This window comes from Microcaecilia unicolor, unplaced genomic scaffold (assembly GCF_901765095.1).
Source record: "Microcaecilia unicolor unplaced genomic scaffold, aMicUni1.1, whole genome shotgun sequence".
NCBI lineage: Eukaryota > Metazoa > Chordata > Amphibia > Gymnophiona > Siphonopidae > Microcaecilia > Microcaecilia unicolor.
Window position 1 is genome coordinate 1 of NW_021963265.1, and position 131,096 is coordinate 131,096.

The 131,096-nt window shown below is 42.9% G+C and overlaps 1 protein-coding gene across 2 annotated transcripts; it reads right to left on the bottom strand.

The window, feature by feature from the left end:
- Positions 1-8,296: 8,296 nt before the first annotated feature.
- On the bottom strand, positions 8,297-98,437 carry LOC115459124 (T-box transcription factor TBX15). Of its 2 annotated transcripts, XM_030188995.1 has the most exons (7): positions 98,229-98,437; positions 86,591-86,692; positions 79,250-79,421; positions 66,222-66,389; positions 52,058-52,122; positions 33,233-33,330; positions 8,297-10,672 (listed from the first exon to the last, which is right to left on the bottom strand). In XM_030188995.1, exons 1-7 carry the CDS (start codon positions 98,318-98,320, stop codon positions 9,891-9,893), a joined length of 1,479 nt encoding a protein of 492 aa, XP_030044855.1. In that variant the 5' UTR covers positions 98,321-98,437; the 3' UTR covers positions 8,297-9,890. The 2 variants fall into 2 exon arrangements, with proteins under 2 accessions (XP_030044855.1, XP_030044854.1); XM_030188994.1 differs by lacking the exon at positions 86,591-86,692 and having other exon boundaries at positions 98,229-98,401.
- Positions 98,438-131,096: the final 32,659 nt, after the last annotated feature.

A 131,096-nucleotide genomic window follows, 5' to 3' on the forward strand; every position in this document is an offset into this window, starting at 1 on the left:
AGAATTTATGTGCACAACTTGCTAGATGGTCGACCTAAATGTTGAGATGGTCGACCTTAGAGATGGTCGTCCCCGGTTTTCAGCCATAATGGAAACCGAGGACGTCCATCTCCAAAATGACCAAATCCAAGCTCTTTGGTCATGGGAGGAGCCAGAATTTGTAGTGCACTGGTTCCCCTCACATGCCAGGACACCAACCGGGCACCTTAGGGGGCACTACAGTGGACTTCAGAAATTGCTCCCAGGTGCATAGCTTCCTTACCTTGTGTGCTGAGCCCCGCAGCCCCCCCCCCCCAAAACCCACTCCCCACAACTGTACAACACTACCATAGCCCTAAGGGGTGAAGGGGGGCACCTACATGTGGGTACAGTGGGTTTCGGGTGGGTTTTGGAGGGCTCACATTTACCACCACAAGTGTAACAGGTAGGGGGGGATGGGCCTGGGTCCACCTGGCTGAAGTCCACTGCACCCACTAAAACTGCTCCAGGGACCTGCATACTGCTGTGATGGAGCTGGTTATGATATTTGAGACTGGCATAGAGGCTGGCAAAAAAAAACTTTGGTCGTCCCTGCGACGGGAAGCAGTTGAGGATACCCAAAATCGGCTTTCGATTATGCCGATTTGGGTGACCCTGAAAGAATGACGCCCATCTCCCGATTTGTGTCGGAATATGGGCGCCCTTCTCTTTCAAAAATAAGCCTGCAAGTGTGAATTGTGTATAACTAAATGCTGTGTTCCAGTATGCATAGTTTTTATGCCATTTTCTACGTGTAAAACATGGTTTACAGGTGGATAACGCTCTATGAAATTAATCCAATAAAGATTTATACAGCCGAAAAGCTTGCCATTCGGCAGGATATACAGTTGGCACCTGTTGCTACTCACATATGTACTTTTAAATATAGGCCTCAATATGATTAGGGCTGTTTTTTTTCTATTATGGGAGCTTAATATGTGGTCTATTATTAGAACTGATGATCAGTAACTTCACTTGTGTTCTGTCAAACATTTTTGTACCTTACATCAGTCACTCACTATTGCCAATGAAGAGAAGATCTCCCACAGGTGGGCCTGGATGGGTAGGGGCACACTCACTTTAGGTTCAGGCCCAAATATAATTGGTGCACCCTTGCTGTGAAAGGCAAAGGGACTGGGACTTGATATACTGCCTTTCTGTGCAGGGCCGGTCTTAGGCAGGGGCCATGGCACGTCAGCATCGGCTTAGAGGAGATGGTGGGTGGCTATTACTGACTGCCTTTTATCTTTCCTGTACAGATTATAGCTCTGTATGGCCATATTCTATCCACGAGGCTCATTGGACCTTAGTTGAGTGATTGTATGATATCTAGACCTACCTCTGGAATTTGTTATCTAAACCATAGATGTCCCCAAGAAACTAGATGTTTTTGTATAGCATCATCCAACTCCTTGACCTAGCCAACCAACCTCAATCCTGTGTGTGCAGTATCCTATATTGTATTGTATTGGGTTGGATATTGTAGACCATTTGCCTTGTTTTCTGAACCCTAAATTTGAAAAAAAAAAAACCACATTGCATGGTTTGGCTTTGTTGTTCTAAGTTAGATATGAGCAGGTTTTGGTTTTGTTGGAAAACAAGTTTTTACATGTCCCAGGCACCAGGATAAAAACAACAACAACAACAACACAACAAATAAAACAAAACTGTTTTAATTTAGATAGAAAACTGATTTTTTTCCTTGGCCATGCTGTAAAAGGTTGTGATCCAACAAACCTTTGGCCCTGAATGAGGAGTAGTGCTTGCTTTATACACCTGATTCAGGCCAAAACATTCTATTTTAGTTTTGTGGACCACACCAATGGAAAAGGGTAGTTAGTGGGGTTCCTCAGGGGTCTGTGCTAGGACTGCTGCTTTTTAATATATTTATAAATGATTTAGAGATGGGAGTAACCAGCAAGGTAATTAAATTTGCTGATGACACAAAGTTATTCAAAGTTGTTAACTCGCGAGAGAATTGTGAAAAATTACAGAAGGACCTTACGAAACTGGGAGACTAGGCAGCTAAATGGCAGATGACGTTTAATGTGAACAAGTGCAAGGTGATGCATGTGGGAAAAAAGAACCTGAATTATAGGTACGTCATGCAAGGTTCCACGTTAGGAGTTACGGACCAAGAAAGGGATCTGGGTGTCGTCATTGATAATACATTGAAACCTTCTGCTTAGTGTGCTGTTGCGGCTAGGAAAGCGAATAGAATGTTGGGTATAATTAGGAAAGGTATGGAGAACAGGTGTGAGGATATTATAATGCCGTTGTATCGCTCCAAAGTGCGACCGCACTTTGAGTATTGTGTTCAATTCTGGTTGCCGCATCTCAAGAAAGATATAGTAGAACTGGAAAAGGTGCAGCGAAGGGCGACAAAAATGATAGCGGGGATGGGACGACTTCCCTATGAAGAAAGACTAAGGAGGCTGGGGCTTTTCAGCTTGGAGAAGAGATGGCTGAGGGGAGACATGATAGAAGTATATAAAATAATGAGTGGAGTGGAACAGGTGGATGTGAAGCGTCTGTTCACACTTTCCAAAAATACTAGGACTAGGGGGCATGCGATGAAACTACAGTGTAGTAAATTTAAAACAAATAGGAGAATAATTTCTTCACCCAACGCATAATTAAACTCTGGAATTCATTGCCGGAGAACGTAGTGAATGCGGTTGGCTTGGCAGAGTTTAAAAAGGGGTTGGACAGTTTCCTAAAGGACAAGTCCATAGACCGCTACTAAATGGACTTGGGAAAAATCCACAATTTTGGGAATAACATGTATAAAATGTTTGTACGTTTGGGTAGCTTGCCAGGTGCCCTTGACCTGGATTGGCTGCTGTCGGGGATGGGATGCTTGGCTCAATGGACCTTTGGTCTTTTCCCAGTGTGGCATTAATCACCCAACGTGTAATTAAACTCTGGAATTCATTGCCGGAAAATGTGGTGAAGGCAGTTAGCTTAGCAGAGTTTAAAAAGGGGTTGGACGGTTTCCTAAAGGACAAGTCCATAAACCGCTACTAAACGGACTTGGAAAAATCCAAAATCCCAGGAATAACATGTATAGAATGTTTGTACGTTTGGGAAGCTTGCCAGGTGCCCTTGGCCTGGATTGGCCGCTGTTGTGGACAAGATGCTGGGCTCGATGGACCCTTGGTCTTTTCCCAGTATGGCATTACTTATGTACTTATGTAGTACCTGAGGCAATGGAGGGTTAAGTGACAAGGACCTGCAGTGGGAATTGAACCCAGTTCAGCAAGATCAAAGTCTGCTGCACTAACCACTAGGCTACTCCTCCACACCACTGGTGGGGCTCTCTAAGCTCTGCCAGGTGAAGGCCTCCTCCCAGACAGAATGCTTCCAAGCTGGGCAGCCAGTTTCAGTGTCCCTGAGTCGCTACCATGGCCTCCCCCCTTTGGTGCAGTCTCACTTTTTGTGTCTGCACAAGAACTGAGCATGTGTGAGGCGCCAGCAGCAGCAATGGCTCAGGGATACTACTACCATCTGCCTAGCTTAGGAGGACTTCAACTGGCAGGGCTTGGAGATCCCAGCCAGCTCAAGTATTTATATTTTAAGTTTGGGGGGGGGGGGCTTGGGGAGGCGGAAGGGGCAAGGAGAATAGGGAGGAGTAGGGAGAAGGCCAAGGGTAGAGAGAAAATTTCAGGCCCATTCAAAATTAGCTATCTGGCTACATCACTATCTCACCTGCAGAGGAGGAGCGAGGGGTGGGAAGCCATGGAGGGATGATGACCCAAGCTGCAGAGGAGGAGAATAGGCTACATAAAAAGAGATGAAAAGAAGCCTCCATTAGAGTGGATGGAAAGAGATGACTGCATTATGGGGACGTAGGGAGAGGAGCAGGCTATGAAAGAATAAGAACTAGAGCAGGCAGAGTGCAAGGAGGAGAAAATATGGTGTTATCAGCTTCAGAGGGAAAGGGGGAGAAAAAGAATAAGTGGACATGGACTGTGGTTGGGGTAAAGTCTGAGTACTTCTGTAGCTTTTGATTTGGCCAGATAAATCTTCCCCGCTAGGGTCGGCATTAACGGAGTGCAAACAGGGCAGTTGTCCTGGGCCCCCCAAACCTGCCTAATTCTGAAGGAGATACAGCCTGTTGACGTGTTTTGGGGACGGCTTCAAAATTTCTGCCTTGGGCCTCAGCATGTTTAACACCAGCCCCATTCCTCATGTCCTTGTTTCCTGCTGTACTCTTAACATCAATCTGAATGCCATTTTTAAAAATAGAAAATGATGACCAGTTAAGACCAGTGTGCCCCAGCTGCTCAGCTCTACAATGCCTCCCCCTCCCCCCACCAACCTAAGAGATCTTCTGGGCTCATCTCAGGCGTTCTTAAATTCAGATACAGACAGTCCTTGTTTCCACCTTCTTCCATGCATCCACTACCCTTTCTGTACAGAAATATTTCCTTAGATTACTCCTGAGTCTATCCCCTTTTACCATCATTTAATGCCTGCTCATTCCAGAGAATGTTTTCAGTTGAGAGAAGTCCGCCTCCCATGCATTTATGCCACAGAGCTATTCGTCTCCATCATAATTATCGCCTCTCTCCCACCTTTCTTCCAAAGTATGCATATTGAGATCTTTATCTCTGTCCCCATACGCCGCTGACCATTTTAGAAGCCACTTTCTGGACCAACTTCATCTTGTCTATATGTTTTTGAAGGTGTAGTCTCCAGAATTGTGCACAGTACCCTAAATGGGGTCTCACCAGAGACCTGTACAATCACCTCCCTTTTTCTGAGCGCCATTCCTCTCCCCATGTACCCAAGCATTTTGCTATTGACTCTATTTACCCATTTGGCCATAAAAGATGATCAGAAAAGATCACCCCAAGATCACACTCTTCTTTCATACACAGAACTGCATCCCCAATTCTGCACTGTTCCCTTGAGCTTTTGCAGCCAAAATGTATGAACCTGCATTTTTGCGTTTTAAACCTTCACTAGGGTTACAAAAAAGAGGACACAAAATATAATTCAGTCACACCCCTGCCCCGCCCTCTGTCACACACCAGCTCACCCCCTGTCACACCCCCACCCCACCATACCACACCCCTGCACTGCAGTGTCACCTTGACCCCCCCCCCCCCCAAGAAAGCCAGATTCCCTCTCTCTCCCCCCATGTATGTGTAACCCTAAGGGGTTAAAATGAATTTTTAAAAAATAAATACAATTGCCTGAGTGGTCTCAGAGTTCCGTTGTGGCCAGCAGTGCAGTCCTTAGAATGTGCTGAGAGCTGAGATTCCGTTGTCTGGGAAACGGCTTGCTGGTCAGCAGAGGAGAAGGGTTGAAGCGGGTTGGTGTGCAATAGTGAGTGGATGTGTGTGGCAGTGGCTCCTGAGAAGAGAATCAGAGCACTATTTGAAGGTTTAACAATTCAAATCTAGACAAAGGTTATTGAAAGTATAAGATGCTGATGACTGAGGCTAATGACTGGTGATTGGGAGAGAAAGGGGGTTTAAATGGGAAATTAGCTAGGTGAGTCTGGTTTTAAAAGTGAATGTGTGAGGAGAGGGGAATGGAATACTGAGAGAGCAAAATTATAAAGAGAAAAGATGTCAATCATGACAGAATGAATGTGCTACCAACCAGCTTCTGAGAGCGTAGGGTGGTAGGGGGTAAGCAAACATGTGGACAATGGGGAGCCGGTTGATATTGTATATCTGGATTTTCAGAAGGCGTTTGACAAAGTGCCGCACGAAAGACTCCTGAAGAAATTGCAGAGTCATGGAATCGGAGGTAGGGTATTATTATGGATTAAGAACTGGTTGAAAGATAGGAAGCAGAGAGTAGGATTGCGTGGCCAGTATTCTCAGTGGAGGAGGGTAGTTAGTGGGGTCCCGCAGGGGTCTGTGCTGGGTCCGTTGCTTTTTAATGTATTTATAAATGACCTAGAGATGGGAATAACTAGTGAGGTAATTAAATTCGCCGATGACACAAAATTATTCAGGGTCGTCAAGTCGCAGGAGGAATGTGAACGATTACAGGAGGACCTTGCGAGACTGGGAGAATGGGCGTGCAAGTGGCAGATGAAGTTCAATGTTGACAAGTGCAAAGTGATGCATGTGGGTAAGAGGAACCCGAATTATAGCTACGTCTTGCAAGGTTCCGCGTTAGGAGTTACGGATCAAGAAAGGGATCTGGGTGTCGTCGTCGATGATACGCTGAAACCTTCTGCTCAGTGTGCTGCTGCGGCTAGGAAAGCGAATAGAATGTTGGGTGTTATTAGGAAGGGTATGGAGTCCAGGCGTGCGGATGTTATAATGCCGTTGTATCGCTCCATGGTGCGACCGCACCTGGAGTATTGTGTTCAGTACTGGTCTCCGTATCTCAAAAAAGATATAGTAGAATTGGAAAAGGTACAGCGAAGGGCGACGAAAATGATAGTGGGGATGGGACGACTTTCCTATGAAGAGAGGCTGAGAAGGCTAGGGCTTTTCAGCTTGGAGAAGAGACGGCTGAGGGGAGATATGATAGAAGTGTATAAAATAATGAGTGGAATGGATCGGGTGGATGTGAAGCGACTGTTCACGCTATCCAAAAATACTAGGACTAGAGGGCATGAGTTGAAGCTACAGTGTGGTAAATTTAAAACGAATCGGAGAAAATTTTTCTTCACCCAACGTGTAATTAGACTCTGGAATTCGTTGCCGGAGAACGTGGTACGGGCGGTTAGCTTGACGGAGTTTAAAAAGGGGTTAGATAGATTCCTAAAGGACAAGTCCATAGACCGCTATTAAATGGACTTGGAAAAATTCCGCATTTTTAGGTATAACTTGTCTGGAATGTTTTTACGTTTGGGGAGCGTGCCAGGTGCCCTTGACCTGGATTGGCCACTGTCGGTGACAGGATGCTGGGCTAGATGGACCTTTGGTCTTTCCCAGTATGGCACTACTTATGTACTTATGGTAGGGGAATTTTGTTAAATTTATTTCAAATAGTTAGAGCGCCCCAGTGTTTGTTAAAGTCCTTACCACAGAAAGGTGAAAATTAACAGAGAGTAAGAAGAGAGGGTTTTGCCTTCAATTTTTTTTTTATTAAGATAAAGGTGTAGAGAGAAGAGGAGAGAAGAGTTGGAGCGTCTGCACAGCTGCTGAGAGAAGAAGAGGGTGGCACTGGAGTGCTCTTACAGCTGCTGAGATACTGGGCCCCCATGCAAGAAAGAGAGTTGCAACTGGGAACAAAAGACTGAGCTAATTGTTCATTGCTAAATGAAAACGCAACATACTTACCTGGGATCTGGGGAAAGAACCAAAGAAACAAATGTTAATAGTTACTGTTGCTAAAACTTGTAAAAGTCAATAAGCAATAGAAACAAAGGTGCACTAGAAAATTTAACCATAGAAGTTTAAGTGTTACGATGTTGTTGTGAATAGAGCAATTTGTGAATTTATTACCATCAGCTAGTGAGCAAGTTATAAATACTGAATTACTGAGTTTAAAACAAAGGTTATAAATAAAGTAATTTTTAATCAATTCCGCTGCTCACTAGTTTTTTTTTTTTTTGTATCTCCTCTCCGCTTCTGATGTGTTAGTGCCACCCGGTCCAGACTACATTGGAAATCTGAATTTGAATACATTCAGTAAACCAGGTGTGGGGGAGGGGATTACATATGTCCCCTCCACAATCTTTTTTCTAGCCTCCCTCTACCTACCTTTTTTTTTACAGCTCCTTTCCTCCACCTACATGACTCCATTCACATCCCCTCCCCTCCTATCCTGTACCTTATCGTCATGCCCTTGTAGTCTAGTAGCCTCTTCGGACCGCTTGAACTCTCGGCAGCCACTTTGAAGTGGCGCCAGGAGCGAGAGGTCTGTGGCAGCACTGGGCAGGAAAGAAGGGTCTCTTTCCTGCTCTAAAGAGGTCACTAGACCACCAGAGCATGGTGATAAGGTACAGGAGGGGAAGGAAGGACAGGACACCCTGAGACCCACCAGCCTGCCCATCCATCTGTCCGCAAACCTGGACAAATGTGTAGGCTAGCAATACCCACCCAGACGCCCCGCAGTGTCCTCCAAAAGAGGACATGTCCGGGTAAAACCGGATATATGGTAATCCTAATCTTAACTGCCAATCTCTAGAACATTCTTCAGGCTTTGCTATGTTTTCCACACCTCCCAAGATGTCTACCCTGTTGCATCAACTGCAAAAAGGTAAACCTTTCCCAACAGCCCTTCGCTTATGAAAATATTGGAAATAACTGTGTTGCACATCTCTAGCACATAAATCACACAAGGTAAACAACTGCAACAATTTATTGAGCATCATTCTGTGCTTGGCACTTATAAACAAAATTCCGTGCAAATGGCACATTTTTATACATCTTTGTATTCATATATATTTTACATACCATTTGATGCCCTCGTTTATATTCATAATACTGAATCGTCACAAGGCACATAAATACATTTATCTACAAACACATCAAAACAAAGACTCAATACTGTCTGTATTCTATTATTTAGTGTTTTGCATTTACACACCACTTATATTCTTATCTTTTTAAGAAATGAAAAGAACAAGGCAAATAATTAAAATGCAGTGATCTATTTGACATCACAATATGGCTGAAAGATGGAAATTGTACTATGACATCATCATTCATATGCCTAAAGTTTACTATGCTGATTCTTTCATGCAGCACTGTTACCCAAGACTGATACTGAACTAGAATTTCTGAATTGGGAGAGGAGTGACTGTCTTTTGTCTTTCCCAATTCCTTCATGCTTGGTTTCTGTGGTTTTGCTGGTGGTAATGATGATTTTCAGTCTACCACTGTTGACCCATGGACAGTGAGATGTGCTATGAGATGTAACATAATGTTTAAATGTATAGCTAATCAGTTCCAAATTTAGGTCAATTCTACCCATGAACAAGATCAGAAGCTCGCCTTTTGAGACACATCAGAAGCTCATCCCAAAATACAATCCCTTTTTCCAATTCTACCTTACTCCTAGAACTATCTGCTGAAATGTATGGAGAAGGCCCTCGCTCTTTTTATTCCACATGAATGGCCATCTCATCCACACACTGTTCTGGCTGTACTAACAACAACAACAACAACAACAACAGCAAAAGAACCTTGCATTGGAGTCCATGCAGACTGAATGCAACCCATTACCTTTGCATTGCTATTTGAGAAATGTCAACTAATTGTCATCACAGTTTCCTCTGTGGGTTACATCAGTTGCTTTCTCTCTCTCTCTCTCTCCCTCTCTCTCTCTCTCTCTCCCTCTCTCTCTGCAGTAAAAACTTTCCTGGCTCATTTGTAGCACACCAACTGTCCTATAAATGTTACAGTTTCTCACTAAAACAATCTTTTGGGGGAAATCAAGGGCAAAAACATTTCTCTCTGTGACACACAGCATGCTTGCTAGCTTCTAGAGTAGGCTAAGCCATTTCTTCTGGGACTCTGAGTTCACTCTTCAGTGGCACCGCGTTGAAAGTGCAGCTTTAAATAACAAATAGCAGTCTAATGGTATTTCCCTCCTTTGGTGAGAATAAAGCACAAGCTTTCCATGATGTCATAAAGCTCATGATAGTTTATAGCAAGTGTATATGTTTTTAATTTAAATGTAGTTTGCTTAAAATGCCAGTTGAAAGTCAATGAGGATACTAATTCATTGCTCATTGCTGAGAATCAGCTTTCATTTTCCAGTTTTGTAGATTTCCTTGGTTTTGTTTAGCTTTCACTATGTTACTCATGAAAATTTTATTTTATGTAATCTGTTCCTTCCCTTATCAAAAGGCAAAGAGATATCAGGATGGGAGAGTATGGAATCCTTCCTTTGCCCCTAAAGACAAAAATAGGTTTCCTGCTGTCTTTTATTCTGGGCAAATAAGACTCTTAAACCATGTGCACTGACATCTGTGAGGAGGCACCAGGTACAGTTCCATACTGTCTGCTATCACATGCGTTTGCAGCCTGCTGATTGGTGGAAGGTGTGCCAATCATGTGCATCCCATCCATGCCTGCTGAAAGATACTGCCTCTCTCCAAAAGCCCCATTGGAAGCAGAAGAACAAAGTAAAGTGCTCTGTGGTGCAGTCAGTTTTTCAGGGCTTCCAGCAAGCCTGGGCGATCCAGGAAAATTGTATCCATACAGATTGTAAGGGTTGTGAAGGGAGAAGGCATTGTAGGAGCTCTGTTGCATATGACCACTTCCAAACATATGTGGAGATGAAGAGTTGCTGGCTGAGTTGCTAGCTTGCATGACATATTGAAATTGAGAGGTTGGGAATGACCCCAGCTGGCCACTGTAGGCATCCATCTTGTTGTTGTTTGGCAATGAGGAAGCAGTAGGCATTCCTGAGATCAAGGATGGAGTCCTCTGAGGCATGAAGGTTTCTGAGGGTTGGTTATTAGAAGCATTGCCACTCTGAAGCCTATTATATCCATTATCACTTAGCCCTGGGTAGCTCTGTAAGGCAGCCATGTTGCTCCTGGCACAAGGAGGATAATCAGAAAGGTTAAGATTACAGAGTTGGCTCTCCCGGCAACCAACATTGAAAGTATTAGGGGCCAGATGAAATGTTGGAGGAGAACAGGAAGGAGAGAGAAGATGAGAAGATGCAGAGGGGGATGGGGTTCCAGTGCTTGATGTTGTTGGGGAAGTTCCTGTACTGCTACCTGCAAGAAAATCACAAAGAGCATTGAAATAATATAGCAAGTGATTTCCCTTTATATAAAGTTATTTTGCATACTTGATTTCATTGTGTTAAGGTCCAAGTGCGTAAACCATGTTCCACCATTTGATACTATAGCAGGACAGGACTTGCTTATCCACTCTTATCCGAGCTGAGATTATAAATACGCACCTTTTTTACTTCATTTGCAACTTTCTTTAAATTAGTCCCCTTATTTTCTAATTCCTGTTACTCTGTCTTATCTATCTATATGTTCCATCTTCATTTACGCTCTATGCAGTCTATTAAAATGTTGTATTGTATATTGAGTTGACTATGCAATACCTTGTACTGTTATTTGAATATTTTTACTGCGGTAATTGTCTATTGCCTATGTTTGACTTATTTTTGCTGTACACCGCCTTGAGTGAAGTTATTCCAAAAAGCAGTAAATAAATCCTAATAAATAAATAAATAAATATTTCTTGCACTCCAATTTTCAATAGCAGATGGGAGTTCGAGTCATGTGCATTATTATCTTTTGAGAAAAAAAAATAATTTTCTTCTGAAAATGAATATGAACAATATTGTAAGTCATATTATCATTGTTTATAACTAGATAATGTAAAAGTTGCCCAAAGTGCCCATATGGATTACCTCCAGTACAAAATGTATTGCCTTATAGAAAATCCTGTTTATCAGCCTGGATATATTTAAATATATTCTGGGTGTAATTACATTATATCTAATAGATGGTCTGTGTCCTGTATTAAGACATCTTTTTTCAGGTATGATTTCACTGCAAAGGACTCCTATGGCTTTTCCAACTTTGAACAGCCAGGCAAGTAAGAACCCTAACTCAAAATCAAACCCAGACCTCCCATTTGGCAACACTTACTGATAACCATCAAGCCAAAGGCCAACGCTAGCAGACCTCCTGCTCTACTGTAAAATGTTATGGATAAAGCAACAAAGTCCTATCCACATTTGCTGTATGTTTTCCCTAACGTGCACATGAAATGCATTGATTTATCACATGAATACACTATGCTGGCAGCTGTTTCTTAGTTCAAGCAATGAATTCTGAGGCAGTTTATATTGAGAGATCATCAATTTTTCTTGATTATTATCAAGTGCATATTTTTAGGTTTACTTCAAAATAAATTCATTGTCTTGAGCTTTTTAGTACTATGTGCTGTAATGTTATGCATATGTTAGCTGTATAGAGTCCTATGAGAGGGAAGCGAAGCGAGCGACGAGGAGGCGAGCCTGCCTGCTGCTTTCACTGCTGGTTCACCACGACGTTGGGTAAACAAAAGTTTTGCAATGCAGGGAGCACGGCCGGGTGCACAAATGGAAGGGAGCGGGCAGGTGAGCCGGACCACACAAAAAAGGTTTCGGTACGCCGTACCGGCACAAAAAAAGCACTGCATATATTTATATGAAATTCAAGATTCTCAGAGCAAGTAGTGGAAGTGACCAATCAACACCTTTGGTCATGTGTCAGAAGTAACCAGTAGAGTCAGCATTCAGTGGCTTTCTGGCCAATGGCCTTACAACAACATCATTCAGCTACCTGGCAGACTCACTACCTTCTTTGGAATCCATAAGGAATCCGCCCTGTGGTCAGCTCATTGGACTGGCAGAAGCTGCTTAATTCCTGCTTCCTATTAATAAAACAGCTTGAACTTGGAGCACAGCATTCTTAATCAGATGCTTTTGCTGCTCTTCAGTCCATCGCATGGTCTTTTGGCCTGATCTACTTGCCAAATAACTTCACTGATTGTCGTTGCATTTCTGTCCTTTTTGCTGATGGATTGGTCTCTAGGGGGTCCTTTTACAAAGGCGCGCTGAAAAATGGGTGGTAGTATAGGCGTGGCTTTTGGGCACTGCCGATCCATTTTTCAGCGTGCCTATAAAAAAGGCCTTTTAAAAATTTTTGCCAAAAATGGATATGCGGCAAAATGAAAATTGCCGTGTGTCCATTTTGGGTCTGAGACTTTACTGCCAGCCATTGACCTAGCCAGTAACTGGGTGGTAATGACCTATGTGCTCCAAATGCCACTTGGCACATGTCCATTATGCATGTCTGAAAATAAAAATATTTTTCAGACACACGTATCGGACATGCGCCAAAAATGAAATTACCGCAAGAGCCACAGAGCAGTCGGGTGGTAACAACATTTTGGCGTGTGTAGTTGCCTAAGTTTGATCACAATTTGTCTTTGGTAATTGTCTACAGCTCCTGTACTGGACCTTATCTCAGCCACCCTTGCCTAAGCCACATAGCTAATATTATTTTATATGGCATTGTGGAGGAGTGGCCTAGTGGTTAGAGTGGTGGACCTTGGTCCTGGGGAACTGGGTTCAATTCCCACTGCAAGCAGCTCCTTGTGACTCTGGGCAAGTCACTTAACCCTCCATTGCCCCAGTTACAAATAAGTACCTGTATATAATATGTAAGCCACATTGAACCCTGCTATGAGTGGGAAAGCACAAGGTACAAATGTATTAAAAATAAATAAAAATCATTGCACTTTACACCAAGACCATAGTGATGTGATTTCATTGAAAATAAAATACTTGAATGATATTTTCTGTTTTGTTTTATTTTTTCATTATTAAGAAAAAACAAAAAAGAACAACATTTTATTCATAATTTTTTCAGTTTAAAACTTAAGCTTCCTCCACCATAGCGTTAAAAGAAAAAAGAAAAAGAAATGAAAACATAATACCTTCCCAGGCCCTCTCCTTATAGTTTGCAAACCTCTTACCACATCTGTTGACAGGTAAAGACTCTTTCTAGCAAAGGAATAGTCCCCATTAACTCCTGCCCTTGCTTAGATAAATTGTGAGAGAACTCACCAGGGAAGGGCTGTTACTGGATTTAGTACTCATGAAGGGAGAGTGTATGTCTAATATCCACATGATTGTAGCATAATATGGTTTGATATAAGAGCTAAAGTGGAGTTTGGTCACCCCAAACTCAAAGTCCTGGATTTCAAACATGCAGACTTTAGCAATATGGAGACGTATTGAAGGAGGAGCTGGCAGGGTGGGAGGACATAAAGGAAGTGGAAGGTCAGTGAACTAAACTGAAAGGGGCTATATGAAGGGCAACAGATCTATGTGTAAGGAAAGTAAGTAAAACAAGAGGAAAATAAAACCAATATGGTTCGCCAAGGAGATGGCTGCAAAAACAAAGGGAAAAAATAACCGAGTGATAAAGAAAAAGTGTAATTACTCAGCAATCATTTCTCTTCAGTATTCACAGAAGTAAAACATGCATGTCTGCAGATGTTTGGCAAAGATACATATGGGGAAGGCTTAGATACTGCACCATTCATGGAAGAAAGTGTTTATGAACAACATGCAAAACTGAACGTATACAAAGTCATGGAACCAAATGTCATACATCCGAGAATACTGAGAGAGCTTAGGGGTCTTCTTACTAAGGTGCGCTGAAAAATGGCCTGCGGTAGTGTAGTGTGTTTTGGCCATGCGCAGAATCATTTTTCAGTGCACCTGTAAAAAAATACCTTTTGGGGGGGGAGGGGGAGCCAAAAATGAAATGCGGCAAAATGAAAATTGGCACACATCCATTTGGGGTCTGAGACCTTACTTCCAGCCATTGACTTAGCAGTAAGGTCTCGTGCATTAACCAGGCGGTAATGGTTAATGCGTGTTCAAATACTGATTACCGCCCATGTGCCAGAAAATAAAAGTATTTTCTGAAGTGCGTAGTGGATGTGCATCAAAAATGAAATTACCACCCTGGCTACACGGTAGCCGGGCGGTAACTCAGAATTGACATGCTTAGGCACTTATGCGACTTAGTAAGAGGGCCCCTTAGAGAGGTTTTGGTGAACCTTAGGATGTATTTAATAGATCCTTGAGGCCTGGAGAAGTACACTGTTTTGGAGAAAGGCTGGTGTGGTCCCTCTTCACAAAAGAGGTAACAGAGAAGAAGTATGAGCGCAGTGATCCTAGCCTCAGTGGTAGGAAAGGTAATGGAGACACCAATGAAGGAAAGAATAGTCAACTTTCTACAGTCAAATGAGATAAAATCTGAGGCACTATGGCTTTACTAAAGGCAAATTGTATCAAATGAATCTGATTGATTTCTTTGGGTGACAAAAGAACTTGATTGAGGGTATGTGCTGGAAGTACTTTACTTAGATTTCAGCAAAGCCTTTGTTAGTGTTCCTCATAGCAGACTTATAAATAAATTGAGTGGCTGGAGATGGGTACCAAGGTGGTAAACTATATCATAAATTGTCTGACTGATAGGTGGCAGAGAGTGGTGGTAAATATTACTCACTTGGAGGAAAGAAAGTTGAGTAGTGGACTGCCTCAGTGATCAGTACAGGTGCTGATTCTATTGAGTTTAGCTAACCATCAAATTATCCCAACAGACTCTGTACCATGCATCATGTTCCCATCATATACTACTACTACTTAACATTTCTAAAGCGCTACTAGGGTTACGCAGCTCTGTACAGTTTAACAAAGAAGGACAGTCCCTGCTCAAAGGATACCTGCTGTTGGTCCCTCAGCTATATGGTAAGCTGTATTGTAGAAAATCTCTGGTATTTGAATTCCAGTGCTGTTAAATATATTTACTGTTTTCAAGTTTACCTCATTTATTGTATTTATGTTTATTGGTTATTTTACTATTGCTATACTGTTAACAAAATTGTAAGTTTTATGTTAAACTGTACGTACTGTACACTGCCTTGGGTGAATCTCTTCATAAATATGGTTAATAAATCCCAATAAATAAATAAATAAATATACTTGCGAGTGACATTGCCAAAAGGATTAGATGGAAAAGTTTGCCTTATTGTGGATGACACAAAGATTTGCAAAAGAGTGGATACCCCAGAGGGAGTAGACAACATGAGAAGTGATCTACAAAAGTTAGAAGAATGGTTTAATATTTGGCAGTTAAGATGTAATGCAAAGATGTGCAGAGTGATGCACTAGGGGTGTAGAAATCCAATGGAGTTGTACGTGATAGGGGGCCAGAGGCTCAGTGGCGTTCCTAGGGGGGCTGACACCCGGGGCGTATTGCCGATGCGCCCCGCCCCACAGATGTAGCGCCCCCCCCCCCCCCCCGGATGCAGCGTGACCCCCAAGGTGAAAGGACACCCCCCGCGAAAGAACCCCCCGGGTGCACGCCGCTGGGGGGGGTGTGCTGCGCGCGCCTGTCCTTCGTTCGTTCCATGCTCCCTCTGCCCCGGAACAGGAAGTAACCTGTTCCGGGTCCAAGAAAGCACAAAGGCAGACGGTCTGCAAACTCCAAGATGGAAAATAAACGACAGTCTCTTATCTCAGCACTTTCAGAGATAAGAGACTGTCGGACTGACATCAAGTCAGCATTCTATGTTTTGGCATCTCTGATCCAGCTGTTTTTTCAAATCAAGGTGATCTTCTTTATATTCAATTGCAGGACATTTTATATGTGTTCATTACACTTGACAGTGAAGGACTGTTGTGTAGCCCCTGAAGCAGCCCTGTTGGGCGAAACACGGCCTGTGTTGGGCTATTTGTGTGTGTATATTCCATTGGTTTTTACTAATAAATTACGTTTTGTTTTGTCAACAATCTGCTCCGTTTAGTAACCTGTTCCGGGGCAGAGAGAGCATGGAACGAACGAAGGACAGGCGTACGCGGCACCCCCCCCCAGTGGCGTGCACCCGGGGCGGACCGCCCCCCCCCCTTGGTACGCCACTGCAGAGGCTGATATTTGTAGGCATTGAAAGGGACCTTGGGGTTATAGTGATTGAAAATATCAAGGTGATGAAACAATATGATAAGGTGGTGGCCAATGCCAGAAGGAGCTAGGCTGCACAGAGAGAGGCATAACCAGCAGAAGAAAGAAGGTGTTAATGCCCCTGTGCAAGTCATTGGTGAGATCCCAGTTGGGGTATTGTGTTCAGTTTTGGATGCGGTATCTCACTAAGGACATAAAAAGTCTTGAAGTGGTTCAGAAGAAGATGACAAAAATGGTATGAGGTTTGTTCCAAAAAATGAATGAGAAAAGACTTAAAAACCTGAATATGTATACCCTAGAGGAAAGGAGGGACAAAGGAGATATAATAAAGATGTTTAAATATTGTTGGAAAGCTATGAGCACACATTTTTAGATCAACATGATAATATTTGGAATGACAGTATTCTTAAAATAAGCAACCCCAATTTCACTTTTGAAGACAACATCAAAATATTAGGAATTATACTGTCAGGTACATTGAAACTGGACTCTCAGGTTACCTTAGTAGTCCAAAGTCGTCTTCTGTCTCTATTAGACTATTATAAACTTATTTACACAGGAATTTCTAAATCACAGCTTAAGAAATTTACAATTTATTCAGAATATTTTGGCATATCTTATTTTTTCAGCTCATAAATTTGATAGTGCGACTCCTTTATTGATAAAGCTGCACTGGCATCCTATGGAAGTTCGCTGCCATTTTAAGGTTTGTGTGATAGTTTATAAAATACTTTATGGCTTGACTCCAGCTTAAATGTCTGATTTAATTTGCGCACAATCTTCTAGATATCATATTTGTGATGCTGTGCTTCTGCATTTTCCTGGTCCAAAAGGCCTTAAGGGATCCTTTTACTGAACTGCGGTAAAAGGAGCCCTGCACTAGCGGCAGCGGCTGTTTTTTTCCACATGCCAGGACCCTTTTACTGCAGCGGGTAAAAAAGTTGAAAAAAGAAATGGTTGTGTGGTAAGTTCACACTTGCTGTGTGGCCATTTCAGGGGCACTTACCGCCATCCATCGAGGTGGTGGAAGGGCTCCCGTGCTGACCCAGCGGTAACTGGGCAGTACAATGCTGCCCAATTATCACTGGGTAACCCCCTGTGGAAATATTTTTTTAAATATCTCCACTAGTACCGGAAATTGCGCACGCTGGGGGTGGAACTACCACTGGCACCCGCATTGGGCCGGCGGTAGTTCCAGGTTGCCATGCGGCAACCCTTTAATAAAAAGGCCCCTAAATGCAGGAGCAGTCATAATGCCTTTTTTATGTAGCAAACTCCTTTTATTTGGAATGAACTTCCATTTGAAATTAGATTATTCTTTTTTTCAGGAAAGCTTTGAAAATGTACATTTTTAAGCGATTTCTAACTGGCTGTTAGGCCATGATTTTTATTATTGTATTTCACATGCTGGTTACTCTTTGCTATTCCCCAGATATTGCTGGACCTTTTATTATATAATCCACATAAAACCTGATTGGGTATTTGCTGACTATAAGAATGCATGTAAAGTAAATATACAAACAGATCTTTTTCAGAGATGGAGAAGCAGTAAACTAGAGGACATGAATTGAAGTTGCAGGGCAGTAGACTTAGAAGTAACATCAGGGAATACTTTATCAATTTGGTCACCCTTTTCTGTACGTTTTCTAATTCTGTTATATTGTTTTTGAGATGCAGTGACCACAATTGCACATAATACTCAAGGTGCAGTCACACCATGGAGCAATACAGAGGCATTATGCAGTGGCGTATCTAGGGTGGCTGCCAACTGAGGTGAGTCACCACTATGCCCCCCCCCCCCCCCCGGCACATCACCCCCCTGAGCGCATCACCCCTCCCCCTCGAAGTGCATCATCCACCTTCACCCGAAGCGTATCATCCTCTCAACCTGTTGACTTCACTGGTCTCCTGCCCCGGAACAGGAAGTAACGTCAGCGGGGGCAGGAAACTGGTGGAGCCGACAGCTGGGGAGGACTACCCCAATCACCCCCCCCCCCCCCCCCCCGACCTTGGTATGCTACTGGCATTATATCTTATATTTTATTCTCTATTCTTTTCCTAATAATTCCTAACATTCTGTTTGCTTTTTTTGACCACTGCCACACACTGGGCAGAAGATTTCAATGTCTTGTCCACAGTGACACCTTGATCCTTTTCCTGGGTGGTGACTCCTAATGTGGAAACTAGCACTGGGTAGCTATAATTTGGGTTACACTTCCCAATGTGCATCACACTGCACTTGTCTACGTTAATTTTTTTCTGCCATTTGGATGTCCAGTCTTCCAGTCTGTCAAGATCCTCCTGCATTGTATCACAAACCTCATGTGATTTGACTACTTTGAATAATTTTGTATCATTTTCAAATTTGATCACCTCACTCTTGGTTCCCCTTTCCAGATGATTTAAAAATATGTTTAAAAAGCCCCAGTTTCCAATCCCCAACAGTACATTGCTTCTATCCCATGACTTTTTAATTTCCTCAGGAGTTTCTCTTGAGGGATTTTGTCAAACATTTTGTTAAAATCCAGATATTCTATATTAACTGGCTCCACTTTGGAAGATATACGGGTCCTGATGCAGGTCTGGTGCTTCTGGCTCCAGCATGATACCCTGCTTTGTGGCATACAGACTCATCACTCTTTTTCTTTTTCTTCTGACTGAGGGTATGTAGCTGTTCTTTCTTTTCTATTTAACAACATTGTTGTTTATATTTGTTAAACTGCTTAGCTGTATTTATGATAGGCGGTTTATCAAGAATAAAGTGGTTCTTGATACATGCCCCTATAAACTCTAGCAGGATGGAGGTAATTTCATAAAAGCTTTTTCATACCTCTATGCCACTATGGACTCAATTCCGTAAATGGCACCTAAAAGTGGGTGCAAAAAAAATGCACGCTAAGCGTTATTCTCTAAACGGTGCTCCAAGTTGGGTACCGTTCATAGAATAGCACTTAGGTGGAGATTCTATATATGGCGCCTAAAAAGTATGCGCGAAAACATTTCCTACTAAGCGCATTCTATAAGTGGTGCCTAGATTTAGGCGTGGTATTTAGAATATGCTTAGTTGATATCCCAGAGCCTAAACCTATGCACCTCCATTTACACCAATGAAAATGTGGCATAAATCCCAGCACACAGATTTAGGCGCAGAGGGCCATATTCTATAACTACGTGCGTAAATTTCAGAACACCTACGAAATGCCCATGTCTCTGTCCATAACCACTCCCCTTTTTGCCTGTGCATGTTAGAAGTTAGGCACACTGTGTTTCAGAATACTCTTAGCAAGTTTTGTGTGTAAATTCTAATTATTGCCAATTAGAGCTCATTATTGCTTGTTAAGTGCTGTTATCAATGCTAATTAGCTTGTTAAGCCAATTGTTACGCGCATTGTTCTAGAATACACCTGGATTTCAGTGCAGATCTGTAGGCACACTATATAGAACCTGGGAGTTAGTGCCGAGATCTGATTTACATCAACTAAACCCTTGTAATAAGGAAATAGGGAATCTACTATTAGTCTACAATATACTTGGAGTCAAGGAAGAAATAATAAATTCAAGGAATAGCAGGAAATAACAAGGCAGATGGAGTTATAAAAGTGACAGCCAGATTACCTGCTAACTAACAGGGAACACCATCACAGCTGGACCACCTTCCCATGCCAGCAAAAATTTCAACGATTGTTTAGGTTCAAAGAATGCAAAGATATCAGTATTATATTTAATACAGTGCAATCCGCTTAAGTGCTTATCCGACATTGCTGCATGGATGTCCAACTGCCACCTGAAACTGAACATAGCCAAGACCAAGCTTATCGTCTTTCCACCAAAACCCACTTCTCCCATTCCTCCTCTCTCAATCTCAGTTGATAACACCCTCATCCTCCCCGTGTCATCCGCCCGCAACCTCGAAGTCATCTTCGACTCCTCCCTCTCTTTCTCTGTGCATATCCAACAGACAGCCAAGACCTTGGCTTCTTCCTCTTTAACATCAGCAAAATTCACCCTTTCCTCTCTGAGCACACCACCCGGACTCTCATTCACGCTCTCATTACCTCTCACCTTGACTACTGCAACCTACTCCTCCACGAACCTCCAGCCCCCCCTCCCCCGTCGCTGAGTGGGAAGGAGGGCGGGATAGCGTTTGGCCGGAGGCGGCCACCACGAGTTATGGGGGTTCGGGCCTCAGCAGGCTGTTTGACAGGTTTGGGCTTTTGACAGCCCAGACCTGTCAAACAAGTGCGGGAGGATTGTGCTGAGCGCATGCTCGGCACAATTCTCCCGCACTTTAAACATGATGATTAAAGATAATAGCGCTGCTTAGATTTGCATGCATTATCTTTGATCATCGATGCAGAAAAGCCCTGCGTTGTCCCGGCGCTATTTTTAGGGCGCTGTTTGGAACAGCGCAGGGCTTTTGATCATCTGGGCCTTAGTAAGGCTGGTTCTACATGTTCCTTCCCCATCGCAGACAGTGCAGAAACCAACAACCTGCTTCTAGGTCTCAGCAGAACTAGTCTCTCTTCCAGGCTCAGAGACACCCATTCTGCACTCAGACTCAATGTATTACACATCGGGCACTCCAAAAGAACTATAGTTAATCCTTGGGTTGTGATGCCAGCAGCATTGAGAGAGTGGTCTGCACACCCCAGGAACAGAAGCTGTGAACCTGTGGTTAGGTACATGTCTGTCCTTTCCTCTTCCCCATTGCAACAAGCACAATGGGGAATAGAGAAGCAGAGATCAGATACCATGCCTGCCTCCGTCGCCATCCTGGCTCCAGGGGGGAGAATTCAAATATTTTATTCGGTGATTGAGCCTGAATTTTCAAAGAAAGCTCTGAAAATTACCTCTCATATTGTTTAGGCATGAAACCTAGTTGACTGCATCCTATCAGATGCAGCCTCATGTGATCAATGTGTTCAACTGTTCAGAAAATTCAACATGCTGACTTAGCAGACCTCCTTGCAGATCAAATTACACTTAAAGATAGTCTAGCAGCTACTCATTTTTGACTTAATAAGTCGATAATTCAAGTACAATTTATCAAAGATGTCAGCTGGTATTTCCTATCACCTGCATAATTCATTAACAAATTCCTGAGCTCCTCTCATGCACTTCTCCAGAAACAATCTAAAGTCTTGCATGTTTTGTCCCAGCTTTCTTACTGTAATAAACTAATTATAACTTCAAACATGGGCAACTAAAATAAGGATGCATAGAGAGGGCAATGTTTAAAGCCATCTAGATCCCAGGTATATTGCAATTTACATGGATAAACTGTTTTTTTCCTCAAAAAGTTAAAAATGCATATATTGTTCCACACCATTCATACTTTTAGCTACATTTAAAGAAAGTACCTGCATACATCTAATAGCAGTGTAGAAACAAGTAAGTGACCCTGGGCTGTGTTTTGGGAAGAATCAAAAACAGCTGTGTAGACTGCATTTTCTGGTCTATGTATTTTTTTTAATATAGAAACTACCCTGCAAAAAAGAGATGCAAAAGTCTGAAGATAGAAAAGTTTGAAAGAGAAGTTCATGCACATATAGTATAGCCCACAGGTAAAAGGCCCTGAGAAATGTTCCAAAACAAAATTGTTCCTAGTATAAACTGATGTTTCTGATTATAGTATAAAGATAGCTAAAGCTTTCCATATTTATTGCTTATTAAGAAAATATCTGTGTGTAAAGAATAGAGGCTTGTGCCTGGATGATCCTTTTCTAGTCTTCATATGTTCATCGGCAAATAGCAGATACCTTGCAGTGTTCTCGATTTTCATTTACAGATATAAATTTTCCTTGCCATCACACAGGAACATGATGACTCAAATTTAGAATCAAGCAGGTAGGCGTGGAGGGGCATGATCGAAAGAGGCGCTCAAGTTTTCCTCATGGGAGTCTCCTGCATTAGATAATTAACTCTTTCTATTATACATGGCTATGAGAGTACAGGAAGAGGAGCAGAACTGCCAAGGAGAGAAATGAGGAGTCACAGCAATAGCATAACTCAATCTGCCAGCTAGTGAAGACATATGAAGTCTCTGGAGGATTGGCCAGCAGTTGCCCATCCTACTGGATACAGAAAGAGGGGGGGGGGGGACTTCAAGAACAGCTGAAGGAATCCATCTGGCCAACCATCGTGAAAGAAGTGTGTCAGGTGAGGTCAGAGCATATAGAAAGGGGAAGGAGAGGACTGGGAGAAAAGAATCATAGGAAGGAAGAGAATGGGAAAGGGATTTTATATACAGTACAGTTGATTATCTGACATAAACAGGATAAGTAAAGAGATAAGTGAAAAGTCAGATAATATGGAAAACAATGGTAACCTGTTAAAAATGCATAGAAAATGCACAGGCCAGGATCCATTTCAAGGCTTTATGCATTGTTTTAACATCTTGTATGGACCCTGTCCTGAATATTTTTTTACTTTGATTTCTGTTCAACCACATAAGTCTATAACTAGGGTTATGCATGTGAATAAATTACTATTTCCCCTTTATCAAAATCCTCGACTATAACTAAAAGATTATTTACGCTAGCTGTTGTGCCCATCTGGAACGCCTTGCCTTCTATTATCCGAATGGAGACTAATTATCTCAGATTTCAGAAATTACTCAAATCTTGGTTTTTCTCCAAATACTACTGTACTTTTTTCATTATTTTAATAAAAATTATACATTAAAAAAAATTACTATACTTCCCAAGCTGACTTGCAGATCTGGGCAGTATAGTGTCAGCACTTTGATCCTTGATATCTATAGGCCAAAGATCAGGAGGGGGACACTCCATGCACTGCCTCCTCACTTAGGCCCTCATGATCAAAAGCAAACTCCGGCGCTGGAGGCTGCATAATATGATTTGAATTTTTATAGTATACTAACCAGCTTATAATTGAAAAAGAAAAACGCCTATATTGCGACCCAAATCGGGAGATAGACGTTTATCACACAAAAACGAATAAAGCGGTATAATCGAAAGCCGAATTTGGACGTTTTCAACTGCACTCCGTCGCGGATGCGGACAAAGTTGATGGGGGCGTGTCAAAGGCGTGGTGAAGGCGGAACTGGGGCGTGGTTATTGGCCGATCAGAGATAGGCGCCTTTCGCCGATAATGGAAAATAAATATGAGTTTTTAGCGAGAATTTAGGGCGCTTTTCCTGGACCCTGTTTTTCCACGAATAGGGCCCCAAAAAGTGCCCTAAATGACCAGATGACCACTGGAGGGAGTCGGGGATGACCTCCCCTGACTCCCCCAGTGGTCACAAACCCCCTCCCACCACAAAAATATGCCGTTTCACAACTTTTTATGTTCACCCTCAAATGTCATACCCACCTCCCTGGCAGCAGTATGCAGGTCACTGGAGCAGTTATTAGGGGGTGCAGTGGACGTCAGGCAGGTAGACCCAGGCCCATCCCCCCCACCTGTTACACTTGTGCTGGTAAATGGGAGCCCTCCACACCACCCCCCAAACCCACTGTACCCACATGTAGGTGCCCCCCTTCACCCCTTAGGGCTATAGTAATGGTGTAGACTTGTGGGTGGTGGGTTTTGAGGGGGATTTGGGGGGCTCAACACCCAAGGGAAGGGTGCTATGCACCTGGGAGCTCTTTTACCTTTTTTTTTGTTTTTGTAAAAGTGCCCCCTAGGGTGCCCGATTGGTGTCCTGGCATGTGAGGGGGACCAGTGCACTATGAATCCTGGCCCCTCCCACGAACAAATGCCTTGGATTTATTCGTTTTTGAGCTGGGCGCTTTCATTTTCCATTATCGCTGAAAAACAAAAACGCCCAGCTCACAAATTGTCGATTAAAACATGGACGTCTATTTTTTCCCAAAATACGGTTCGGTCCGCCCCTTCACGGACCCGTTCTCAGAGATAAACGCCCATGGAGATAGACGTTTTCGTTCGATTATGCCCCTCTAAGAAACTTATGTTGTATTGATTTTCCTCAGTGTTAATTCTTTTTTTCTGTTGTGAACTGTCGTGAGCCATCTGGTGTTGATAAGGAATTCAAGGTTAATTATGATTATGATAAGGGTTTCTGCCCAGAGCCCCATGACTTTGCAAAGACGCTGGAGAGTTTTCCTTTTTCTTCTCCCCCTCTAAATTGGAACTGCTGAACTGCAATGGACTTGGTGAGGGAGGGGAGAAGTGCTGTGTGCCTGGGAGATGTGCTCCTGAGGGCTCTAACAAATGTTTATGCAAGAAAATAAGATTGCTGGGGGTATCTTTCAGCTCTGGAGGAGCAGGAGTTAATTGTGTTTTGACCTTTGAGGATTTTAAGTTTACTGTCTGGATAGCTGAAAACACTGGACTGAATTGAGCTATGGATTTGTGTTGTTTTTTAACATTTCTTTTTACTTTTTCCCATTCAGGAGTTAAGAAGCGACCAGACCAGTTGACTCGAAGAGCACTACACCCCTGCGATAAGTTACACCAGCCATAGACCTGTGACAGAAACACACATAACTTACAGCATTCTGCAATTTACACTCATAACTGGGAGCCCCGCCCATGAGCCACCCATGCTCCACCCACATATACACCCCTTGCAGTTATGCGCCATAGTGATTATGTGCAACCTTATAGAGTGCATCTTAGAACACTTAAGCATATAAGTGATCATTTTCTCTGAATCACGGGTACAAGAGATGCGTAACCACTGGCACTTAGTTGTAATATTTCCCTTTATATGTTTACTAGTTTGTTGGCTTAAACGGCAATTTTAACTTGGCACCTAAAGATAGGCGCCAATTGTGTGTGTAGAATAATAGCACTTTTGAATATGATTGGCAGCACTAATTATCAATCATGCATGTAAGTGCTTGGCACCATTGTATACATATATGCCAAAATTGCTAAGCACATAAGTGGAAGGAGGCATGCTCTTATGGGAGGAGTATGGGTGGGTCATTTGAATGTCTCAGAGATATGCGAATAACATAATACTACAAGTTACACGCACTTCAGGGCACAATTAAGAGCCAACAGTTACAACTGCCATTGGCTTGGCGTAACAGCACCTAACTTAAGCTGTACCTATCAGGGGCACAGCCAGACACCCAATTTTGGTCAGACCTGAGCCCAAAGTCAGTAGGCATGAGAATCCCCCCTCCCCCCAGTGGATCGGGAGTCTCTTAACTCCACTCCCCCAATGCCTGGTATTTTTAAAAGTCATTTAGTTCTTCTTTGGTAGCAAGCAGCAACTCACATCCAGTGCACATGCTAGCTCCAAGCCTTCTTTCTGATACAACTTCCTTGTCCCGCAAACAGGAAATTGCATCAGAGGGAAGCAGTGGCGTACCAAGGGGAGGCGGTGGGTGCGGTCCGCCCCGGGTGCATGCCACTGGGGGCATGCTGCGCGTCTGTCGGCAACGCTCGTTCCCTGCTCCCTCTGCCCTGGAACAGGTTGCTTCCTGTTCCAGGGCAGAGGGAGCAGGGAATGAGCGAAGCCGACAGGCGCGCCCCCCCCCCCCCCCAGCAGGTAAAAATGCACCCGGGGTGTCCTTTCACCGGGGAGAGGTGTCCGTCCTTTTGCCAGGGGGGAGGTGTCCTTTCGCCGGGGGTGGGGGGGGGTCACGCTGCACCCGGGGGGGTGTCCTTTCACCGGGGGGAGGGGTATCGGCGATCCGCCCTGGGTGTCAGCCACCCTAGGAACACCACTGGAGAGAAGGCTCGGGGCCATTGGGAGCAGTGGGTATGAGTCACTGCTTGCTTCCAAAGAAGAACTGACATTTAAAAGATACCAAGTGGTTGGTGGAGGAAAGTTAAGAGACCTCTGATCATCTGGAAGGGGGGGGGGGGGGGCAGGGAGGAAGAGATGGCAGGAGTCTTCAACTGGCAAGGCTTGAGGATCACTACCAGCCACCTATTTCTATGCCACTGGCACCTATGCCTGAGAACACTAGTATTCTATAATGGAATCTTGGCACCAATTTATAGAATTGCCACGTTTATTAGTCTATCTATTGCTGTGTGTTGTGCGGGTATTTTAGTTGCTGTGGAGAACTTGACTCTCAAACAGGTATGGCATTGCTCTTCATTGACAGTATTGAACAACTCAGTTTGCTATATTGAAGCTTGCTTTTTCTGTTCACCATAATAAAGAGGGTTTTTTATTTTATTCAGCATTGTGTTTTGTATTAATGAAGTAGTTTCCTTTTTTGGCGTTTATTCATGAGCACTATAACATTATTCATTCACCTTGTGTCCTTTAGTCTGTTAACCAGTATGGCTTTCCATATAGGGTGGGAGAGGGTTAGTGACCACTGGGGGAGTAAGGGGAGGTCATCCTCGATTCCCTCCGGTGGTCATCTGGCACCTTTTTGAGGACTGGTCGCAAGAAAAAATGGACCAAGTAAAGTTGCCCAATTGCTCATCAGGGACGCTCTTCTTTTTTCCATTATCGGTCGAGGACGCCCATGTGTTAGGCACGCCCCAGTCCCGCCTTCGCTATGCTTCCGACACGCCCCCGTGAACTCTGGTCATCCCCGTGACGGAAAGCAGTTGAGGACGCCCAAAATTGGCTTTTGATTATGCCGATTTGGGCAACCCTGGGAGAAGGACGCCCATTTCCTGATTTGTGTCGAAAGATGGGCACCCTTCTCGTTTGAAAATAAGCCTGATAAATAGGAATACAGTACAGTCTCTATTATCTGATGAAAATGAGACTGACTCGTCGGATAAGAGAAAAGTCGGATAATATAGAAAACACTGCATAAACCCCTCAAACAATACATAAACGAAGGCATAGAGTTCCTGATTTTTAAAAATTGTTCTAAAACAAAGATTTTTAATAGAAATAAATGCAATGACATTGCCCGGGGGTCTATGGAATATCCCAGATAGTTGGATCAGCAAAGGTCGGATAATTGAGACTGCATTGTATTTCCAAAATTCAAAGATTTTATTTTTCAACTGTATTGTGGCCCAGGAGTTTTCTACTTTTTCTCTGAATTTCCAACTCAGTCCACCAGCCTATATTTACCTGGCGTATTTTCCCTGGCCCCAATATTCAGCTGATGGCAATTAACGTTTTGCTGACTGCCATCGGCATTAATCCTGGAAATTCAATGTTGGGCCACGTCCGAGCCCTGGCATTGAATTCCAGGTTTATGGAGCCAGCTAACGCATAGCCAGTTAAGTACAATATTCAACACTTAACTGGCTATGGATTATTACATAAAAATATGACTGACTTTTATATGGTCCTATTTATGTGATTGACTTTTCCGGATAAGTGCTATCATCGCTTAACAAGCCAAGTGTCAACTCCACCCCTGGAATGTCCCCAAAATAGCTGGTTTTTAGTTTGGTTCAAGCTGGTTATTTTCAGCAGCACTAAGGGGTTAAGTGTCGCTGAAAATTAACTGTTAACTACAAACAGGCGATTTAAGTGGCCAGGGCAGGCCTGAGCCCAAAGTGGGTAGGCATGAGAAACCCCTCCCCCAATATACTGAGAAGCTTATGTTGTATTGATTTTCCTGAGTATTAATTTTTTTCTGTTGTGAACCATTCCAAGCCATCTGGTATTGATATTTTATATGGTATGCAAGGTTAATTATGATTATGATTATGATAAGGGTTTCTGCCCAGAGCCCTATGACTTTGCAAATACGCTGGAAGGTTTTCCTTTCTCTTCTCCCCTTCAGAACTGGAACTGCTGAACTGCACCTAGCTAGGTTATTGAAATGACAGCTCTTAGCAAAGGGCCCCAAATTACAGCTCTCTTTGGAGCCTGGTATGTGGGTACTCTCATTCCAGCCAGTAGGTGTCACTCTTCAGCAATAGCTGGGATTCCCATCTTCCCAGCTTCCAAAAGCTGTGAAGGTTGCCTCCACAGAAACATCCCCCCAACCCTTGCTCTCATACAGAATGGAAGTTGGACACAGGATCAAAGCTAGGTGTTCCTCAAAGCTGAGCAGAGCACTGCCACTAAGCCAAATCCTAAAACGTGCTGAATCTCAGACCAGATGTTGTGCTTCTAAATATTTTGAATAAATAATAAGACTCTAGCTAGTAAAACTTTTCTTTTTCCAATACTCAAACCCTTGTTTCCCTTTTTTTTTTAAGTTGAAGAAATAAGTCACATATTTTCTAATAATGAAAATCTGGATCAGCTTCACCCTAGAGTTTGAAAATATATTCCAATTAAAATATTTACTGAGTTCTTGGCTCTTTAGCTGTCCCTCTCTTATCAGCATGTGCATTTAATAATTGAGAAGCAGAATTCAGGACCGAGATCATGCTTGTTAATATCCAGATTTTCAAACAATACATGTTTTGACTATATTTTCCAAATATTTATAGCAAAAAAGCAGTCTAGAAAAAGGCTATCAAAATGATATAGAAGTAAAGGATAACTTTAAAGGGCATTTCTGTTGATAAAACAGTGTATACCAGGGATGGGAAGCCCAACATTTTTCATTTTGTATTGTTTCTCATGTTATTTACTGAAATTTTTATATTACGGGGTTTTTCTGGCCATTTTGTAATTTTTTTCTGTTTCCTATAATAGTGTGCACTGTTTGAAACAGTGTGCACTGTTTCAGAAAGAGGGCACATTCTTTTCCCAATAGGGTACATGCATGCACATTTGTGGATACATACTAATTTGCATATGCACAATGCTTTGCACATGTGTGGTGACGCCACTATCGGGAAAGAGTGCAAATTCTTTCTAAACTAGTGTGCTCTCTTTCCACATACCTCCAGATTCTATATATAGCGCCTGAAAATCTGTGCAGAAATTGGAGTGTATTCTATAACAATGTGTGTAACTTAATTGTCTAACTAGTTAATCAGTGCTGTAAATTGGATGGTAACAAGCAATTATCAGCACTAATTGGCATTAATTAAGATTTACATGCACAACTCGCTAAGCGTATTCTGTAACGTGGTGCGCCTAAATTCTAAGTCACATAGTTGAAAAGGGGGCATGGCCATGGGCTTAGTGTGGGTATTTCTAAAATCTATGTGCATTATTTAGAATACACCCGCTCCGTGCCTAATTTAGGCGTTACGATTTATGCCAAGTAAAACGTGGCCTAAATGGACAAGACCAAATTTAGTCACGTGGAAAGGAAATTTAAGCCTATTCTACCATGTGGAAATTTAAGCCTATTCAATAAAATTTAGGCATACTTTAGAGAAAATGCCTAGGTGTATTTTTTTACTGTGCGGATTTCTTAGATGCCAGATATAGAATCTAGCCCATAGTGAACACTATTTCCAAAGACTGTGCACTATTATTGGGTAATGGGACTTGATATACCGCCTTTCTGAGGTTTTTGCAACTATATTCAAAGTGGTTTACATAGTATATTCAGGTACTTATTTGTACCAGGGGCAATGGAGGGTTAAGTGACTTGCCCAGAGTCACAAGGAGCTGCAGTGGGAATTGAACTCAGTTCCCCAGGATCAAAGTCTACTGCACTAAACACTAGGCTGCTACTCCTCCATACTCCTTGGTGAATGACAAAACACAAAATGCCATGTTAGTTCTGTTAATTTTTGTTTGGTAATGATACACAACATAGGATATTTTGTATTATATCTAACTAGTGGCAGTAATTGCTTATTAACATAGGCGCCCCATATAAGAGGCTTGGGAAGGCTAAGCCTCCCCAGCCCAAGCATACCTTCTCCTGCCTCCTCTGTCGGTACCTCCTGCCCTCCTCGAATTCGGGGCAGGCACAAAAAGAAACTGTATCTTCCTCTCCCCGCCGGCTCCCCCCCCCCCTGCTGCCGCCACCACCACCCATTTCTTTTCTTACCTGGCTGCCTGCCTGATTCACTACCTCCCTAAGGTTCCTTCCTTAGCAGTTCTGAGCACAGAAAAAAAATAAGAGCTGCCAGTGTAGAGCCACATACTGCAACACTCACTCACAGACTCACAAACAGCTCTGCCCAGAACCTCCTCCTGTGACACACTTCCTGCTGCCGTTTCGGCAGAGCGTGGCTGTGAGCCTTGAGTGAGTGTCGCAGCACATGGCTCTATACCAGCAGCTTTTTTTTTTCAGTGCTCAGAACCGCTGGGGAAGGAGCTTTAGGGAGGTAGCGAGTCAGGCTGGCCACCAGGTAAAAAAAGAAGTGAGCAGGGGGTGGGCACTGGCGGGGAGAGGAAGATACAAGTTTTCTTTTTTTTTTTTTCAGTGGTCAGAACCACTGGGGAAGGACCCATGGCTTTTAAGGGGGGAGGCAGGCTGGCTGGGGTTTTGAAACGGGGGTGGCCACTGGAGGTGGGGGAGCCCAAGAAGGTTAGATTGAGAACTGACCTGTGAAGATGTGATTTCATGTGCCCTAATGAAAGGTGAGTTTAATTTTACTTCCATTTAATTTCAATATAGTCCATCTCATTTTATAACACCAGGCTTCCTTAGGCACATTACAACAGCTGCTATGATGAACCCATCAGGAAAAAGGATATCCTCACTGAGCACAAAATAGAGAGTCTCTACCAGCTACAATATTTTTAAAGCTGTTGTAGTGGTATTCAATTTTTATTTCATGATAATTATATCTATATATGGAAAGTTTTCAAATAAATGAAAAACTTTAAGGCACATCCTATCCAACTGGAACAACTTTTGACTTTTTACAAATGGACCATGCGTAGGCAGTGCCTCATTTCTAATAATATTTTGCTATTGTTTTCAATAGCATTTGCTATTGTTTTGGGTGAGTGAAAATGGGCTAGATAGGTGTCCTATGATAGCATTGTGCTTATTTGAATTAGTTTTTCTGTACAAGTTTTGCTTGAATTTTAAAACACATCTTGTCAACAAGGGCAGAGCTAGGAGGGGCAGAGCTAGGTGTGTTGTCAGACAATTATGGATGTAAGCCCCACTGCTGGTACCACCCCTAACCTCGCCCCCTTTAGCCTCCTCAAACAGTTGGGCCACTGACCGCCTATGCTTATTAAAAAGGAAATTATCAGTGCTAATTAGCTCATTATTCAATTAAACTGCGTGTGCAAATTGGGCTCACATCCAAATTTGCACACACAATTTTTAGTGTCTTTTATAGAATTAGGGGATAAACCCTCTAAATCTCCAAAAGCCTCTTCTAGAAGCAGGACCCAGTGTTTCGATGGAAAGGTGAAGTGTCTTTGCCTGATTCAAACTGATCAGACTGAATGTCTTTGAAAGATCGATGGGCCACCTACTACTCATTTTTCCCATGGATGTGAAAAGAAAAAAAAATCATTGAGTATGTCAGGCCCTAAATGTCAACTGACAGTACCTTTTCTGGCCCAAAAATTTGTTTAATAGTGAAAACAAAATGTTACTGTTGTTTGAAAGGGTTTGTTTACTTCAGAAGTTTGTATCATTCTATATCAATCAGAAAAATGTCAATTATTTTTCAAATATACACTGACCCCCTGACTGATTAAATGCATCATAACCGGCTATATGTGAATTTTCAGTGGGACATAGCTGGCCATAACCCACTGAAAATTCATGGTTAGCGGCTAACAGATAGGTGGTTATATCGCATGATACAACTATATGCAGTTTTTCTCCTCTCTTCCCTTTCCCTAATTGCCATCCATGTGCATCTTCTTTTCTCTTTCCTCCCCTCCATCCATGTCCAGCATTTCTCCTCTCACCTCCCCTCTGTCCATGTCCAGCATTTCTCCTCTCTCCCCTGCCCTCCCCTCTATCCATCCATGACCAGCAATTCTCCTCTCTCGCTTGCTCTCCTCTCCATCCATTTCCAGCATTTCTCTTCTCTCCCCTGCCCTCCCATCCATGTCCAGCATGTCTTCTCTCTCCCCTGCCCTCCCCTTCCATCCATGTCCAGCGATTCTCCTCTGCCCCTGTCCTCCCCTCTCATCCATGTCCAGCGATTCTCCTCTTTCCCTTGCCCTCCGGTCTCATCCATGTCCAGCAATTCTCCATCCCCCCATCCTCCCCTGCCATCCATGTCTAGCAATTTTTCTCTCCCCATTAGTCCCATGCTATCCATGTCCAGCGATTCTCCCTCCCTCCCACCCGCCCATCCTCCTTCTCCGCTGCCTGCCAGCCCCCTTCTCCCATCTGACACCCCCCTTTTCAGTCCCCCTGACCCAGTCCCCACCTGCTTACCCTCAGCCCCCTTCTCTCTACTACCTGGCCCCCTACATTTTTTAAATCTCTGAAAAGGCAGCTCAGCGCCTCGCGTCTGCAAAACAAGCAGATCGCTTCAGGCCTTCCCTCACTGTGTCCCACCCTCCTCTGATGTAACTTCCTATTTCCTTGAGGGCGGGACACAGTGAGGGAAGACACAAAAAAGACGTGTACTGGCACAAAAAAGCACTGACTAGGATTGTATCGCACCTGAAGCAGACCAGCAAGGCAAAACACGGCCATGTCAAGGACCCTTTTACCTGCATTTTACAATAAAGATTGTCATTCATCTCTCACCGTGTCTGCTTCTGCATCTTCCATTCCACTCACAGAATAGCCAGCTCTCAGTTTAGTGGTCTGTGATGATGTTCAGTGGCACTAACCAGTCAAGTACCACTGAATATCTGCGAATAGCCCCACACAAACAATTTAACTGGCCAGGAGCCATTTCTGGCTGGTTAAACTGCTTTGAATATTGATCCCTAAGCTTTTAGAAATAATTTAATAAGTTCAAGTTCTATTACTCAGATGCTGTCTGACCACCTACACATTCTTTTCCGTCCCTTCTCTTTTAGCATTCACAAATAACACAAGCAAGAGTTCAGCTGGCTACCATATGAAACACTGGATTTCTCCATTCTATTCCAGTATTTCTGCTCCCATCCCAGCGACTAACCTTGCTGCTTCTGCATGGTGGTGAAATCCTCAAAGGTGAGGGTGCGCACAGGTGGCCTCCAGAAAGCATATGTTTCCATAATGGCTTCCAGGCCAGTCCTGAAATGAAAAATAAATGAGTAAAGAGATATCTGTAAAATAAAAAGAGTCAAGAAGTGCACCTAATTCAATAAAGGGAAGAGCCTGAAGCTCTTCTGACAAGCTGCAAATGGTCACTGAAAGGTCACCCTGTCAGCTGTAAATTAATCAAACAGTAGCACAGGGTGTGCTTGTTATAGAAAAACTGGACTGATCATTCCCCAACATGGAAGATCCTATAGCAGAGCTCAGCTTCCTTCTGCAGTTTAAATTAAGATTCTCCCAGTCCAGAGGTGTTAACAGCTTTCGCATTACATTCCAGACACAATGGACTAGATTCTATATATGGTGCCTGAAAAATCTGGTCTGAAAAAAAATACATCTAGACGTATTGTATAAAGTATGCCTAAATTTAGGTATACTTTACATAATAAGCCTAAGGGCCCCTTTTACCAAGCTGCGGCAAAAGGAGGCTGGCACTGGCGTCAGTGCATGGTTTACACATGCACTGAGGCCCCCTTTTAATGCATCTGGTGAAAGGGAAGTCTCGACTTCCTGCAGGAAATGGCCGTGCGGCAAGTAAAGCACTTGCCATGCGGCCATTTGTGGGTGGGGGGAGACCTTAATGCCACCCATTGAGGTTGCAGTAAGGGCTCCCATGTTAACTGGGCAGTAATTAGGCAGCGCGTGGCACTGTCCGATTACTGCCAGGTACACTCCAGCACTACAAAAATAAATAAATTTTTGTAGCGCCGGAAATGACAGCGTGCTAGAGGTGGGAAGTACCACTGGGCTGCTGCGGTAGCTCAGCTTTACTTCCTGTGTAGCGAGTGGTAAGCCTGCATTGGGCTTACTACTGCTTAGTAAAAGAAGCTCTAAATTTCCACATGCATTATAGAATAAACTGAATGCTCATCCGCACAACTAAAGTTAGTCGCAGGCAGTTACAGCAAACTTGGTGTAAATCCCTACACTAAATTAGGCATGGATCGGGTGTATTCTACAACAATGCACATAGATATTAGAAACAACCACGACCCACCTATTCCACACCCTTGGCCATGCCTCCTTTTCAACTATGCAACTTAGAATTTATGCGCATCACATTGCAGAATATGCTTAGAAAGTTGTGGGCTTAAATTCTAATTAATGCCAAGTAGTGTCAATAATTGCTTGCTAAGTAGCAGTTATCGGCGCTGATTGGCTTGTTAACTAATTAACTTGTGTGCACAAATCTGGAATAATGACCAGATTTGCACACACACCTTATGTCGTGCTATATAGAATCCAGGGGAATGTGTTGCATCATTCCAGGATAAAAACTAAGGAGCCCTCTGAATAATGTGTAGTAAAGTTTGCAGTTGCTGTATGGCGAGGGGTTAATTCTATAGGTGGTAAGAATGCACATAATTGCCAGTTTTCTAGTTATTTATGTGTGTAAGTGGCCACATGCTGTTCTGTGCATTATTCAATAACACATACTTTGCAAGTAGGTGTTCACATGAGCACAATTTGCTCAGAACATGGGTGGAGTGCACATTTACATATATACCTTCTTTCACAATCTACGCACCAGCATTTTTATAGAAAAGGAAATGGGACTTGATATACTGCCTTTCTGTGGTTTTTGCAACTACATTCAACAGTTTACATATTATGTACAGATACTTGTTTGCACCTGGGGCAATGGAGAGTTAAGTGACTTGCCCATGGTCACAAGGAGCTGCAGTAGGAATCAAACCCAGTTCCCCAGGCTCAAAGTCCACTGCACTAACAACTAGGTTACTCCTCAACTCCAGCTCTATGGCTGGTATAAGTATAGGCTCGTTTGTGGCCTGTTTTGCTAGTACCCTGTTCAGGAATGTAGGCACCTGCTTTTCTATATAAAACAAAAAATATATAGGCGCCAATATGTGCACTCTTGGCACCCAAACGTAGGCACCCCTTAATAGGATTACCATCCATGCACCCAAATTCCATGTTAACAGTATCTACAGTATTTTAATTTTATCACTTCTAGTTCACTACTACCAAATACATGCTCAGAGTAGATTACAAATGCAAGAAAATATTACATCAATAATAGACTATTATTGATGCATAGTACAAATAATGAGTTCACAAAATATTTGAAGTCATATTTTATAGAGCAAGAATCAAGCATTGTTATTTAATAAAACTAATTCAAGTGAAATATTTACAGAATATCCATGTTTTCCCAAATCTTCTGAAAATTATGTAATCTTTTTCATTTCTAATATCGGGCAAATCATTCCACTCATGAAACTTCCTAAGGTTTTAAGATTTGTCAAACTTGTTTTTCAGACAAAAATATTTAGGGATGGAAGTTTCATCTTTAGCATAAAGACAGAGTAGGAACCTTGGAAAAGTAATAGATCCATTAATCCTTTTAGTAGGATATATTGAAGAATACCTTATGCTGTCTATTAAAATGTTCTATTGTGTGTTGTGTTGACACTGTAATGTAGCAGACTCTGTATTGTTTGAACATCTTTACAGCTGTAATTGGCTATTGCTTGTATTTGACCTATTCTTGATGAACACTACCTTATGTGAATTCCTTCAAAAAGGCAATAAATAAATCGGAATAAGTAAATAAATAAATAATCATGCAGTAACTGAAAAGTCTCCATGGTAACTATTGGTGGCATTCCTAGCATTTCCCATGCAGTTACCACAACAGAAGAACCTTTACAGTGTGTTAAGTGCATTGCCAGATGGTATGGATCCACTTAGGACCAAATTCAATAAATGGTGCCTAAAAAGTCAGCGCTGAAAAAAAAACCTCGTTTAGCGCTATTCTACACACCTCACCTAAAGTTAGGCGCAGCTTATAGGATAAGTGTAGCACCTGTCCCACAACTAAAATTTAGGTGCAACCATTTATACCAATGAAAACCTGGTGTAAACGCCTGCGCCTAACGAAGGCACAGATTGGAAATATTCCATAACATTGTGCGTAAGTTTTAGGATTGCCTATGACCCGCCCATGCCTATCCCATAAGCAATGCCCCCTTTTCTGACCTACACATTAGAATTTAGGCACACCACTTTACAGAATATGCTTAGAAAGCTGCGCATGTAAATTCTAATTAGTGCCAATTAGTGCTGATAATTGCTTGTTAGCGGTCAGTTATCAATGCTGATTGGCTTGTTAATCAATTAAGATGCACGCTTAAATCGGCTATGTGCGCTGATTTGCATGCAGAACTTTAGTCCCCAGGTGAAAGCCTGGCTCTTCTCCCAAGCCTTTAATACAGAGGGTGACTGACTGTACATTCATTCTGCACCTGGACTAGCTTGCTACACACACTGTAACTTAGATCAGTTCCTTATCTCTTGCTTAACTATACAATGAACTTGCCTTTAACTAACCATCAGATTCTCCCAACTGACTCTGTACCATGCATCTTGTTCCCATTATATATCTGCTTTTGGTCCCTCAGCTATATGGTAAGCCGTATTGTACAAAATCTTAAGCATCATATCTATGTTAGTTGAACGTTCTAATGCATGCTTTTCAGGTATATCATTATTATTATGCTAACATTGTATTATATCTCTGGTATTTTAATTCCAGTGCTGTTAAATGTGCATATTTTTGATACTGTTTCAAAGTAGTTCTATTATTAGATTTCAATTTACTGTTTACCTCATTTATTGTATTTATGTTTATTTTGGTTATTTTACTATTTTATGCTGTTAACAAAATTATAAGTTTTATATTAAACTGTACCTGCTGTACACCATCTTCGGTGAATCTCTTCATAAAGGCGGTTAATAAATCCCAATAAATAAATATATAGAATCCAGGGGTTACTGCCTCCTATTGGGGTGGTGTTAAGTGATCTGAACTATGTGCAGTAGTAACAGCATGTGGTATTTTTAAGGTGTAGTCCACACCCATTTCCCACCCATATTCCACCCATCTCCCACCCATCCCATGCTATGAACCTAGCATGCAAATTAGCACGTGCATGAAGGGCAATTGGATACTTGGACACTGGCATTAATGTACCAATTATGTGGGTATATGTGCAGAATACCAGCTCTTTCATGGGTATGTCCACACTTACACATGTATGTAGCCAGCCGTGCAACTAAGGAGGGAAGTTATCAATCCTGCTTATTTTCGAAGAAGAAGGGCGCCCATCTTCTGACACATTTTGGACGTCCTCGCAGGGACGGAGGCATAGCGAAGGACATACTCTAAAAAAAAATAACAAAAGTTTTTGAAATTGTTTTTTTCGAGGTGGGAGGTGGTTAGTGACCACTGGGGAAGTCAGGGGAGGTCATCCCCGATTCCCTCTGGTGGTCGTCTGGTCAGTTCAAGCACCTTTTTGATGCTTGGTCATGAAAAACAAATATGGACCAAGTAAAGTCAGCCAAATGCTCGTGAGGGACACCCTTCTTTTTTCCATTATCGGCCGAGGACGCCCATCTCTTAACCACGCCCCCGTCCCACCTTCGGTACACTGCTGACATGCCCCCTTGAACTTTGGTCATCCCTGCAACGAAAAGCAGTTGAGGATGCCCAAAATCGGCTTTTGATTATGATGAAGGTAACTGGTAGGGGAGATATGGGCCTGTGTCCGCCTGTCTGAAGTGCACTGCAGTACCCACTAAAACTGCTCCAGAGACCTGCATGCACTGTCATGGAGGCTGGCATAGAGGCTGGCACAAAATATTTGTAAAGATGTTTTTTGAGTGTGGGAGGGGTTAGTGACCACTGGGGGAGTAATGGGAGGTCATTCCCGATTCTCTCCGGGGGTCATCTGGTCATTTCAGGCACCTTTTTGTGCCTTATTCATAAAAAAAACACGTCCAGGTGAAAACGTCCAAGTGTTCGTCAGGGACGTCCTTGTTTTTTTCGATTATGGATCAAAGACATCTAAGTGTTAGGCACGCCCAAGACCCGCCTTCGCTATGCCTCAGACACACCCCCGTGAACTTCGGACGTCCTTGCGACGGACTGCAGTTGGAGACGTCCTAAATTGGGTTTCAATTATACTGATTTGGACATCCCTGGGAGAAGGACGTCCATCTTCTGATTTATGTTGAAAGATGGATGTCCTTTTTTTTTTGAAAATTAGTCCAATAGGCACCTATGAACCCTCAAAGTGCATAAATGATGATGCTCTTATTTACACCTGCTCCAGGTGTAGATATGTATGTGTAGTCTGTGGGTGTACCCACATATTTTATGAAATAAGTCTATACAACATCACTTCACCCAAACTATGCCCTCGTGAATTCCTACATTTGATGAGTGTGTAAGTACACACCATCTTATCACCGCATATATTTAAGTACACATCAACCACCATGCAATTATATAAAGAGCCTTTTCTAAATGTTGAACAGGCTTCATATACCCCCTAAATGCCTCTTACTTTCTCAAAGAAAGACCATTAAGATGATATAGATGAAGATCTGATATAGATTAACCAAAGCAAAACCCAATAATTTATCATTCTTTTACAATCCTTCACTGAAAGTTCATACAATGATAAAAATAATATATTATCTTCTGATTATCACTATACAGAATTCACATTTATGATCATTTGCAGACTTCCAGAAATAATTTATCTCTTTGAGAAAAAAGAAAGAAAGAAGAACAAAGAAAATCTTTACTTTGAATGTGGGAGGGGGGTTATACACCTAAAACCACAGCTCTAACCTTGACCACATTCTTTCTAGAGGAAACCAAACAGAAGAAGCGTATTGCCTGGCCCCTTTTTCAAAATAAAATCTGCTTTTAAATAGGTATCAAAAGTTTGTTGTGTCTTTTCATCTTTTTTATTTTTTTTCAGTGCTATAAAGTTTTAATAATAGGCAATAAATCAAACAATTCCATTGTATGGAAAATGAAAAAAGATGTCCCAAAGATCTCAATTGCTAATTCATTCCACATGGCTCGCCCCTGCTTATGTGGTGGATTGTGTCACAGTTTGATCATTTATTTTGAAGACAAATCTGTTCTTTCGTGGTGTCAGTTTGATGAATCTGAGCCGCCGAGTGGAGAAACCAGCTGATTTCTGCATTGGAGTGCAAGGGCTGATGAGATGAGTAAAAGTAAGCACTTTCAGTCTTTCAGGATTATATTAAGAATCTTCAAAAATGGCACATGCTTGAAAATAATGGTCTGCACCAATAGATTCATTTACACAGAGCAACAATTCTCACTCCAAAAGAAAGAAATGCCAACCTCTGCGTCCTCTCCCTGATCACAAATTATTAAAACATTGCCAAAGATTCATAGATGTATATTGTAAATTACCATCTGATGCTGAATTATTTTTTTCAAAGAATTCCACATGCTATACAGTGTCTACCAGTCCTCTACGTGTTTTATGGAAAGCCTTCTTTTTCATGTTAAGCGTGCGTTAGCATTTACATAAGTACATAAATATTGCCTTACTGGGACAGACCAAAGGTCCATCAAGTCCAGCATCCTGTTTCCAACAGTGGCCAATCCAGGTCACAAATACCTGGCAAGATCCCCCAAAAGTACAAAACATTTTATGTTGCTTATTCCAGAAATAGTGGATTTTCCCCAAGTCCAATTTAATTTTGCTTCTGTTACTGCTCTTTGTCATGGAGGCTATCATTTCTCCCACAGACCATGCTCAGCTGGTCACGATAGATGTGTTGGGCTGCTACTTTCCTCCTCCTGTAAATTCGATTCCTTCATCCACCTCAGTCCGAAACCTCATCCTGTTTGTTTGACATGGCCAAAATGGGACTACTTATTTTTCCTCCTCTTCTCTTTTTTTCTGTCTCTGTAGATGGCACACTTATTTTTCCCATTCCCTTACCATGAAACCTGGAAGGTCATCTCTGATGCCTCTCTTTTCTTCTTTATACACCTCGAAATTGTTGATAAAGCATGTCAATCCTTCTTTTTCACCATTGTTAAAATCAATTCCTTTCTTCTAAGCATGTAATTAAAACACTCATCCACCCTCTCATTATTTTGTGCTTAGACTACTGTAACCTACTACTTGTGGGTCCCCATGGAACCATCTTTCTGCACTGCAATTTCTTCAAAATGCAGTTGCACAACTTATTTTCCTTTATATCACTATGACCACTTAACGCCTCTCCTGAATTTACTACATTGGCTCCCCAATTGCTTCTGCACCCAGTTTAAGCTCCTATTGCTTACCAACAGTTGTAGTTACTCTGCAGCAACCCATTACTTATCTTATCTTGTCTCTTCGTGCACGCTTTCTTATAAACTCAGCTTGGCTGGCAAATTGCTCCTATGCTTTATCAATCTCACGGCACTATTTGCCTGGACCAGATTTCCTGCGTCAGTACATCATGCTTCCTCTCTAGCCATATTCCATTGAGACTGAAAATTCACCTTTTATATCTCGACCACGTTTCTATAATACATTCTCTTAGACTCTCTTGTTTGTAATATATGTTTGTCTTGGTCAAACTACAAGCTCTTTAGAGTGGGACTGTCCTTCTTATATGTGTCTGTACAGCACTGCAGGCACCTGACTGGTAGCAATTTAGAAATGATCATTGCCAACTATTTAAAAATATTAGGGCCTTTTTTAATCAAGCCTTGCTAGTTGCTACACTGTTGAGCCCCCCAAATCCCCCTCAAAACCCACTGCCCACAAGTCTACACCATTACTATAGCCCTAAGGGGTGAAGGGGGGCACCTACATGTGGGTACAGTGGGTTTGGGGGGCGGTTTGGAGGGCTCCCATTTACCAGCACAAGTGTAACAGGTGGGGGGGGGGGGGGATGGGCCTGGGTCCACCTGCCTGAAGTCCACGGCACCCCCTAATAACTGCTCCAGTGACCTGCATACTGCTGCCAGGGAGGTGGGTATGACATTTGAGGGTGAAAATAAAAAGTTGTGAAACGGCATATTTTGTGGTGGGAGGGGGTTTGTGACCACTGGGGGAGTCAGGGGAGGTCATCCCCAATTCCCTCCAGTGGTCATCTGGTCATTTAGGGCACTTTTTTGGGCCTTATTCGTGGAAAAACAGGGTCCAGGAAAAGTACCCTAAATTCTCGCTAAAAACGCATATTTTTTTTCCATTATCGGCGAAAGGCACCCATCTCTGATCGCCCGATAACCACGCCCCAGTTCCGCCTTCACCACACCTTCGACACGCCCCCATCAGCTTTGTCCGCATCCGCAACAGAGTGCAGTTGAAAACGTCCAAATTCGGCTTTCGATTATACCGCTTTATTCGTTTTTCTGAGATAAACGTCTATTTCCCGATTTGGGTCACAATATAGGCGTTTTTCTATTTTGATTATAAGCAGGAAACTATACCACTCTTGATTTAAGCTTCCTGAGTTTCAGAGCACTGCTACTGAAGCATATTTTTATCCTCGCTCTAGTTTCTCAAGGAGAGGGAGGGGGTAGAAGAGAAGGATTAGGAATTGAGGAATTCTGGTGGTTGGTTGTTGGAATTTGTTTCTGTATTGCAGGGAAATTGGTGAATAAAAAATATAGTTAAATAAATAAAATAAGTCTTCATGAAACAACAAGTTGATCATGTGTCAGAATGGGTTTAGGCAACTACAGACAAAGCGCCTTGCCATGCATTCTCTCCCATTTCTTGTCTTTTTAATGAGAGATATCTATAGAAATGGTAAATGCAACAGGATGTGGCGTGACATCCTGTGTCCAGGAACACCCAGCTATAGGAGCACTAGGAAGTTATTTTTGGAGCAGTACAGCAATTGGCAAAGGCTTGCTGGCCTGCTCCTGTAGAAGCACATCTCTGTCTACCATCACTTTAGGTAAAGAGCAAATAGATGTGACAGTTCTTGGTTCTCTCACTTTAGCTTGGGATTTCAGTACTGTGCGAGCTACAAATCAGCGGACCTTATTCAATGAAGGGGTTTTGTTTTCCCACAAATACAGAATGGCAAAAAACGTCCTCTTGATTAATGTATGGGAGAATATTGTCACATCCAATGGACACTGTTCTAAACCAGTCAACTGCAATGTGCTGGTTTGTGACAGTTTAGGTTTTGATCATTTCTCACTTTTCTTTTCTTTTCTTGTTTGTTTTCATTGGAGACTGTCCCTGGGAATCAAATGAAATATCTTGAGCTGGCTTGTGCTTTGGAAGGAAAAGTTTGGCTCTTACACGGAGGCAACATTATTCAAGTGGATGCCTAAGCATTGTGTTGGTTGTCAAATGTCTTAAAGTCTTAAACTTCATCACTCAGCCTTAGCTTCTCTCCTTGTATGGCTGGACCTTTTCCATTCTTTTTCTTTTCATCTTTTTACTGATGTACAAGAGTTTTTCATTGTCCTACATATCTTCGATCCATAGTCAGGGTTTCCATATTCTCCAGGCACACTGGCCCAGTTGTGCTTTACTCCATGAAATAAAATCCTGCTTTCCTTAGAGAAAGTTCCATGCATACAATCTGACAAAACAAAGAATGGCTTACAGGCTTATTTTCGAAAGTGATCGCCGGCCATTTCCCGACATAAATCGGTAGATGGCCGGCGATCTCTCAAAAGCGGCAAAATCAGTATAATTGAAAGCAGCTTTTTTTGACAGCATCGCCGCTTTCCCATCGCCTCGCCGGCGAAAGTTCAAGGGGGCATGTCGGTGGCGTAGCGAAGGCGGGACATGGGCGGGCATGGGCGTGGCTACCAGATGGCTGGCTTTCGCGGATAATGGAAAAAAAAAGCGACGTTAAGCAATATTTCGCCGGGTTTACTTGGTCCTTTTATTTTCACGACCAAGCGTCAAAAAGGTGCCCCAACTCACCAGATGACCACCGGAGGGCATGGGGGATGACCTCCCTGTAGTCCCCCAGTGGCCACCAACCCTCTCCCACACTAAAAAAATAAAAATAAAAAACTTTTTTTACCAGCCTGTATGCCAGCCTCAAATGTCATACCCAGCTCCCTGACAGCAGTATGCAAGTCCCTGAAGCAGTTTTTAATGGGTGCAGTGCACTTCAGGCAGGCAGACCCAGGTCCATCCCCCCTACCTTACACTTGTGGTGCTAAGTGTTGAGCCCTCCAACAACACCCACTGTACCCACATGTAGGTGCCCCCCTTCACCCATAAGGGCTATGGTAATGGTGTACAGTTGTGGGGAGTGGATTTGGGGGGGGGGATTTGGGGGACTCAGCACCCAAGGTAAGGGAGCTATGCACCTGGGAGCTATTTGTGTATTTTTAAAACATTTTTAGAAGTGCCCCCTAGGGTGCCCGGTTGGTGTCCTGGCATGTCAGGGGGACCAGTGCACTACAAATGCTGGCTCCTCCCATGACCAAATGCCTTAGATTTCGCCGGGTTTGAGATCGCCGGCATTTTTTTCCATTATCGCTGAAAAACAAAACCGGCGATCTCAAACCCGGCGAACTCTGGCATTTGGCCGGGCTAAACCGTATTATCAAAAAAAAAGATGGCCGGCCATCTTTTTCGATAATACAGTTCCGGCCAGCTGTTGTGCCACCACCAAAATAGATCGCCGGTGAACTATTTCGCCGGCAACGTTCGATTATGCCCCTCCACGTCTGCCATTCGTCAGATTTATTTACCGCCTTTTTGAAGGAATTCACTCAAAGCAGTGTACAGCAAGAATAAATCAGACATGAGCAACAGGCAATTACAGCAGTAAAAATATTCAAATAAAAATATTCAAACAATACAAAGTACGGCAAAGTATACTATTTATAATGTCAACACAATGTAATAGAACATTTAAATTGACAGTGAAAGGTATAAGGAAAGATGGAACATATAGATAGGTAAGAGAGTAAGAAGAGTTAGAAAGTAAAAGAAAGTTGCAAATGAGGTCAGAGAGATGGTTAACATACAGATAGGTAAGGTTGTAAAAGGAGTTAGAAAATAAGGTTGGTTGTCTGCAGCCACCAACGGAGGCTGCCGCTCTCCTGAGCTCACAGTGGCAACTTCACCTGCAGGAAATCCCTCTGCAGTGACCATCTGGACAGAAGGGACTTTTGCAGAGATCTCATGTGTGCCCTGGCCCAAGGCACCGCTTCTACTGTCACCACCATGGAGCCCAAAATTTGGACAACACTGACCTGAACAGAAATGCTTTAATTTGAGCCTGCAACTTGAGAATCCTGACCTGGGGAAGAAACACTTGACTTTGAATACTTTCAAAGGAGACCCCTAGGTAGTCGAGGGACTGAGACGGAACTAGATGACTTTTGAGAGAGTTGACCACCCAACCAAGGGACTGAACTACTCAAGCTGTGACCTGCAGGCTTTCCCGATATGACTTTGCCTTGATCAGCCAATCATCCAGGTAGGGATGAACCAGAATACCACCTTTTCCCAAGAGCCGTGCTACCACCACCATAGCCTTTGTGAATGTGTGAGGAGCTGTGGCGAGTCCAAAAGGTAAAGCCCGGAACTGATCATGCTTGCCCAAAACCGCAAAGCAAAGAAAATGCTGGTGCATGGGTCGAATCGGAATGTGCAGATAGCCCTTTGTTAAGTCCAGTGCGGTCAAAAAAGCTTCCCGGACTGGACCCCCACTATAACCGAATGAAGAGTCTCCATATGAAAACTGGTGACCTTGAGGACCTGACTGACAGCCTTGAGATCCAGAATCGGTCTGAAAGATCCTTCTGTCTTTGGCCCGACAAAGTAAATGGAATAACAACCCTCTGTGGAGGGAACTGGACAAATAGCCTGTAGATCAGTAAGTCTTTCAGAGTATCCCGGACCGTGCCTGTCTTGAGGCGAGAATGACAGGGAGACTCCAGAAAGGCGTCTGGAAGATGCTGTGCAAATTCTAAGGCATGCCCATCTCAAATAACCTCTAGCACCCACTGATCGGAGGTAATATGGGCCCACCACTTCCAATAGAACTGTGTCAAACAAGCTCCCACAGGAATCAGAGGTTGGACCTGGAAACCTTCATTGGGCAGGACAGGCTGGGGATGGGAAAGCAACTCCTGCTTCCCTGTGAGCCCCTCGAAAGAACCGGAACTGCTGAACCGGAGTCACTCTACCTGCTCTATAAAATCAACGAAAATCTCATCCTTGGGCTTGACCAACAAGTGGAACACGAAGCCTAGGTCTGCACTGCAAATCCCTAATTTCTATACTAAGCAGGATGACCATGTTAATGAAAACAGGCACCAGATAATGCCAGCACTGTCAGGCTTAATGTATGCTTTCTCTTTCATTCTACTGTATTTATTTCACACTTTTTTCAGTTGTAGCTCAAGATGAGTTACATTTGGTTTCTTCCTATCCCCAGAGGGTTTACAATCTAACCCCCTATTTACAAAGCTACACAGCAATGCCAACACAGCACATTCAAAGTGGATGGACTGTGTTGGCATTAGCACACCGGCAGCCGCTAGCATGACTTTGTAAACAGGGGGGTAAGTTTGTACTTGAGGCAATGGGAGCTTAAATGGCTTGTTTAAGATCAGAAGGAGTAGCAGTGGGATTTGAACCTGGCTTCCCTGATTGTCAGCCTGATTCTTTAACCACTAGGCTACTCCTCTACTCCTTCTGCTCTTATCACAAGTCCAGGATAAAGTGTGAAGCAGAGTTATCAGGTTCTTAGGGATTTGACATGAGCTGTGATGTGAGTGCATCAGTTGTGGCCCCTGGCACTGAACAGAGACCACTAGCTCCTTTCACATAGGCCATCTTAGCAGGGTTTGAAGCAACAATCCCAAGGATAATATTGTTAGGATTGAGACCACTCATGAGAAGAACTGGGTATAAATTCAACATAGTTTGCTGTATATCATGTTGTCGATGACAGCACAGAAGAACAGACCTCCACAGTCCAAAGACAGATGCAAACATAGCGAAGGGGGCTAAAATAATAACTAGATGATGCTCTAAGAATTCAAATATTTATTAGCATCCAAGACTCGACACAGGCCATGTTCTGGCCACTAGGCCCGCATCAGGAGTCTATAAATAATCATATAACATATATAACTGATCAAAAATATTACAGTACAAAAATACACAATTTACAATATATTAGACAATACAATAAATTAAAACAATAGGGGAAATGAGAACCAATTGCAGTAAAAATATATAGAATATAAATTGCTGTTAAAATATACAAATAGGACTATTGCATGCAATATATTAGAATACAAAATAACCATATTGAAACAATATGAATGGGAAAACCACCCCAAAAGAATTGCAAGCCATTACTAATACACCAATTGTAAATATAATCCCATACAGTGGTAAACAATCAACTGAATTAATTTGATCATATTAAATTAAAAAAACTAAACAAATTGCTCCAGTGTATAATGAGCTTGTATTACACATAAAAATCAGAAGTACCCTGAAAAGTATAATCTGGAAAGATATACCCTAAAGCTGCATTTGGAATAAAACAAGAATCAAAGAGATACCTCAAAAGGATGTTTGTCAATTAATGCGTTATGTAGCTGTAAAGAAAGATAGGAATAACGAGAACTGTATCAGATTGAAGTGAAAATCAAAAAGCATCATATACTAAATCTTTCAAAGTGCATGGGAAAAAGCAATGCGCTCAATGAAACTGAATAATTTAATATGATCAAATTCATTCAGTTGATTGTTTACCACTATATGGGATTATATTTACAATTGGTGTATTAGTAACGGTTTGCAACTCTGTTGGGGTGGTTTACTCATTGATAATGTTTCATTATGGTTATTTTGTATTCTAATATATTGCGTACAATAGTCCTATTTATATATTTTTAACTGCAATTTATATTTTATATAACTGCAATTTATATTTTATATATTTTTTACTGGAATTGGTTTTTATTTTCCCTATTGTTTTAATTTATTGTATTGTCAAAAATATTGTTTATTTTGTATTTTGCATTTTACTTCTTTTGATCAGTTTATTGTTATAGGATTATTTTAGACTCCTGATGCGGGCCTAGCGGCTGAAACATGGCCCATGTCGTGTCTAGGATGCTAATAAATATTTGAATCCTTACAGCATTGTCTGATTATTATTTTAGTCCCTTTTGCTGTGTTTGCATCTGTGTATAATGTTGTACCACACTTCAAGATTTTTGGTGGGCGTGTAATAACTAATGTAGTAAACGGTAAATGGTATATGAGCTGTGGGTATATTTTTAATTATAAGTTGTGCCAGGGGAATAGCCATGGCGGGACAGCCCAGGTGAGCTATGGCCCCTCCACTTTGAAATCAGGACCACCCAGTCAGCAGCCATGGCATGGGCCAATGAGAAGAGACTTGAGATGGTGTCAACATTTATACTGCCCAGTTTCCTCCAGGCCTCATAAAAAAAAATCGATTCTGGCTATGCCACTGTGTTGTGCATAGCTGTACACCCGCTCAGTTGGGGATGTCTTTAGTATCTCTGACTGCAGGATCATAATACATGAGAGATACAACTGAAGATCCAATATGTGGCTCTAAGACAAACTTATTGCCACATTGCTAACATGAGCTAATTTATTGACATGTGATAATGTGATTTAATGCATGTTAAATAAGACAAGCCCATTATTCATTGTGAGGCCCATTTACTACTTGCATGCTAAACTGGCAAGTCATTAACCCTCTATTGCCCCAGGTACAAAAAAAACTTAGGACTTTTTTTACTAAGTGGCAGAAAACCCAATGCGGGCTTACCACTCACTATACAGGAAGTACTGCCGGGCTACCACAACAGCCCAGCAGTACTTTTCACCCTTAGTGTGCCGTCATTTCTGGCGCTACAAAAAATTATTTATTTTTGTAGCGCCAGAGTGTACCTGGCGGTAATTGGGCAGTGCCGCACGCTACCCTGTTACCGCCAGGTTAATGCGGGAGCCCTTACTGTTACCTCAATGGGTGATAAGAACTTCCCCACAAAATGGCTGCGCGGCAAGTGCTTTACATGCCGCTCGGCCATTTCCAGTAGGAAAGTGAAACTTCCCTTTTACCAGCTGCAGTAAAGGGGGCCTCGGCACACGTGTAAAACACACTCCACCAGCGCTGGCCTCCTTTTGCCGCAGCTTGGTAAAAGGAACCCTTTGATTGTGAGCCTACCAGGGACAGAGAATGTACCTGCATATAATATGTAAACATAGTAGATGACGGCAGAAAAATACCTGCACGGTCCATCTAGTCTGCCCAACAATTTAAACTCATATGTGCTACTTTGTGTATACCTGACCTTGATTCGTTTCTGCCATTTTCAGGGCAGAGACTGTAGAAGTCTGCCCAGAACAAGGCCCACCTCCCAACCACCAGCCCCGCCTCCCCCCACCAGCTCCCCCACCAGCTTCTGAGGATCCCTTCCTTCCAAACAGGATTCCTTTATGTTTATCCCACACATTTTTAAATTCCGTTACCATTTTCATCTCCACCACTTCCCGCGGGAGGGCATTCCAAGCATCCACCACTCGCTCCGTGAAAAAATACTTCCTGACATTTTTCTTGAGTCTGCCCCCCTTCAATCTCATTTCATGTCCTCTCATTTTACAGCCTTCCCCTCTCCAGAAAAGGTTCGTTTGCGGATTTATACCTTTCAAATATTTGAACGTTTGTATCATATCACCCCTGTTTCTCCTCTCCTCCAGGGTATACATGTTCAGGTGCGCAAGTCTCTCCTCATACGCCTTGTAACACAAATCCCATACCATTTTCATAGCTTTTCTTTGCACCGCTTCAATTTGTTTTACATCCTTAGCAAGATACGGCCTCCAAAACTGAACACAATACTCCAGGTTGGGCCTCACCAATGACTTGTACTTGTACAGGGGCATCAACAGCTCTTTTCTTCTGCTGGTCACACCTCTCTCTATACATCCTAGCAACCTTCTAGCTACGGCCACCGCCTTGTCACACTGTTTCGCCGCCTTCAGATCCTCATCTACTATCACCCCAAGATAAACCATTTTGCTTGTACCACAGTAATGTGGTATATCAAAAGTATACCCTTACCTATACTCATTAACATGCATTAACTCATTAGTACACATTAATAAAGGAGGTCCTTAATGTAATTCATTCTCCATTTTTTCAACAGACATATAAAAAATAAAACAACTGGCTCAAAAAACAGGAACCAGTTAAAAACATTCTTCATTTTCACACGCTTTAGCAAGAACTAGAAGGAAAAAGAGAGTCCATCAAATCTCAGGAAATGCAAATCCACAGAGACTGATAACTGGTCAAAATCACAAACATTGGCTTGCAAACTTGGAAAACTCCATTGCTTGACCTAATGAACCTAAACTGCTCTACTCCAGCTATCATAAAAATGTGCTCATTACTCCAGTATGGTCCGCATTATTAACATATCATTTCTAGAGTGTTCCCTGATGTAGAAGCTTGTGTTTTCTATTGACGTAGTCCCCAGAAAGAAATTTTGCTCACTAGTGAATTGTGCACATCACTGTCAAAATTCTCATCATCCAGCTATAGTTTCACCACACCCCATCAGATAAAAATGCTTTGATCCTTTAGCAGGTTTTTATAATAGAAATGTTTTGCTCATCACTCTTTTCCCCTTTTTGATGGTAGGTTATATTTCATTCCACCGTTCTGTCTTTTGTGGTCCGACTTTTCTCTCGGGGATGGTCCTCACAATCTAAGAAAGAATCCTCAGGCGTAAGTGTATAGGAAAAGTGATGTTTCACAATGGGCCACCATCGATCATCTTTCACTTAGCCCCTAAACTAAAAGCACATTGTGGGATATCAGAATGCCTTTCACCCTGCTACAACAATGAGTTTTTAGGAAAAGTTCCAGTTTCTTTGAAAACTCAGCTCTCCTGCTACGAATGATGAATGCTATGAAAGAAAATCCCAAGTAGTAATCTTGCCATGTCTAAAGGGTATCACAAAATGCAGGAATGGTTTCTTCAATGTCCTAGAGACAGCATTTTGAACACTTAATAGAGCAGCTATCAAACATGAGAGAAAAACCACTATTAAAATCTCCTCCTGTTGAATTTGTTTAATAATATTTGTTTACTTTAACAGCTCTAAAATACATATTGTTATATTTTTATTTGAACAATTTACCATCTGCTATTTCTAAAAATTCAATGTAACAACTAAAATAAGCAGCAAACATGATATAAAAACTACTAAAAACTATGCATAAAATATTAAATTACAATCAAATATACAACTCAAACATGCAGGCAATGCAAATATATGTAAGAAAATAAGGGGCCCTTTTACAAAGGTGCACTAAAAAGTGGTCTGCACTACTTTTAGCAGCTGATTTTCATGCACGCTCAGGCCACCTCTTAGCACGTCTGCCAAAAAGCTGAATTTCTATTTACGGTAATAATGGCCAAGTGCTAAGTCCAAAATTAGTGCCTGGCCATTTACCACATGAGCCCTTACCACCTCCTATTTACTTGGTGGTAAGGGCTCATGCGCTAACCCTGTGGTAATCGGGAAGCACACGACAAAGTGGCCATGCTGCCGATTATAGTCAGGAATGCCTCCCGCAGTAGAAAATAGAAAATTATTTTCTACCATGGGAAACTGCGCAAGCCAGCTTCAGAACTACCATCGGGCTCCTGTGCTAGGTAGGGCCAATTTGGTGCATGCTATCTGTGCAGTACCCCTACCGCACCTTTGTACAAGGGTCCCCAAGTAAAATAAATAAATATGTACATCAAATTTAAAACATTTTTTCTTAACACTGCCATCACCTACAAAATATTATTGGCTGTTTTTGAAACATCTCCATATATTCATCAAACACAGTTCTAAGGAGTCTAGCACCCCTCTCAATCAACTTTATACCTTAGACTCTTCACTCTTACCCTACCTCTAAGATTTTGATAATTAAACTCTACAATAATGATCATTTCAACATCGTCACTCCTAAAACAATCTTGTAAAATTGCATGAAAGTGTAAAAGTAGGTACTGATATACTCTGAGTCAATGTAATGGTCAGGATATACTGTTTTTCTTTGATTGCAGTGCTATTTGCTTCTCCCCAAAGCTGCCACCCTCGGTGACTGCTTAGTTTGCCTAATGGTTAATCTGACCTTGATACTTAACATGCACAAGTATTTTCAAAACTGCCAAGTTGTACCATATTCACATTTAAATAATTGCATTTTCCTAATTGAGGGGCCCTTTTACTAAGCCACGTAAGCGTCCATATACGCCCAACACATGCCAAAATGGAGTTACCGCCCGGTTACCATGTGGCTCTTGCGGTAATTTCATTTTTGGCAGGTGTCCAACATGCGCGTCTGAAAAATAATTTTTATTTTCAGACGCGCATATCGGACGCACGCCAAATGGCATTTGATGTGCATAGGTCATTACTGCCCGGTTACCATGTGACACTTTACCACTAGGTCAATGGCTGGCGGTAAGGTCGCAGACCCAAAATGGATGCGTGGCAATTTTGATTTTGCCACACGTCCATTTTTGGAAAAAACTTTAAAAAGGCCTTTTTTTACAGGCGCGCTGAAAAATGGATTGGCGCGTGCCCAAAATCTGCGCCTACACTACCAGGAATCATTTTTCAGTGCACCTTAGTAAAAGGACCCCTGATTGAACTGATCAGGGTATACAGTACGAGTAAAATGACCACAATTGACTCTTCCCACTGGATATGGTCTCTGTTTTCAGTTGTTTGACTCTTGTGTAGTATGCTTCAGGAGCCTTTGTTAATGCAGCTACGATAGCTTTCCTAAAATTATAAGAGTATATGAATGATAAGGAGACCACAGGTTTCAAAAGCTTTTTCATTTTTACCTGTTTCTTCCAGAGTCTCTGAATCCTTTTGCAAATGGGTTTCGGTCAATTTTTAATCTGGTGATCTATAAAGAAACAAGGCATGCAAATCAATTTTATAAAATTATTTTTCTTGTCATACCAAACAGAAAAACATCCATAAAGAGGCACAAAGCGGTAGATGGATTTTTTTTTTTTTTGCAAACAACGTACAAATTGCTTTTCTCGAAACCTATTTTTAAAGACTTTTTTCAATGCAGTTCATATGCAGTGTGACAAAATCACAAGGGGACATGTTGGGGGCATTTTTCTGCAATAATGGAACAAAGCAAAAACATCCAGGGCTAAAAGTTATATGTTTTGGTCTAGACCTGTTTCAATCATGACTAAGTTGCAAAAAGATGCCCTAAATGACCAGATGACCACTGAAGAGATTAAGCAATGACACCCCCCTTACTCCCACAATGGTCACTGACCCCCTCCCATCCCCCAAAGATGTAAAAGAAACAGTACATACCAGCCTCTATGACAGTTTCAGATGTTATGGCCAGACCTATTAGATCAGCAAGCAGGTCCCTGTAGAAGCCTAGTGGTCAGTGCAATGCACTATAGAGAAGGAGACCCAGGCCCATATCCCACTCTGTTATACTTGTGGTGGAAAGTGTGAGCTGTCCAAAACCCACCATAAACCTACTATACCCACATATAGGTGACACCTGCAGCCATAAGGGCTATTGTAATGGAGTGCAGTTGGATACAATAGGTTTTTGGTGGCTTTTGGAAGGGTCACCATGCAATATAAGAAGGTAATGGTGAGATGTGTACCTGGGACCTTTTATGTGAAGTCCACTGCAGTGCCCCCTAGGGTGCCCCACTGCTCTTCTGAGATGTCTGTGTGGCCAGTCTACTAAGAATGCTGGACCCTATCCAGCTCATTTTCGAAAGAGAAGGGCGCCCATCTTTCGACACAAATCGGGAGATGGGCGCCCTTCTCTCAGGGGCGCCAGAATTGGCATAATCGAAAGCTGATTTTGGGCATCCCCAATTGCTTTCCGTCGCCGGGATGGCCAAAGTTCCCGGGGGCATGTTGGAAGGGCAACAAGGGCGGGACAGGGGCGTGCCGGGCATGGTTAAGAGATGGGCACCCTTGGCCAATAATGGAAAAATGAAGGGCGTATGTGGCGAGAATTTGGTCCACTTTATTTGGTCCCTTTTTTTTCAGGTCCAAGTCCCAAAAAAGTGCCCGAACTGACCAGATGACCACCGGAGGGAATCAGGGATCACCTCCCCTGATTCCTCCAGTGGTCACTAACCCTCTCCCACCCTCAAAAAAACAACTTTCAAAACTTTTTTTGCCAGCCTCTATTCAAATGTCATACTCTGGTCCAACGCAGCAGTATGCAGGTCCCTGGAGCAGTTTTAGTGGGTGCAGTGCACTTCAGGCAGGTGGACCCAGGCCCATCCCCCCCTTACCTGTTCCACTTGTGGTGGAAAATGGGAGCCCTACAAAACCCAACCGAAACCCACTGTACCCACATGTAGGTGCCCCCTTCACCCCTTAGGGCTATGGTAGTGGTGTATAGTTGTGGGGTGTGGGTTTCGGGGGGGGGGGGTTCAGGGGGCTCAGCACCCAAGGTAAGGGAGTTATGTACATGGGAACAATTTGCGAAGTCCACTGTAGTTCCCCCTGGGGTGCACGGTTGGTGTCCTGACATGTGAGAGGGACCAGTGCACTACGAATCCTGGCCCCTCCCACGACCAAATGCCTTGGATTTATTCATTTTTGCAATGGGCGCCATCGGTTTCCATTCTGGGGGAAAACCAAGGGCGCCCATCTCTAAATCCAGCGATCTCAACATTTAGGTCGACATTTGGGCGCCCCCAAGCATATTATCGAAACGAAAAATGGGCACCTATCTCATTTTGAAAATACGGTTGGCCCCGCCCCTTCGCGGCGCTGTCCTCAGAGATGGGCGCCCTTAGAGATGGGCGTCCCTGTTCGAAAATGCCCCTCCACATACCCTAATGGCTTGTTTTTGTGCATTTTTCCCTTGGAATTTTTAAATTATTTTTTTGAAAATGGTCCTAAAAAGATAAACACACAGAGCACAAAAACGTCTAGCAAATGGTCATTTTCAAAACAAAAAGATATTTTTCTTTTTTGAAAATCACTATATTTTTTCAGCAAAATATCCAGAATTGGATTTAGATGTCATATTCAAAATGCCCCTCCACATGTCCACTTGTGTTTCATGATAGTGTAATGCAACTTTGCAACTCTCTGTGTCCTCTTTCAGTTTACTATAACCTGTACAACTACTGGGCTACTTTTGTGTGGTTGATCTCCAATTGGACTATATATATTTACTATGATTTGTTCTAATTAATACTAGCCTATGTTTCCTCCACTTTTTTCTTCTATCATTTGACCTTGTAGTACTGTCCAAGGACTTTTCATTCATGCAATGGGTGTCTTATTCACACTGATTGAGCTTTGGTTTGTCCAGTTGACACTGACATGTTTGATAATGATATGTTTGCCAAGCTCCAGGTTACTTAAAGTACCAACACTGTATGTTTTCCAGTTTTTCCTATCAAGCAGCTCACCCTTGTCTAAAGGCGAACCTTTGTTATTGAAAACAGAATTCAATAGCAAAGGAATATGAGATGATTCTATTAAAGTGTGCCTATATATACATATCTATTCTACTTTCCATTATAGAATATTAGTATAACTGGGTATACTTGTGCCTATAATTTAGACGCAAGCACTTAACGCCAGCCATACAGCCTAAATGCTGGAGATATATGCATGACTTATTCTCTAACTACCTGATATTTAAAACCATTTAACCAGCCAGGAATGACTCTTGGCCGGTTACATGGTACTTAACCGGCTATCTGGAAATATTCAGCAGGAGATAGCTGGTTATCTTCTATGGAATATTGCCAGTTAGCACTTAGGGCTAGATTCTATATATGGAGCTTAGATTTCTGTATGGAAATACGTGCATAACTTACTTGGCATAACAAGGCAATAAACATTTTTAACAGCACTTAAGCAATAATGAGCACTAATTGGCAATTATTAGAATTTATTCACGGAAATCACTAAGTGTATGCTATAAAGAACTGTGCCTAAATTGATAAGCGCACAGTTCAAAATAAATGTGCTTTGGTTTAAAAGGGGCGTATTTATGGGCATTTCGTTTGCATGCCAAAATTTCCACACATAATTACAGAATACTGGTCAGTGCATCTAAATATACATACATGGATTTACAGTACACCAGGTTTTTATTGGCGTAAATGAGCGTGTGTAGATTTAGGTGCTACAATCAACTAAGCACATTCTATAAACCGTGCCTAAATCTTATAGAATACGCTTAAATCCACAAGGATTTTTAAGGCGCCATATATAGAATCTGGCCCTTAGTGGATAACCGGTTATATAGCGTGATATAGCTAGCTATCTGCTGATATTCAGCACATCACTAGCTATGTTTGGCGGCCAAATTAGGCCACCAAAATAGCTGGAATATCTTTGGCCAGTTTAAAGTTAGCACTGAATATCAGCTTGGCTGGTTAAATTTAAATAAACCAAAAAACACCCAGATATTCAATGCCTGTCACCGGAAACGGCCCAGCATTGAATAACCGGGCTCAGTGCCAACCGCAGGAGGCAGCCCAGCTACCTCCCATGGTCTGAATATTGGACCTAAATATTCTTTAAATTAGACATGTGTGTGCCCCACCTGAGCTCTGCCCAGTCTCAGCCTATGCGTAGGCTCATTTGTAAAATATGCACTCTGTAAGATATGCATATATTTAGAGGAAAATCCATGGGAGATGAAGATGCAGTCTATCTTATAGTGGAGACAGTCCTTGATACAGCAACTTTGCGAAACATGGATTCATGTTGGCATGAGAAGTCTCCTTCTGTATAACTATGAACTAAAAAGAAGAAGGGTCTAAGCTTTTAAAGTACTTTAATTTTGAATAAGAGTTTTTTTATATAAGAAAAATTATAAGTAAAAATATAAAAAATACTAAAATTTTGGATCAATGATGAATACATGCCCACTCTAAGCAATGCTTGACTCAATAAACTGAGCAATAGTAGTGGTGTCATGCGCATCCGATAGATCCAACAGTGCTACTGTATTTAATTGTACTGTGTAAGACAAATCTTTAATTTGTTTGGAGCTGGGCATTCTGGCTTGGGTATATTTAGAGAAAGGCACTTAGGTGAATTTTCAGCATTTACATGAGTGTGTACACACATATGTGTACATATGCCATTATTCTAACCACTTAAGCGCATAAATATTAGAATTTATTATATAGACGTAGCCTCTACTGATCTTCAAATAGTGCCATTCTACCTTGTCTTTCATCCTTACTTTATCCATAAAGGCTTATTTGCTATAAAGAGAAGTTGTAATACAGTTTGATTGATAGAATCAATCCCATATGAGATTCCATGCTACTGACCCCAGGGATGAGCAGTGGTAGATCTTAATAATGGTTTATGGACCATAGCTAGTGTAAATGCCCACAACTACAATTCTATAACTGGGGGAGTCGAAATTTATGCATCACTTGAATACATACAGAGAATTCTTGTGGTGCTAACAGGATACCTAAGTACTATTCTATAACAGCTCACACAAGTGGCATAGTGCATAAATGCAAGGGGGTAGGGGCAGAACATGTGCAGGCCTCCCATATACGTGTGTAACTTAGAGAATACTTTAAGTTATGTGCATGCTTGCCACATTTAGGCAGCCACAGTTATGCTAGGTCTTTGGCTGGTATAACGGTGGGCATGTAAATGTAAGATGCATTGATACCTGATTACTAGGGTAAACAGAATCTGGATGCCATTATTATTTAAGTATTTGGGTTTACAGTTCCATTTTACATGTACTGGGACTGTCCCTAGTGGGCTCACAATCTAAGTAGTACATTGTTCTACTGTTGTACCTGGGGCAATGGAGGATTAAGTGACTTGCCCAGGGTCCCACAGAGCTGCATAGGGAATTGAACCTGGTTCCCCAAGGAATCAAACCCAGTTCCCCAGGTCTACAACCCACTACACTAAGCATTAGTCCACTCCTCCAACAGCCTCTAACCTCATAGCATCAAGGTGCTTACATGGAGGTGTAACTAAGAACTAAGCCCAAAGATTGTAAGCCCTTCAGGTGCAGGTAAATACCAATTGTATCTGAATGTAACCCGCCTTGAACTACTACTGAAAAAAGTGGCAGCTAAATCCAAATCTCCTTCCCTCCCCCCCCCCCCCCCCCACCCAAACCTATGCATATAAAATGTTATTCTCCATGTTCAAACCACTTATAAAACGAGCACCTGCATTTCACTTTTAGAAAGTAAATAAAGCAGGTCAGAATATTTCTCTGTAGTCAGAAATGATCAGTGTTGATTTAGGAAGGTTCATAACTTATTGTTAAATGATCGCCAGATTTTGAGCAATCTCGATTACCGCTGGGGGAACTGTTATTGTTCCATTGAAGAATGTCCAGAGTCTATTAGGAACTGTCCATTCTTGTGGAAGAACATTCAGCTCTGTTTGTCACTGATGAGGAACAATGCAGTATCAATCTGGAACCACTTATCACTATTTTGAAAACATATCATGGCTTCAAAATACTCTGGCATGGCTCGTAATAAAGCAAAAATTCAGGGAAAGCGAAAACAGAATGGCTGTTGTCTAAAATCATTACCAGAAAGAGAAATACATTCTGGATTTGTTTATAAAAATATGCTCTGTGAAAAACGTGTCCTAGTCAGAATATAAAAAGTACGATGCCAGTATCCTGTCTCCAACAGTGACCAGTCTGGGTCATTTGGAAGTGCCTACCAACTCCTAATGAAGTGTTCTTTTTATGTTAACTAAAAATTTGAAAGATCTAGCACAGTGATTCTCAACCGGTGTGTTAGGATACATTGGTGTGTCTGCAAGAGGTAGGAGGTGTGTCACCAAAACTTTGGCATAGACATCAACCCTGTACTTTCCTTAACAACCATCCATGCCTGCAAGCTGAAGAAACCAGAGACTTAAGTACTTAAAATCTCCATAAGTGGTCCCTATTTCTATTCCCAGTTACCCCCAATGAGAACTGCTGTCACTACCCCCAACTGGAAATTTTGCAGTTCTATCATCTATAGGTTCTGTTTCCTATTTAGGGCCCTGTTTACTAAGCCATGCTAGAGGCGTGTTAGTGTTTTTAGCACACGCTAATGCTTAGTGCGCACTAACCCTGTAGATGCCCATAATATTCTAATGGGTGTTTACATGGTTAGCAAGTGCTAAAAACGCTAATGCACCTTTGTAAAAAGGGCCCTTAGTTTTTGAGCAGCACAATATCTGGCAGAGGATGGATTTTATGTAGCTGTTACTGAAGTGAAGAATTTGAATATACATTTGTTTTGTATGACAAGGTGTAAGTGAAAACATTCCATCTCTATGCTCTGTATAGACTCAAGAATGGGTATAAGGGACCTGTTTACTAAGGTGCGCTAGCGTTTTTAGTGCTCACTAAAAATTAGCATGCTAACGCAGAGGCACCAATACGAATATATGGGTGTCTCTAGCGTTAGCATGCGCTAAAAACACTAGCGTGCCTTAGTAAACAGAGCCCTTAATTCTGTACAAGAATATTTTATATTTTCCTTGCAATGAAATATTTAGGAGGGTTTTTTTATTTGTTTAATTTTGTTTTGCTGTGATTTTTAGTGTTCAGTGTGTCACACATATGAACACTATATCTGCCACTTTTGTCACAATAGTAGAAAGATTGAGAACCACTAACATAGTACCTCAGCATCAAAGTGCCTATATTCAATACTATGGCTCCAGGAAGGACGTTATGTTCTTCTCAGCTGTCTCTTCTTAAAATTCCAGATGGAATTAAATGGATGGCAGTGAAGTAAATTACACCCATAATAACAACACAGGTGACAAAGAAAAGAAAACCAATAAATCATTCACTTTGAACTAAAACAAGCTTTCATACTTTCTGGTACAGAACATCAGGCTAAAAAAGCCTGAACACACCAGCATTAAAAAGTAATCATGGCTTCACAGTCCATTAATTTGCATTTTTCATTTTGCCATATTGCATTTCAAGATAGTCAGTCAGTAGACTGGCGCACACAAACTGCTACCCCTTCATTTAGAGTTTCAAATCAAATACATTCAGCATTAACATAGGAGGGCATTAGAATAATCTGGTACTAATATTAATAGGCATGCAAATAACATAGGAACAGCCTTAGTACATGGCTTCTAGCTGATTCCTATAGCATAGACATTGCATGCAAAGTGATATGTCTTTTTTGATCAACATGTAAATTATAGTTCATTTCTAGGCACCATAGTCATGGATGACGAAGGTCCTAAGAAAATAAAATGCTCTTATGACCCCAAAACAGATCTTGAGGAAGGTTACAAAAGTAGTTAACTGCTTGCAGGTTAAATAAGGCCGCTAGGAAGGTTTCCAAAGTTTGCATGGTGCTACTACTTGAGAATTGACCACGTGAAGACCCCAGAGGCAGAGTTTTCTTCAAAATGGACTGAAGGAGAGATCAAAAGCCAATCTAAGCTTTATACCTGGCCTTAGTATGCAACCTAAAATTTAGCATACCTAAATTTGTTCATTTAGTTGGTAATATTATTGTTGCCATGTATCTTGTCTCCAGTAAAGAGCAAAAACAGGAAAACAACACTCCCACAAAATTATGATAATCAAAGAGTGGAAGACATCATGGAATGAGTGCCAGGAGGGCCACTGGCTCAGTTTAATCTTCAAATAAAATATATAAAATGCTAAAAAATACTCTTGAGTAGATGCTACACCTTTTGTAGATATTATTATGTTCTCCAGCTTAACTTTTTTGTTGTGTTAGTAAGCTCTGTGCTTACTTTTCATGCATCTCACATTGGCTGGATTTTTAGTACCAACAATGGTGTTGACAGGACCCCTGATGAAGCTTGTGCACTGAAACACAGCCCATGTTGGGACTTACTAGTCAGCACATCCTGTATACTGCATCAGGAGTATAAACTGTTGATTTTTTTTAGCATTTTACCCCCCCCCCCCCCCTTTTACAAAGACGCACTAGTGGTACTGCTGCCACAGCCTCAAAGTGAACGGGCTGTATTGGCATTACCATGTGGCTTAGCTTTGTAAAAAAAAAGGGGGGGGGGGGGGTTATATATATTTCTACTCCCTCCAGGGTATCCACTCTATTGACCATCTTCGTGTCATCTGCAAAAAGGCAAACTTTTCCATCTAACTCTCCAGCAAGGTCTCTCACAAATATATTAAACAGAATTGGCCCCAGCACCGACCCCTGAAGCACTCCACTACTCACCTTCCTTTCCTCTGATCTGATTCCATTTACCACCACCCTCTGCCCCCTGTCAGTTAACCAGTTTCCAATCCAGTTCACCACTTTGGGTCCTAAATTCAGCCCTTTCAATTTATTCAGGAGTCTTCTGTGAGGGACCATATTAAAGGCACTGCTGAACTCCAAGTAGATCACATCTATCGCATGTACTTCATCCAGTTCTTTGGTCACCCATTTGAAGAAGTGAATCAAATTTGTTTAGCAGGATTTTCCTTTGGTAAAGCCATGTTGCCACGGCTCCTGTAACCTGTTGGCTTCTAGAAAGTCAACTATCCTTTCCTTCAGCAGCGATTCCATTATTTTTCCTACCACCAACGTGAGGCTTATTGGCCTGTAGTTTCCCACTTCTTCCCTGTCTCCACTTTTGAGAAGAGGGACCACATCAGCTCCTCTCCAATCCTGCGGAACCTCTCCCATCTCTAAACATCTACTCCATCTCTAAAGATCTACTAAATAAATCCTTAAGAGGTCCCACCAGGACTTCTCTGAGCTCCCTCAGTATCCTGGGAGATATCCCAATTGGCCCCAAAGCTTTATCCACTTTCAGATTTTCATACTGTTTATAAACGCTTTCTTCCGTGAACGGCGCTATATCCACTCCATTCACAGATATATCCTCAGCAGCTGACATACTAAGTGATGGCAGATAAAGACCTGAATGGTCCATCCAGTCTGCTCAACTGTCACACTCATTATTAATTCATGATTAAATCAACAATGAATGTGATGTAAAATACTTGACCATCATCTTTCTTTGGGGTTTATGGGATATAGGCCATAGAAGTCCGCCTGGCCCTATCCTTATGTTCCATCTACTAGAGTTGCTGTCAAAGCCCACTCCAGCCTATTTGTCATTTGTGAGACACAGACCGTAAAAGTCTACCCAGCGCTGTAGTAGCTGTCGAAGCCCTTTCCAGCTCATCCTAAGCCAGATTGCCATATATGGGACACAGACCATACAAGTCTACCCAGCACTGGCCCTAGTTCATCACAGCCAAAGTCACCATCTAAGCATCACTCAACACATTCACACACATGAAGACATTTATGTTTAGGTTTTTTATACCATCCAGAAAGAGTTTTTTAATTTTTTTTATTTATAAGTTTTACATCTTTTAACCAAGCAATTTACACTTGTACAGAAAAGTGTTATATAAGAAAATTATTACTTCTCATAAAGAATAAAGAAACATAGAAAATATATAAACACTCAAGTCCACATTATTAGGATCCAAGACTAATGAAAAAGAAGATATTAAAGAAAATTAAATTTCTTAGGCAATATTATACCTGAGGAATATAGGCTACCAATTAACTACATAAAGAGCTTACTTAATCTCCTAAGGGTCTTTTAGTTGCTATAAAAGCTGACGTGAGAAGACAGTAAATACGTATTTAACAGCATTGTATCTAATAATACATTTACATGGGTATCTTAAGAAAAAAGTTCCACCTATTTGCAGAACTCCAGGTTTCAATAATAAGAACTGTTTATGTCTACGTTGAGTTTCCCTTGATACATCAGGAAATAATTGAATCTTAAAGCCTAGAAACAATTTATCTCTGTTTTTAAAAAACATTCGAAATAACCATTGTTTATCAGGTAAGAATGCCACTGAAGCAACCAAAGTCGTTGCAATGGTTAAATCTGAATCTGAAGTATCCAATAAAGCGGAAACATCCAAAGAATTTTGCTGTTGTTCCATTACTTTTGTTGACAAATAATAAACTTGTGTAAAAGGAGGAAATTTATCTTCTGGAATTTCCAAAACTTCTTTCATATAACGTTTCAACATTTCCAAGGGCCTCACCAAAGTAAGCCTTGGAAAATTTAGAAAACGAAGATTATTGCTCCTTAAATAATTTTCAAAAGTTTCAGATTTCCTCCTCAGATTAGACAAATCTTTGACCAATAAAGTCTGTACGCTTTGAATGTTTAAGACATTCTTATCAACTTGTTCCATCGAACATACATATCTTTAACTTCTGTTTCAATTTTTCCCACTCTCTGTTCTACATGAGAGAGCTTCTGTGTGAGAGTAGTAGATTGTGTAAGAAAAGTCTTAGCTAAATCAGAAATTAATGACCATAAAGAGTTACCTCTTCAGGCTTCTTACTCAAAAAATCAGGAAACGTAGAGTGAGAAAAATCACTTGTCCTCTCAAGCTCAGGAGCATTTCGGTCCCCCGCCTCAATCACTGCAAGCTTGTTTTCTCGGGAGGAAACCTTCTCCTCCAATCTCCCCCCATTGCAAATTAGCCTCAGTCGGACTGGTTCCTTGCCTGCTTCCCAGAGTCGGCCCAGTCGATTCAGAAAGGGGAGAGCTTGAGCCTTGTGGTTGTGGGGGAGGAGCTCTATTGTCATGGCTCAGTGTTGTCTCAAGCCCAGGAGACGCCGTCACCTCCTCTCTCAAACTGGCGTCTCCTATGGGACCGCTCCCGACTTCTCCTCCAGCCCCACAGACTCCTCACATGACAATCCATAGGACCCACGATTGGGGACACCGGCAGCTGGGAGGCTCGAACTGCTGCTTTACCCCGGCGTTTAGGCATTTTTTTCAAAGGTAAGAGAAAGGGAGTCTGCCATTCCTCAGGTACCAAAGAGAACAGATTTCATATTTTCTCCCCCTCTTTCTTTTTTCCCTCTCCATAAAGAGTTATAATGGGATTTGAACCTATGCCCCTTGATTTACAGTCCACTGCACTAACCACAAGGCTATGCCTCTGTTCTATGATTGATATTTTTTTATTATGACTAATGACAGACTTCTATGATCTGTGTCCTGATCATGACTGGACAGATTTTGATAGGCTGGAGTGGGGCTTTGATGGCAGCTCCAGTAGTTGGGGAACAAGGCCAGTGCAGGACAGATTTCTACTGTCTGTGCCCTGAAAATGGCATGGACAAATCAAGATCAAGTATACATATGTTGTATCACATCATACCTTATGCTATGAGTTTATCTTGTTGGGCAGACTGGATGAACTGTTCAGGCCCTTGTCTGTTATCACCTACTATGTTACTATGTTATTATGGAATCCACCTAGACTTTTTAAAATTAGGTGAAATATCAATATATGGATGACTAAATAACAATGTTATAAAGTAATTTATATTTTGGAGCCAAGAATTATTTCTACTGTAGCCAACGTTTCAATTGAAAGGAAGTTCCATACACTGCTGTGTAGATGCACCGACATTTTAAAATGATTAAAGGTGCCAAACACCCTCTCTACACACAGTGAAGCAGCTTGCCCAACATTGTGAGCTGAATCCTATGGCTGCAACGAGAGCTACCCTGAAATGCTGGTCAGAAAAATGGGATCAGCTGAAGAGTCTATGATGACGTGGTGTCAACAGATATTAACTTTATTATAGATAAGTAGGGCTACTGGAAACCTGCAGCATAGGTACCTGCAGAGATTTCCAGAGCTTCTGCTCTGAACAGTAAGAAATTACCTCATGTGTGATATCAATAGTTGCTTGGCAGACCATTACACAATTATTAGACTTTCCAGGTTCTTCCAGAAGGAAGAAGGATCTAATGGCCCAATATTAAAATCAGAGAGAGGGAACTGATGTAGGAGGGAATGCCTTTCAGTGCATATGCACTACATTTGCATAACTGTATTTGGTTTTTCTTGCCTCCCCAGTCACTGATCAAGCCTATTAGGGGAAAGTCCCTTTCAGTCTAAAGCCCTAGCCCTATACCTAACTATCTTAGCTGGCAGAAGGTGTTCAAGGAGTAATTCATGGGTACAGGAAAGAGAAGCCACTTAAGCATCTGCCCTGTTCTTGTTCCTGAGGGAGCAGGGAACCCTCTACATCCCTTCTAAAAAATTAAGGTTTAAAGAAAAACTGGACTACAAGTGTATTTTTTGGCAGGAAGACCTGAACACTTCCCATCTATGGGTGGTTCAGGAACCTCTACTGGGCTGAAAGAAATATTCACCATTCAACTATCTACAGGGTCCTTGGAGGATCAAAATCTGCTTCTGCCAAGCCAGATTTCAAGGGCATGCATTTGAGTCTCAGAGACTCACCACAGTCACCATCTGTGCTTTAAATGGAAGACTGTATTGCACTTAACAAAAGCTTTGTCTGTTACCCTCAGTGGGACCCATGCTAGAGTTCTAGAGATACTGGGGAAAATATTCAGCCAGCAGCAGTAAGTGGGGTTTTGTTTGGCCATCTCTAGGGCTGTCAACTAGATTCAGATTTGCCCGACACGGTTGATCCAGTTCTGGGCTTACCCCAATGCATGCAGGGACTCGTAGCCTTGCTTTCTTAGGGAATCCAATGAAAAAAATCAGAACTACAAGTCCCTGCATGCAGTGGGGTAAGCCCAGGACTAGATCAACCCTGTCGTGTGACTCTGGATCTAGTTGTCAACCCTAACCCTTGTTAGACCCAGATATTCAATACCAGGCCATGTTTGGGCACTGGCATAGAATATCCAGGTTTGTGTAGTCAGTTATCCCTTACACACCTAAGTGAAACCAGATAGACAGGACTGAGTTTTCTGTGGTCCAATTTGTCTGGTTAACCTAGGCAGTTAAGTGCCGACTCTGCCCCTGGACCGGCCATCAAATAGTCGGCAATGGTTTTACCAGCTAGTGTTGATATTCAATGGCACAATCTGTTTAAGTGCAGCCCCCGCACAAGTGATTTAAACAACCAGGAGACTCTAATGGTCAGTTAAATCGCTTTGAATACCAACCTCATTGTACATAATTTGGCTAAATACTTGGTGCCTCTGCCTCACATCTGTAGCCGCCATATTATAATTCTTCCAGAAAGATTTAATTTTAGTAAACAGTTGATTTGGAACACCAGCTTTGGACTGGACTGGCTTATTATGAGAGTGAGAAGTAGAGAGAGAATACAGAAGCTGCTAACAGCCTCCAGTTTTGCCTATGCCAGTTCTGTTGCCAAATCAAAAGCTATTGTTTATGTAGGGGTCCTAACAGTTCCCTTTAAACTAAGTGGGTGTCTTCCAACTGCATTGCTACCAGTAAGGGATGTATCTTCAATCTCTAGGGACAGGCAGGTTCCCTGGAGTCCTGCAGAACATACCTATCCCTCACTATTAAAAATAAGACAGTGAAACAGCACCCGTGGATGTTCGTTAGTAAACAATTTTATTAATAATTTGAAGACTCGACACAAACAGCGCGTGCAGTGTCTCTGACGGCATCTTTTTTTAAAAAACAGTCTTTCTAAAGACTATCACGTTACGCCTGAAGGATTATCTTCAACGTTATTCTGCAATACTTTGCCTTAGAGTCAGCTGTGAGATCTTAAAAAGGTTTGTCATCATTATTGCCACGCAGCACTGTGCAAAGCAGACTCCTGATGCAGGCCTGACGGCCGAAACACGACATTGTGTCGAGTCTTCAAATTATTAATAAAATTGTTTACTAACGAACATCCTCCAGTTTCTGGTATCCTTGGTTGCTCACCCACTTCTTTTACACTATTGTTTTTACCGTGGGGCGTTTGAGTTCTCCGCTTTTTTGGTGGATTTCCTCTCACAGTGAAACAGCACCCCCCACTGGCAAGACTGTAGATGGAGGACTCCCTCTCAGCTTAGAGGGAACAGTGCTTACCACTATCTGGGCATATACCACAGGACTGCCCCTACAGGTATAATTTTAAAAAAGGGAAGATAATACCTACCTGTGTCCAGAATAGCAGCACACACATCACAGCAATTAGTTTGACCAAAGGAAAACCAGTGCAGCTGTCTTACCTGCTGGTTCTGGTAAGCAGTTACTGTGGTGAACACCGTCTCTGGAAAGCTGAAGGTTTTCACACCATCACTCATGGGAACTGGCTTAGTAGGTGAGAGATCGCTGCTGAAGTCCTTCCGGATGATGTGCACTCGGGGCTGATATTTGTGCATAGAATGCAGGATTATCTTTAAAAAAAATAAAGTTCATTTTTTAAAATTTTACATGACTCTTTAGCCCAAATGTAGACCTTTTCAGGCTGACAAAGATCTGTCTGATTTAGCAAGTTAACAATAACAATATTGCAAGCCTTGTATCCATTACCATGAGAGTATAGGGTTGTGCTGAATCCCATAACATGGTCTGATTTATACCTTTCAGGTTTTGTGCATCTGCTGTAAATGTGAGAGGCCCATAAATCTGAATTTATATTGGTTCTATTTCTATGGCAGTGATGAGACTGTTCAGTTCATTCCATCTCCAATGTTTAGAATTGCTCTCTCTGTGCTGGTAGGGTACATTGCCACTCTGTTTTTCACTTAGCAAGAATGTGACCCTTCTGGTTTGTCTCTATGGGCTACTTTACTAGGCTTTTTCCCCCCATATACTGCTTAAACTTCCTCTAATATAGATATGGGAAACACTGCTCTGGTTTGCCAGATATACTACTACTACTACTACTTATCATTTCTATACCTAATGAATAAACATGAGATACATTTGCATGTAATACCTCAACCATATGCAAATCTATCTCACATATTCATGAGGGATATTCCGAAAACCTGACTACAACATGGCCCATGTGGCCTCAGCTTTTCCCGCCAATTTTCATGTCCGTTGTGGATTTGTATTGTTTTGCCAGTCTTCCAGAAGCTGGTCTTTCTGCTTCAAGACACATGAAATTTGACTGGGATTGACTCCATATTTTTTAGCAATAGATGCTTGACTTTGTTTGTTTTCTAATTTTTTAAGAACTTCTATTCGTTCAGCCAGTGTTAAAGTCTTACAGTTCCACCGTGACGACGACGATGACCCCAGTGTACACTCTAACAACATTATTTCGCTTATTCTGCCTGTGGCAGCTAAAGGGATGGTAAATTTGAAATCTCATTGGTTGTCACACGCCAATCGGCTTCCATATTCCGTGTGTGCGCTTATGTGGAGTCTTCCCTGCAGAGGAGCGGTCTTAAACCATGCATGTAAGCGAATCTTACACTTATCAGTGGTGCACTTAACCAAAGTTTGTCCCCATAGAAATTGATGGCACCAAAAACGAGACCAAAGTACGGCATGCAGTTAAACAGAGCATGCGCTTATCCGATGTGCACTTAAATGGAATGCACTGTACCAGCTACCTGACAGGTAGATGATCAAAAGCCCCACGCTGTTCCAAACAATGCTCTAAAATAGCACTGGAAGAGCGCGGGGCTTTACCGCACCGATGATCAGAAATAATGCATGCAAATTTAAGCAGCGCAATTATCTCTGATCATGGGGTAGAAGTGCGGGTGAATTGTGCCTGAGCATGCACTCAGCACAATCCTCCCGCACTTGTTTGACAGGTCTGGGCTGTCAAGAGCCCAAACCTGTCAAACACAGGGGCTGGAGGTCCATGGGACCACCAGGCCCTGACTACCCCTGCCCCGAGCAACGGGGGCTGGAGGTCCGGCGGACCTCCGGTCCCCACAATGATCCCACCCCCCCCCCCCCAGGTTCAGGGAGGGCTGGAGATCCGGTGGGTCTCCAGTCCCCCAAAACCCCCATAAAATGGTCCCTGGTGGTCTAGTGGCTGCCAGCCAAACCCCCTCCAACCCAGCGAGTGACAGGGGGGGGGACTGGAGGTCCATCGGACCTCCAGCCCACCCCAACTCCCCCCCCCAGCATTGTCTGATGATCCCTGGTGGTCCAGCATAAAATACAACCCCCTCCCGGCCCCCCTACCTTAGTTGGAGGAGGGAGGTTGCCTGCCTCCCTCCTCTTCCTTGGGTTGACGCCGCCACAAAATGGCAGCACCCAGCACCGCCAAGTGCATCCTGGGATGCGCTGGGCGGGGCTACAGACCATATAGCCCCGCCCAGCGCATCTCAGGATGCACTGGGCGGTACTGGGCGCCGACATTTTGCGGCATCATCAACCCAAGGTAGGGGGGCCAGGAGGGGGTTGTCTTTTACGCTGGACCACCAGGGATCATCAGACAGCACTGGGGGGGGGGGAGTTGGGGTGGCCTGGAGGTCCGATGGACCTCCAGCTCCCCTCCCCGTCATTCGCTAGGTGGGAGGGGGTTTGGCTGGCAGCCACTAGACCACCAGGGACCATTTTCTTGGGGGTCTGGGGGCTGGAGACCCACCGAATCTCCAGCCCTCCCTGAACCTGGTGGGCTGGGATCGTCGGGGGGACCGGTGGTCCACCGGACTTCCAGCCTCCTGTTGGCACTTGGCAGGTTTGCTTTGGGGGAGAACTGGGGCCTGCCAACATGCAACTGCATGCTGGACAGGGCTCACCATTCCTCCCCAATGATCTGCAAACCCTAACGCCAGCTCGGAGCTGGCGTAGGGTTTGCCGCAGCCAGTGACCCAAGTTTTGGTGCGCTGGCCGCTGATCATTTGCAATGAATGCGCTGAGCCCTGTTTAGCATGCATTTGCATGCTACTTGCGCAGAGCCCTCAAGCGCGTTGTTTCACGCGCTCAAGGGCTCTAATCATGGGGCGGTAGCAAACGCCGGCGCTAGTATGGTGCTAACAGCCTCTAGCGCTGGCGTTTGCTTTTGATCATCTGCCTATGATTCTTTGAACAAAAGGTCTGTATAGCAGCGATTAAGAGGGCAATTGTGTTATCCTCTGTGGCATCTACCACCATCTCAAAAATTCAGAAGAAAGAGTTATTTTGCCTCAATTCTTAATTGGCTCCTTTTGTATATACAGCTTTTTAAAATGCAGGATTTACTTGTGGAATTACTGACAATTACCTATCTACATTGCAAAATAGCACCTACACAAATAGATGCTGACTCTTACGTGTGTAAAGCCCTGAATGATGCCCCTCCTTTTTTGCACATGCAGGCTTATAAAATGGATGCTCTAGCTGTGCCAGCAATTATACATGCACACCTGCACCTCTTTATATGTATTTTATAAAAGGCTTCATATTAAGCTGAGCTTTTTGTAAAACACTGGGGAAAATCTGATCATCCCAATCTGGACGTCCAATGTATGACCCCTATGCAAAATGGGGCTTTTTGTATTTTCATGAATTGCTATCTACCTATGTTGCACTCTAAATTAATGACCTAGAGTTTCACAACAAATATTTTGGTATGAGCAAGGGTTGGCGATGACAATGACCATTTGTTTCTGAGAATGCTCTCCTAACTTAATCAGCCTTCATCAGTGGTGGCTGCAAAACTAAGTGGTTGGCAGCCATGTGCAAATCATGGTGGCCACAGTTCAGAAACACTGACATATATCAAAAAGCTCTGAGTCTTTAGGCCAATCAGTTTCCTGCAGGACTGTATACTTTGTAACCATGAGCATTAGTTGATCAAGCTAAATATTTTCTTCCTTTTCATAGCCTTGAAATGTGCAACTAATAGCTGTGGATCCTCTGAACTTTGGGACTTCATAAGTACATTTTCAAAGGGATTTCTGTGGGTAGAAAGTGTTTCAACCACAGAAATCAGTTTGTAAAATCTGCCCACCCTGTATGCATGGAGAAGTATGTTCTTTGTTCATTAACCCTAGAACGCATGACGTTAAAAATATACATATTAACGTCATGGGGGCCTTTTAGGCCCCCATGCACATAATGTAGAAAAACACACTTAAATAACTTTCACAAGTTTATTTCAAAATTGCTCAATAAAATATGAATAGTGGACAACATTTTAATTATAATTTTTCACAGAAAACACCAAAAAATCTTTTTTTTCCCAAATTTCACGCAAAGACATGAAAACACACAAAAATGCATAGAAATCTATAGCAAATTAGCTGCAGCTACATTTTTATTCTAACTTTCTTTTCTATTATATTAGTCTTCCAAACAATTCTGACATGTTATTTTTTCAGAAGAGTGTTCTTTGCAAACAGTTTCCTTACAAGTGGAACAATATCGCTCAGTTTTCCTCTCTATGTTTCTTGGACACATGAAACAACGCTTTCGTTTTCTTTCTCCTGGCTCTGGAGTAATCTGAAACTGTACGCCACACCGTTTCATTGCTTCTTTAGTTTTCTTTGGCAAGCATTTCAAGTCGCTTCGCTCTATCATGTGAGGTATTACAAGTTCATGACAAAGGTCCTTCAAGAATAAGCGTCTCCTGTCCTTCCTCTGTGCATGAAATTCAGGATGAGTTTCTGTATAAATAATGAATGAATTTAGGGCTGCTACATCAAGCATATTTGAAAATAGTACTACAGGCCATCGTTTTGTTTGCCTCTTACACAAATATTCTCCCACCATCTCATCCATTTTATCTACACCTCCTTTTGTTGCATTGTAATGCAGGATGATTTCTGGTTTCAATTTTTGGTTATTGCTGTCAACACTGCAATCGTGATGCATGGTACTGAGTAAAATTACAGATTTCTCCTTCTTTGCCTTGTAAGATACCAAAGTCGCTTTGTTATTGAATCCAAAGACACTCTCATAAAGTGCTCGCTGACGATTGTGTTTGAGTGCTGCTGGAATTTCTCGTCTGTTTTGCTTTATAGTACCAACAAGTGTAATAGCTTTTGCAAGCAGAAAATTGCCTAGTTCAACATTGGTGAAATAATTGTCCATGGTGATGTTTCTACCTGAATTGAATATTGGAACAGCAAGAGTTTTGACTATTTCAGACCCCAGATCCTTCTGTACTGGTGCACCAACCTCTTTGCCACAGTAGATTACGCCATTTATGCCATAATAATTTGCAGAATCACACATCCAGAAGATTTTTATACCGTACTTGGCTGGCTTGCTGGGCATGTATTGTATGAATTTGCAGCGTCCTCTGAACGGTACAAGTTGCTCATCTACAGTAACATTAGTACTAGGATTGTAAAGTTTTGTGCAATTTTTGATAAATATGTTCCAGATATAACTGATAGGGGCTAATTTGTCTGTTTCAAACCTCGCTGCACGAGTTCGCTTATCATCAAAGCGAATGATCCTTCTAATTTCCTCATATCTGCCCACTGACATTGTCGCCTTATAGTGTGGATCAGAAAGTGGGTCCAGAAATAATTCTCGTATTGGGACATCATACGATTTTTGACTCCCTGCCAGCAGGAAAAGTCCAATATATGCATAAAGTTCCTCTTTTGAGATATTTTTCCAGGACTTATTTTTTGCTGAAGCGATACATCTTCCTTCTAGGTTTGAACATAATAGGACCTCTTCTGCAATATTGTCAGAAAAATAAGTACAGAATACATCTTTAGGGGTAAAGTAACTGGGACTTCCCACAGCTCCTTGAGCCTGTCTCACAATATTGTGTATTGGAGTACGTCCGACTAATGTAGGATTACTGTCCCAAAAAACATTCGTTTTGGATGTTCTACTTATCACTTCTTGAGGATCCACTAGATTCACTTCTTCATCATCAGAAGAATCACTGGATGAGGATGTATGATTAGCTGGTGGCAGATATTCTTCATCAGACAAAGATAGTTCACTTTCATCATCGCTTTGAAACATAATCGCTTCAATCTCTTGGTCAGTCAGACACTTGGAGGAAGACTGTGCCATTGCTGACTAGATGTTAGAAAATGAAACAGATTTCCTCTCAACAGCTTATCTTATCACAGGTCCTTCAGCAATTAGCTCACAGTGTATACTGTCCTCAGTGTTCAGAGGACCTGAGGTGATGTCATGGCCTTATCACTCCCTCCAAAAATCACATGACATCCTCACATGTTATTATCCACACCCTGGCCCCTCCACCAGCATTACTGAGTACAAATAAAGTAACTTGAGACACAAACACTTCTGAGAACATGATAAAAACAGCGGGGGCCTAAAAGGCCCCCAATTCGTACAGATGTAGTTTTCACCAAACAAGCATTGTTACACCATAATGCCTATGAAAAAAAATTATATGAACAACTGGATATTATCAACAATGACATACTTGAGGAATACCTTGAGTTTCAAAATTCTAACTAAAGTAATTTTGCAGATAATAGCAAAAATGTAAGCATGGGGGCCTAAAAGGCCCCCAATATGCGTTCTAGGGTTAAAACACACATTTACCTGCATTGTAGTAGAAATGCTCTTGGAGCAAGGTTAGGTTGAAATACAAACCATGCATCAGGGTCAGTCCTTTCATTCCGTAAACCAGGCAGTCGCCTAGTGGGTCAAGATCCTTGAGGCTCAAAAGGTAGTAGGCAAGTAATTTAAACCCCTCTCTCCTAGCTAACATCCTCCTGGAGGCTCTACACAGTGTTTGTGGCTCAGTCCCCATGGCTGGCATGAAGGAAGGACTTAATACTACTGTTTCTTCTTTTGTGCAAAGTCAATCTCACAGTATGAGACAGGAGATCCCATAACCTCTCCCTACACAACTGAAGATGCTAATGTGCTATTAAGTGCTTTTCCTCCTGCTGGCCACAGGAGCTGAGCACCCAGAGAAAGCTGGGTTAGGGCTGCCAGGGAAGTCAGGCTAGGCGGCATTTTGCAAGAGGGGCTGGAACTAAGGGTGCGGGGAATATAAGCTTAAAGGTTTGCCTAGAGTGGCAAATATTTGCAGATTGGCCCTGCTATGTGAATGTAATTTTTGATCTGAAAAATAATCTGCATAAAAAAGCAGGTGAACATCTCTGTGGGTCCTTTTTCTCTAGGCAAAAGTAAAAGTAAATTAAATATTGGAGGAGTGGCCTAATGGTTAGAGTACAGGTCTTGACATCCATAGGTGGCTGGTTCAAATCCCAGTGCTGCTACTTGTGATTCTGGGCAAGACATTTATTGCCTCAGGTACAAAATTAGATTGTGAGTCCTCCAGGGACAGAGAAATACCCAGTGTACCTGAATGTAACTTACCATGAGCTACAACTGAAAAAGATATGGGCAAATCCAAATCCTATATAATAATTCTCACCTCCAACGTTCTGTGCTTGGGACCGTGGCTCCTTGACTGGAGGTGGTCTGTAAGGCAGACACGCACTGACGTCACTGACGTCAAAACAGCTGATTGCAAGGCAAGCCTCGGAATCAGCTGTCACCCCCCCCCCCCCCCCCCGCGCTATGGCCCCCTCAAAACCCACCACGTCAGACGCACGGAGTTAAACTTTCTAAGATGATTCAACAACCTACGGGAAGGGAAGGTAGTACAACAACGGCGGCGGCAGTTTTCGGCGTTCCGGCGGGGGGGGGGATCGACAGGTTTGCGGGAGGGGGTGGAAGAAAAAAAAACGCATGTTGGGGGGAGAGAAGAGGGTGGCCAACCACAGCATGGATGCGAGCGGGGGGGGGGGGGGAAGAGGCCGGCCCAGGCTGGCACATGGGAGAGAGAGGAGCATGGATGCGAGGGGGGGGGTCATGGAAGGGAGAGAGGGGACTTGCTGGAAAAGGATGAATGGAGGCGGCAGGGGACAGAGGAGCATGGATGGCCATGGATTGGGAGGGCAGGCCTCAGGGAGAGAGGGCAATTGCTGGATAGGGAAAATGGAGGGGCCAGGTGACAGATGAGCATGGATGGGCATGGATTGGAAGGGCAGGACTCAGGGAGAGGGGAATTGCTGGATAGGGATGAATGGAGGGGACAGATGGGCATGGATGGATATGGATTGCAGGGCAGGCCTCAGGCAGAGAGGGGAAATGCTGGATAGGGAAAAATGGAGGGGCCAGGTGACAGATGAGCATGGATGGGCATGGATTGGAAGGGCAGGACTCAGGGAGAGGGGAATTGCTGGATAGGGATGAATGGAGGGGACAGATGGGCATGGATGGATATGGATTGCAGGGCAGGCCTCAGGCAGAGAGGGGAAATGCTGGATAGGGAAAAATGGAGGGGCCAGGTGACAGATGAGCATGGATGGGCATGGATTGGAAGGGCAGGACTCAGGGAGAGGGGAATTGCTGGATAGGGATGAATGGAGGGGACAGATGGGCATGGATGGATATGGATTGCAGGGCAGGCCTCAGGCAGAGAGGGGAAATGCTGGATAGGGAAAAATGGAGGGGCCAGGTGACAGATGAGCATGGATGGGCATGGATTGGAAGGGCAGGACTCAGGGAGAGGGGAATTGCTGGATAGGGATGAATGGAGGGGACAGATGGGCATGGATGGATATGGATTGCAGGGCAGGCCTCAGGCAGAGAGGGGAAATGCTGGATAGGGAAAAATGGAGGGGCCAGGTGACAGATGAGCATGGATGGGCATGGATTGGAAGGGCAGGACTCAGGGAGAGGGGAATTGCTGGATAGGGATGAATGGAGGGGACAGATGGGCATGGATGGATATGGATTGCAGGGCAGGCCTCAGGCAGAGAGGGGAAATGCTGGATAGGGAAAAATGGAGGGGCCAGGTGACAGATGAGCATGGATGGGCATGGATTGGAAGGGCAGGACTCAGGGAGAGGGGAATTGCTGGATAGGGATGAATGGAGGGGACAGATGGGCATGGATGGATATGGATTGCAGGGCAGGCCTCAGGCAGAGAGGGGAATTGCTGGATAGGGATGAATGGAGGGGCCAGGTGACAGAGGAGCATGGATTGGACTCACACTTTCACTCTGACTCTCAAACAGTCACTCTCACATACACTCTCCCAAACATACACACTCCGAGGAAAACCTTGCTAGCGCCCGTTTCATTTGTGTCAGAAACGGGCCTTTTTTACTAGTTAATAATAATATTCACTTTGAAAACTGCAGCAAGGACTATAGGTCAAAAGTAGCTGAAGGCTTTGCAGCAATATGGATAGTTTAAAAACTGACCTCCCTATAATCATCATTTTCATTAGAGAAGCACCTCCTTCTATACTCTCCAAATTGTTTTGCTCAACCTGATCTGAATAGCTGATACTTGTGAGGAATGTATCTTCTTTGACAACAACTGCCATTCACTAAGTCACAAATGTTTCCTGCTTCTCACCATTCAGAGGCCAAAATGCATTTGGATGAGTACAGTTTCTTTCAAAGAAATAATGAAGAATGGAACAAGCTTCCTTTCCTCATAAATCACAATAATGAAATGTGGGACAGCACCAGTTCTAACAGGGACAGAGAGAAGATTGGGATTGTGCCTCAAAACTAATTGGGGACAGATGGTCTGAGTCAGCTTGTGAGACTTTCTTTCTACTTTAAATACAGTTTGGATGCATTAGAGTTTTGCTTACACACACACTATAAGTTCTCCCAGGACATAGACAAAGAACATAATTACACTCAGGGCTGATGGCGATACCACATATTTCTAAAGTCCATTGGGAATCTACTCTCTCAAGCGCTTTTTTTTATTTTTTGGCTTGCTTCTGTTTTGTGGAACAGTCTTTCTAAATTGATTCATCAGTAAATGAATTTTAAAGAAATTCAAGATTTTATTGAAAACTCATTTTTTATATTACCATTTGATATTCCTCCTTTGGAGGAGAAAAAATATACTGATGGGTCTATAGGACATAATCCTCCCGATATTCAGACACAGCCACTGACCAGTTAAGTAGCAAATCGATGCCTAACCGCAGATATTCAGCAGGAGATAACCGATTATCTCCTGCTAAATATCTGCAGTTAGCAGCTAGCCACTAACTGGTTTTATTGTGCGACATATCTCTGGACCAGCATTGAATATCTGGGTTTAACGCCGGTGGTGGACAGCAAAAGCACTGCCCATTGCTGGCTGAAGATCTGGCCCAAAATGACTATAATATAAGTAATGTATTATTCTAAGAGCCCTATTTACAAAGGCATGCTAGTGTTTTTAGTGCACGCTAACCCTGTAGATGCCCATAATATTCCTATGGGCAGCATGCGCTAATCATTAGTGCGTGTTAAAAACGCTAGTGCATTAGCATCTTTAACGAACGTTAATCATGTACGTGTGTTAACTCTGTACATGCCTACAATATCCCTTTAGGCGCCTACATGGATAGCATGCATGCTAATTGTAGGCACATTAATGCCCATGTTTACTAAGGTGCGCTATAGGTGCATTAGCATTTTTAATACACGTAAATTGTTTACGCACATTAAACGCTAACGAGCCTGTAGAAATGTATAGACGCATTAGCGTTTAACGTGCCTTAAATTTAAGGGCACCTTAGAAATGCTAACACACCTTAGTAAACATACCCCTATAAATGCTAACGTGCCTTAATAAAAGGGGCCCTAATGTGTTTGTTTGTTTGTTTCGAAGAGAATGAATTATTCTTCTGTTTGGATGAGTTGTCTTTTTCTTGACGATATATGGTGTTCTTTTTCTATTAGTGCTTTATTTTGCATGAGAATGTTATTGTAAACAGCCATGATCCATTAAGGCTGGCTAATACATCAAGTTTTATTAAACTATTAAACTATAAATTGCTTGTTTTCTAATAAAAGGGTTACGTAAGGTTGCAGAGTGCACCTGATGAAAAACAAAACTCTCCAGGCAGTGGCAGGGCATCTGGAAATCACTGCCTGAAAATTCTTTCTTTCCAGTGACATCATCTACACCACATTAGTCAGCTGTGGCGATGTTTATGTGATTTCCTGATACCCTATTGAGATGAAAAGAATTGCAGCCCATTAAATGTAAGGAGGTTTTATGTGCGGGGGAACTTGCCATTCAGAAATAATTACAAAGAAAAACTGTGCATTTTTAGTACAAATTTCTTTGTTTGACTGGTGTGATCTAGTGCCATCTATAAATAACAGCTTTCCAAAGTCTTCAAAGCCAACAGCACTGGCCGCTAGGGAATTTACTTTTTAGTATTCTGTTAAGGTAAAGAAACTGCCAGAGGAACTTGACAAAATCCTGATGTGAACCTCATTTCCAGGGCAACTGGCCAAAGGTGTGAGAAGTCCATCAAAGAAGCCGACCACCAGATTTTTCTACAGTATTGTTTCCCAAAGGACAGAAGCCTATTCAGACCTTCCGCAAATCTCACTCTATTTTTTCTTCCTAAAAGGGATCTCACTTGCAACAGCAGTGCCAATTTATTTATTATTTGATATTAGGATTTATTTATCGCCTTTGAAGAAATTCACCCAAGGCAGTGTACAGAAAGAACAAACTGAACATAGACAGGGAATGTAATAAATCCTGGGCCAGAACATGGGTATTAGGCCAGGGCTTGACAAATCTTGGATGCCAGGTCGCCATGGCATCTAGAAGGTGCACCCTTTGTGCCTGTGATTTCATACACCCAAAAGCTTTTTTCCCCTATTTGCAGGACTGACTCTGAAATGGCTATCCTGATTCTGCACATTGATCAGACTCACCACATACTTGATCCGTGCTGTGCAGGAAGTTTGGGAATAGGGAGGTAAATGTTGGTGACTATGGGGGGGGGGGGGGCGGGACATGAGAGAGTGACTGGCTGAAGGCTGGAGGTGAGGGCATGAGAGACAGACTGAGTTAAGGGTGGAGGAGAGGCATGAGAGACTGGCTGAAGGCTGGAGAGGGGCATGAGAAAGACTGACCAAGGGGAGGCTAGAGGGGGGACATGAGAGAGATTGATGGCTGGAGGGGGAGGCATGAGAGAGAGACTGAGCTAAGGCTGGAGGGGGACATGAAAGAGACTGGGTTAAGGCTGGAGAAGGGCATGGGAGAGAGAGAGACAGATTGATGGGGACCCAGGTCATGGTGATATGTGAAACAAAGAGGCAGTTGCCTCTTTGCTTCACCTATCAAGGCAGTGCTGTCACACAGCTGACAGTATACTTTGGGAAGAGAGATTTTTGGCTCTGCCAGTGACTTTCAAAGGCACCTTGCAGAACTGATTTACTAAAGTTTCTTTGCCCAGGGACATAGAATAGGAAAAGAGCCTTAGCAAATCAGTTTCTAAAAAAGCTACTGATGATCTGGCAGGGAATTGCCATCCTTATTCTCCCCCGCCCCCAAGAATGTTGGACAATGTTGGAGGGATGGGGAAGGAGAAGTGAGAGAGGTCTCAGATGCTGGCTCCTAAGTTTTTGGGCTGGCTACTAGATTAATGAAAATTTGGCTAGGCTCCCTAGGTAAATTTTTAGTCCTGTCTCTGCCTCAATTAGCTTTCAGTCCCACCTTGTAAAATATTGATAATTAAACTCAACAATCATGTCCACTCTAGTATCATCCCTTCCAGAATAATATGGGTGCGTGGACTATTTGAAAACTCCCTGCTGTTAAAAATACCCCTTATATTATCTTTGAGTTTGTGTGTCTGTCAGGACATATTACTTTATTTTGATTAAGGTTGCTTTTAGGTGCTCACAGAACAAATCAAGGTCAGGGGTGGTGTTTGGATTGAAAAAATGTAAACCCTGACTAGCATTGGCCTTGCTATGCTGGATTAGGATAGGCTTCGATACAATACTCTCTTATGTGACAACTTGATTGATTTCAATGACCTGCAGCATTTAGGTTGGATGTATTTAAGAAGAGGATTGGGAATGGGCTGTGTCGGCATTGCCGCATGGCAGCTGCTAGCGTGACTTAGTAAACAGGGGGAGGGGGTATAATTTATGGCAGTCTTTTTCCACAGATTTTACTGGAAAAAATATTAAATGCATGATCTTTTAGGAAAAACATATTTGACTGTCAGTGTGTTGCTAATTTTTGAAAGCCTGACTCCAGGAACATTCAGCGTCCTTGCACAAAAGTAATTAAAATAGCTGAAAACAAGATGACCCTGTTGGTCAATGATTGGGCTGTGTTGGGTGGAATGAAAAATAAAATTGAGAAAAAAAACCTCAGTAGTTACAAATAAGCCCAAAAGATTCAGCTGAAAGAGTTGAAAACATACATTTGTCAAACAAACTGTAGTAAGTCACATGACAAAAACACAATCAGCTGTATTACTTAAGGTAGTAAAAATGATTGACTTCCTATAATGACTTATTTGTGAAACAAGATTTGGAACTGTTATGGAGGAAAGTTGACTTACATGGCCTTGATCATCCAGTTCATTGTTAGTCAGCTTAAGTTTGTCAAAACTGACCACCTGCCTCATCCATGTGTCTCCAGAAGCCAGCGAGTCAGGATGAATGTAAACACGTGGGGGCACTGGGGAATCAGCATTGCCAGCCACCATCCACTTGGAACTGTGGTACACATATCTGAGGTAAACAAAAGAGCTGCCTTCAATGGGGTTATGATGTTACTTTACCAAAAAGAAGGTATGATAAGAAAGTTTTCAGAGCTTCATATGTCAACTCTACATCGTCAGTTGCTAACCCTGTCCTGGTTTTCAAGATATGAATAATAAACATGCATGCAATACATTTACATCCAGTGGTAACCCCCAGTTGATACAAATTTATCTCATGCACATTCCATGAAACTCAAATCTAGATCCAATTTATGGCTACCCAGAAAATCTGACCAGATAGGTTTACTTTCAGGATTGGGTTGGACACACAGGAGTCAATTCTGTAACAGGGCATCTCCATTTAGGTAACTTAAGAATACAGGTAGTGAGCCTATTCTAAAGGACATTTGCACACTCAGGTGTCCTTATAGAAAACTAGTGTAAACCTGACATCAGCGCATTGAAATATACCACTGATCTATTCTCGTGCAAAGTTTACTGCTCATATGTTACAGGACCACATACAACTTACAGTATTCTGTAAGCTGCCCTTGTAAATGTCAGCCCTGCCTATGCCCTGCCCATGCTCCTCCCAAAGATTCCTCTAAGCTGAGCGGGAGTCCTTCAACTGCATTGCTGCCAGTGAGGGGTGGTTGTTCAATATTTTGTGTTTAATTTCTAGACACATTAAGTTCCTGGACTCCTGCAAAGCTTGCCTGTCCCTTGATACTGAATATGTGATAGTGAAACAGCACCACCCACTGGTGGAGGACTCCCACTCAGATTAAAGGAAACAGTGGCTCCTCCCCTGTGAATTTCCCTTTAACAGTTAAGGCATTATGCCATATGTGCAGATAACTATACAATGGGGATTAGGTGCAATGCAGCCACTTATGCGGTTAAGTGTACACTTACCCACGTAGATGGTAGTATTTTATAATTTATGCATACAATTGGTGTGTAAATTTAAGCAACCTGTTAAAGAGTGATGGAGATATTCAGAACTTAACTGCCCAGCTTAACTGCATAAATAGAACTGCATAAAAATCATTATGCATAGTGTTGAATATTGCTATGTGTTAGCTGGCTCAGCAAACCCAGAAATTAAATGCTGGTGCCCAGACATGGCCCAGCATTGAGTTTCCGGTTTTAGTGCCATGGCGGTCAGCAAAATGCCATCTGAATATTGGGCCCTATCCAGATTGCTTGCTGGATTATTTATACACTGGCCCAATAAAAGGTTCCACAACCACAAAGAATCCAGTTACTTCCTTTAACAAATGTTTCTAATGGGATTATTTATTTATTTTATTTGTTGCATTTGCATCCCACGTTTTCCCACCAATTTGCAGGCTCAATGTGGCTTACATTATGCCGTAATGGCGATCGCCATTTCCGGGTAGAGAATTACAAATGGTATTGCATTAAGGCACATAAATGGTACAATAGAATACAAAGTGGTAATGCATTGAAGTTCCTGAATAATAGAATGAATTATGAAATAAGTTAGATTATCTTTAGAAAGTTCATTTCCGGTATGAGCGGTAAAGTTCAATTCTGCCTGAGAAACAAAGTGGTAGTGCGTGCTGTGTAACTTTCATTAGTAACTGAGAAGGATATCAGACTAATGTAAAGAGTTTGTTATTGCATAGTTCAGGCAGAATCTAGTTTTCTGGTGATTAGGATGGGTCTTTGTGGGATATGTGGGATAATTTCTAAGCTGCATTTGAAGATTAACAAGGGAATTACTGAACCCTAATTATGGGGTAAGTCTATAAAGTGGGGGTTAACATTTATGAGACAATTCCTCACAAAAATGATTAGTTTACCGGCCTATACAAGCATTGAATTGTAAAATTCACCTAAGTGCTATTCTGTAAATATATGCATATCTTATATAGCCTGTATTTGACAGGTAAGTGTACACATAGGCAGAATCTGGCAGAGGATGGGAGAGACTCATACTTATGCATGTAACTTAAAGAATACTATAAACACTCAACCTGTAATTAAACACTGGAATTTGTTGCCAAAGAATGTGGTAAAAGCAATTAGCTTAGCAGGGTTTAAAAAAGGTTTGGATAGTTTCCTAAAAGCAAAGTTCATAAGCCATTATTAAAATGGATTTGGGAAAATCCACTGCTTATTTCTAGGATAAGCAGCAGAAAATCTGTTTTACTTTTTTGGGATCTTGCCAGGTACTTGTAAACTGGATTGGCCACTGTTGGAAACAGGATGTTGGGCTTGATGGACCTTCTCTCTGTCCCAGTATGGCAATGCTTATGTTTTTATGCACATAACTCTGACATGTAGGCACAAGTACTTAGAAAAATACCAAAAGGAAAACAAATCTGCAAATCATACAACTCAAAATCTATAAAGCAACACAGATATAATATTAAACGTATATAAAATTAAGTATATTTCAAAAAACACATTACTCTTTTTATATCAAATATCTAGTGTTCATTTGAAACAGGCCTAAAAAAACATACCACTCACAGCACCCCAAAGGTTTAGTCAAGGTAAGAGGCTACAATCATCATCATCATACCATATATATAGTCATTAAAAGTAATCTCAAGGGTTACTCTTTGTATCAATCTTAGTGAATCTGGCTATGGTCAGGAGTGTATACCCATATGTGATCATGCTATAAATGAAAAAAGAAAAGGGACTCACTAGGATTGATACAAAGAGTAACCCTTGAGATTACTTTTACCCCCTAATTCTAGAAAGTTGCATGCTCGAATTTCGAATTCACATGCATATTTGCATTCACAAATTATAGAATAAGGTTGCTTGTGCATGTAACAATGAATTAATTGGCCACTATCTTGCATTGGCTACAGTAGGTTAATTAGCACTAATAGGGAATTAAGCACATACTTGCCCTTCATATTCTATACCAGCGATTTTCAACCAGTGTGCCATGGATGGTCTGCAGGTATGCTGCAGGACTCTCAGTGGCTGTGGCGGCTGGTAGGGATCTGCAAACCCCGCCAGCTGAAGATGTCCCCAAAGACGCCCAGAAGCTCCTAAGCACAGCTCAGCAGTCAGCAGCTGCTTCTTGAGCCGCCGATGTGGGTACTCTGCGCATGCTCAGTTTTTGTATATGCATAGAGTACCAGCATCGGGGACATCCAAAAATAGTTTTTCTTCTCAGGGTCAAGGTAAATGTCAGTCAAAGCTGTTGCTGATGCCTCTTTCTCCTGCAGCTGCCTGCTGGATTTTTCTTCCTGGTTTTTTTCTCATTTCTTAGGAGTTCTTAAATTTTTATCTTGCCTTTATCAAATAATATTATAGACTAGTGTTTTTTTTTTTTAAAGTTAGAAGGAGGTGGAGAGGACATATATCCTTAAAAACCTCATGGTGTGTCTTGACAATTTTATCAACTTGTCAGTGTGCCGTGAGATGAAAAAGGTTGAAAATCTCTGTTCTATGTTTTGTGGTCCAGTTCCAGAGTGCTCAACTTCAAAGGAGGCCTGGACCTGGGAAAGGTATGGGTGGATCAGGGGTGTGTCAGGCAGTTATGCATGCGAGTTAGAGAATACTAACATTTATGCTACAGTTGCGTGCAAGCATGTACTCCAGCCATTGAGCTAGCATAAGTGCTTGCACATAAACACGTATGTGCCTACTCGCTTCCAACGCACGTCAAATTGGCACTACTGCCCGGGTACAGCATGCCCCGGGCGGTGATTCCATTTTTGACTCGTGCTCAAAACACGTGATAGAAAATATTTTCTATTTTCTACCGTGTGGCGCTTACCTGGCGGTAATTGGCAGTTTACTTGCACTGGCTGCTTACTGCCTGGTTAGCACGTGAGACCTTACCACTAAGTCAATGGGTGGTGGTAAGGTCTCAGTCCGAGAATGGAAGCACGCTGGTTTTAATTTTGCCACATATCCATTTTCCGGCACAACAAAATGTCTTTTTTCCAGATGCGCTGAGCAAATGGACCTGTGCGCATCCAAAACATGCACCTACACTAACACAGGTCACTTTTAGGCTTATCATAAACACCCCAGGTTATACCCTTCCTATCTCAGACAGTTTGAAAATCCACGGAGTAACAATCGATCAGAATCTCTCACTCGAGAATCAAGCGAAATCCACCATAAAGAAAATGTTCCACGCAATGTGGAAACTTAAACGTGTGAAACCATTCTTCCCAAGGGAAATATTTCACAACTTGATACAATCAATGGTACTAAGCCATGCAGACTACTGCAATGGAATTTACGCAGGCTGTAAAGAACAAATTATAAAGAAACTCCAGACCGCCCAAAACACAGCAGCCAGGCATATATTTGGCAAATCGCGTTTTGAAAGCGCCAAACCCCTCTGAGAAAAACTGCACTGGCTCCCAATCAAAGAACATACTGCTTTCAAAATCTGTTCCCTGGTCCATAAAATTATCTACGGCGAAGCCCCTGGATACATGGAGGACCTCATAGACCTGCCAACCAGAAACACAACAAGATCAGCACGAACATTCCTGAATCTCCACTTCCCAAACAATAAAGGACTCAAATACAAATCAACATATGCATCCAGCTTCTCCTATGTAAGTGCACAACTATGGAATGCACTGCAAAAAATAGTAAAAACAACGTACGACACCTAAAGTTCCAGAAAAAACTAAAAAAGAACCTATTCCAAAAGGCATACCCACCGACCCAACATAAAAACAAGATTACCTGTCATACAACAACACCAAGAATGAAATGGACTCACCCCAACTCTCCCTCTTCCTACCTAATGTTCCCCCAATGTATCTACCATATATGATCCTCATTCTGCCACAACCACACCTTGTCCTTATGTATACTTTGTATTTGTTCAGACCGGAACCGGCGAATCGCCGTTACGGTACTATGTAAGCCACATTGAGCCTGCAAATAGGTGGGAAAATGTGGGATACAAATGTAACAAATAAATAAATAAAAGGGCCCCAAAGTTCGGTGCATACATGCGGACTTATACTAGTATTCTATAATGGCAGTTGTGCGCACATCTGCCGTTCTAGAATTCATGCTTAGTGCGCATCATCCCAGGGACTAACTTAGGTGATCTATAGAGAATTTCCCCCATATGAGCAGAGTCAAGAAACAGCGCCAAAATGTAGGCACTGGGATGATGCAAGCTAGTGTGAATTCTATGATTGCAGTTCTACGCAGAATTGCTATTATTGAATACCTAGCGGACGTCTGCAGTTTCATGCCTAAATTTAGCATGAGTGCTTACGCCATATCAAAGGCTGGTGTAAGTGGTAGTTAGGCGTATAGGTTTAGATTCTATAAATGGCACCTCAAAACTCAGCGCTGAAAATAAACACCTAAGCACTATTCTATAAGCTGCACCTAAAGTTTGACATGGTTTATTGACCAGCGCTTAGGTGCAGGGGTCATTTGTAAATGAAGGCGTGTCCATTTTCACCAATGAAAACGTAGTGCAATTGCCCGCACCTAAATTAACATGCTTTGCCCCCATATTTTATAATTCTGCACGTAACTGGAATTCACTCCCTCGCTCCGCCTCAACACACCCATGGCTCTCCCATTTCTATGCACACTTTTTTGGGCCTGCACCTAAATTTACTCACATACATGCCAATTTAATCTAATTAACACCAAGGAGGTATACATGGGAACACAATACAGGAACGTAAGACCTTTGAAGTCAGAATGATTGAATATTTTGACACCTAACAGACAGGACTTAATAAAGATCTGGGTTTTCTAGTCCATTATAAACCATAAAGTTGTATTGCTCTGTTTATCACCCTCCTCTCACCTATCCACCCCCATCCTGTTAGACTATCTCTGAAATGCTTTGATGCATACCTCCTACCCATCTCCACCCTGTTAGACTGTCAATGAAATGCTTGGATGTTTTACTTATATATACTGTCATCTACCACATTTGCTTATTTCAGATCTGATGAAGAAGGGCAACCTTCGAAAGCTAATCAAGAAATGTATTAAGTTATGTCCAATAAAAAATGTATCATCTTATTTTCTTTTCCATGTTTTATTTTGTTTGATTTCTATTGATTACCTTTTCTTAAAGAAATGGCCGTTCATTTCAGGGAGGGGAGGAGAGCACTTACCGCTTGAAATGGCGCACTGGGGGAGGGAATTACCTCCAGGCTGCTGCTGTAGCCCAGCGGTACTTCTCTTTCAGTGAGCAGTAAGCCTGCGTTGGGCTTAACACCACTTTGTAAAAAGGGCCTCATAGTTAGCAAAGTGTGCCGCTGCTAAGACGTGTCATTTTACTACTAATTCATTCTATTTTAGCGCAGGTCCTACTTGATGCAATGAAATCTAGCTAGTAATAATTGGGGTTACCAGTAAAATAATACATTTTTTATATTTATATTTCTTTATTTCAACAATATAGAACAAGAACACTCTTGTTGTGAAATACAGCCATAATATATGTAATATGGACTTTGGTCCTGGAGAACTGAGGAACTGAGTTCAATTCCCACTTTAGGCACAGGCAGCTCCTTGTGACTCTGGGCAAGTCACTTAACCCTCCATTGCCTGCCGCATTGAGCCTGCCATGAGTGGGAAAGCGCGGGGTACAAATGTAACAAAAATAAATAAAATAAATGAAAAGAGAAGATTACATCCATATATTTTAAATAAACAAGGCTGCGTACCTCCCATTATCAAATTTAAAATGTTATTACAGTTGTCTCGTCTCTAGAAATGACTTAAGCTGATCTGGTGAATAAAATACATATTTCATCAGTCCCATTTTTACAATGCATTTACAGGGGTAGGCTAAGAAAAAGGAACCCCCAATCTCCAATGTTCCCTTCTTCAAAGCCAAAAATGCTTTCCTCTTTTGCTGGGTTTGTTTAGTGACATCGGGATATATCCAGACCTTCTCTCCTCCAAAGAGGGAACTAGCATGTTTGAAATAAAGTCTCATAACAGAGTTTAAGTCTTGTTCGAATACGAGTAAAATAATACATTTTAACGGTAGCCCATGTTGATAACTATGCCCCTGAGGTAGTCATTTTAGAACACTGGCAGGCTTCAACATTAAATAGCCCTATATATGTTAAGTAACTTTTTTGCAAAAGCCACATATTAAACTGTAACATACTTAGTACAATCACACTTGTGTAAATTTTTAGCTGTATGTACTTCTGCCCGCAGCTTAGCAACACACAGTTTTACCTATATCTTTTGTTATCCACAGGAACAATATCCATTGCTATGTAATACTGCTGATGCGGATCTAGACCAGTTATTTTCACCCTCATGGCCGGAAACATTCTCCTGGAAAGGAAAAGAAATGTAAAGAGTCAAAAAACTTGAAAGAGCAAAATAAGATACGTGGAGCATGTCATTATTTCCATTAGGGTACTCAGTATAGTAGAATAGTAAATGATGGCAGATAAAGACGAGTGTGGCCATGCAGCCTGCCCAGAAAGATGACTAGGGTTGTACTTGCCTCTCCGTGCAGGTTACTCCCAACCCATTTTGTTTTTAAGGTTGTAACTGCTGCTCAAGACCATGTTTAAATTTTAGATATTCATAGGTGATGGAAGGAGGAGAGTTCCTATTCAGTCTCCCATCCCCAACTCCCAAATTGCCACTGCCCAAATCCTCCCTTTGGCCCCCTCACCTTCTCTGCACCATTTGTCTTCTGGCACTGGTACCAAATTAGTAGCAGAAACTGAAGAAACTGAAAAAAATATTTTCTAGTCCGAGTGGCTCTGCAGTGCTCCTCCTCTTGCATGGGTTTTTCTTGCCCATACTGAATTGTCTTGTTCAAGTTGCTGTTGTTGCTGAGGGGCCAGCACCAAAAAAGAGGTGCAGATGGAGGTGTAGTGACTACAGCAATGGAGTCTATCAAAATTTAGCACTGGAGGCAGTTGCCTTTGTCTATGCCTAAGTCTGGGTATCAAAGACCAACAAAAAGAGAGTCCAAATCTCCCGCAAAAAATGCCAAACGCACAAAACAAAAGAAACAGAAGAAACCCAAAAAGACCAGACTGAAACCACAGGTGGTAAGAGCACCAAAAACGTTTATTGGGACTCTACACGGTCCATGTTTCGGCCAAAAAGGCCTTCCTCAGGGGTCTGATCAGAAACCATGGCAGACATTTCCCTGCTGTTTTCCCTCTGAATTCTGCTGCTGCTGGGATAGGTTTAGGCTGGATATTTCAATGTTTCTAGAAGGATGAATAAAACAGGAGGAGACTGAGCTGATTCCAGATCTCTCAGATAAATTTCCTCCACTCCCCCTTTGCAGATCTGAGACTGGAGCTTACAAGATTTTCCAGTGCTTAGAAAATAGAAAGTTTCTTTTGTTTTGTAAGTCTGGGTATCAGTCAGTAACACAGCCTCAGTTGGGCCTAAGTGGTCTATGTCCTCCTCTTTGGAGTTAGACTCACTCAGTCAGTTTCAGTGACACAAGTCAATGAGAAGACAACTGGAAAAGATGTTAATATCAGCACTGTCTGGTGCCCAAATATGTTAACCTTGAACCCCACAAAATAAATCATTCATGGTTATACTACTACTTCCAGTATGTCTCATGTTGCTTGACTGGTAATTCCATCAACTTTAGCACGTGTTTTTTTTTATTAGAGTCAACCTCACTTGGTCATAAATAGTGTGTTTGTCAGGCTTAGGTTTATTTAAGGAACTACAAATACATGTCAACAAACATATTTCTGCCTATCTAAGGGGGTCCTTTTAACAAGCTGCGGGAAAAAAGGCCCTGTACTAGTGGTGGGGACAATTTTTTCCATGCGCCAGGGCCGTTTTTCCCACAGCTGGTAAAGGCCGAAAAAAATGGCCACATGGTGAGATAACTTACCACGTGGCCATGCAGCGGGGAGCCCTTACCGCTACCCATTGAGTTGGCAATAAGGGCTCCCGCACTAACCCGACGGTAACCGGGCACGCTCTCAGGACGGGACTACCGCCAGTGGTTGTGTAGGGCTGGTGAGAGTCATGGAAGTGCGAGAGGTAAGGTGTTGGGCTTACCACCACTCTGTAAAAGGGCCCCTCAGTGAGCTAACTTCACTTTATTGGTATGCTAAAAATGTATTGTATCTCTTCTTGTTCTCTCATTCCAGGCTGAAATGAAGTATGCAATGCTTGTGCTATCTCTTGATCTTCCTACATTTTTGGCAACTTATAGAATCAGGGTGGGGGGGTTGTGTTATTTCAAAGAGATTACAATAAAACAAAGAATTTTTTTTAAATGGAACCTTCCCAACCCCCAAAACTAAATGTGCATACCCCTATTCTTGTGACATAGCTCATATACAGCACTCTTACCATTTCCGTCACAGTGCCTTAATTACCTGTATTAAATCTCTAGCTTCAGAAATCCTACTTACTCCTCACCTGTACAAATCTCCAATATATTTCAACAAACTTTCCTCTCCCTTTTGCCCAGCACGTCCAGTTACCTAGAGGTACCCCAAGAGTATTCCACTTTATTTATTTATTACATTTGTGCCCCGCGCTTTCCCACTCATGGCAGGTTCTACACCTAAAAATTTAACTTCAAAAGTTTAGAAAAGTGATCAGCATTTTGGACATCAGCATGCAGTGTTATTGTGGCCAGACACAGACAGCTTTTAGGGATATTATTGATAGCTTCATTTGCTTTAGAGGATTGCTGTGTTTCCACCACTCTGGGACTCCTTGAAAGGAAACTGCCAAACAAAATATGTTACACTTTGAAACAAGAGCTCTAATTAGAGAGATAAAGCCTCACAGCAGACTAAAAAAAATATCCAGTTTCGTAGGAGGGTGGAGAATGATATTCACATTGGGTATTTGTCTGCATTTAAGAGTTTAAAATGAAAAGAAAATTCCTTTGGAATTGGCCTAAGTCCAAATCAAAAAGTCTTTACCACCAACATATCAGTGAAAATTTTCTACTTATGATTATACTTTTATGTGTATATAAATGTGTATAATCATAAGATTTTATATGTTTATACATTGCATCAAACAACAATAATGTATATTCTAATCTAAATAATCTATAAAATTCTGGCCACCCATGTTACAGACATATAGAGGCTCATTTTCAAAGCACATAGACTTACAAACTTACATATGTTACTATAACTTTATGTCTATCCCCTCATCCCCCCCCCCCCAATATTAAAAAACATTCAGGGGTCCTTTTACAAAGGTGTACTGAAAAATGGCTTGCGGTAGTGTAGGCACGGGATTTGGGTGTGCGCCAATCCATTTTTCAACGCGCCTGTAAAAAAGGCCTCTTTTTTTCCCCAGAAAAATGGATGCGTGGCAATAAGCCATACTCTGCATACAGTGTAAACCAAAGAAACAAACAAACAAACAGTGACATGTCCCTTTATACTGTGCAAAATATAGAGAGAGCAGATATAAATTTCAAAAACTTACATATTCTAATTGCTGCATTAAAAAATTAACAAATAAAACAAAAACAGAAAATAAGGTGATACCTTTTTATTGGATTGACAATACTTTTTTTTTTTTTTGTCTAGTTTTTGGAGGCCAAAACCTCCTTTCTTAAGTCAGGGCAAACATACTATTACAGCAGCATACTGTTCTGACCTGAAGAAGTAGGGTGTGGTCTCTCAAAGTTAGGCAAAAAAATGTATATAGTCCAATATAAAGGTGTTACCTTATTTTTTGTTTTCTTTTCTTTATAATTATTAACTTTTAAAGTCAACTAACAGCTACCGCATTACTTCATCCTAAATTAAAAATAAAATTAATGGGATCTGAATTTCTTATAACTAGGTACTATAGAACAAGCTAATTGGATTAGATCAGGAGTTTTCTATTCAGTCCTGGGGATACACCTAGCCAGTCATGTTTTCAGGATACCCACAATGAATATGTATGAGATAGAATGGAGGTAATACATGGAAATTTATCTCATGCATATTCATTGTGGATATCTGGCAAACCTGACTGGTTAGATGTGTTCTGAGGACTGGATTGAGAACCCCTGGATTAGATGATTCAGCCTTTCCTAGTGCCTAAATGAAAATCATCCTAGGGGGCTGGATGACATCTGTAACTAAGGTGAATTTTTCGACTTAGGCCATTATTTGGGAAAGAGTCACTTGTTAATAGTGGCATTTACACATATGTATCACATACACATGGAAATGATTCCAGACAGCCACTATTGGCACATGTATATTCACACCATGCAGAGATTTCAAGGGGGCAGGGCTAAAATCTACATGGTAATTCTCCCATTTTGCAAAGGGGATACATGTGTATGGGAGAAAATTTCCACGTTGGGATTCATACCTGCTCAAAAGCATTGATAGAATTTTGTTAAGAGTACTTGTTTCAGTCAGGACTAAAGATTAGTACAGTGGGCTTTGATCCTGATGACCAGAGTTCAATTCCCACTGCAGCTCCTTCTGATCTTGGGCAAGTCACTTAACCCTCCATTGTCTCAGGTACAAAAACTTCGATTGTGAGCCCTCTAGGGACAGAGAAAGTATCTGTATATAACGGAGTCAATATTAGAACTGCAAGAAGGAACCCGGCTAACTCCTGCGCTCGGTAGTCAGTCTGGATATTCAATGCCGGACCGTTTCCAGTGATTGGCATTGTATATCCGGTTTATTTTTAGGTGGTATTCAAAGATAGCTGGTTAACTTTAAACCAGCTAAAGATATACCAGCTATTTAAGTGACCCAATGTGACTGCCTACAATTGCCGGATATGAATTGAATATTCAGGGATAGATGGCTTTGTCATGCAATATGGCTGGTTATCTCCAAGGTGCTAACCAGGAGGATAACCAGCTATCCCCCGCTGAATATCGCCGGCTAGCCAGTTAAGTGCCATTTAACCAGCCAGGTGCTGTTTCTGGCTGGTTAAATGGTTTTGAGTAATGTAGTTTATTTCCACCTTCTAACTGAAACCATTAAAAATGTGGTCTCAATTCTTAATTGGCAGCACTTATGTGTGTAAGTTTGTGAAAAGGGGTAGTTGCTCTTGGAAGTGGCTCCTTTTACATGTGAGAGTTGTGAAGCTGCCACTTCCACATGTAAGTACTGACACCTCCATGTGGAAGCTGCTGGGTCCGGGTTCTTCATTTTCTTAACAAATCTTTGTAAAATGACTGCTTCTGCTACATGTGCCAGCAAATATACGTACACTTTTGCTGGTATTTTCTAAAAAGCTCTGTGCTGGAAGATCCTTTTCTACAACACCATCGGAACTGTGAATGCCTCAACCTGGACAGATCAACTCCAATCTCAACGTTCTATGTCAAATGGAGCTCTAAATATTTGTCTTGGAAAGATTTGGCTCTTTGTATTTCTCCTGTGCTTTCTGTTATTAATATAGCTTTTGACTGCTGGATTGTCTTGCTTCACCTCTGGACACAGTTCTCTGCCTGACTTCTCAATGAAGGAGAGGGTTTGGAGGTTACTTCCCTGGAGAAGTTCATAAAACAACCAAGTAAGCGCACACACACTGCAAAAAAAAAAAAAGGGGGGGGGGGAGAAGAAGAAAAGAAACTCTGGTGTTTTTCAAAAGAGGAAAAGAACATTGGGCTGAGCCATAAGAATGTGCACTTAAAATGAAACTTCGGAATGGGGTTGGAAAAAGTTATATTATTGACAATAATGAGCAAATGAAGCTGATGTCACCAGCAAAGACTGAGATAGGGAAGCCAACTTGAGTTGGTTATTTGGAATGCGATTTTTATTTTTTTCAGATACTATTTTTCTTGGAAGAAAGGGGAGGGTAAATCTGTGTATACAGTTACAGCTGAGAGAAACATTCTGTCCCTGAGACTTTTAATCACGCTGTGTCTGCAATTAGAAACTGAGGAGAGAAGATGGCCAGTGAGCTGAGCACACCAGCCGCTTCTAGTTTATTCTACAGCCCACCAGAAGATTCATAGCAGTGTCAGGAGACAAAGGAACAGCATTGAAAAAAAGAGAGTGAAAGTGGGGGAGGGGAAATGCTCTGACATGTTATTGGAAGAGCCCTATTTTTACATTGGTAGCCTTTTGGGATTTGGGGATTCTTTTGGTAAATGGGCTGTTGAAATTGATCTGCTGGGACCAACAGTTGTGGTTGCAATCAGCCTGATCCTGGGAGCAGCAGTCCTTGATCAGCACAGATCGATTAGCTCTTCATTGGTAGGACTATATAACTCCAGATGTAAAGGGAGAGACTTGGCCATCCTGGTTTTACCTCAGTACATGCAGGGAGATGTAGTTCAGATTCCCCTAGACCGAAGCATGAAGTCTGCTAGGCATACGTCTGAGATGAATGTACCAACAGCTGAACAAAATGGGATTGGAAGACCTTGACTGGGTAGTGGAGGAGTGGCCTAGTGGTTAGGGTGGTGGACTTTGGTCCTGAGGAACTGAGTTCAATTCCCACTTCAGGCACAGGCACCTCCTTGTGACTCTGGGCAAGTCACTTAACCCTCCATTGCCCCATGTAAGCCACATTGAGCCTGCCATGAGTGGGAAAGCACGGGGTACAAATGTAATAAAAATAAATAGCAATTCAGATGACATTTTTGTTTCCAGCTCTACCTTGGCTACTAGACCTCTGTGCATGCTAAAAATAAGAAAGATGTGGAAATAATTTACCTGCAGAGATCAATCAAGTCATTTCAATTGTGAGGACTGAAACACCTCTGTAAAGGAGTCATAGCTAATTACCATTTTCCACTTTTCTGACCCAGGAGACACAGGTAGTGGGAGGTAGATGCAGGGCCGTGCCTAGGGTCTCTGGTGCCCCCCTGCAGACTATCAGTTGGCACCACCCCCTGCAGACTATCAGTTGGCGGCGGCGGTGGCGCGGTGCCCCCCCTCCCCCCGTGAAAATGATCGCTCACCACTTGCCACACTGACAGGAATTGTCAGCAATATTCTTAGAAACAAATTGCTATACATTGCAAAATAAGATAGCAGATGTAAATTTTCAAAGTGGACATATTCCAAACACTAAAATGAAAATAAAATGATTTTTTTCTACCTTTGTTGTCTGGTGACTTTCTTTTTCTGATCATGCTGGCCCAGTATCTGATTCTGCTGCTACCTGTCCTCTTAACTCCATTTCCAGGGCTTCCTTTCCATTTATTTCTTTCCTTTCCTCCTTTCTTCTTCATTTCTGGTCCTCAGCTTCTGCCTATTTTCTTCATCCATGTGCAGTTTTTCTCCTCTCTTCCTTTTCCCTCATTTCATCTCCTTCATCTTTCTTCCCTCCCCTCTATGTCCAGCAATTTCTCCTCTCTCCCTGAGCCCTGCCCTCCCATCCATGCTCCTCTGTCCCCTGCCCCCTCCATTCATCCTTTTCCAGCAATTCCTCTCTCTCCCTGAGCCCTGCCCTCTCAATCCATGCTCCTCTGTCCCCTGCCCCCTCCATTCATCCCTATCCAGCAATTCCCCTCTCTCCCTTAGCCCTGCCCTCCCAATCCATGCCCATCCATGTTCCTCTGTCCCCTGCCCCCTCCATTCATCCTTTTCCAGCAATTCCCCTCTCTCCCTGAGCCCTGCCCTCCCAATCCATGCACATCCATGCTCCTCTGTCCCCTGCCCCCTCCATTCATCCCAATCCAGCAATTCCCCTCTCTCCCTGAGCCCTGCCCTCCCAATCCATGCCCATCCATGCTCCTCTGTCCCCTGCCCCCTCCATTCATCCTTTTCCAGCAATTCCCCTCTCTCCCTGAGCCCTGCCCTCCCAATCCATGCCCATCCATGTTCCTCTGTCCCCTGCCCCCTCCATTCATCCTTTTCCAGCAATTCCCCTCTCTCCCTGAGCCCTGCCCTCCCAATCCATGCCCATCCATGCTCCTCTGTCCCCTGCCCCCTCCATTCATCCCAATCCAGCAATTCCCCTCTCTCCCTGAGCCCTGCCCTCCCAATCCATGCTCCTCTGTCCCCTGCCCCCTCCATTCATCCTTTTCCAGCAATTCCCCTCTCTCCATGAGCCCTGCCCTCCCAATCCATGCCCATCCATACTCCTCTGTCCCCTGCCCCCTCCATTCATCCTTTTCCAGCAATTCCCCTCTCTCCCTGAGTCCTGCCCTCCCAATCCATGCCCATCCATGCTCCTCTGTACCCTGCCCCCTCCATTCATCCTTTTCCAGCAATTCCCCTCTCTCCCTGAGCCCTGCCCTCCCAATCCATGCCCATCCATGCTCCTCTGTCCCCTGCCCCCTCCATTCATCCTTTTCCAGCAATTCCCCACTCTCCCTGAGCCCTGCCCTCCCAATCCATGCCCATCTATGCTCCTCTGTCCCCTGCCCCTCCATTCATCTCTATCCAGCAATTTCCCTCTCTCCCTGAGCCCTGCCCTCCCAATCCATGCCCATCCATGCTCCTCTGTCCCCTGCCCCCTTCATTCATCCTTTTCCAGCAATTCCCCTCTCTCCCTGAGTCCTGCCCTCCCAATCCATGCCCATCCATGCTCCTCTGTCCCCTGCCCCCTCCATTCATCCTTTTCCAGCAATTCCCCTCTCTCCCTGAGCCCTGCCCTCCCAATCCATGCCCATCCATGCTCCTCTGTCCCCTGCCCCCTCCATTCATCCTTTTCCAGCAATTCCCCACTCTCCCTGAGCCCTACCCTCCCAATCCATGCCCATCTATGCTCCTTTGTCCCCTGCCCCGCCATTCATCCCTATCCAGCAATTCCCCTCTCTCCCTGAGCCCTGCCCTCCCAATCCATGCCCATCCATGCTCCTCTGTCCCCTGCCCCCTCCATTCATCCTTTTCCAGCAATTCCCCTCTCTCCCTTCCATGACCCCCCCTCGCATCCATGCTCTCGTCTCTCCCCTGCCCTCCCGCTCCCATTGTTCAACTGCCCACCCTCTTCTCTCCCCCCAACATCTCTTTTCTTTTTTTTTCTTTTTAAATTTACCTCCGTGGCGGGTCCGGCAGCGCAGCGTCAGTGAAGGAGGTGGTGCTCCCGACGTCGCTAGCCTTCCCTTCGCTGTGTTCTGCCTTCTGACGTCATTTCTGACGTCAGAAGAAGGCGGAACACAGCGAAGGGAAGGCTAGCGACGTCGGGAGCGCCGCCTCCTTCACTGACGCTGCGCTGCCGGAACCGCTACGGAGGTACATTTAAAAAGGAAAAAAAAGAAAAGGGATGTTGGGGGGAAGGCGAGCGAGGTGAGCATGGTGCAGCGGCGCCCCCCCCAGAGGGAAGCGCCCCCCTGCCATGCTTACCTCGCTTACCATGTTGGCACGGCCCTGGGTAGATGGCCAATGACTTAAGGGAGGCCATGATAGCAGCTAGGAGGCCTCTTTGTTCCACACCAAGAAAATGTGTTTTATTGCAAAATTTTGTGCTGTTTGCAAACACTACTGCAAGAAGTCTCAGCAGCCATTAAGAAGAAGCAGCAGAGGGCAGGAAAGAGTGGGGTTCTTTCCTGCCTCTGGGGAGCCCACTAGACCACCAGAGCTCTTCAAGGTAGGCCTGGGGAGGGTCCACTGAGGCTCCGGGGGATAGTGGAAACAAAAGTGGGGGCTGTAGTGTGCAGGATAATATACAGGAGGGGACTGGAAATGAAGGTGGGGATATAGTGTGCAGGAGGAGGGGTGCAGGAAAAAAGGTGGTGCTGTGGTGTGCAGGAGAGGGGGTGCTGGAAACAAAGGCAGGGCATGGAGGGGGCAGGGCGAGGGTGTCACTGGCGGGGCTGGGTGGCCCAATGACCTTTACTGCCTGGGGGCCCAGATCACTGTAAGTCCACCCCTGGCCTTAAATGCACTATGTAACCAAACAACTGCCCTTAGTCGGTATTCTGTAAGTTATGAATTCAGAGAGTCTTTTACTAAGGCGCGCTCACGTTTCTGGCACACGCTAAAATTGTGGGCGTGCTAAACGTTGGAGACGCCATTGCATTCCTATGGGTGTCTCTAACGTTTAGTGCGCCCACAATTTTAGCGCACACTAAAAACATGAGCGCGCCTTAGTAAAAGATGCCTTCAAATTCCTGAGTGTGCAACTTCAAGGGGTGTGTGGACCTGGGAGGAGCATAGGGTTGGGGCGTGTCAGGCAGTTACATACATGGGATATAGCATTACAGTACAGTGTGAACATTTACACCAGCCATTGAGCTGCTCGCACCTAAAGTTAGGTGTGTAATTGGAGAGACTTACACTAATATTCTATAGCGGCAGTTGCGTGTACAACTGCCATTATAGAAACGACGTATAGTGCACATCATCCCCGTACCTAAATGTCAGCAATATTTTGAGGATTTACTCCAAGGAGTGTAATTCTATAAAGAAGGTGCTAACATTTACATGGCAAATACATGCATAAATAATTAAAATACCGTCATGTAAATGCCAAACACCCAGCTACGCACTATTCTGTAAATAAACACATATCTCCCATTAGCGTGTATTTTACAGGGGAGCATACACATGGGTGGAGTCTGCAGAGAATTCACACACGTAAGTTGTAGAATACTACAAATTTTGCACATATCTCTGGCATTTAGGCACGCACATTTATACCAGTCCTATGGGGGGTGTAAGTGCTCATGCCTGATCGCATAGACACCTACTTTTCTTTGTAGCAGAGATGGGCAACCATAGTCCTCAAGGGCCACAAGCCAGTCCAATTTTCAAGATTTCCATAATGAATATGCATGAGCTTTATTCGCATATAATGGAAACAGTATAAGCAAATCAATCTCATACATATTGATTGTGGAAATCTTGAAAACCTCACTGGGTTGTGGTACTTGAGGACTGTGGTTGCCCAACCCTGCTTTATAGCATAGGCTCTCAATAGACACTTTGTAAGCGCCTAAACCTAGGTACCCCTTTATAGAATTGCCCTCATTGAGGGCCCCATTTTAGCAAGCTGCGGCAAAAGGGGGCCCGTGCTGGCATCATTGCGTGTTTTTGATACATGCTGAGGCCCCCTTTTACCTCAGGGGTAAAAGGTAAGTCTTTCTTTTTTTAAGAAACGGCTTTGCGGCAAGTGAAGCACTGGCCATGCGGCCATTTCAGGGGGGGGGGCCCTTACTGCCACCCACTGAGGTGGCGGTATGGACTCCCATGCTAACCCAGTGGTAACCGGGCAGCACACGGCACTGCCTGATTCCCGCTGGGTAAACACCAGCACTACAAAAATAAAAATATTTTTGTAACGCCGTTAGCCCGGTGGTAGTTACTTTTTAGCAAGTGGTAAGTCCACCTTGGGCTTACCGCCACTTTGTAAAAGGGGCCCTTAGTGCACCTAACAATCTTATATAAAATATATGAAATCTAAATATATGGTTTAGTCTTGTTGAAAGATTTTGTTCAAAAATAAGCTCTGGCAATCTCACAGCCATTTACATTCTTTCTTTGCTATTGTTCTACACTTTAGAGTAAATTCTATAAGTAGCACCTAAAAATCAGCACTAATGTGACGCGCTTAGCGCTATTCTATGAGAGTGTTTCCTTAATAGATTTGTGCTTATTGGTAAGGTGCACCTAACTGTAGGTGGTTGCAATTAGGCCTGATATAAGCAGACTTAAATACTGGCACCTAACTTAGGCACACTTAGGCCTGATTCTGTATAAATGTGCATAAAATCCGGGAATACCCCCAGGAACGCCCCTAACCATGCCCCCAAATTGTTATGCACGATAGGATTTAGACACAATCTGTTATAGAATTGGATATGCTCCTTAATGCTAATTATTTCCAATTAGTGCTGATGATTGTTATCTCCCAATTATCAGCACTGATTAGCTTATTAAGTTGTACGCACTCTTCATAGAATCACTCTGTGTGTCTTTAATCGGTGCCAATTTTTCACAATATATAAATTTGGACCCTTTGTCTCTGCTTTTCTCACCTGCCTGCTTTAGTAATAATCATCTCTGTGCCAATGTCATGGAACCTCTTCCAGAGGTCGGCGCACTGCAGCTCCACTTGGATCTCATCCATGGATAAGGCCGAAGAGGGTGGGGCGTCAGGTGCAGGAGCAGTGAGGTCAGAGTGAGAGCCGAAGGAGCAGGACGTCCTCTCAGCCAGAGCCTCCGTGTCAGATCCAGTACTCTGTTCTGAATCTGTGGAAGAACCAAAATCGCCATGGGTAAGAATGAGGAACGCAGCCAGTGCTCAACAGGGAGACCAAGAAAATGTAGCAGAAAGCTACAGAGTTCCAATTATATTTAGTGCTGTTGGCTGGATTAAAAAGAACATCCATGCACACTTAATATGTTGCCTTTGAATATTACACCCTATGATCTCCAGAAGGAAGCTTTCTTTGGCACTATAAGTACGTTTGAGAGAATGAGGGAGTTTCCAGTATACCCTGGTTTCTGAGGAAAGTGTATTCCTGTCATGGTATGAGCAAGACCAGCCCATCTGGAGACAATATATCCCAAGAGGGATATTCTTCAAGTGACATAATCAAAGTGAGCTATACTGAGATATCATTATATCATTTTTTAACAATTAATTTATTTATAGCTGTGTCTTTCTGCTTCTAACAAAATATATAGTATTTTAAAATGAATTACCTACTTAGGCTTTTCAAGATCATTCCTAATCCTATATAATAATTCTCACCTCCAACGTTCTAATCTTGCTGCCTCAGACCGTGGCTCCTTTGGAGTTGGTCTACTAGGCTCCGTAGATCGCTGACATCACCGGAGACACCAGATTGGCTTGGCGATAAGGAGCAGGAGGGGTACGTCACCCACAACACTGACCAACTGCAAGACAGGAGCGAGAGGCCCCGCCCCTGCCGCCCCTCTCCGTAACGCCATGCCCCCCCCAGGTCGCCGGCACTGCCGCTCACCCCTCCAACACCCCGAGGTTGCCACTGCTCCCCCCTCCACCCCCCCCCGAGGTGATCCAACAGCCCCCCCCCCCACAAACTGCCTCACCCATATTTCACACTGCGAGTGTCAGGGTCTCCCTCCCTCTCGCCCTGATCCCCGAGTTTCAGGGTCTCCCTCCCACTACCAGGATCCTCCCTCCACCCCTCCCAGTTCTAGGATCCTCCCTCGCTCACAGTTCCAGGATCGTCATAGCCTGCCTCCCTTCCTCCCTCCCTCCCACTGCCAGCCCCCCTCCTTACGAATTTTTGAAGTCTCACTTACTCAGTCGGGGTTACAGCGGCAGCAGCATCGGTAAACAGCGTACAAGCACGGGCCGTCTCTGTCTCTCAGCTCTAGTTCCGCCCTCATTTCCTGTTTCCGCAAGGGCAGGACCAGAGCTGAGAGACAGAGACAGCCTGAGCCTTTACGCTGTTTATCGATGCTGCTGCTGCCATACGCCGTAACCCCGACTGGGTAAGTGAGACTTCAAAAATTCGTAAGGAGGGGGGCTGGCAGTGGACAGGAGGGAGGGAGGCACGACGACCCTGGAACTGCGAGCGAGGGGGGATCCTGGACGTGGGAGATCCTGAAACTCGGGGATCTGGGAGGGAGGGAGGGAGATACTGGGAAGGTGTGTGAAATATGCACGAGGCAGTTTGGGGGGGTGGTGACGACTTCGGGGGGGGAGCAGCGGCGATTTGTGGTTAAACCTTGCTAGCGCCCATTTCATTGTGTTCAGAAATGGGCCTTTTTTACTAGTAAGAAATAAACCTGTATACATCTCTTCTTTAATTATTCCCTATACCCCTTCCCATACTCTTTGTTCACTTGATGCTAATCGTCTCATACTTCCATCCTCTAAACAAGCCCATTATGAGTCAACCCGGAGTTCTGCATTTTCTTTTTTAGCCCCGTTTCTCTGGAACTGTTTAAATATCAGGTCTGAGCTTTCCTTGATGAAATTTAAAAAAAATCTAACTCTACTATCTCCAATTGGCCTTCAGTTTTTTAGTTTAACTAGCCTTTTCCTGTTTGGACTGCATGCAAAGTAGGTTTTTTAATAGTAATTTTTAAAAGTTCCCCTTCCCTTTCTTTCATGTGTTTGGATGATTGTCTGCTTTTCTATTTATAATGGTGCTGTTTTTCATCATTTGATTTTGTGTTATTTTATATTGTTAACCGCTTTGACCTTTTTTTTTATGTAAAGGCGGTATATCAAGCCTAAAATAAATACAAACATATATTATATATTTACTCAACTACAATCTAACTGCCAACAAATGAAAATGTTCTTGATCACATCTCCAAATTACATTCATTTTTTGGCACATTTCCCACAGAATTTCTAAAACCTGGCAACCTCTGTGCCTGAAGGATTACTTTCAGCAGTGGATAAAATGGAAATCTGAACATCTCTCAGAGATCAAGCTTGCTCTGTTACTTGCCTAGTATCATACTGCATGACCTCAGATAAGGGTCAACTGGGCCACCCCGTCTTCCACTCTGGTTCTCTACTACTTTAAGCGAATAAGCATAAAAATTGTGCATACTTAAGCCAAGACAGTCCTGTTCCTACCATTGCACTCTGTATATATCGCAAGCATGCTCTAATTCTGCTATTTCGCTGGCCTCCATCCTTTCGTTAATCTACTATTCCAGGTCGTGCTGTCTTCTTCTTTGATCCTTACAAGCCTCACACTTAATCTAACACCATGTTTTAAGCTCTTTGATGATTTTCTTTTAATTGTAATATTTTTAATGAAAATGTGAAAGCTTGATTACCACAGTATGCCACACCACTTGTGGCCAAATTAATAACAAAAACTCCCCAGTACATTTCCACCAAATAATAATCCTGCTGAATAATGGACCATAGCGCTCTTAATAAAAACTTTCTAAACAAATCTATATAGCAAAATCTATATATCTATGTATATGGTACCCAGAAAAAATAACCCCAAAACAATCGTACTATTATTAAGAAATTATTTCTATTATTGACAGGTGTTACTGCAAGATGCTGTAAAAACTGGAATGATCCCTATTTTCAAAATGACATCATTCAGGAAGTGACCAATAAGGTCCATTTTAGCAAAATTGTGTTTAGCCAAGAAGATCAAGTTGCAATTAAATTTTTGTGACAAAATAGGCAAACGGTGTAAAGCGTTTGTTAAGGAAGTTTCTTAATAAGTACATAAGTATTGCCATACTGAGATAGACCGAAGGGATCTCACAGAGCAGACTCGAAGATCCATAAGGCTGGACTGAAAGTCATCAGATCTGGTGGAATCCCAGGGGAAGCATCTGTCGGGAACAGCGTCAGGTAGCATCTAACCCACGCCGAAACTAGTGGCTACATCTCTGATACCCTAAGTTGCGCCCGGGTTCACGACAATCTTGAGGCTCTCCCACAGTCTTTGATTCACTAAGAGGGTTGCACTTTGCGCCACAGTCTTTGATTCACTAAAAGGCCCACACCACCCTTCGTAAAGAGCCTCAGGAACATCTAAGACAAAATGCTATCAAGCTACCCAGATCTACTCTAATTCATAATGACAAAATTGAAAAGAAGCATGTCTTTTCTAAACCTGCTCTTTTAAAAAAAACCGCTTGTTTATGCTATGCCCCTCTGCTCCATGATAGTCTCCTCAGCCCTTCACCATGAGGAAAACTATAGAATCCTGATCCTCACCCACACAAGACTCTGCCTTAAGGAAGCTCCCACCAAAGGGATTGGATTCATTTCCCACTGCAACACCAACACCCCTGAAACTCAGGAACTACAGTGGGGGAAATAAGTATTTGATCCCTTGCTGATTTTGTAAGTTTGCCCACTGACAAAGACATGAGCAGCCCATAATTGAAGGGTAGGTTATTGGTAACAGTGAGAGATAGCACATCACAAATTAAATCCGGAAAATCACATTGTGGAAAGTATATGAATTTATTTGCATTCTGCAGAGGGAAATAAGTATTTGATCCCCCACCAACCAGTAAGAGATCTGGCCCCTACAGACCAGGTAGATGCTCCAAATCAACTCGTTACCTGCATGACAGACAGCTGTCGGCAATGGTCACCTGTATGAAAGACACCTGTCCACAGACTCAGTGAATCAGTCAGACTCTAACCTCTACAAAATGGCCAAGAGCAAGGAGCTGTCTAAGGATGTCAGGGACAAGACCATACACCTGCACAAGGCTGGAATGGGCTACAAAACCATCAGTAAGACGCTGGGCGAGAAGGAGACAACTGTTGGTGCCATAGTAAGAAAATGGAAGAAGTACAAAATGACTGTCAATCGACAAAGATCTGGGGCTCCACGCAAAATCTCACCTCGTGGGGTATCCTTGATCATGAGGAAGGTTAGAAATCAGCCTACAACTACAAGGGGGGAACTTGTCAATGATCTCAAGGCAGCTGGGACCACTGTCACCACGAAAACCATTGGTAACACATTACGACATAACGGATTGCAATCCTGCAGTGCCCGCAAGGTCCCCCTGCTCCGGAAGGCACATGTGACGGCCCGTCTGAAGTTTGCCAGTGAACACCTGGATGATGCCGAGAGTGATTGGGAGAAGGTGCTGTGGTCAGATGAGACAAAAATTGAGCTCTTTGGCATGAACTCAACTCGCCGTGTTTGGAGGAAGAGAAATGCTGCCTATGACCCAAAGAACACCGTCCCCACTGTCAAGCATGGAGGCGGAAATGTTATGTTTTGGGGGTGTTTCTCTGCTAAGGGCACAGGACTACTTCACCGCATCAATGGGAGAATGGATGGGGCCATGTACCGTACAATTCTGAGTGACAACCTCCTTCCCTCCGCCAGGGCCTTAAAAATGGGTCGTGGCTGGGTCTTCCAGCACGACAATGACCCAAAACATACAGCCAAGGCAACAAAGGAGTGGCTCAGGAAGAAGCACATTAGGGTCATGGAGTGGCCTAGCCAGTCACCAGACCTTAATCCCATTGAAAACTTATGGAGGGAGCTGAAGCTGCGAGTTGCCAAGCGACAGCCCAGAACTCTTAATGATTTAGAGATGATCTGCAAAGAGGAGTGGACCAAAATTCCTCCTGACATGTGTGCAAACCTCATCATCAACTACAGAAGACGTCTGACCGCTGTGCTTGCCAACAAGGGTTTTGCCACCAAGTATTAGGTCTTGTTTGCCAGAGGGATCAAATACTTATTTCCCTCTGCAGAATGCAAATAAATTCATATACTTTCCACAATGTGATTTTCCGGATTTAATTTGTGATGTGCTATCTCTCACTGTTACCAATAACCTACCCTTCAATTATGGGCTGCTCATGTCTTTGTCAGTGGGCAAACTTACAAAATCAGCAAGGGATCAAATACTTATTTCCCCCACTGTATGGGGAAAACACAAAAAGCACAATAAGGCTCAAATGACAGGCAGATACAACCTAACCATAATTCCCTGCAGAGGCACATCCGATCCATGTTACCTACCGATTCCAATAGGATACATCAATGCCAGATCAGTAGTGAATAAAAAAGACACCATCAGGAATTGGGTTGAAGAAGAAACACTAGGAGTCCTATTCATAACAGAAACGTGGATACAGATGATCCCATTCTAAACAAACTATGCCCCCAAGGTTATAAAGATTTACACATGACAAGAAACATGAAAAAAGGAGGAGGCATAGCCATGATATATAAATCTTTTTTAAAAGTAATATCTAGTGTCAGAATTCAACTCTCCCCAACTAGAGATACTAGATTGCAAAATACAGGATAAATTCCTGCAAGGACAGCTATGCTGTGTCCTATTTTACCAGCCCCCAGAAAGTGGCCAGAAGCGCAGTTGGATTTCACTGATTTCATCTCTAACATGTGCTGACCTACTCAAATGTATTGTTAATTGGAGATCTAAACATACATCTCACAACTCTAACGATGATGGCACCATAGAAAGCCTCAACATTTTACAACAATGGGACTTCCAGTACCCACCTGCAATAACAACATTCAACAAAGATTACACCCTGGACTTGATAGCTTATAGATTCACAGAGGCACACCACATCAAACCAGAGGGCATTGCATGGGAAGACGTACCATAGTCCAATCACTATAAGCTAACTCCAACCCTCAATTGGAGAGAGACATCATCTCAGATAAAAACACCAACCAAGATATACGAAACATGAGGTAGGATAGACAGTGAGCAATTCTGGTCAAAAATATATGACGACAACTGGTCGATTCCAACAGAACCCACAGACTTCTTAACAGAATAGAATGACAGATATCTGGTAGTACTTGATGAAATCGCCCCAAGAAGAATGAAAAAAGCTACCAGGAGTATGGTCGCACCATGGTTTTCAACAATGAGTTAAAGGAACAGAAAAGAAATTGTAGGAAAATGGAAAGGCAGTGGCAGAATATAAACAGAATACAATAAGCTAAAATAGAAGTTGGCAACAAAAAATATATATAAAATTAGCCTGAGAAAGACCAAATTCCATTTCTACAGTGAACAAATTGGCTCAAATTATAAGAACACCAGAAAATTGTACAGCTTAGTGAATTGCCTCCGAAACACTGAGACATTGACAACAATAAATGAGCACCCACCAACAGCAGACAAACTAGCTCAATATTTTGAAGATAAAATAATAACCTTAAGAAGAAGTTTCTCCGAGCACTCTACCAAAACCCTCATCCACACCCTTGTCACCTCTCGTTTAGACTACTGCAATCTGCTTCTTGCTGGCCTCCCACTTAGTCACCTCTCCCCTCTCCAATCGGTTCAAAGCTCTGCTGCCCATTTCATCTTCCGCCAGGGTCGCTTTACTCATTCTACCCCTCTCCTCAAGTCACTTCACTGGCTCCCTATCCATTTTTGCATCCTGTTCAAACTTCTTCTACTAACCTATAAATGTACTCACTGTGCTGCTCCCCAGTATCTCTCCACACTTGTCCTTCCCTACACCCCTTCCCATGCACTCCGCTCCATGGATAAATCCTTCTTATCTGTTCCCTTCTCCACTACTGCCAACTCCAGACTTCGTGCCTTCTGTCTTGCTGCACCCTACGCCTGGAATAAACTTCCTGAGCCCCTACGTCTTGCCCCATCCTTGGCCACCTTTAAATCTAGACTGAAAGCCCACCTCTAACATTGCTTTTGACTCGTAACCACTTGTAACCACTCGCCTCCACCTACCCTCCTCTCCTCCTTCCTGTACACATTAATTGATTTGATTTGCTTACTTTATTTTTTTTGTCTATTAGATTGTAAGCTCTTTGAGCAGGGACTGTCTTTCTTCTATGTTTGTGCAGCGCTGAGTAAGCCTTGTAGCGCTATAGAAATGCTAAATAGTAGTAGTAGTAGTACTTGGGAGGAGAAAGACCAAGTAGTTTTCATGGATAAGCTAACCAGAGACGGTGAAGGAAGTGATGCAGAGTTTGGACCTCATTCACACATCCAGATCCAGAACTCGTTTGACATATGCTGACTAAATTCTCTAAAGTCCATTGTATGATGAACACCTGCCCAAACTATCTACTGAAAGAAGAACCCATCACATTTATTTATTTATTTGTTGCATTTGTATCCCACATTTTCCCACCTACTTGCAGGCTCAATGTGGCTTACAATGTTCTGCCCTGGCTATTGCCAAATTTACTGACCATCTCACAGCATACATAGCAGTAATGCTATCAAAGGGCCTATTCCCCAAACAAAAAGGCAGCATCATCATAACACCTATACCAAAAAATGTGAAAGCTAGCATAAATGATATCAAAAACTGCAGGTCACAATACAGCACCAAAACGTTCTTACCACACTCATTGCCAATGTCGGGAAAGAAATCAGTTTAGGAAAAAACATCCTAATACTTCAATTCAACATGTCATTGGCCTTTGACATGGTAGACTATCAAACCCTTTGGACAGGATTGGAGTAGGAGGAGAAGTGCTCAAATGGTTTGAGAACTTCCTAATCACCAGATCATACAAGATAAAAATGAGGAACATGATATCACACTCTTGTAAAGCTACTTGCTAAGTCCCACAGGGTTCCACTATCTCACCTATACTGTTCAACATCATGATGTCACCATTAGCCAGGATACTAGCTAAACAAGGACTTAACCCATTCATCTACGCTGATGATGTGTCCATATATGTATCCTTTGAAAAACAAACTGAGTGACATTACAGACAGGATCAAAGCAGGGATTAACACCATACAAGCACGGGCAACCACATCCAAGTGCAAACTAAACAGAGACAAGACATAATTTCTAGTAATAACAATTCTACAGAACCACATTGTTTTCTCCAACATAATCATAGATGGGACTGTATACCCCCTAAGAAACAACCTGAAAATCTTGGGGGTTGTTATTGATCAGAAACTAATCAATCCTAAACCACAATGGTGATATCCAAAATGTTCTAAGCTGTGTGGAAACTGAGAAGGATCAGAAGTTACTTCCCCATCAAGGTCTTCTGAGTACTAGTGCAGTCAACAGTGCTCACACATAGGACTACTGCAATGGAGTTTATGCAGGTTGCAAACAACATGTCCTGAAAAGGCTCTAAACAGCCAAGAACACAGCTTCCAGACTAATATTCAGGAAGCCAGCTTCAACAAATCAGGCCTGCTACTTCAAGCTCTTCACTGGTTCCCGGTCAAAATGCGCACAGCATTGAAACTGTACACCATAGTATACCACATAGTTTTTTGTAACACCCAACCATATTGTCAGACTTGATAAACCTACCACTGAGGAACAAAAACACAGAAGCAAGAAACTTCCTGATACATCACTACCCAAGATGTAAAAAAAAAAAAAAAAAAAATCAAATATAAATCAGCACATGCAGTGAGTTTCCCCTACCAAAGCACCAAATGGTGGAATTCACTACCTAAAACCCGCGTCTGAAAAATATTTTTTATTTTCTGGCGTACGTAGCGGACACGCGCCAAGTGACATCTAACACGCATAGGGCATTACCTCCCAAATTCTTTTCTGCTAAGTCTACGGCTGGCGGTAAGTTCTCAAACCCAAAATGGACGTGCGGAAATTTTGATTTTGCCGCACGTCCATTTTCATGGAAAAAAAGAGGCCTTTTTACAGGTGCGCTAAAAATGATTCTGCATGCGCCCAAAACCCGCACCTACACTACCGCAAGCCATTTTTCAGTGCGTCTTTGTAAAAGGACCCCCTAGAGAGTGTAAGACCTGAGCTGATAATTGAACCCAGATCCCTCTGCACCCCCCACAATGCCAGCCTTAGTGGCAGTAAGATAACATTGCAGAGCAGAGACAGCATTACAATTGGATTGGATTAGATTTATTAATTTGATATGCTGCCATATACAATTATGTCTAAGCAGCTTACAACAAAATCATGAACATACAAATCAAACAAAATATGCAATTTATACAGAATACCTACTTCACCAAAAAATCTTCAAAAGTTAGCTACATATTCAAAAGTCAGCTAAAATATTGTTGAAACAAAAAAGAGTCTTCAAGGCTTTCTGAAAACCATAATAATAGGAAAGGTCAGAGAAACAATGCAGCCATCTATGAAAAAGCCTATCAACCTAACAGTGTCCAAATCAGGCAATTGAAGAAGGTGAGGTCAATGAGTCTGATTCAGATGTGATATTGCTCTATTGCATTATGGAGTTGAGACTCTGATTTTCTGGAGAAAAGTATAACTACATCTACTACATCTTTATGCATTTTTTAAAATGATAACTCTTTTAAATATCCAGCTTGTGTACTTAACAATAAATGCTACACTAGAACATGACCTTCTTTGGGGGGGGGGGGGGGGGGGGGGGGGACCTCAGAACTCTACCTCCACCTTTTCTTTTTCTGTAAGTGGCAAGATTTACCAGGGTAATTTACCTCACAGGCATAAAAATACACCCCAATGTAAGTCATTAAAACTCTATCCACCCTGTTTACTAAGCCATGCTAGCAGCTGCCATGCGCTAATGCCGAGCGTGTGCCAAAATAGAGTTACTGTCTGGCTACCATGTGGCTCTTGCAATAATATTATTTTTGGCGCGTGTCTGATACGTGCATCTGAAAAATATTTTTTATTTTTGGACGTGCGTAACGGACGCGCGCCAAGTGGCATTTGGCGCACGTAGGTCATTACCGCTAGGTCAATGGCTGGCAGTAAGGTCTCAGACCCAAAATGGACACGCAGCAATTTTCATTTTGCCACACATCCATTTTCGGCAATAATTTAAAAAGGCCTTTTTTACAGGCACGCTAAAAAAGTGGATCAGGGTGCACCCGCAACCCACGCCTACAATACCACAAGCCATTTTTCAGCGCGCCTTTGTAAAAGGACCCTTAGTAAATAGGAGGGTATGTGTATTTAAGGCTTATGGATACCGTTTTTATACTGTGATGTTGAATTAGAAAGAAAAACATCAGAGGGGTAAAAAAAAACACCTATGCCCAACTTTTTCTGATTTTCCTTTATAGCTTTAATCAGACTTGCTGTTAGCTGCAATCTTACACCAGTTTGGGCATGTAAATTAAAATTTTGGTGTCTTTGTGTTGCATTTTAATGAATTATAACGTTTGAATGAGTTATACCATATCTATGTGATTTTACTACTTTTAAGGGCTTATTATTTGCATATGATTTTATAATGCCAGTATTTATTTATATGTTGTATATCATATGATTAGCATTTTATTATATTATATATGCAAATGATCTGAGATTGATTTTTATGATGTTTAACATTTTATGTTATTTATATTTTTAACAGTACTATTGGACCCTGATGCAGTCCATGAAGGGTGAAACTTGGCCAAATTGGGCATAGGTTTTTTTTTTACTCCTCCAATGTTGTTGCTTATTTAATAAATTTCTCCTTGAACTTTTTCAGTTTGTTTCTTTCTGCAAATCTTTCATAGCACTTACTTTACAGGCAGACGGAATCTGAGTGGAGCATGGGTGGGATTCACACAGGTGTCACTTATAGAATACTATAATTTAGGTGTTTCTCTGGCACCATGGTGAGAGGCCTGGCCCTGATAGTAATATGGGGCAGGTGAGGATGATAAGGGCCTGTCTGGGGGTGTCCATGTCCACCTGACATTTTATGCTAGGTCTTTTCAGCTAGTACTGACATTATTAAGATCATCTTTGACCCATTATGCCATAAAAGCCCATATGGGCCTAAATATATGGTAATCATTTGGATTCTTATTATTTATTGCAATAAAAGAGTCCTTTTTCTAAACTTGGATTGAGTACCTTGGTACATAGTATTAATAATAATAATAATAATAATAACAGAACTTATTACCCACTCTAGCTTTCCAGTTCAGAGCGGTTAACAGAATAAAAAACTGGTTATAACCAGGAAGTACAAAAAAACCCCAAATACAAATAATCCCCCAAAATATTTTGTGGTCTACATTGGTCATATATCTTACATTAAGCTCAGAACATATTTCCTAAAAAGAAATGTTTTAATATTATGATGTAATTCGGTGTAAGAATCAGAAGATCTGATTATAACTGAAAGACAACAAATACTCAAAAGTTTTCAGCCTTGTAATACCTCGAGGAGGTGGAAAAGAGAAAAAAAAATTATCACACCCTATCCTAAAATCCCTGGTACTTATTTATCAACTTTAAATGATCATAAAAATAAGACAGAACCAGACCATATAAAACATTATACAGAAAACACAACAACTTAAGTAGAATTCTTGCACCAACTGGATAGTCACAATGCCATTAAATGTATAGTAGGCGCCACTTCCATTTATGTCTCATATTCTTCTTCTTTATACTTACGGAACTAATGGAGGTACCACAAAATGATTTTATTCTATTTTACATACTATAGGTAGCATCCAAAATGAATAGCTATTATTTTCTGGAATCCCTGTTCTCTCCCATTTAGCTCTTGGGGCCCTTTTACTAAGCCGCGTAGGTGCCTACAAGCACCCAATATGTGCCAATTCAGAACTACCTCCCAGCTACCGCATGGCCTGGGTAAGGGTTACCATACATCCGGATTTAACTGGACATGTCCTCTTTTTGGTCTCAGGATTCAAAATGGCCACCGAGAGTTGACACGGCCTCGCGAGACTTCAACTCTCGGTGGCCATTTTGAATCCCAAGACTGTCACATAGCAACAGGATGCAGGGCAAGGGCAGCACTCCGGGCAGGAAAGAGGGGGCTCTTTCCTGCCCCGAAGAGGTCACTAGACCACCAGAGCAGTAGATAGTAAGTAAGGGGAGGGGAGGGGAATATGTGACCCAGAGGAGGGGAGGTGACGGGGGGCAGGGGAGGGGAATATGTGACAGGGGGTGGGATGAGAGCGAGAAAGGGCGGGGTGAGGATGCAAAAGGGATGTGGTGTGGGTGGGGCAGGGGGCATGGCATGTATCCTCTTTTTCAGAGGACAAAATATGGGAACCCTAGCCTGGGTGGTAATTTCAATTTTACATGCTTCCAATACGCACGCCAGAAACTTTCCAGCGCGTGGCGCTAACTGGGCAGTAATCAGCAGTGTACGCCAATGATTACCGCCCGGTTAACACGTGATATCTTACCACTAAGTCAATGGGTGGCGGTAAGGTCTCAGTCCCAAAATGGATGCGCACAAATTTTTATTTTGCCGCACGTCCATTTTCGGCCAAAAAAAGGCACTGCAGGTGCACTGAAAAATGGACCTGCACATGTCCAATACACACATCTACACCAGCGCAGGCCATTTTTCAGCACACTTTAGTAAAAGGACCCCTCTGTTTTGGTCTGTTTTCATCATATCCAAAACCATGCTTGGAGTCACTTCAGAAACAACTCCTAGCGTACTACAGATCGTGGACTCACTTTGATGAGGTCATAAGTTTGTTTAGTTTGCAATGTTGCCAACCTCTTTCTGTATTTTATAGAGGCACAGAGCTTGGTTGGCAACACTGATACAGAGATCTTGTATAGTAACATAGTATTCTTGAGCTCTGTAGGCTATTGTCCCTCTCAGCTGGTAACTCCTGCCATCAGTTTCCTTACTTTGATTCATTTCTTTACCAGTTGCTGCATCAAAATAATTAACATCACAAATGTTCAAGTTCCTTGTGCTTTCAGCTCTGCACATTATGACATCACCACCTGCAAAGCAATCTGGGAGATCAGGGATCTGGGAAATCAAGATGGATACTTCTCTGTCACTTTATCCATTGTTCTTTCATTATTAAATTAAACAAAGCATCAGAAGATTGGAACCCAAGGAACATAAAACAGATTGTGAGGCTTTGCATTTGTATACCTTCTGGCTGATAGCACCTCCCTTTTAAATAAACTTTAGAAGTAAGGAAGATCAGTTAAGGTAACTTAGCTAAAAGTTCCTAAAAGTCCACATTTGATATATGTTTTCACTTATCCCAGTATTAACAGCAATGGATGCTTCAACTACACACTGGTGTGGATTTTTATTTGATTTTCATTGTAAAGAACTTTTTTTCTTCTTTAATATAGTTACTGAATAAAAATTTGGACAAGTTGTGAATGCAAATATGATGAAGTCATTTGCTGCCAGCCATGGGAAAACCAGGCTGTTTTTAAATTGTGTGGCTGCCTCTTTTTTGATGTTTTCGAGGTTGGTGTTCCATGCACCATATCATTTTGGTTCAGACAAGAAGATAATTACCCTTGACAGTATAATATTGTCAGCATTCCACAGGAAACACACATATGGTTTCAGTTAAATTTTTGATTACGGAAGTCAACAAATTCTATGCACTTATATCTGGAAGTATTTAATTTCTCATGTTTTTGAAAATCAGAAATATGGCAGCATTTTTGTTTTCCTTATTTTTTTTCTTTCTTTTTTTTCTTCTTTTTGTTTCAGGATTTAAAGAGCTGTAAATCTGAAATTTCCAAAAGCCTTGCATACACATAAAGACAGCTTAATTATCTTTCCCCCATATTATGTGAGACATTCTTTGTAGACTGTATTCTTCTAACAACTACTACTATTTATCATTTCTACTGTGCTACTAGGCATACGGGGGGGGGGGGGGGAGAATTCTATAAATGGCACCTAAATAAACTAGTGTAAAAAACCCCGCTTAAGAGTAATTCTATAAGCTACGCCTAAAGTTTGGCACAGTTTAAAGAAGATCACTTAAGCGGTGAGGTTGTGGATAATTTAGGTGCCACCATTTACACTAACGAAAATGTGGTGCAAATGCCCTTGCCTAAATTTATGTGTGGAGCACCCATATATTATAATTACACATGTAACTCAAAACCAACCCCCTTGATCCACCCCAAAATGGTGATGACCCACTCATTTCTGTGCCCACTTTTTCGGGCCATGCAGAAATTGTAGGCGCAGATCCCATGCCTAAATTTACATGTGTAAATCCTAATTAAATCTATTAAATTGCATATGCAAATCTGGGACGCACCTAAACTTGCATGTGGAATTTTTGGCACTTTTATAGAATCAGAGGGATGGTGGAATCATTCTCTCTAGTGCGCCAAACGTTAGTTGCAAATCAGGCAACCAATTTTTGGCGTGGGAATGGTAGTTAGTGGATGTTAGGAACCAAAATAGAGCTGTAACGGTAGATAGGCAATACCATGCACTTAGGTGCTATCTGTAACTTGCCACCTAAGGGGTCCTTTTACTAAGCTGCGGTAAAAGGGGGCCTGCACTGAGGCCCCTTTTTCTCACAGCAGGTAAAAGGCTGTCCTTTTTGCTGAAAAACAAATGACTGTGTGATAAGTGAACCACTTGCCAAATGGTCATTTTGGGGGAGGGGGAGCACTTACTGCTACCCATTGAGGTGGCAGTAAGGACTTCTGCAGTAACCCGCCAGGTAAGCACCAGCACTACAAAAATAGAAATATGTGACCATTATAAACCATAAAGTTGCATTGCTCTGCAGTGGCGTACCAAGGGGGGGGGGGCGGTGGGGGCGGTCCGCCCCGGGTGCCAGTGGGTGGGGGGTGCTCCGTTCCCGCCGCCTCCCGTGGCCGTTCCCGCGGCGCCGCACATTAAAAAAACTGGCGAAGCAGCGTCGCAGGCAGCGCCTTGCGCCCTGCTTGTAAAAAAAAAAAAATCAAATCTCCTTCCTTCTCCTCCTCGTCTTGACGTCGACTCGGGCCTTCCAATCAATTTGATTGGAAGGCCCGAGTCGACGTCAAGACGAGGAGAAGGAAGGTAATTTGATTTTTTTTTTACAAGCAGGGCACGAGGCGCTGCCTGCCACGCTGCTTCGCCGGTTTTAACGGGACTGAGGTGGGGAAGGAGAGGGGCGAAAGGGACTCGGGTGGGGGTGTTCAGAGGGGAGAAGGGGACTGGGGTGGGGGTCTCAGACAGGGGAGGGGAGAAGGGGACTGGGGTGGGGATCTCAGACAGGGGAGGGGAGAAAGGGACTAGGGTGGGGATCTCAGAGGGGAGAAGGGAAGGGGAGGGGAGAAGGGGACTGGGGTGGGGGTGTTCAGAGGGGAGAAGGGGACTGGGGTAGGGAGAAGGGGACTGGGGTGGGGGTCTCAGACGGGGGAAGGGGAGGGGGAAGGGGACTGGGGTGGGGGTGTTCAGAGGGGAGAAGGGGACTGGGGTGGGGATCTCAGACAGGGGAGGGGGAGGGGAGAATGGGACTGGGGTGGGGATCTCAGAGGGGAGAAGGGAAGGGGAGGGGAGAAGGGGACTGGGGTGGGGGTGTTCAGAGGAGAGAAGGGGACTAGGGTGGGGGTCTCAGACAGGGGAGGGGAGAAGGGGACTGGGGTGGGGATCTCAGAGGGGAGAAGGGGACTGGGGTGGGGGTGTTCAGAGGGGAAAAGGGGAGGGGAGAAGGGGACTGGGGTGGGGATCTCAGAGGGGAGTAGGGGACTGGGGTGGGGATCTCAGAGGGGAGAAGGGAAGGGGAGGGGAGAAGGGGACTGGGGAGGGGGTGTTCAGAGGAGAGAAGGGGACTAGGGTGGGGGTCTCAGACAGGGGAGGGGAGAAGGGACTGTGGTGGGGGTCTCAGACAGGAGAAGGGGAGGGGAGAAGGGGACTGGGGTGGGGGTGTTCAGAGGGGAAAAGGGGAGGGGAGAAGGGGACTGGGGTGGGGATCTCAGAGGGAGAAGGGAAGGGGAGGGGAGAATTGGACTGGGGTGGGGGTGTTCAGTGGAGAGATGGGGACTGGGGTGGGGGTCTCAGACAGGGGAGGGGAGAAGGGGACTGTGGTGGGGGTCTCAGACAGGAGAAGGGGAGGGGAGAAGGGGACTGGGGTGGGGGTCTCAGACAGGAGAAGGGGAGGGGAGAAGGGGACTGGGGTGGGGGTGTTCAGAGGGGAGAAGGGGGCTGGAACTGGGGGCTGAAAAAGGGGCAGAGAGAGAGAGGGGACAGATCCTAGATGGAAGGGGGAGCGAGAGGGAGGGCAGACCCTGGATGGATGGGAGAGGGAGGGCAAATGGTGGATTGAAGGGGCAGAGAGAAAGGGCAGGCAGTGGATGGAAGGGACGGCAGAGAGGGCAGACGTTGGATGGCAGAGAGAGAGAGAGAGAGTGAAGACAGATGCTGAATGGAAGGAAGACGGTGAAAAGAAGATGAGGAAAGCAGAAACCAGAGACAACAAACTGTAAATAAAATATATTTTTTTATTTTTTTTGCTTTAGGATAAAGTATTGTAGATGTGTTAAATGTTTATAATAGAACATGTAAATAAGGTAATCTTTTTATTGGACTAATTTTAATACATTTTGACTAACTTTCGGAGAACAAAACCCCCTTCCTCAGGTCAGGATAGGATACGGTAACAGCACTATACTGTACTGACCCGAGGACGGAGGTTTTGGCCTCTGAAAGCTAAATATATTAGTCCAATAAAATGGTATTATTTTACTTTATATATTTGTTTTATTTCTATTTGTTAATTTGTAAAGTGGTGATTGGTACTTGTTAGTTTTTTTCAAATTTACATCTGCTGTCTTTATATTTTGCACAGTACTAGGGGACAGTTTCTGTTTCTGTGGTGTTGCATTGTATGCAGAGTCTGGCATTGGGGGTTCAGTTTAATTTTGTCTAAATAGAAAGTTTATGATTACTTATTCTATAGTGGATTAGGGTGTATCTGTGTTTGTGAAAAAGACATGGCTTTCAGTTGGCATTGACTGTGCAGGATCTACGATCTGTACTATTCTGTCTGGTTTCGTTTTACAATAGGTGAATTGATGTTCTAGTGCTCACTGTAGTATTTAAGATGCTTTCCTTTTCCTTGTGTGACTCGTAGAAATGACTGCTTATGGTATGGTAGAATTGCTCTATAGGTCCTGAGTGTTTTGTATTCTCGGCATGCCTAGTACTGGATTTGGGGGGGGGGGGGTGTTAAAAAATGACCGTCCCCGGGTGTCAACTACCCTAGGTACGCCACTGTTGCTCTGTTTGTCACCCTCCTGTCTCCATGCATATCTCACCTATCCACTCTCATCCTGTTAGACTGTCACTGAAATGCTTTGATGTTCCCATGCGTATCTCCTGGTCTCTCACCTATCCACCCCCATTCTGTTAGACTGTCACTGAAATGCTTTGATGTTTCACTTATATATACTGTCATCTACCAAGATTTGCTTATTTCCGATCTGACGAAGAAGGGCAACCTTCGAAAGCTAATCAAGAAATGTATTAAGTTATGTCCAATAAAAAAAGGTATCATCTTATTTTCTTTTCCATGTTTTATTTTGTTTTATTTCTATTGATTACATTTAAAAGTGGACTAACACGGCTACAACACCTCTCTACTCAAGGAAGACTTGAATTTAGTGTAAAAGGGTTCTGAACGGAGGTGGATGAGTAAACCATTCCAAAGCATAGGGCCAACATAACTGGCTTTTGTCCCCTCCAACTCCAAACCGGCAAGGGCAACTGATCATAGTGAAAGCATCAGGATAATAACTGATTATGTTTAAGTTCAGAAAGATAACTGGTTATGTACTGGCTTTGAATTTGTCAAGATTCTATACATTTATTTTTTTTAATGGATGTTTATGCTGAACACACCTGGCACATCCATTTCTCCTATATTCACACCAGGCTCCACATTGGCAGTGGAACACACTGACCTGTATATCTCAATTCCTACTTCTACGACCCATCTGAAATGGCACTTCATGTGTGGGTAAGGTTATGCATGTACAGCTTGTATGCATGTAACTTTACCTACAAGTTGAGGCGGTGTTCCAGAGGATAGGGCAGAAGTGGAAATTATCAAAAATAAAATAGCACATTCATTTGGGTTTTGACGAGTATGTGAGCATTTTATCTCAGAAACATTATGCACATTGAATAGGAAATATAAATGAGAATGCATAGATTTTCAGGTTAAATTTTAAAATGAAAATATGTTCGTATTTTCATTTTTAAAAGTCCAGCAGATGCTGAATAGTGAAAAATACATGAATCTTTCCACTAATGTGTTATAAAGTTACCCCCTAACTGGTGAATTTATTAAGGTAACTGCAATTAAGGCATAAAGAAATATGAAATAGAACACTCTGTACTAAACCCAGCATGCCAGGCCTGCAGAGAGGGGGAAGGGAAGAAGATTTCCCAGGCCCTGCCTCCAAGGAGGGCATGGCTGATAACTAAATGAAACACCACAAAACAGTAAACAAAAAATGCTACAACCTTTTTTGAGGGCACCAAGTCCACAAAACTAAAAGACCTGCTCATAATTTCCAAAAAAAACCTCAGCCATCTCACAACCATAATCAAACAGGAAAAACATTCTTGTTTGATTATGGCTGCGAGATAGATGATTTTGCACTGAAAATGTCCAAAATGAATAGCCATTTTCCAAAGTGAAACATCCAACTTTTAAATGACAAAATACCAGGGACATGAATGTCTGTCTGGCATCATTTTCAAAGATATGGCCACATAAACATTCATGCAGAACAGAGGAGGTGCTTAGTGGTTACTGCAGTGCATTATAAACCAAGGAGCACAGGTTCAAAAAGAGGAGTGGCCTAGTGGTTAGTGTGGTGAACTTTGGTCCTGAGGAACTGAGTTCAATTCCCGCACAGGCAGCTCCTTGTGACTCTGGGCAAGTCACTTAACCCTCCATTGCCCACCACATTGAGCCTGCCATGAGTGGGAAAGCACAGGGTATAAATGCAACTAAAAAAAAAAAAACCTCACTAGAACTCTTCTTTTTGTAAATGTGATCCCTCCAGGATCTAAAACAAATACCTACTGTACTTGAATGTACGCCACTTCAATAGCCTTCTGGCTTTTATATTTAGGTACAGTAGGTATATTTCTGTTTCTGGAAGGCTCAGAATTTTTAAAAAAAAGTGAAATGGGATTTGAACCTGGGTCCCTTGGTTTACAGACCACTAAACTAACCATTAGGCTACTCTGACCTGCCTATTGTGCTGTTCAGAATGTCTATAATACCTGCAGCTGACATAGAGCCTGGTTTTCCTGTCCAGTTTCACTTTCAGGGGAGAGAAAAGGGGACAGCAACCACTGGGGGATTAAGCAGGATTCATGACTTAATTCCTCCAGCGGTCAGCTGTTCAATTAGAGCAACTATTTGTAACTTGGACGTGACTGAAATAGGTCTAAATAAAAATGTCTTCCCTTTTTTTTTACATCAAAAACATTGGATATCTACATAAGACAATGGGATAGAATAGGTTTAAGGAGGAAAAGCCTCATATAAAGGTTGGAACCCTCCGTTGTTAATATGACAATCAACTTCCTATTAGAAAATCCCTTTTGATGTCCTACTTTTGAGCCCTCCCTAGTCCCATCCAAAACATACCCACAATATGTTCCCTTGCTATTTGGAGGAACTGCAGTGTGAAACATCCAAATTTGGACTTTCCAAAATCAGGATTTGGATGTTTTTAGCAGACTGACATTTGTTAGGCATTCTAAGACGTCCATCTTCTCTGAAAATGAGCGCCATTGATTCTGAATGGTTCTTTGGAAAGTGAGATTCAATGAAAGGTTTTATTGCAGGATTATTAGTCCTTCGCAAGGACAAGTGAAATAATATTTCTGAAATCCAGGTAGTCCATGCAGTTTCTTATGAGAGCAGGGGATTCTTATATGATTTCCCCCCCCCCCCCCCCTTTGCCTTTAACTATCCTGGAATCAAGGCTGTTGTACTGCATCCATCTTTTAGCACATTGCGGTAGTTTATATTTATTTTATTATGTGACCTGACTGTCACCAATGCCTTCGTGGCATGTCAAGTTGTTACTTCATTGACCATCGAGGCTCAGTTCTTCTTCGAATTTTGGAGTGAAATATTTGGAGTGCTGTGGTTAGTTTTAAGACGGGAAAAGTTAGCTATCAATAGTGTTCCTTGAAGCCTTTGAGTTGAACTCCTCTTAATTTAGTCTACAAACTAGGGGCCCCTTTTACAAAGGTGTGCTGGTGCTTTTAGCGAATGCTAAAAATAAGTGTGCACTAAACACTAGAGATGCCTCTAGTGCTTAGTACAAGCTAATAATTAATATGCACTAAAAACACTAGCACACCTTTGTAAATGACCCCCTCTATTATTTTGGGTCCAAAATATTAAGTTGTTGAGAGAGGTCCTCAGCCTCACCATCTTTCTCAGTTCTTTAGAGATTCAGAAAATTGGCAGTTCCCGACATCACTCCTGGATATAAAGTTGCAAAATGGGGAAATTATACCAAGGGGCTGGTTAGTGTGGCATCAAGCAAAGCAGGCATTGTACTGTTTTCCCTGTTGCCTTTTCTCAACTCTCAGTCAAAAATGTTCATCCCACTCTGTCATCATTTTCTAGCTACCACAAAAACCTCAAATGGAAGAAGCTGTATAAGAAAGTTCCAGAACATCAGGAATGTTCAGAACACAGAAAATGCTGTCATGTGGTGCACACTAGAATCTGGTCTGAAGACTGGTCAAAACATCGAGCATCATTTGCAGAAAGGTATAGAGAGTAAAGCGTATTTGTGGAAACAGATACTTCAGAAACCTTTTAGCAGAGAGAGGTCTGGCATTTAGAGGAGACAGTTATTTAATTGGAGATCCAAACAATGGAAATTTTCTTGGCATTATGCAGTTGTTAAGTTGGTATGATTCTCTTCTCGAGCATCACCTCAAGAAAGTAAAAGAATCACAGAAGCTCATTGTTAGATAGAAGTTCACTTTCTATCAGCTGCCATACAGAATGAGTTCATTGAGTACTGTGCTTATCATATTAGGAACAAGATTTTAATGGAAAGAAATTTGGTAAAATATTATTCTATCATTGTTGATGCCATTCCCAATTCCGCTCACATAGAAATAGAAGACAAGGCTAAGACCTTTTGCTCCAAATAGAGTGTTGATGTTTCCTCTTCAGCATTGGTTGAAGAAATAAAACACTTAAAAGCAATTCACAGAGCCAGTGTTGGAAATGACCCAATGAAGTTCCTTGAGCTATTGAACAAATTAAAGTTTTCAATCCCTCCGTACTGTTTCCAAATGACTGTGTTGCATTACGCATATTTGGTACGCTCAAGCTGAACGAACATTCAGCACATTGAAAAGAGTAAAAAGTGTGCTTTGATGAACAATGGGGCAGCAGAGACTCAGCAGTTTAGGATTGCTTGCCATTGAGGCTGAGTTAGGAAGATGCATCAACTTTGACATTGTCATAGAAAGATTTGCCAACAAAAAAGCTTGCAAAGCATTCCTCCACTAGAATACAACCACAGCCTATCTTCACATAAGCATGTAAGTAGCCTGTCTAAGAATTATACATAATTATTACTACAATATATTAAATTAAATTTTGACTGTGACTGATGGTGCATGGTGGGAGGCCCTTAAGATTGTTTGCCCTGGGTTTGGCTTTGTCTCTCGGCAGTCCTGCAGCATGCATGTTTAGAATATACCACCCAATCTATTCTGACATTCTCATTTCTCTGGTCAACCTCTCTCATTATTTTTTGGTTTGGCAGTTTTCTTGCACTCCTTCATTAGTTCAGTGGGCTTAGAACTGGGTGAACTGAGTTCGATTCTCACTGCGGCTCCTTGTGTCCCTGGGCAAGTCACTTAACCATCCATTGCCCTAGGTACAAAACTTAGATTGTGAGCACCTGCAAATAGTATATGTAAACTGCTTTGGTGTACCCAAAGAAAGGCAGTATATCAGATCCATGATTCTTTACCCTTTAATCTGAACTGGCTTCTACTGGGACACCATAAGTTTCATTCACAACTATTTGGGGGAGGGGGGTTGTTCTTATTTTTATACCTCTTCTCTTTAGCCCATCTAGCCAAGTCATTTCAGCAAAAACCCTCAACCTTGGGGCCACAGATTCCTATCCTGCTAGGAACAGTACATATGCATCCCAAGCCTGGCCATGGGAGGGTGAGGAAGGGGGATAATTGTAAAACAGGGTGCTTATGTCAAAATTCCAAAATGGTGTCTATTTTATGCCTATTTTATAAAGACCAATTATAAACAATGACAATCTCTACTATGGAGTGATTGTAGAATTCACAAAAGCCCAAATCTCCACAGCATTCAAAATGAGTAAATCTACCGATCTCAGCAGTGTAACTTGCTGGTGAAATATTTTACACTGCAAGATTTACAACACCCACGTCATCACTGATGAGTAGATAAAAAAAAACTTTTTCTTAGTAAACTATTAAATACTCTTAACGATCTCTTCAAGTATCATATATATTTTCATCTATTCAACTATTAAATTGCAATTTAATGAGCATTACTCATCTTAAATAAGTATAAGACTTAGGGGTCCTTTTACTAAGGTGCGCCAAAATGTGGCCTGCGCTGGTGTAGATGTGTGTATTGGGCATGCGCAGGTTCATTTTTCAGCGCACCTGCAAAAAAGGTCTTTTGTTTTTTTTTGCCTGAAAATGGACATGTGGCAAAATGAAAATTAGTATGCGTCCATTTTGGGCCTGAGACCTTACCACCACCCATTCACTTAGTGGCAAGGTCTCACTCGTTAACTGGTTGGTAACCATCAGCGCACGTACAATGCTGATTACCACCCAGTTAGCACCGCGTGGCGGAAAATTGTCTGGCACACGTAGTGGGTGCGCATAAAAAATGAAATTACCACCCGGGTCATGTGGTAGATGGGCATTAGTTCTGAATTGGTGCACATTGGGTGCACATAGGCGCCTACGCAGCTTAGTAAAAGGGTCCCTCAATGTTGGCTAAGGGACCATAAATCCAACATAACTCATGTTTCACTGAAAAGCTGTTTCAAGGAAGCATCCCCTATAAACAGGAAAAAATAGATAAGCAAACACAAAACTATAGTCCTACTTTCCCCCTTTATTTATTTATTTATTTATTATTTTTTTTTTTTAGAAAACTTCAAACACCATAAATTTTATCCTCCAGCTATCTGGAGAAGCATCTTTAATCCAGTTAAAATGGTGGCGGCGTTTTTTTGACTACTACTTATATAACCACCCTTTCTATGAAGTCATTAGTAATAGATAAAGAAATAAATTCCAACAATGGATCTTTAAATGCAGTCAGTGGCACCATGGGGGCTTAACCAAGAAGTGGAGTGGATGACTTTAATCTGACCAGGGTGGAAGGGAAGAGATTCTGGAATTTATTTATTTATCTATTAACTAATGACTTCATAGAAAGGGTGGTTATATAAGTAGTAGTCAAAAAACACCGCCACCATTTTAACTGGATTAAAGATGCTTCTCCAGATAGCTGGTGAATAAAATTTGTGGTATGTTTGAAGTTTTCTAAAAAAAAAAAAAAAGGAGGGGAGGGGGAAATAGGACTTTAGTTATGTGTTTGCTTACCTATTTTTTTCTTGTTTGTAGGGGATGCTTCCTTGAAACAGCTTTTCAATGAAACATGAGTCATGTGGAATTTATGGTCTCCGAGCTGACACTGAGGGGCATTTTCAAAAGGAACGTCCTCGTTTCAATTTGGACGTCCTCGCAAAACGTCCTGATCCAGGGGCGGGGAAACCCGTATTTTCGAAACAAGATGGACGTCCATCTTTCATTTCGATAATACGGTCAGGAATGTCCAAATACTGAAATGTGGTCGCCCTTAGAGATGGTCGTCTCTAGACATGAACGTTTCTGATTTTCAGCGATTTTCGAAACCAAGGATGTCCATCTCAGAAACGACCAAATGCAAGCCATTTGATTGTGGGAGGAGCCAGCATTTGTAGTGCACTGGTCCCCCTGACATGCCAGGACACCAACCGGGCACCCTAGGGGGCACTGCAGTAGACTTCATAAATTGCTCCCAGGTATGTAGCTCCCTTACCTTGTGTGCTGAGCCCCAAACCCCCCCAAACCCCACTACCCACAACTGTACACCACTACCATAGCCCTTATGGGTGAAGGGGGCACCTAGATGTGGGTACAGTGGGTTTTTGGTGGGTTTTGGAGGGCTCGCTGTTTCCTCCACAAATAAAACAGGTAGGGAGGTATGGACCTGAGTTTGCCTGCCCCCACTGCACCCACTAAAACTGCTCCAGGGACCTGCATACTGCTGTGATGGACCTGAGTATGACATCTGAGGCTGGCAATCAATATTTTGAAAGATGTTTTTTGAGGGTGGGAGGGGGTTAGTGACCACTAGGGAAGTAACGGGAGGTCATCCCCGATTCTCTCCAGTGGTCATCTGGTCATTTCGGGCACCTTTTTGTGCCTTGGTCATAAGAAAAACACGACCAGGTAAAGTCCAAGTGTTCATCAGAGATTTCCTTGTTTCTTTCAATTATGGGTTGAGGACGTCCAAGTGTTAGGCACGCCCAAGTCCCGCCTTTGCTACACCTCCGATATGCCCCCTTGAACTTTGGCCGTCCCTGCGACGGAAAGCAGTTGGGGACGTCCAAAATTGGCTTTTGATTATACCGATTTGGATGACCCTGAGAGAAGGACGTCCATCTTCCAATTTATGTCGAAAGATGGGCGTCCTTCTCTTTCAAAAATGAGCCCAACTGAGTCTTATACTTATTTAAGATGAGCATTGCTCATTACATTTCAATTTAATATTTGAATAGATGAAAATATATATGATACTTGAAGAGATCATTAGAGTATTTCATAGTTCATTAAGAAAAGAAAAAGAATTTTTTTTTATCTAGTGATCAATCATGAGGTGGGTGTTTTAGATCTTGCTGTGTAAAATATTTCACACCTGTAAGTTACACCACTGAGATCAGTAGATTTACTCATTATTGAATGCTGTGGAGATTTTGGCTTTTCTGTATTTTATAAAGACAACATGGGCACCTTTTGCCTTGCTCCCAAGCCAGAGCTATCTGCAGTAATGTTCCAGTCCTCACATATGAATTTACACCTGCTCTAAAGAAGAAACAAATGTGTGCATGTACTCTATCCACCTAATTCTGGGGTCCTTTTACTAAGCCATGGCAAAAAGTCACCTGCAGTAGTATGGCATATGGCCGTGTGTTTTTGATGCACACCAGGCCAGTTTTTACTACTTCTGAGAACAAGGGCTTTTTTTTCAATGGGTCGGGAAAAGGGCCTGTAGTAAAATTGAAACCAGCGTGTGTCTATTTACTACCTGAGCTCTTAACACCACCCATTAACATGGCAGTAAGGATTCATGCGCTACACACGCGGTGACCGGTTGGCACTTGCTATCTGTCGATTAATACCAGAAACACCTCATGCGGTAGGAAATTTGTCCCGGTGGAATGTGCATGCCAAATCTGAAATTACCACCAGGGAGTGCAATAGCTTGGTGGTAGTCTCGTTTTGGCATGTGCTACACACATGCAGACCCTACCACGCCTTTGTAAAAGGGCCTCTCTATAACGGGGCTACAGAATACTAGCACTTTCATGGATAAGTGTACATTTATGTACATAGGTTCTAGCAGGGTACCTAAGCTCTATTCCGTAAGGGCATGCATAAGTGGCATAGAATGGAACGTGGCCTAGACAGAGCTTCCTGTCTTTCTCCCTAAACCCACCTCTCACCATTCCCATTTCTCTATGTGGATATTGGATAACATTGTAACCTTGGGGTCATCTTTGACTTCTCGCTCTCTCTTTCTCTGCACAAATCCATCAGAGTGCTAAAAACCTGTCCTTCTTGTCCCCCCCCCCCCCCCCCCCCCGAATATTGAGCCTGTAGTGGTGAGTGTTTGGGGGGGGGGTTATATTGGGCACCAAGGGTGAAAAAAATCCAGGTATTCAGTTGCTGTATCCAGAGTGTGGCTGCAGCTGAATATCCAGAGTTAGTGTTGACTAGTTCTGAAATCTGGTTAGGGGATTGGGGCACATAGATGTCATTACAAAGTAGGCACCCCCTGTACAGCATTGGGGTGCTTAAGTGGAAGCACCCTGACATTGAACTACCCCCTTATGGCCCTAGGTAAGAACAGTTCCTACCCAGATACATGCCATTAAATATCAGCCCCATCATTACTTTATAACATCACCAAAAATACATCCTTTTTCCTTTTTGAACATGCTACCGCAAACTTTATCCATACTCTCATCACCTCCCACTTAGACTATTGCAACCTACTCCTGACAGGTCTCCCACTGAGCCATCTATCGCCACTCCTATCTATTCAAAATTCTGCTGCACAACTTATCTTTTGGTAATGTTGCAATACACGCATAGCCCCTCTTCTCAGGTCACTTCATTGATTTCTTATCCATTTCTGTATGCATTCATGCTTCTCTTACTGATCTACAAGTGCATTCATTCTGCAGCTCCTCAGTGTCACTCCTCTCTTATCTCTCCTTACAGCCTTCCACAGAATCTTTATTTAGGAGGCGGTAAAGGCTTCCGCACTAACCTGGTGCCCGATTACAGCCAGGCAAGACCCTGGTGCTAAAAAACATAAAATTATTTTTTGCTGCACACCATTGCCGCAGTAGCCCTACTGCAGCTTGCTGAAAGGACCCTTTTGTTTCCTGTTGATTGTGTTGAATAGATTGCAAATCAAAAATTCATAGTAACACCTTTTTCAGGTACATGAGAAGCAGAAAGACTGTGAGGGAATCTGTGGGAACATTAGATCATGAAGGAGCAAAAGGGGCACTCAAGGAGGACAAGGCCATTATGGAAAGACTGAATGAATTCTTTGCTTTAGTCTTTCCAGAAGAAGATGTAAGAGATCTACCTGTACCAGAAATGGTTTTCAAGGGTGATGATGTAGAGGAACTTAAAGAAATCTTGATGAACCTGGAAGATTTACTGAGCCAAATTGACAAATTAAAGAGTAATAAACCACCTGGACCGGATGGCATACACCCCAGGGTACTGAAAGAACTCAAACATGAAAATGCTGATCTGTTGTTAGTGATCTGTAACCTGTCATTAAAATCGTCTGTAGTACCTGCAGATTGGAGGTTGGCAAATGTAACACCGATTTTTAAACAGGGTTCCAGGGGTGATCCAGGAAAATACAGACTGGTAAGCCTGAAGTCAGTGCAGGAGAAAATAGTGGAAACTATTATAAAGAATAAAATTATCGAAGACACAGATAAACATAGTTTAATGGGACAGAGTCAGCAGGGGTTCAGCCAAGGGAAGTCTTGCCTCAACAATTTACTTCATTTCTTCGAAGGTATAAATAAACATGTGCTTAAAGATGAGCCAGTTGATGTAGTGTGTCTAGATTTTCAGAAAGCTTTTGACAAAGTTCCTCATGAGAGATTCTTGAGAAAATTAAAAAGTCATGGGATAGGAGGCAATGTCCGTCTGTGGATTAGGAATTGGTTATTGGACAGAAAATAGAGGGTAGAATTAAATAGCCATTTTTCTCAATGGAGGAGGGTGAATAGTGGAGTGCCAAAGGTATCAGTACTGGGACCGGTGCTATTTACATATTTATGAATGATCTGGAAAATGTAACAACAAGTGAGTTTATCAACACCCCCTTTTACAAAGCTGCGCTAGCAGCTGCCAGTGCGCTAATGCCGACACAGCCCGTTCAAGGTGAATGGGCTGCATTGGCATTGCTGCAGGAAAATTGCAGGAACACTGGGCATCCAAATGGCAGATGAAATTTTAATGTGTACAAATGGAAAGTGATGCACTTTGGGAAGAATATTCCAAATCATAGTTATCTAATGCTAGGGTCCACCTTAGGAGTCAGGACTCAAGAAAAAGATCTAGATGTCATTGTAGACAATATGATGAGATCTTCTGCCCTGTGTGTGGCAGCAGCCAAAAAAGCAAACAGGATGCTAGGAATTATTAGGAAAGGGATGCAAAATAAGACCAGGAATATTATAATCAGTGCTTTTTTTGTAGAAAAAAAGGTGCCGGTACTCATTGTGGGCGGGGTCACCACACATGGCACCGCCCCTATTATAGCCACACCCACATTGGCCACACCCCTTATACCAGCCATGGCGCATATAAACAGACATCATTGAAAATATTATACTAGTATAGGAGAAAAAATAACATGATTTCTTTTCATTATAAATAATTTCTGTAAGCTGTTACAGCTCCAGCATACCTAGTGCAAAATAAGACAACAGATGTAAATTCTCAAATTGGACATATTCCAAACACTAAAATGAAAATAAAATGATTTTTTTCTACCTTTGTTGTCTGGTGACTTTGTTTTTCTATCCATATTGGTCCCAGTCTCTGATTCTGCTGCTCTCTATCTGTTCTCTTAACTCCGTTTCCAGGGCTTCCTTTCCATTTATTTCTTTACTTTCCTCCTTTCTTCTTCTTTTGTTGCCCTGCATCCATAAGTAAAAGCTGGGTCCTCCTCCATGGAATTGACTGGAGGAGGTATAACATGGATCCAGCTTTTGCCTATTTTCTCCATCCATGTGCAGTTTTTCTCCTCTTCCCTTTCCCTCATCTCCATCCATGTGCATCTTCTTTTTTCTTTCCTCCCCTCCATTCCTGTCCAGCACTTCTCCTCTCTCCATCCATGTCCAGCATTTCTCATCTCTCTTCCCTCCTCTGTATCCATATAAAGCAATAATTCTCTCTCCCCTCTCCTCCATCCAAGTCAGCATTTCTCCTCTCTCCTAGCCAACTCCTCCATCCATCCATGTCCAGCAATTCTCCTGCTCTCCTCTCCATCCATTTCTAGCATTTCTCCTCTCTCCCCTCTCATCCATGTCCAGCAATTCTCTCTTCCCTGTCCTCCCCTCCCTGTCCAGCGATTCTCTTCTCTCCCCTCCATGTCCAGCAATTCTCTCTTCCCTGTCCTCCCCTCCCCGTCCAGCGATTCTCCTCTCTCCCCTCCATGTCCAGCAATTCTCTCTTCCCTGTCCTCCCCTCCCCATCCAGCGATTCTCCTCTCTCCCCTCCATGTCCAGCAATTCTATCTTCCCTGCCCTCCCCTCCATGTCCAGCAATTATCTCATCCCTGCCCTCCCCTCCATGTCCAGCAATTATCTCATCCCTGCCCTCCCATCAATGTCCAGCAATTCTCTCCCCTGCCCTTCCCTCCCATTCCATGTCCAGCAATTCTCCCTTGCCCTTCCCTCCCATCTCCAGCAATTCTCTCTCCCCTGCTCTTCCCTCCCATCCCATGTCCAGCAATTCTCTCTCCCCTGCCCTTCCCATGTCCAGCAATTCTCTCTCCCTTGCCCTTCCCTCCCATCCCCATCCTACGTCCAGCAATTCTCTCTCCCCTGCCCTTCCCATGTCCAGCAATTCTCTCTCCCTTTCCCTCCCCTCCCATCCCATCCCCAGCAATTCTCTCTCCCCTGCCCTTCCCATGTCCAGCAATTCTCTCTCCCTTGCCCTTCCCTCCCATCCCATGTCCAGCAATTCTCTCTCCCCTGCTCTTCCCTCCCATCCCATGTCCAGCAATTTTCTCTCCCCTGCCCTTCCCATGTCCAGCAATTCTCTCTCCCTTGCCCTTCCCTCCCATCCCATCCCATGTCCAGCAATTCTCTCTCCCTTGCCCTTCCCTCCCATCCCATGTCCAGCAATTCTCTCTCTCCTGCCCTTCCCTCCCATCCCATGTCCAGCAATTCTCTCTCCCCTGCTCTTCCCTCCCATCCCATGTCCAGCAATTTTCTCTCCCCTGCCCTTCCCATGTCCAGCAATTCTCTCTCCCTTGCCCTTCCCTCCCATCCCATCCCATGTCCAGCAATTCTCTCTCTCCTGCCCTTCCCTCCCATCCCATTGATTTCCAGCAGTTCTCTCTCCCCTGCCCTTCCCTCCCATTATTTCCAGCGATTCTCCGCCTCTCCCCTGCCCTCCCATCGTCGTGCAGCGATTTTTCCGTCCCTCCCCTGCCCTCACCTCTCCCATATCCAGCGATTCTTCGTCCACCAGCCGTCCTCTTTCACTGCCTGCCAGCCAGCGTCGGACTCAGAAGCGAACGGTGCAGGCAGCGATTGGCTGGCAGCGTCGTAGCTTCCCTCTGCAAGTCCCGCCTATGCGTAAACAGGAAGTTGTAGGCGGGACTTGCAGAGGGAAGCTACGACGCTGCCAGCCAATCGCTGCCTGCACCGTTCGCTTCTGAGTCCGACTGGCTGGCAGGCAGTGAAGGAGGACGGCTGGGGGACGAAGAATCGCTGGATATGAGAGAGGTGAGGGCAGGGGAGGGACGGAAAAATCGCTGGACGTCGATGGGAGGGCAGGGGAGAGGCGGAGAATCGCTGGAAATAATGGGAGGGGAGGGGAGGAGGAGAAAAAGGTGCCGGTACGCCGTACCGTTGCGTACCGGCACAAAAAAAGCACTGATTATAATGCCACTGTATTGCTCCATGGTGCGACCTCACCTTGAGTATTACATTCAATTCTGGTCGACGTATCTCAAGAAAGATATAGCAGAATTAGAAAAGGTTCAAAGAAGAGCAACCAAAATGAGAAAGGGGATGGAACTCCAATATGAAGAAAGGCTAAAGAGGGTAGGGCTTCTCAGCTTAGAAAATAGATGGCTTGGGGGGGGGGGGGATGTGATTGAGGTCTATAAAATCCTGAGTGATTTAGAACGGATAGAAGTGAATCGATTTATGAGTCTTTCAACAAGTACAAAGAGTAGGAGACACGCAATAAAATTACATGGAAATACTTTTAAAACAAATTGGAGGAAATATTTTTTCACTCAAAGAATAGCTAATCTCTGGAACTCGCTGCCAGAGAATGTGGTAACAGTAGTTAGTGTGCCTGGGTTTAAAAAAGGTTTGGACAAGTTCCTGTAGGAAAAGTTCATAGTCTTTAAATGAGATGGAAATGGGGGAAGCCACTGCTTACCCCTGGATTGGTAACATCAAATGTTGCTTCTAATTGGGTTTCTGCCAGGTACTTGTGACCTGGATTGGCCACTATTGGAAGCAGGATACTTGGCTAGATGAACCATTGATCTGACCCAATATGGCTATTCTTATGTTCTTATGATTTTCTCTTATATGTTTGGATGCAGTGGTGCATATCTCTAGTACCACCACAGAAATGAGTAGTTGTAGGAGAAAGATCATGAGAGAGATTTCCTGTATCTGAAGATTTCTGGCATGGTTTCCAATTTACATTATGAAACACCTATAATTAAAATCGAAATTCATATGACTGCAAACATTGCAAAGCAGTGGATTCTAATTATCCAATGTCAAATATGATTTCTTCACATAGAAGACACTTGCATCCTGGTGGGATCATGGGAATAAACTATGGGTGTTTTTTCAGGTGGAGAATGACAGCTTAGTGTGGAAAAATACCAACACCTGGGCCGTATGAACCCATCATGTGCCATGGCAAAATATAGGGTTTCTTCTTTAGTTTCTGGATTTCGTCAGTAATGCAGACTCAAGACACAAGAAGGTGGCAAATGATATAAACGGAACCATCTGAATTAAATAAGAAAAAAAGAGTGTATATAATTCTAGCAAAGAATGTTCATGTATTTTATTTATTTTATTTATTAATTTATTAGGATTTACTTACGGCCTTTTTGAAAGAATTCATTCAAAGCGGTGTACAGTAAGAATAAATCAAACATAAACAATAGACAATTACAGCAGTCAAAATTTTCAAATAAAAAGTATGGCATAATATACTACTTATAATGACAACACAATACGTAATAGAACATTTTAATAGCTTAGGGTATAAGCAAAGACAGAACATATAGATAGATAAGGGGAGTTAGAAAATAAGATGACTAATTTAAAGAAAGTTGCACATGAGGTCAGAGAGATGATTAAATGTTATCTCAGCTAGGGTAGGAGTGGATAAGCATGTCCTGCTGCAGTATGTGCAGCCTGTGTCACTCCGTGTGTGTGTGTGTGTGTGTGTGTGTGCGCGTGTGAGAGACTAAGAAGTGAGGGGCCCTTTTACAGAGCAGCAGTAAGCCCATTGTGAGCTTACTGCTGCTAAAGATATTCAGCACTTAGGGTCCTTTTTACATAGGTATGTAAGGGCCTATGCATGTCCAGAGCAGGGGCGTAGCCAGACCTTATGGTGGGCAGAGCTGCCGAGAGGGAGGAACAGGGGGGACAAAATTCCCGGGGCCCGGGCCTCCAGGGGGGCCTGGCACCGTAGTCCCACCCGCCACCGCCATCGGGCCCCTTCCACCCAAACCCCCGCCAGCAGAAGTGCTGTCTTCTGTTCTGACTCCGGTGTGCGCGGCCCACACAGATGCGCTCCTCTCAGCTGATCTTCACTGTACTCTGCAGGGCTTCTGTGCATCTGTGCGTCTGACGTGCAGGACGTCAGACGCACAGAAACCCTGCAGAGTACAGCGAAGATCAGCTGAGAGGAGCGCATCTGTGTGGGCGTGCACGCCGGAGTCAGAAGACAGCACTTCTGCTGGCGGGGGTTTGGGTGGAAGGGGCCCGGCCCAGTGGCGGAGGTGGGTGGGACTGTGACGCTGGGCCCTCCTCAGGGGGGGGTGACGACAACCTGGGGGTGGCAGTGGGGGCGGGGCCCAGGGGGCGGCCTTGTCCCAGGCCCGGCCCAGTC

Coding starts and splice junctions, on each gene's coding strand:
- LOC115459124 (XM_030188995.1), bottom strand. CDS start 98,320: ATGGATGAGATCCAAGTGGAGCTGCAGTGCGCCGACCTCTGGAAGAGG. Junction 66,390..79,249: donor AACTGGATGATCAAGGCCAT/GTAAGTCAACTT, acceptor TTTTTTTTAAAG/ATAATCCTGCATTCTATGCA. Junction 10,673..33,232: donor CACCATGCAGAAGCAGCAAG/GTTAGTCGCTGG, acceptor ATTTTCTTGCAG/GTAGCAGTACAGGAACTTCC.